This window comes from Cyanistes caeruleus, chromosome 16, assembly GCF_971803275.1.
Source record: "Cyanistes caeruleus chromosome 16, bCyaCae1.hap1.1, whole genome shotgun sequence".
NCBI classification, from domain to species: domain Eukaryota; kingdom Metazoa; phylum Chordata; class Aves; order Passeriformes; family Paridae; genus Cyanistes; species Cyanistes caeruleus.
Window position 1 is genome coordinate 2884466 of NC_141716.1, and position 110160 is coordinate 2994625.

Genomic DNA, 110160 nt, shown 5'->3' on the forward strand with positions numbered 1-110160 from the left:
TGCAGCACTGTTTATCCCCCAGCCAGCAGGAGCAGAGCTCAGGGCAGACCTCTCCAGCAATCCCTGGTGGCTTGGCAGTGCTGTCCTCAGCCCTGAGAGCAGGTTTGAGTCATGGCTTTCCTGGCACAGGCTCAGAGCAAACCCCACATGTCCCCAAGCTCCCCTGACCCACCTGCTGTCTGACTGGTGTTTGAGATGCTGCTCTGGGATGCTGCTCTCTCCACTTGAGTCACTTGACCACAAACCCATCCTCCTTTACGCGCAAACCCCCACTCTCAGCAGCTCCTGCGCTGGCAGGAGACACCAGCACACTCCTGAGCACCCAGGCTGGCAGCCCCAAGCAGGGCAGGACAGGTCCCCTGGGCTCACCATGGCTCACAGTCCAGCCTGCTGGGCTGCTTTGGGTTTTGTTCAACTCCACAAAGCCTCAGAGACACCATATGGCTCCCGGGGATGTTCCTCTGCAGGATTTGGTTTGCAGCACGGGAGATTTGCCTGGCAGAGGCAGCAGAGCAGCTCCCCACACCCTGTTCCAGAGTGGCCTGAGGTGACAAATGGCTCTGATGGCACCAGGGTGTCCCCAGCCCACACCAGTGCCCTAAGCATGGAAAATGCATTCCTGCTCCTGGCAGTGCTGTCCCAGGGACTGCTGTGTCCTGCTGGAATGCAGAAGGGGAAGCTCTGTCGGGGTTTTGGAGAGCCCTGTTGTGAGTTGGAGGGACAGGTGGGGATGGCAGTGGGAGCCAGGGTGCTTCTCTTGGTGTCTGCTAAGAAGAGACCAGCCTGGGAGCTGCCTGAGCTGCCTTCACTGCTGTACAGGCCCCAGAGCTGGGGAGACCCCCAGGCTAAAAGAACCTCCAGCTTCCTTCTCTCACTCCCATCCCTCCCTGCCTTCCTTCTCCCTTCAAGTGTTTCAAGAAGCCCATTCCCAAGAACAGGTCTCATCCTGGCTCGCCAGGTGCAAGCACCACCAGACTTCTTGTCTTGGGGCACCACCTCAAAACAGCGCACTGAGAGCTGGGGAAACTGAGGCACGTACAACCACCAGGAAAATGCTGCCGGCTCTTCTCGTATTGCTTGGGAGGGACAGAAAGGACAGCTGTGCCCTGGACCTTTAGTTTGATCTGGTACCTTCCCCCAGCAGCTGCTTGTCCTCCTGACTGTCCCATCCCTGAGCCAGGGGCGCCAGGTGACAAATCCTGCAGCACCAGTTTGTGCTCCCCACAGGTACCAGCAGCCCTCTCAACCGTCAGCAGCTAAAAAGAGAACAAAACCAGCAACAAAAGACCAACAAATAGTTGACTCTGTTCCCAGGCAAATAAAAAAGAATGGGTTTGGATCGTCACTGCTGTCCTTTTGTTTACTGAATGCAGGAACAAAAACAGCCAGGAAAGAAAAAAAAATATTCCCTGATAGCAACGATTTATTGTGGGCGAAGCAGGCTGGGACATGCCCCAGGGAAGGAGGGTCAGGCTCCGTGTGGATCTGCCGGGGATGGGAAATAAACGTGCCCAAAAGCACTTAAAAAAAAACCCTGAAAGGACCAGCCCTGATTGCAGCAGTTAGAAGTGATATATTCTTGGCATGGAAACAAAAAGCAAATTCATAGCAGGTTTGGAACTGATTTTACTGGCTTAGATGGGATTTTATACTTAGGTAATTCTATTGTTGGCTGGAGCTACCTGATTTATGCCTGAATAAGGTCCTGATCCTGCAAACATTTACTGATGTACTTTAGTTTTACCTTTGCCCCAAGACATCGTACTAATTTCCCTGCAGTGAGGGTAGTGCCTGTCTGCAGAGCTGGGGCCTTTGCAAGAGGAAAATCTGCGTTGTAATGCCTGAAACGGATCGGAAATTTTGCAGTGAGTCATTAATTCCCCCAGGCTGTGGCTGTCCCCCAGCCTGAGGCAGTGCCAGCCCCAGGCAGGACACCCAAGGCTGCCAGAGCAACCCCAAAAAATTCGGGAAGCAACGGGGGAACATCCTTAGCACAAACCTGCAGCTGCACGGAGCTCTGAGCGTCTGCAGCACCAAGCAGCATTGCAACACCGAGTTTATTCTCATGACACCCCTCTCCCCAGGGCAGACCCTCCAAACAGGCTGCTGAGCCTAGCAGAAGCCATTGGGACTGCTGGTTTCCATTCAGGAAAATGGCCTTTATTGTCAAAAACACCATGTTTACCCTGTAAGAGGTGGATTCGTCCATCAAACACCGTCCTTTGAACACCAAAACCACCGGGTTTGCTTCAAAGGGAGCAGGAGAATAAAAACCTGAGGTGAGAGGAGGAGGTGCAGGAGGAGAAGCTGTGAGCCAGGGCAGCCTCAGCATCCCGGGCAGCGAGATGTGTCCCTCACACGCTGCTAACACCAGGCAAATGGCATCAAAAGGGGCTGAGAGGCTCGGAGCAGCTGCTTTCCTCAGCACACTGCCAAGGCTCCCCGAGCACGGCTGTTCCTCGGCACGGGGCAGAATTCATTTGTTTTACAAAGGGTGTCTGAGCAGCCCGGGGGGAGCCGGGAGCAGCACCTGGAGCCGGCCCGGAGGGTGCTGGGGAGGCTGGGGGGGTACCCAGAGCAAACCCCCCCTGTACAAATCCCTGCTGGCTCTGGGGGACGAGAGAGCCCCTGCAGCAAAGTCCAGGAGCTGCTGGCAGACCTGGGGGCACCCCAAAGCACACCTGGCAAAGGGTGCCAGCAGCAGTGGCAGGGCTGGGAGAGGGGGGCTCTGTGTCCTTGCCTTCATCCCACAGCCCCCAGGCCTGCTGTGCACCCAGGAGTGATGGGGTTCATGTCCAGCGAGCTCCAGGACACTGCCATGAGCACACAGAGGGGCTGCACCGTGTCTGATGAGGCTGCAGGACTGGAGACAGCACCCACAGCACTTCCAGAGCAGCTCCTCTGAAATGGCCTTTCTTCATGCTGGAGAAATGAATATTGCCTGCCCAGAGAGATTTAAATGTACATAAAATTAGAAGGATAAAGTGTTAGCTAAAATTTCATACTTCTGGAAGGCAGACAGTTCGTTAGCAGTACTTTAATGAGGCTCTAACCTCACTGTAATGCTTTTATTAATGCTCGTTGCTTACTGAGTGCCAACTGCTTGGCTCCTCTCCGACAGCCCGGCTGGTCCACAAAGAGAGGGGTTGAGAGGTCCTTTGATGCAAAACGTGAGCACATTTCCCCCACAGCCAGGACAAACGACAGTTGGTGAGATGAGACAGCCCCAAACTCAGCAGATGGTGCCCAGAGCAGGCTGGGCAGGAGGGGACACAGGAGGGAACAAGAGAAGGGAGAAGACGAGGTGCCAGCTATGCCAGTGTTCCTGTTGGCTGCAGCTGGGTCAGCAGGAGGGTCAGGAATGAGCAATGGCAGGACACCGAGGATGGATGTGCTGGAGATTTGGTGGCAAGGGCAGACTGGGGAGGTGCAGGGTCCAGGAGCTCAGCACTCAGCCTGCTCCCCCCACCCTACTGCTGCAGATATCTCGTGTGCTTTGAGGCCAAAGCTGCATCCAGATCCTGCTTTGGTCAAACATGAGTCATTAATCTAACAAACTTCCCAACATCCAGGGCACCCACACCCCAAAAGCCCCACTGTGAGCATGAAGGGAGAACCCATGCCTTTGATGTGCTCCCTGCGCTGCTGTGGAACTGATCCAACTGAAGGAAAACCAGGAGAGGATGGAGTCCCTCCTCCAGCCCCTCTGCCCTGCAGCACCCGTGTCCATGTCCCTGTTGGTTGCAGAGGAAAGGACACCACCTGCTCCTGGAGCTCACCTGCCCCGGGGTGATGCCCAGGCACCCTGAGCACACCTTTCAGACGTGGCAGTGGAAGGACAGAAGGACAAGGATCACCCCAGCAGCTGCTGGGACACTCCCCCACCCCTCCTGGGAGCCGAGGTGAGCATATGCCGTATGCTTCTCCTCCTGTTCCTGAAACACTCTGAATAGAGGGATTAAAAACCTCCCCTTGCAGCCCGACACAAGCGAGCCAAGGCTCCGGCTGATATTCCAGCACAGCGCAGAGCAGCTGAATCCCTGCTGAGCAGGGATGGAACAGCCTGTGGCAGCCCCAGCCCAGCTCTGCACACAGGGACACCCCTCCCAGGAAGGTGCCAGGTGGAATCCCACGCTGCTCCTGGAATCCCAGCACACGGCCAAGTGCCACAAGGAGCTGGCTCTGGTGTGCCACCGCTGTCCACCGACGCCTTCAGAGGCCACCGGTGAATCCTCGGCAGAGAAAAGCTCAGCATCCTGTCACAATCAACTGAAACAGACTTCCATGTCATTTTAGTAAAAAAAAAAAAAGAGGGAAGATTATCCAGAGAAAAAAGGAGGATGCCAGCAGGATGCCAGGGCACAGAGAGATGGGTGAAACGCAGGGCAGAGACAGGAATGACCAGGGAGAAAAACTCCTGTCCTCAGTGCATTGTGCCCAAACCACCAAACTGCAAAGTTTCTGAACCAGAAAATTCACCACATATTTTTTTTCTCCACATAAAACTGACAGATTCAAAGCCAAACATGGAAATAGCTCGGGGTGCTGATGTTTTTTCCTGTTAAAGTTTCTCTGAAATCTAGCCTGCTTTATGTTAAGGAAGGAAAAAAAAAAACAACAGTGAGAAAAAGAAGAAATATAATATTTTCAAGTAAAATTAGTTATATGTAGCCATCTTTTAAATGACTTCTATAGGCAATTGGGAAGTTGGTAAAATAAAAAATTTTACCCAAATATTTTTTGCCAAAATGTGGTGTGGTTGTTTATTTTTTAAAATAAGATTTTCTAAATTTATCAGAATTCAGAATAAAACAGAATCTAAAACACAGAAAATAAAATAGGGCAAAATGGGATGGCAAATGCTGTGAAATTTTCATCTGGAATTTACAGCATTGTCTAAAGCCCACTCACACCAGACAGTAAATTCTTGCTCCTAGCACAATAAAATAGTCCCATAATAAATCTTTTTAGTTTCTCCTGGCCCCATCCAAAGCTTCCCTGCACTGACAGTGAGACCTTACAGATCTCTGGGGGCCTGGGCATCACTTTGCACATGTGAGCAACTGTGCCAGCCTGAAACCTTCTGAATCCCATGGCTCCTGTGGCAAAACATGAGAAACTTGGTATTTAAAATGGATTTTATCCGTGGCATAAAGCAGAAGAGTTTTGTCCTAGTGCAAAATGGAAAAACAACGTAAAAAAATGAGCACGGCTGTAAACAAAATGCACATTGGCAGAGCTCATCACCCTGGCAAGGGAAATTGCCCTCGGGTTTAATCAAGGTAGAAGGAGGGGATTTGGAAGCACCACGTCCATGGCACACGTCCCTGCTTTGTCACATCACACTAAACACTCGATAAAAGCTCCCTTTGAAGAGGAGCCAAGCCCATCCTCACTTGACTACAGTGGTACTGCACTGGCTTCGCTGAGCTGGGCTCCCACTTGTGCAAAGAATTTGTAAGAGGCAGAAAAAAGAGTAGGAGTGAGCAGACAGTGTTGCAGCTCAAAGAAAACTACAAAAGACGGTGCAATTATTAATTACTGGGGTTTGCCTCTATTTTTTTTGTTGGCAGTGGGACAAACAGATTCCTGTATTAGTAAAATGTATCCTTCTCTATAGATTTGGATATGTGTCAATAAAGATTCAAAAATCACTTGCCATCTCCCCAAAATCATGAGATGGGTAAGAAAATAAATAGAAGGAAAAAACATAATAATAGTAATAGTAACTAATAGTAACAAAGGGTTTTCTTTTGTGTCTTTGTTTCTGAGCTGTTGCCCTGCCAAGCTAATTTCAATAGAAACTCAGTTAAAGGAATATTAAAAAAGGGAAGGTGAGACTTTCCCATCACTACACCACAAAGAGTTTAGTTTCCCAGGAAAGTAAATCTGTAACGCGATGAGATCACTTCCAGCTGACAAATCTGAAGTTTGTTTTTAGAAGGCTAAAAACAACAACAACAAAAAAGTGAGATAAAGAAAAAAAAACCCCAGCACCCAAATGCAGATCACATTGGGTATTTGGGCCCAGCAGAGTGGGTAAGGTGCCATCCTCCTGCTTCCCAGTTAGGGCAAGGGACACTGGTTTCCTTAGGGAATCCAGCTGGGCAGAGGGGTGAGTGGTGATGGATCTGCTGCCTCTGCCAGACGAGCGATTTCCCAGTGACAGCCCTGTCATTTGTCCCGTGGTGTGACCCCAGCCCAGGCAAGAGCAGGAGGGGCTGGGGGCAGATCCACTCCAGGGCTTTGCTCCTGGCAGGCACAGAGGAGCTGCTGCCCACTCTCCTGCCGCATTACCAGGGCTGATGGAGGCATCCTCCTCCTCCTGCCCATGCCAGAGCCCCACCCTGGAGCACAAACAGCCTCTGCCCACCATCCCTGCTGCCTTTCAGCCCCTGCCCAGCTCTCCAGGTGCTGTTTGCTCTCCCAGCACAGCTCTTGTTCTGAGAGAACTCACCACAAAAGCTCAGTGTCGTTGCTATTGATTCTCAGCCCAGCCTGGTTTTGTTGAGGTGACCAAATGAGTGGCAGGTGGTTGGTTCTTCTACTTATTTTCTGCTGGATGGGGACACCAAATATTTGCTTTCTGAAATATTTGCAGCAGCTCCACTACAATTGACAACATCAGCTGAAATGCTCAAAAAAAAGGGTGGGGGAGTTCTCCTGTGCTGTTACTCTCTGCTGAGCTTTGCTAAGATGACACAGAAACTCCTGGGCTTTGTTGCTTTGCCAGGGAGTTCCTCTCATGGGCAACACGTGTGATGGATCAATCTTTGGTTTCACTGGAAGATGTCCACAGGAGTGGATCTGGACTCCTGATCCATACCAGACCACACTTAGGGAGCAGCTTCCACTAACACAACTAAAAATGCAGAGAGTTAAAGCACTCACCAAACCAATCCTATGGCAGCAGAACAATTTAGGCCTTGCATTTCAGGAACACCAAAACTGCCTGGGGGCCTGTGCTAATTACAGACTACTCCTTTCATTCCAGTTTACATTGCAAGACACCAACCAGAGGAAGAGTGGCTTACCTTTGATGAGAGGAAGCTCCAGCTAGGATCAAGCGTGGATGTTGCATTCAAGGCAAATTTAGGGAAGGCTGAGCCAAGTCCTCCTCCTCTGTGTGAGCTACACAGACTGTTCAGTAGCTGTTGTCAGTGGTAGAATCATCGAGTGACCCATCTTCATCTGAGACCTCCAGAAGTGCTGAGTTCTGGATAAGTTTTCCCTCCCTCAAAACACATTCACATAATGGCCACATTTCAAAAACAGACCAGGAGTTTTGGAGACAAAATTCTCCATTGCTGAGCTGTCCAAAGGCCTTTGTGCTCCAAGGTTCTCACAATGTCTCCAGATGCAGCAGAGGCAGAGGGAGAAGGGTTTCCCCCCAAGCAGGGACTGCTGCTGCAACAGGGATTAAAAGCCACAATTCAGCATAAACTCTGCAAAAAGGAGACACCTACACAGACCACAGGATTGTTTGGGACTGAGTGCTGCATCCATAGATCTGGTGAAATGCCACTTCCTGCAAGGTGGAATACTGGGTGGCAGAGGATGGGTCCATCCATCCTGGCAAGTCTGGGATGGAGATTCTGGTTTGAGCCACGGCAGCCTCTTCCCCAGCTCTCACTGTTCTTCATATCCTCTCCTGGATGAGAGAGGCAATCATTTAGGAGTGGATTTTTAACTCAGTGCCATGGATCACTGATAGGATCAGGCCTACAGAGCATGCAGGGTATGACTCAGTGCTAAGCACCTTTTATTCTGCAATCTTCCTAGGCGGACAATATGCTTTTGGCTTCGTGCACTCTGCAATTTCTCTCTTTTCCTTTTATTTTATTTTATTTTTTTCCTCTTGTAAAGACTTTGCTATGTCAGAATCTGTCAAACAACTCCTTGTGCCATGTTTTCACAAGAATCTTACTTGCTGGCCAGTGCCAAGCTCCCTTTTAAACAATACTCGGTGAAGCATTGCACTGCCTGTGCTCTGCTCTCTCATGCCATATTTAGACAAAAGCCAGGGAATTCCCTGCCCTACATGAGGGCTTGAATGAGTGTGTTCTTCTCCCACCTCAACTAAAAAAATATGTGTTCACATCGGCCAGGCCTTTCACCCAGCTTTATTTTAATTCATTCTGCACTTGGATTTATATACCTCGAAATCTGATGGGCGGGGGGACGGAAAATTTAAAGAAAACAAAAAGAAAACAAAACGAAACAAGCAAATGCGACCACAGACATATGCTTAGTCCCGCTGGGAGCATTCCCAAAGACACCAAAACCTGTGGAACAAAACCACCCCAAACCCCACGCTGCCAAAAGTGAGAGAACCACGCACACCCCACCGCACAGCTGGCAGCAGCTGGATCGTGGCCATTCAGCGCATTGGCCCGGGGGGCAAACAAACAGCTGAGAGAGCTGCAGCCTGCCGAGGGGGTTCTGGCAGCACAGCTGGTGTGCAGCTGAGCAGAGAAGGAAGGATGAGGAGCCCGGAGCCTCCCCGCACATCCCCGCACGTTCAGTCAGTCTGGAGCTCTATTGAAACTCCGCATTCCAGAGCACTGTGCTAATCGCTCCCCGCCAGCCCTCCAGCATCACTCTGCTCACTGATGTTTAAATTCTTTGCCGTACTTTTGTCCGCAGCGTTTGGGCCCCCCAGATTTTTTTTGACACGCGGTCCTTCCGCTCGCTGCCAAATCTGCTGGCAGAGGATGTCAGCCCCACAGCATCAAAACAGATGCTGTCCGTGGACTAAGTCTGCTGGAAAAGCTTCAGATAAAGGCCTGTCTGCCCTCCTCCTCTGCCCCATGAACACTGCAAAATATTCATTACATTTGCTCCAAGAATCTGCTTAGGAGAAAATTTGAATCCTGAAATTGAGAGTCAGAGCATTGTCAAGTACAGTGTACATGGCCTGAAACATGGAAAGAAATACTCTGAAAAAAAAGGCAGAATTTGCACTGGATTATTGCTTTCATGTACATGTAAAAAATCCATTACAGCTATCTCAAATATAGCAGTACTGCTGGTAGTGATGATGAGGATCTTACTGCACACAGGATGCAGACAGGAACCTTTTAACTGCTGTCACTTAATTCTGCTCAGTGTGGCTTGAGCTGACATCTTAACTGAGACATCACTCAAGCCTTGAGTAGCCTGCTGCTCCTGGTGTTATTGCTGCTGCCAGAAGCATTCTGGGGACAGGGAGAGAGGAAAGAAATGATATGGACAGAGCTGTGGAGTTATGAAATGCACCCTTAGGATCGTATGTTCAAAAGCACTCAGTTCCCGTTTAGGAACCTAAATGGAGTTGGCAGGATTTCAGAAGTGCTCAGCATCTATCAGCTCCTACTGAGAACATGCTGAGCTCTTCTTAAAATTGTCAGAGAAAAACAATTTGAAGATAAGAGCCAGCCTGTGTCTTACAATTAACATCATTGTATGGGTCTTCAGAGCAGGCTGGCAAGAGCAAGAATGGCTGCTTTGACAGAAGATGTTGTACATGAATCCACATCTCCAAGCACAGGGCCAGGTCTATAAGCAGTCACCCCGCTGGCTGCCTCCTGAAAGAGCTCTGCACCCCAAGGAGAACGTCCTACTTTGTGTCAGTGATGCCTTATAGCTTTGAGTAAGTGGGAGTTTGCACCTGACCTGACATCAGTGGAGGTGAGAAGGACCAAAATGAACGTTTGAAAACTCAGAATATAACCCACAGGGCTGCAGGCAGGGCAACTGTGAAAACATCTGGAGAAATGCACTAATTTGGGCCTAACTTCTATGGTTTTGACATAAAATTAGTAGCAAAACTAAGTGCCAGTTGGTACCTTCTGTCTTTGAAGCCCAAAGTGCTCTTTGTTCTATGTGGAAGATGTTTTTTCTCAGTGGTGACAAGCAGCTAACGCCATGGGAACCTTCAGCAGACAGAAAGATTTGTCAAATCTCTCCAAACTCTTCCAGAGGCATCAATCCAACAAAGAACTTGATCAGCAGCAGTCCCACTTGCCCTCCTGGAACCACTGATGTATTTAAAAGGAAGGCTGTGAAACCAAATCCTCCCACTGCTCACAGCTCCTCCAGCCTTGAACCAGCTGAACCTTGGTACCACAGCAAAAAAACCCAAATCAAGCACAGCAGCTTTGCCAGGCTTCAGCTCACCCTGGGATGTATTATAATTATTGAAGGGGACTAAGAATGAATTCTTCTCATCAAGATCCTCTTTTTCACAGTGTCCTTCATCTTACACTGAGATTCCAGCAGTTATCTTCCAGGTAGGAGCAGCCTGCTTGTCCTTACTTTCCAGGTATCTCAGGGGTTACAATCTCTGTCTGCTCCCTGGTTTGCTATGTTGCTTGGTCTAATTCCACAGAAAAACTCCAGAGATTCTTCTGGGGGCAGCAGGAGCTGAAGGATCTCCTGAACCTTGCTACCAAGAGGTCACTTGAGTCACCTTGGTGTGGGAGGTGGAGCTATAATTTAATGTACTGCCCTATATGAGGGTGCAACACCTCAATCAGAGCTGCCAGAGGACATTACCACTCATGCTATTAGGACATCACAACTATTTTTTTTTTCTCTTTTAGCTCAGGAGAAGCTTCATGTTTTCTCAGTAACAGATCGAAATCCCACTTGTTGAAGGTGGAGGTAAAAATATTGATTCCAGAGGAGCTCCTGCTCCTAAGTTCAGCTCAAGGACCCAGGAGAAAGATTAAACATCATGCAATCAAGCACTGCCAGACTTTACAAGCTCTGGCCATATTGATTTATCTCCTGACATCTTGACATGAAAGCAGAACAGCAGAAGAAAGTATAGCACTATTTTCCATTCTGACTAAAACAAGTAGTCCCAAATATGCATGAATTTAATTTGTCACTCCTCAAATATAATGACTCATTATGATTCATTACTCCCAAGTATTCTAGCTCATTTTCTACAGCTAATTAACCTTGTAAGCAACAATTCACCCAACAGAGGATCACTCTATTGCCATGGGGAAGGCTGCACTGCCTTCTCCTGTAGGAGAACAGAAGTGCTTGTCATGGTCTGGCCAAGGGGCACTGCTGCCCTTTCTCTCCTGAATTTGCTGAACGGGGACAGCCTGTGAAAACTCATTTAGGAGAAAATGGAGAATTCTCCAATACAGTGAGCAACATATGCTCAATCCAAACAGTCTCCTTGGGAGCAGGGAAGGGCTGGTTGGCCATTGCTGCAGGCACTGAAGGGTAACAAATACTTGTCCTTTGCACAGCTGAGCTGAGCTCAACTAGGCAGGAGAGAGGAGGGTGACAAGGAAGGTAAAGATACTAATGCTCATGCTGGAGCAGTGAGAGGAATGGTGATGGGATGATGCCCTGTCCTAGGGAAGGGAGCCAGGGGCTCACACAATTTGGTGGAGTTTGGACAAGACCTTTCAGTCTTTCTCCTGGTCCCTTTTATACCCTGCTCAGCTTTAAACATCCTCTCAAATTCTCATATATATTTAGACCAAAGAAAAACACCATTAAAATGCCAAGGAAGCTTTCAAGACAATTGTTATATTAAACTAACTTCAATCCTAAACTCTGCTCCTGTGAAATTACTCACTGGACAGCTCACTTTAATCCTGAATTACTAATTAAGTGCTGCTGTCACTGTCAGATGATTGCTGTTTTCACAGGTCAACCACAGCAGGAAAGGGAATTTTAACAAAACACTGCCTGACCCCAAGGATTTACAGGCAGCAACTTTTGCATTAGGCACCACAGTATAAAGCCACAAAATCTTCACTGCAAAAGTCTTCTCCATAAAGCAGCACCACCAAGAGCTGAGCACTGCTGCTGGTTTTGGAGCACCAGATGCATTTCCCTGGCGTGCCCCCGCTGCTCCCGCCGAGGCTTCACCGGAGACGGGCGGACAGCGGCGGCCCGAGCGTCACCCCTGAAACCCAAGAGCTGTGTCCATTTTTAGAACCAGCCTGCCTGAAGATCTGCTGCATTATCTGGGCAACACGTAAGGGAACAAGATGAACTGCAGCTCCCCCAGCCACTTATTTACCTTCTGTTTAAACAGAGCCTCTGCAGCTCCCCGCCCGTGCACCCACTTGCTCAGCACCTCGCTCAGGGCTGCTGCTCTATTTTTAAAGGCATGCTGCTGGCTTTCATCTGAAGCTGCCTGTTTGTTTTTTTTTGCTTTTTTTTTAGCTCCCATACTCTTTAAACTAATTTAAAACTTGCTGGCAGATAAAGGCTGTGAGGGGAGATACAGCTAATGCACCATGGTTGGCATTGCAAGTTGAGATTATGGCAAGAGGAACAACCCAAACAGCATAAAAATGAACATCTAAACTCAATGATTAGGGGCAGACAGCAGGAGTCCTTGATCAGGGGACCATCTCCATGTTTTTGGAGTGGGATTATTCGAACCAAGGCTTTAGGATTTGTTCTGGCAGCAAACACACTGGGGTGCTCCCTGTGGGAGGGACAGCGAGTGGAGCTGCGAGGGGCCCTGTGAGGGAATAATGTGGTCCCTGAAACTGAGTTTGAAGTAGTCTGGGGCTTGCCAGGGAGTTAAAGGCTCTGCCTGTTCCAGTTCTGAGCCCACACGAGCAGCATTGCCTTCAGTGGCCTTGCACAATCACACAGGTGGAGGAAGTACTGCTAAGAGTCCCCAGCACTGCTGGAAGGTGGAAGGGTGCCAGAAACACGTGGCATGAAAATCCAGTGTCCCTAGCCATGCCTGTGACCCCAAACCAGGATGCACATGAAAATCCAGTGTCCCTAGCCATGCCTGTGACCCCAAACCAGGATGCACATGAAAATCCAGCGTCCCTAGCCATGCCTGTGACCCCAAACCAGGATGCACATGAAAATCCAGCGTCCCTAGCCATGCCTGTGACCCCAAACCAGGATGCACATGAAAATCCAGTGTCCCTAGCCATGCCTGTGACCCCAAACCAGGATGCACATGAAAATCCAGTGTCCCTACCCATGCCTGTGACCCCAAACCAGGATGCACATGAAAATCCAGTGTCCCTACTCATGCCTGTGACCCCAAACCAGGATGCACATGAAAATCCAGTGTCCCTAGCCATGCCTGTGACCCCAAACCAGGATGCACTAAACACCTTGGCACAGGGAGGCTGTTCAAGCTTGACCCAAAACCCTCAGCAGCTCTCAGCAGAAATTAGAATAAAAGTGTTGAGGCCATGAACACTGACAGGTTGTAAATAGGGAAGATGGTTGACTACACTGATACATCAAAATGAGAAACCATTCCCAAAACTTCACATTTTGAGAGTCTGGAGGTTTCCTAGCCCACTCCTTTGGTCTAGAATTTTCTCAGCTAATGCTCAGGTGCCAGGCTCTGTCAGCACTGCAGAGCTGCCCTGAGCACCCTGCTGATGTTCCTGGTGTTCCAGACACACACCTGGCTCTGCCACCCTGGGCAGGCTGAGCTGGGCTCCATTTCACATTCAGGACATCTCTGGGAACTGGTTGAAACGAGGACTCGCTAACGCTCCCATCAGATGCTGATGGGCCTTTTTGTGCCAGGAAAACGGATGTGTGCAACAACAGCAAAAGTGCCTGGAAGCGTCCCAAAGCCTGAGTGAAATGGGGGAATGTTGAGTGGCATCAGACAAAAGGAGCAGTGATTTAATCTCCACAGATGGGGAGGAGGGAGCGGTGTCAGGAAAAGCAGGAGGATGAGATTAGCTAGGCAATAAAATGAAAATGAGCAAGAGGTGGAGAGAACTGTGCTGAGATAAGAGGAGGTGGATTACAGGGCTGGCAGATGGAAGGGGAGCAGGCAGCCAAACAGTGAACAAAAAACAGGTAATAAATCTGGAAAAATTGTCATCAACAATGTTAAATACCATTTTCAGCCCATTTTCTCCAAGGAAATAAGGGATTATAGCAGAGGGATGTGCTGTGCTGTCCCCCCAGGGTGCAGTGATGCTGCCTCCAGCCCCAGCCACACTGCAAGGTGCGTTTGCTTGGACTCTACACTCCTGCAAGACAGCCAGAATCCTTCCTGACACATGGATAAAGCAGCCCTTTACACAAAAGGTGAAAGGAATTGCTTCTTTCTGGAGGGCCTGACCATCCATTTGACTCAGCCTAATTCAGGAAAGCGACACCTCGTCTCCTTTGCTGCTGAAAGGAGCATTTCCTCCAGCCTTGCTGGAGCACATTAGGCGGGTATCTCAGTTCCGGGTGATAAGGCAGCTTTTATCAAGAGGCTTTCATTAATGCAGTTTAACTGGAAATAGACAACTGATAACAAGCAGACATTTGACCACAATTTAAGTCATTAAGCCCTTGACCACCATGTTTTTGGAGGGTAATCTCTAGAATATCTTAATCTGTGTCATTTTAGCAAAACCACTGCTGCAGCTTTCCAAATCTGTGAATCTCCCATCCCTCCATTACCCAAGGCAGGTCAGTGCCTGCTGACAGCACATCTGTCTCAAGAGGTCACTTAAAATCATTTATTTGTCCTTGCACTTTAAATCTGGGAGAGGAAATTAATGGACAAGGAGAAGTACTTACCTTGTGAGCCTGAGAGCTCTTCAGGGCTGCTTTTTGCTCTGCACCAATGCAGGCCCAACAGGGTTTGTGCAAAAGAACAGCAGTGCTGGCTCATATGTCATTGCAAACATCTGTGTGGAATAATAAATACCTGCTCTGAGCTGAAAATTTCCCACCCAAATGTGGGGCAAGGTCAGGTTAACCCTGTCCCTGCTAAACTGGGTTACATGCCTGCCCCTTCTTTATTCCCAAATGGAATTACCCTCTGCCCCTTTAGCTCATTTAATGTCTCTCCAACCCCAGCACAACCAGGAGAGGAGACAAGCAGATCACAGGGCACTGTCTGGGGAGTGGGATGAGGTCAAGGGGAAGGTAGAGAGAGCCTAGGTCAGTTCTTCATCCTAGAGCCTTCTGGAAAATCCCATTCCTCCCTAGCAGGGATAAGAAACATTTCTACCATGCTGAAATGAGTGCATTTAAGAGTATCTTTTTTTTTACCTAAGAAAGCACTGTGGCTAGGCAGTTCTTGGATAGACTGTGGGAGTTAAGTGCAGGAAATTCAATACTCTCTGTTATACACCAGAGGTCAGGCTAAGGGTCCCTTCAGATCTAAACCATAAATTTTGCAAACCATTACCAAAAAAGCCCCTCAAAAACCCCCTCCAGTCTCCCACTCAGCTTCTAGAAAGCTCTTCAACAACAAGATCTGACTGCCAAATGTTAACAAGGAGGCCAAAACCATCAGGATCCATGTCTGACTCCAGTTTTTATGGCAGCCCCAGACAAACAGCATTCCCTGAAGAAGCCCAGAGCTGTAGCCTGAGGGCCTGGAGGTCCTGGCTCCACAGGCACTTGCTCCTCATCTGACCCCAGGAGCTGCTGTATTTCACAGGCTGTTCCAGGCTGGGATGTGGGATAGCTCATCCTGCTGGAAACCATAACTAAAAACATTTGAACACAAATGTTCTCTGCTGTGCCCAGAGGGGAGGGGCAGCCCCCATCCAGCAGAGAGAAAGGGGCTTCGACAAATGGTTGGGCTGAAGGGCACCCAGGAGGGCAGCACAGAAAGGGGGCTCTGGAGGGAGGTTTTACAGGAGAGCATCAGCACCAGGCAAAGAAAATGCCCAGCACTGACTTGCCCAGCTGGGATGTGCCCAAATCCAAAACCCAGCCCAGGAGGCTGCAAGTGCTGCGGCTGAAATCAGTTGTGTCAGGTCCTGGCAGCAGGTGTTAGGAGGAGCTGATTTCCACCCCAGGATTAGCAGCAGGATGTACAGCACATACTCTCTGCAGAATGTGATCATATCAAAGCTCCATCTGTACTCAGGCTAGAGCTCAGAGTTATTAATGACTACTGGGGGTGAACTAACATTTTTATCTTAATACCAGTTAAATAAGCTTCCCACACCTTGAAAACTAATCATTCCTTTCTCTTTAAAGATATGTCCATACATACCTTTTTCTTTCATTACAGATAATCTGCACATATCCAGGGAGAGGGACAGCTGCACAGATTTTAAAACCCAGAAAATTTAAAATGCTGTGTTTATCTTTTTTTTTTTTTTTTTAGAGGAGCTCAGCTGTTCTCAGCTTGGATGCAAAGACACATACTTCCACTCTAGGTATTTTTGGTCAGGAGGAAAAGATAAATAGATAGTGTATTTCAAACGTCACGCCTTCAGCTGGCTTTATCTAACTTTGGTCAAGAATTTAAAGCTTTGCACTGAACACCAGCACATTTCAAGCTTGAGCTGTAATTCTCTTCTCCTGACAAGAATTTGCTGCTAACAGAGCCTATCTGTGACATGGGAACCAACAGGCTGAAGCTGAAACCAAGGCTGTCAAACCCACTTCACTTATTAGTTATGAAACGGGAAAAACCAGCGAGCAGTGGTGTCACATGGAAACATGAGCGCAGCGGTGACACCGCCTTTCAAACGGTGTCAGCACTAAAACCCGGCTATAGATTATTTGGAAAGTAATAAACACCCATCTCCTGATTCTATTCTGGGCTGGTCCTGTGACAAAAAGGGGGAAAAAAAAAAACCCCTAAACCATCAAAACAAAACCAGAAGCTGACAGCCCCGAGCAGTTGGCACCAAGTGTGAGGGCAGTGCCCGGCTGTGAGCGGGGACCCCTGGGCTGGGGACAGGGTGATTTACACGGGGACAGCTGCTGCAGTCACCCCAGCTGCAGGGAGAGGGGCTGCTCCCAGCCCCACAGCTTCGAGCTGCCTTCTCCCTTCCTTATTTTGATTTCAGTTTTAAGGCCGGTGCCAGGCTGCCCCGCTGGTTTGCCCTCACAGCTCAGAGATGGTTTCACAAAGAGCTGAGCTGCTGTTGTCCCACCAGCCATCCCAGGAGGGCATCCATCCCCAGGATAACTCCCCTGAGCCTCCCACTCCTGAGGTCAGTTCAGATGCTCGGAATGACTTTTCCTAATCTTCAGCACGTCAAACCTTATTAGTTGATTTTATTAAATCTCTCTCCAAACATCTCTGAAGTAACACTTGGTGTTGCTGTATCCCAAAATAGCCACTCAGTCTGAGCTTTTGGCAGCCAGCACAGAGGCAGGATGAGACCCTGGAGAGTCGGATTAAGAAGGAAACTTGCACCCAACCTACTTGTGCTCTTGACTTGGGTGGCCTCTTCCCAGCCCCACACGACCCCCAAACCCCTTTTACCTTAGGAACTCTGCAAGCATCGCTGCTTCTCCAGCTGCCTTGAGCTCCAAACTGGGCCCAGGACAAATCCTGCTTGCAAACAGCTCCAGGTGTAGATCTGCACTGATGGTGCAGCTGCAGGAACCTTCCACCAGCATCCAGATCATTACTCTTGCTGTTACAACAGGCTTTTATTTCTGCTGTCTGAGAGGTGAGATATCCATGAGACACAGCTACAAAGCCCCTGCCACTGTTAATTATTAAAAGCATTTATCACTGAATCTCTAGCGATGGGCAGGTGGCAAATCTTGGGTGAGCCATAAAATTTCCATGAGAGGACTTTAAAGGGGAAAGAGTTGGAGGAAATCATAGTACATTTAAAGTGTAGCATGAAATCATATCAGTGACTGTTTTGACACAGCTTTAACCTCTGACTACAGGGGTTTACAATTTAAAAGACATCTGGTAACGGACGATTCTGCAAGGTAGACAATTTAAAAGACATCTGGTAACTGATGATTTTTCAAAGCCAGAAGTCCATTACATGCATTCAAATGAGCTTGAAAAAAAGCACAGGCACATCTGGTGTCATGAACAAGAGCTCGGAAAAGTCCCCATCCTCTGTTGCAGTGTTGCTGGTTTTGCCAGCAGTGAGAAGCAGCACAGACCTGACCCCAGAGGCTGGAGGGACAGGATGGGCAGGTGCCCTCCTGGGCTGAGCAGTCTGAGCTGGACTATTGATCCAGCAGGTCTATGGCTTGGTCCTCAACACATCCTTCTACTTAGAGCCAGGTCTGCAGTCTTGGCCACTTTTCCTCATCCTGAATATCACCTTTCTCCTCCTACCCGTGGAATTATTTACATCTTTCCCATAGAAGAAAAATGGTCAGATTCAGCCTGAGTCAAAAGATCCTCGTTTGGCCCTGGATGTGTTGAAAGCGTGGGTCACACCAGAGCTGGAGCACAGAAAACCTGGCTGTGTAAGCACCAGGGAATTCTGCCAAAAAGACCAGGGATTTTGTCTGTAGTCAGCCCTTGGAGAATGCTTTCTTTGACCAAAAAAAATAAAAGCTATATAGAAAAACTCCATCTCTTGCAAGCTTATGAAAGCATGGCCATGTGCCATGGAGGCTAATGGGCTCCCCAGCTATGTCCCCCATCATAATTCAAATGGCAGGAGCAGACTCTAAGAAGTTTCCTCACTCTTCTCTCCCTCTTTTTTTCTTTTTTTTCTACTTTTTTTCCTTTTATTTGTGTTTTTTTGAGTTTTCCAAACAGCTGCTGAGGTTTGCTGAGCAGCCCCCCATAGAACCAGAAGGAAGGTTTTCCACAGAGAAGTTTTCCATGTTCTCCCCTACACAGAAGAAAACACTGAGAGGGAAAAATTCTGCCTTTGGAAAGGGAAAAAGTTCCGTTCCAGTCTCAACTGAGAAAGGTGTGAGCTCCATCTTCCTCCCCAAAGGGGATAAACTGAAGATGCCACTTCCCTCAACCCTGACCAGAGGTTTTTCACATCCCACCATGCCCATGCTGGCAGAGATGTCCCAGGACAAGCCTGGACCATTCCAGAGAGCTGCTCTGAGCACTCAGGACTACAAAAGTAACCTGTGTCTTTCCTCCTTCACAGGGACAAACCTTTCAGGCTGAAAATCCCTTTCCCTCTCACAGTCCATTCCACCACCTGACCAAAACATCAAGGCACTGTGAGCTGTGTCCTGAGCTGGCTTTGCCAGGAGAAGGACCCAAAGTCCTGTTCACCAGGGTCTATTTTCCTTCTGCTGCATTTAATGGGAATTCTCTGTCTCAAGCAATGGGAGGCCCTGCCCTGAGTTTCTCATCTGTCACTGTTCTCCAGGGTTCATCCTATCTGGGGATTTTCCTGATTTAGCCAGGCTGGCCTAATTCCAAGTGGGAACAAGCTTCCTGCACTTCCACTGCCCCTCTTATCACACCCTGCCTCAAACAAGTTTGACCTTTTGATTGATTTGAACTTTGGGCAGCATTAAAACACTTGTTCTGGCAGATGAGGTCAGTCCCTCAGCTTTCTGCTGTGTGTAATGGGACAGTGAATGCTACACTGGTTTTAAATCCTGGCATGTTCCCAGCTGTGAGGACAGGGAAAGAAACAAAGCTCACCAGAGGTTGTCCTCTGACATCAGGCTGGGCCAGGATTGTGAGCACAGTTTCAACTTCCAGCTCCTGCCTCACGGTTACTTCTGCTTGCACACTTTGCAAAGAAAAGGAAACCTTTGAAATAGTATAGAAAAAGGTCCCATCTCTATTTTCCTCTCCTCTCCATCATCCCCTCCTCACTTCCTGAAGCTATCCATGCAAAATCCCTGAAAATGCCTCCTGCAAGGGATTGTTGTGTCACTGCTGAGCTTGGGCAGAGGTTTTTAATAACCAACAATGACAAACAAAACCTCGGGAGTAAAACGTTTCCATGGCATTTAAAATTGACTTGGAAGGGAAGATATTTTGTCCAAACACATAAATATTCCTCAAGCTGTCACAGGCCAGAATTCGTAACATCATGCTGTATGTCAGATTGGAAAGGGAAAAAAACCCAACTGGAAATGGATTACAAAGAGCAAGTTGAAAGAAATGCAAAAACCAACCACACGGGGAAAACCACACTGGAGCAAGCCCAAATCTTTTCATCACTGTAGAAGCATTTTATGTTAACGTGAAGAGGAGTTTATTCTTTTATTAATGCAGGATTTTTTTTCTCTGCCATCTCTGCAGGACTTAACACAGACAAATAAAAGCCCTGCCAGTGACTTCATTGCTCTCAGTTTTATATAAAGGGGTTGGACACACACTAATGGGCACTTCTTTGTGGCAAACAGGACTTAATAATGGGCATTTTTTTCCCTGCTTGCAGAAGAAAGCTGGTGAATTTAACAGATTTTATAATGCTTGCTTATTTACAGTTATGGCGGTAAAAATTACAAGAGGAAATCTTAGTTGTAAGAGGAAAATTTATAGAAAAACCTAAGCATTGAGAAAGTTTTTCTCCAGAGGCCTCCCCTGTGTTGGTCACTGCAGTGAGAGGCCATCTCTCAGATTATCAGGACACACCCAGAGGGAAAGACCTGTATATGATCACTTCTAAGGATGGTGTGGCCACCACTTAAGTAGATGAGTTGATGCCTGTCCTTAGTCTGTAGATTAATTTTTAGGTGCAATAAATTCCACTCAAAGTGCAGGGAAATCTGGAATATACTCATCATAGCATTCCACTTCAGAAGTACAACCCCAGGGCTAATTTCCTGATTACAAATTTCCCATATTGCCCCAAAACTGCATCTGCATATTCCTTCACTTCCTGCCAGCTCAGGAGAAGAGTCTGGTGTTACTTACCCAAATTTAATTTCTCCAGGGGAACATGGGTGAAGCTCAGGTCTGAGGGGTCTGATGGTCAGGGGTCAGAGCAGTGTGCTCTCTGCTCAGGGTATCCCAAAGCACTTCCAGGAAGGACACAGCCCTGCCACACTGCCTGCATGGGGACACAAAGGGATGGAGGGAGGCTGGAGAGCAAGAACATCACTTTTCAGAGCTCATCATTCAACACTCACACACAGAAAATCCCCTGGAGCCCTGCAAGGGCCTGAACATCTGCCAGCAGGGAGAGGAGAAAACAAACAATACTTTTTAAATTTAATTTAAAAAAAAAAAGCACACAAATATGAGTGGCCATAAATTATCCATAGCAACATTCTGTCCTTCCCAACCCACTCAAGTCTGAAAAGTTAAATAAAGCAAGTTATCTTGTAAAATATTAATTAAAGTAAGCTTTATATTGGGGCCCATGAATCACTTTGTGTTCAATATTTGCAGTGTCACCATGGTGAGGAGCTGCACCTAACAACAGTGCTTTAGTTATAAAGAACAGTGAGCTCAGCCATTGCTACTGGATCCCCAAACCACAAACCTGTCATCTGGACTAGGGCAGCTCAGAGAACATAAAATCAGACTTCAAAATCAGCATCACTGAAGTTAATCCATGGCTCATGCCCACTGTAAAAGTTAAGGTTGTAAACACTGGAATATCTACAACAGGAAAGTATTGACTGCTAAACACACATGGACTGAGATAAAATCAAAGAGAGATGGGGCCTTTCACTGAAACCTGAGCCAATGAATTAGTGGGATAGAATATGAAGTGTGATCATTAAATCTTGTGTTTTAATTATCAAAAGAACAAGAAAAGAAAGTCATTTGAAAGCTCACTACTGTGCCCTCTCCAGAGATTTTATCCAGCCCAGTTTCACGGCTGCAGGTCACTGGGGAAAGTCTCACACGTTATATTTCTTGGTTGGGGCTCTGCAGAATGTGATCCTACATCCCCACAGATCCAGTGTCTGCTTACAAATATTCAGTGTCCCATGAAAAGCTGTGCCTCGTGCCTAACAAAAACGTAACAATAGTTGTAATTTTAGTAAATTTAGATCCAATTTTAGTAAATTTAGATCCACCACCAAGGTAGGTGTAGCTTTCCAAATGTGAGTCAGCATGGGGAGAGGACCCATTCCCACACAGCCTCTGCCACCTGTAGCCAAAGCATTTTGTACAAAGTGCCTCATGTGTCACTCAGACACTGAGTATTTCTACATTAAATCAGACACAAAATGAACAATTTAGAATTGTTGAGGGCAACATCTGGCTCAGACACTGCCAAGGCTGTTGTTTTATTGGGTTGGCTCCCCAGGGCTGCCCTTGGGGGATGTTTTTGGTCCCTTCCCATGCTCTGTGAGGAGACCGAGCCATTCCCTGGCACTCTGCATCTGCCCAGACGAACCACACTGCAAAGAAAACCTCATCCCTCCTCCTCCCCTGCTCCCAGCCCGCTGATTATCTCAGATCATCAGTGTTTTGGATGACTGAATAAACAGGATTATGCTGTCCCAGTGCCTGTAAAGTCACAACTGTATGGCGATCCTATTAGTGGATGGCAGTGGTGTGGGTATAGCCAAGCAGGATTAGCTTTTGCTTGCTCTGTGGAGCTGAAAACAGCACCGGGAAATTTTTAATCTCCATGAAGGGGACACTAGAGCTCACAGAAAGAAAATCAAATTCATCTTTATTATCCTTCTCAATCAGCTGCCTCGTTAAAAAAAAAAAAAAAAAAAATTAAAAAAAAATTAAAAAAATAAAAATTCCCGATTGACAAAGTCATAACCTCCTCTCACTGACATGGCAGAGGATTTGGGATGCCAATGAAAAACATCTTACATGCACGGCCTTTTTTCATCCCAACTGATCCCAGGATGCTTTACAAGTGCTGCATGCAAATGGCACGTGGGATTAGCAGCACTTTGCAGTGGTCTGCCTCTATTCCCACTGAGGTTAGAGGGAAGAGAAGTGGGACTTGCTGCTGAGTAAAATGTGAACCAGGCTGGAAAACAGCCAGGACACTGAGATCAAGACTTGCATTCATTTGGAAGCTGCTGGCACAATGGGCCTATTGATCAGGACTTTGGGTTTAGGTCTTGTCCAAAACAATGTAGCAACCTACAGAGGGGCATGAAACGATGCTATTTTAAACCTGTTGGTAATTCATTATTATTTGTTTTTCAAGCGCTCAAAGATAAAAATATTGAAAGAGCAAGCAACAGGGGAAATACCCATATCTAAATTAAAATCTTCTTACATAAACTATCCAGATTTTAACACATGCAAGCAAGCAAAGCCAGCCAGCTCCCAACCCTCTCATATACATGCACACAGAAAAATAAATTCCTTCAAAAGAAACTTTGAAGAGCATAATTAAGCATGAAAGGTACCATATATTAAATTATACCTCTAGTAAAAAAGAGTCATTAGCCCAACAAATGGGCTGTTAATGATTTCAGGTTTGCCTAAGGCCACGAGCTAATAAACTGGTGATTAACCAGCATTTCTGGGCTGCTGCTGCTGAAAGCTGCAGCCTGGTGTCACAGCACTCAGCCAGGGCTTGGGAACGGCAGAAAAACCAAAACCAAAGGAAAAACCACACTGGATCTGGGCCACAGAACCTGCCAAAGCTTCAGGGCCTGCTCTGAGGCACCACGAGCTCCATCTCCCATCCAGATTCCTCACTTCCACCATCCACTGGGATGGCAAAACCTGGGACTTCCCAAGTCCAGGTGGGGTCATCAGGGGAGCCCCTTCCAGGGGGAATTCTCCACGATGTGTCCCAGCACAGACCATGCCAGGAGAGTCTCCCCACCACTGCCAGGGAAACACCTCCCTGCTGGTGCTCACCTTCTGCACCTCTCTCCTCTGAGGCCACGCTTGGGTGACCCTGGCACACATTGATATGGAAAGCAGCCCTCCAAGAGTGTGCCTGGCAGTTCCTGCAGACATTCCTTAGCAACTGGTGATAAAAATTTTTCAAAAATCAGTCCATTTGGAGAGCCAGCTCTCCCCAGAGCACCTGTACTTACATTCCTCCTCACAGTTCGAAGAGCTGAGGATGTGGGAATCAAAACTTGCACAAAAATGTCCTTCCCAAGGCTGGGAACAGCAGGAGCAGGGAGGATGGTGCCCACTCACTGCTGTCACAAGAGCTTACAGGGGTGTTACTTGCACAGGGCAATTGCTTTGAAATGAAGAGCTCCACACAAGCAAGGAGACATTTGTCAACAAAATTTCAGACAAATAAAACACTTTTTCACCAACACACAGTGCTCCAGGAAACATTACAAGTCCAAAGAACTAAATAAATGAAACACTTTTCAAGGGATGGAGGTACTCAGCAGTTTGAAGCAGAGAAAGGAAGCACTATCCATAAATTGAAGGAAGTTGTTCACCCCTCAACCATCATCCTCAGCAGGCTCAAAGCCTCTGTTTGGAGTTACTCTGGGTAAGGGAACACCTGCACGAGCTCACAAAACTTTGCAAGAGGAAATGTCCATCCATGCACATATTACAACTCACAGAAGAATCCAGACCTGGAGATTTGGATCTCCAGGGGCTGAGGCAGCCATGGAGAGGTCAGGGATGCTCCAAGAGCCCAGCACAGCATCCCCAGCCCTGCCCAAGGGCCACCCTGGCAGGCTCAGCTGCTCCTGTCAGTGCCAGGGCATCTCCTCTCTCCTCTCAGGCTGATTGCTCCTCACCCCTCACCTCCTCTGGGGAAATGTGAAATTGTGGAAGCTGCATTTCTCCAGAGCAGCACAGCTCCAGCTGCTAATGGATTCATTCCACAAAATTCTCACACTTCAAACAAATGGGATAAACACAGCACCCTCCAGGAAGGTCTAAAAGCAAAATGAGAGATTTGTTTGATTTAAGGAAACCTTTCCTAAAGTATTTTTAATGCTTTTAACAAACTTTTATTTTGTTTCTCTTTCTCTTTGTTTATCTCTTTTTATTTTTTTTTAATAAAAAGAGAAAATGTTTTCCTCCTTAAGTGTTCTTGCAATTAAGGTCCAAGGTTTATACCTCCACGTAAGAAATAAAGAAATAAACTGGATCCTGTTTCAATAGAGACCATGGCAAAAACTCCCACTGGCTGCAGCTAGCAACAGAACAAGGCCCATGTGCAAGCTTTGGATGTAAGTTTTTCTGAACCTATTGACCAAATACTGCAAAGAGTTCACAAACATCTCATTTCCTACTTTCCTTTCAGTGACATTTACAGCACAACCTCAGACATATTCTTGACCTGTTTTTTGGAATCTACATTTGTTGTGTCATGTAAGTCATACACATTTTACCTGATTTTTCATATACATGCTGCATTTTTTTTTTCCTTAGTGTTCCTACAAAAAGAATATAGATGGACTTCAGCAGCAGTTGCATTGACTTCAGTTTAAATATAGCAGTTATTGACTTTCCCTGAAATTCAGACACTTCTGAAAATAAGCTTTTGGCACCCACTGAGGAACACACTGAACATCTCCTTTAGTTACAAGCCCTCAAAAAATACTTCTGAAGTTTTTACATTTATCTCCAAGAATTTGATCTGAGATCTTATTTAACTCTCCTTGTAAATATTCCAGGCTGGTCCAGCTCTTGCTGAAGTCAGATTTTCGGTGCAATCTGCACAAGCATCACAGTGCCCAAGTGGACAAGGCAGTAATTAAACTTAAGAGATTAATGATTCCTTTTTACAGCCTCACCTTTCCTTGCAGGGTTGTACAACTGAGGTCATTTACAGAGCACCTCCACAAGATCTGAGCTCTCAACTCCCCCAGCACACACAGCCCTGCCCTTCAGCCACAGCCCTTAATATTTAAAATGACCTTTCCAAATTTGTTTTTTTTTTAAATATATTAAAAAGTCTTTCCCACTGAAGTGGGTAGATTTTCCAGTGAACTCCAGCAATTAACCCTGCAGCATTTTGCTATTTCAAGATTAGAGCACGGGTTTCAAAATTTGTCCTGAACAACAAATGTCTGCATGAAGTTATGGTGACGTTGTACTGAGACTCAGAGTCATCCTGGAATAGAAAACAATCCAAGCAACAATATTTGGCTCTGGATGGAAATTTTCCCAGAGGTTCAGGGGTAATTGCCTCCTTTCTGTTAAAGTTCCAAGTAATTCTGTGGGGGTTCCTGTGCATGGTTCCTGAGGCCAACATGCTGTATAATGTGTCAAAATTAAATATTCCATCATGAATCATTTATATTATACCTTTCCCAACTATTTTAGTTCTAAAGATGAAGAGGGATAATCCTGAAAGTTTTGCCTTCTGTACAAACAGACTCTGTGAGGTCTCCAGCATTTACCTTCACAAGGAACCACAAGAGATTTGCATTATTTCTTATTGAAACCAGTTTGGTTTGCTTTGAAAAAAAGTCCAGCTGGAGTGTTTTATTACCACAGCTGACCACAAGATGGAAATCCTTTTCCATAAGATGTCTCCTGATTAGGAAAAGTGCTAATAAGAAAAAAAAAAAAATACATCCTCTTTCCAGGAAAATGTTTTAGAGGAAGTAAAGAAGAATTCTCATCCCATCAGCAACCTGTTTTGGAGGCTTCACTGATTTTAATTTGCTTAAGCCCAAGCCTTTTCCTGGGAAGTTTTCCCTTCCCTAGGAAGAGCAGTTTCACTCAGGAATCGTTCTGATGGAAACCCCTCTCCAATCACTGCACCAGGCACAGGACAGCACCATGCAAGTGTTCACTGTCACATTGGAAATGTGAAGGATAAAGTAAACTCTTCCCTCATACCATTACAGGTTATTTTTAGAGTTAAAAAGCCCTCTGAGGAATGGCTCCAGCTACCTAAAGCCTGGGATGGCAGAACTCAGGGAGCTCAGTGGGGTTTTATCCAACCTGCTGCGCTGCTCCCTGCACCAAAACCACTGGCCTGGCATCTAAATGCTAAATGTCATTTATTTTTGTGGTCACTTATTTACAAAAATGTGCAGAGGCTTGCACAGGGAGGGCACCAGGCATAAACAGAACTAAAAGGCCACTGCTGTCCCCAGGGGCAGGGCCAGGGGAGAGGGCAGAGGGGGGATCACATCCCTTCCCACCTCCAGATGCTGCCGGCATCCAGCTCCCTCCAACTCCTGAACAAACTGAGAGCAGCCAAGAGATGAAAGAGGAGCTCCCATGATTTTCATTATCTGATCGTGTTTTCCACTCTAAATCTAATTGAGGCAGCAAGCAGGGAGCTGCACTTGGAGTCAGACGAGACATTTGCATCTCTTTTGCTGATTACAGGAGTTGCACATTTTACTTTAAACATCAATGGCTTGCAACTGCTATTCAAATGATATGGAAATTGCTACTTTATACTGAAATGTCCCTTAAGCAACAAAGCAAAAGATTAGCACAGAGCTTTGTTTTTTATCTTTTCTCTTCATTTTAATAAAACACTGTGGTGGCAGTGGAAAACCCTTTGATGGCTCAGGAACATCACCTGTACCTTTGAACATTTTATTCATACCAAGCTGCAGAATATTTGGAACCTTTTGTGCAACTATTATCACAACAATTTCCAACTAAAACATCATTCTTTATCTGAGACACTGAATTAACTTTATTTTCACAAGACTTCTTCCCCAGAAAAATATACACACCCAGGCTATATGGGTAATAGTTCAAGGTAACACCACCAATTTATGATTATTTTCAGATTCAGATGTAGCTTATCAGCTGGATGTCTTTATGGAGCCTGTCTAGTTCCCACATACCCAAGAAATATTTCCCATATGGTCAGTCTCACTCAAATTGAATCCTATCTGTTTCTAGCAGTATTTAGTAGAATCACTGTGTATAAGAACCAGACCACAGCAGGGATTTTTCCCACTGAAGATTCCATGACTAAAATCAGTTGCATTCCAACAGTTTTCAAAATTGGTTTTTTAATCCCTGCCCAGCTCTGCACCTTTTTATGCAATCCTGAAACAGCAGCCTTTCAGTGAATTTTAATGGTAAACTTCACTCTGGGCAGAAGAGGAAAGGGATGTATAAAGACACATTATTAGACTCCCCCAGATAAATTTCTTTTACAGAACACTGATTAAAAACACTTCACAGACTTCGAAAGTTATTGATGTGGCAGAGATATATGAGCAAATAGGTATCACTGGATTCTGATGTGCCTTAGGGGGACCTACCAACACAGGGTTTCAAGAGGAACATCATCCTTGTCCTCTCTCAGCAGGGCTATCCTGAATCTGAAGAAAAAAAGTAAAAGCGCATTACAAACAAAATTATTTTTTAAAAGTCCCAATGCAGACACATTGACAGAACTAGTTTGTAAAGCAGTCTGTCTAAAGAGACTGACTAACATTTCTATGCTGATGTCAAAGATTTTAGACTTTGGGGTGCTGAAAGGTGGGAAATTATCAACTCTTGATTAAATCAGATACATTGCTATTCTTGATATTAATTATTTTAGAAAGTAAAACACTGAACTCCGTCTGTGGGATTGTGTTCCAGAAACATCTAGCACAGATCTGGTGAGAAGTTTTTAATTCTTCATAAGCAGGTTCAGAAGAGAGATGCAAACAAAATGAGCAAACACAGCAACTCTTTTCTTTCAGGAGCAAGTGTCAGTGCATCACCCACAACAGACAGCATTGCCCAATTCCAAAACTGCCTACATCATCCAGGAGCACAAATCCTGCTCTTACCCTGCAATCCCACTACCTTTAGTGACTTTTTTTTCTCACAACTCTAAAAAGAACAGCATTATTTCAAAACATCCAGGCTGCATTCATCGCTCTAAACCCATCACAACACATCCACGCTGGAGCTCTGATAACTGCACTCGCACTTTTGGTTTTGTTAGTGCCATTATGAATAGTTATAAATATTTATGCCCATTTCCATGATGTGCCCCCCGGTTTGCACAGGGCACAGGTTGTTTCAGCAGCTGAAACATTTCATTAGCATCTGACAGCTGCTGAAACTGCTCGTTGGGAACAAATAGGTGGTGCCGGGCATTGTGGAGCCGGCAGGTGATCACAGCATCCTTAGAGCTGCATGGGCAAGGAGGGCTCTTGCTGCACTGCCTGGTGCAGGGGAGATTTAATTATCACCATATTAATTAATTATGGGCAGTTTGTGGAAGGCAAAGACCTGACAGGAACAGAGAGAGGGCAAGCCCAGGGCACGGCTGGCAGGAATCACCCTCCGGCTGGAGCAGCAGGTGCTGCTGCCCATCAGCATCTCCACACACAGAACATGGTCAGGGAAACTGGAAAAGGAGGCAGCAGAACGCTGTTGGCAGAGGATGCTTGGGATGGGGTGAGGAGGGAGGAAACTGGGATTTTCACAGGGAAAAAGAAGATCCCCAGCACACAGGACATGGACAGATACTGAGAGGGGCCAGGGGGGAAAATATTCCTCGGCCTTCAACCTCCCAACATCCTCTGTTCCAAAACCTGCTTTGTGGATTCGATGGTGAGCCAACAAATTGTAATTGCACTCAGAGGAGGATGAACCTCGTGCCCTGGGTGGGCAAGGTCTGTGATTTTCCATGCCAAGTGGGCAGCCTTGGGAAGGTGAGCAAAGTCCTACTCCCGTTTAACCCCTCCAGGTGGAACAAGGTGCACACATGGCAAGAAAAAGATGCTGTTTGATTTTCGTTTGAGTGATGGCATATTGCTTTGTCAAAAACAAAATAAAAGCGTGTGTTGGGATGGTGAGATGCAAGAAAACAGAGGTACAGCACAAGGCAGCCCTTCTGAGATGCTGGAAATGCTTGTCTTCATACCTCACTAATGAACACAATAATTCCACTCAAGGCAATTACAGAAGTTATTCAAAAAATAATTATGCAAAAGCAGGAAATGTCAACATGCACATTACTTCCTTTCAAAGCATTTTCTTGGCAACCAACCCATCTGTTCTACCTCAATCTTTCTTCCAAAAGAGAATTAATGTTCATCTTCATCAGCTTAACATTTGATGAAGCTCTGAAATGACTTTACCTACACAGCATCACCTTCCTTGTGCTGCTGTTGCTTTCACCACACTTGCATTCTTTTTGCTTCTAACTCTGTGTGAATAATTACCATTGTAAACACACTTATATAGGAGTTTTCAAAAGAAAAAAAAGGCCATACTCAATAGCAACATAAATTTGGGTTGTAAATTGCCACACAGCACAATCACATTATAAACAACTCTGTCCCTGTACAGCTCCACTGCCTTGGATGCCCAGCCAGAATTAGATATTTTCAACATTTTCTTATTAAGGATAAATTACAAAACAAACCAACTGTGCTCAAGTGAGAGGGCCTTGATGGGAACAGTGTCCAGGTGCCAGGGTTTGGTTGTTTAATGTTGATAGAGGCTTTCAAAAGTTACAGCCTTTTCTCTGGATAAAGACTCAGAGTCTGTGGTTTTAGTAAAAAACATCATTCCTGGCTAATGTGCACCTGAGGAGAGAATCACACCTTTTGGTTTTGCCTGGGCTCCCAAGAAGGGATGGCACAAGAGGTGACTGTGTGTGATTGTGTGTCAGCAGCTCCTTTTCTGTGCCACATCACCAGCTGGAAGGAAGAAGATGCCCCTGGGGACAATCCCTGGGTGGATTCTGGGTCAGCCCAGGACCTCTGCTCCACCTTCTCAGAGCAGCTCAGCTCCTCCTGAGCTCAGAGGGAACCTGGCCTTGCTCTCCCAGCAGAGCTTTTCCCATGTTCTCTGTACACACTTACTATTATAAACACAATCACAGTGAATTCAATGCAAAAAATGCACACAGTTTGTGCAAATCATCAGCTCTGAATCTTGGTACTTTCTACATCTTTGTTATTCTTAATTTCACTGGTGTTTTTAGAAAAATTTACCCCACTTTCCTGCAAGCAGGTGCACAATTCACAAACCTGGAAGCCAATAAGAACAGCAAACACTTCTGCCTAAAATCATCAGTGAAGAGCTGACCCCCGTTTTCCAGTCCCAGGGCTCACAAAATGCTCATTGCTGCACTTCTGGGCAATGTATTTTTAAAGCAGGCACTGTTTAAAATATGCACAATTAATATTAACAAAGACCTGTCGTTCTCAGTGCGAGTGGCTGGGACAAGTGCTGCGTTCTGTCTGCTGTGCAGTGACCTTTTGATGTATTTTTAGGCACTGTCCTATAAGTAATGTGTCTTGCACAAATTACTTCTGCCCAGATATAAAGCAACATTAACCAGGGGAGGGAGAGGGTAACATGGGAGGGGGGGGAATTTGTGTTTTCTAATATTGGGAAAAAGTCAGAAAAATACCAGGTTTTATAAGGGGATTTCTAAACTGAATTTTACAGGATCATGGGCCATGGACAATGGACTGAAGTGTAGTGTGACTCCCATTTTTGAGAAGACTGCAGAAATCTGTTCCTTGCAAGAAAAACAGAACTAATAAAATCAATTATATATTTAATTAGAAGTGCTCGTGTCTCCCAGGGAAGACACAGATGAATTTACGTAACTACTCAAAATTTTCAATCTGCATAACTTTAAGCTAAAAACTGAAGTTTTCTAGAAGAAATCTGCGTGGAAAAATACTGTTGGAAGTGATTGCTCTCCTATCCACAGGAAAAATCAAATTGCACTATGCTCTGTAGTATATAAGTGGCTTGCACAGTTATGCAGCAATATATATCAATAATGGAAAGATCTAGGAAATCACAAGAAAGATTAGGACAGTATAAGGTTGAAGAAAACAAAATAAGCTGTATTTAACTGCCAACTAAAAAAAAAAGGGTTTCTGTGTGATTATCCCACAGACAAAAAATTAATGTACCTGTTCCTACCCATTTACAATTAGAAAAATCAAGTTCAAAGATTAATCTTCAGCATCTGAAGGATGAAACATGATCTAAGTTGGCTTTTAAATTTATTTAGTCAAGATTGCTGAAAGAATAAAAAAAAGGGGGGGAATAAAGCTCAGTTTGGAGCTGCCTCTGATGCACAGAGAAAAAACAGGGTGTGATTGCATAAAAGATCACTTACTTTAGGTGACACTGTCAGACAATTTTCTTCCCTGGTACATCACCATTAGGCTCCTTATGAAGCTCATGTCTTTATAACTCACCCACAAAGACCCCATGGAAACAAAATGACTTAGTTTAATTGACACCAAACTATGAAGAAATAAAAGAAAATAATCCCATTAAATCAGATTGAGAGGTGTACTCTGTAGCAGTTTTTCATTTTAAACTTGAATAAATTCCTCTGGTGTAATGGTGCCACCAGCAGATAATAGTTAGAACTGGGTTTAGTTATAAAACCTACATGGATATAAATTTATCTGTGGAGGTTATTTAAGCTTCCAAGAATGTATCCTTCAATTTTTTAAAAACAATATTTTGATAAGAACATGGAGCTAAAACTTGGTTCTAAATGTGGTCTATCAGTAGGTAAAACTTTGGATCCATAATCCTCAGTGCAAGTTCCTCTATGATTTATAAAGACAGGGAAATGTTTGGGACAGCGTGGGGGTTTTTCCCCCAGTAAAAGCTGGTGATTTTTCTTGCCCAAACAACTGACAAACATTGGAACAGTAACAGCAACATGAAACTGTGAGAACTGAATGATTGGAATGCCTCAGTTTTGTCTGTATGAACACTGACCTGGTAAACACTGAATATCTGAGTGGAGCAGCTCCTTTTGTCCACAGAGATCCAGGGTTCATCACTTCTGTTGCAGAGGGAGAATGGAGAGGACTTGTTCCTCCAGCCACTGCAGAGGTGACATTCCCAATCACTGCCATCTTTTTACCTACAGCACCTTCATCACATTTAAAATCATCCTTTCTAATTCACATTTACTTAGAGGGTTTAAGAATTTGGAATGTAATTACAATGGGAAGAAGGCCATGCAGGTTTGGATTTCCTTTCAGCCAAGGAACTGGGAGTCAGAGCACGGTGGCAGCAATGTCATCAAACTAAACTCAGCTGCTCTGAGGGTTTCTCCAGACTGAAACATAAACAGGGAACACGAGAAGCAGATCAGTTCTCAGCCAGATCATTTAACACACATCTTCCATCGGCTGATTTACAGATTTGGAGTACAAGGGTATTTGTAGGAAACACACAAATTCTGCAATCCTTTACAGCCACAGCCTCTCCCTGTGTGGCTCTCAGCTTTAGTGGAGCTGATCTGGAGCACTCCTGGCCGCCCTGCAGGGCCCCCAGTGCTCAAAGCCGCAGCTGAAAGTCACTGTCCCCCGTTGTGCACTCACACTATTGCACCTGCATATTTTATTTCTCACACAAAAGGTCAAAAGCTTGCCAGCAGGCTGCCTGCCTCCTCAGATGCACAATGCGTGCAGAAAAATAACTCCAAGGAGCTGCTTGCTGTAATTTCCTGCAATTTAAGACTATTTATTTTTAAAACTTTTGCTGCCAACCTCCCCATCTGACTGTCACCCTCTCGCTGAATTTCACCATCAGACCACAGTAATTTATTAGAGATCAAATCCAACCGGTTATTTGACTGTCTTGGTTTTAAATACTACTCAGGCTTTTTAGCTCTGAATTCTTTGGGCTCTCTATAATTAATGTTCCTTCAGCAGAGGCAGTGAGGGGCTGGCTGTGCACAGCCCCTGTTAACCCTTTGCTGAGACCACCACAACCCCACATGATCCACTCCATTATTCCCACTTCTGGCATTCGGGGAATTAATCTTTCCTAGAAGTGGGATGGGTACAGGCACCCTCTGCCCACATGATCAGAAAGCGGTCTGTGCTTGCAAATGTTAATTAACAGATGGGGGTGGCACCCACACATTCGGCATTTGGGGAGGGACTGCAACTTCCACAAAGCTTTTGTGGCAGCTGAAGGGATTTGAGATGAGAGAAGGGGACAGGCTGGATATCTGCAGTGTCAGGTGTGCCTGCAGTGGTGGTGTAGGTGAAAACCAGGAATAAGCCAGGAACTGAGGGCTTTTCCTTCTGTGCAAAGGGACCTGGGGGGCAAAAAGCTCATTATGAGTGATCAGGGAGCTGCTGTGGCAGAGAGCCAACAGGATGCTGGGCTGCTCCAACCAGGGCATCACCAGCAGAGATAAAATCATCATCCCACTCAATCCAGCACTTGCCAGGCCTCACATGGAATAACGGGGTCAGTTTTGGTCCCTGCAATGCAAAAAAAGATGTGGAAAGGCTGGAGATAGTCCAGAGAAGGATCACAAAGATGATCAAAGAATTGGGAAGGAACCTGTGAGGAAAGGTTGAGAGAACTGGGGTTGCTCAGCCTTGAGAAAAGAAGGCTTAGGGAGACCTCCTCCCAGGCTACAAAGAAGATGGAAATTCCCTTTTTACAGGGAAAATCTTCTACAGAAAAATCTCCCCAGGGGACTCCCCAGTGCTGGAGACTTTTAAGGTTCAGCTGGACTGGATGCTGGGCCATCCTGTCAAGGCTGTGATTTTGCCTAGAAAGGTTCAGTCATATGATCCCTGAGGTCTTTTCCAACCTGGTATTCTGTGGCTCTATGAAAAATATTTATGAGTAAATATTGAATTTATTCCTACATTGAAAGATAATCTCCTGTGCTCTTTAGGTCAATATTAGCATAGCCCAGAGAGGTCAAATAGCAGATATTTGGCAAGAAGTAAAAAACACTGCATAGTAAAAGGAGGTTGACAGTGAACACATTTTCCTTTAAATTTTAGCATCTTGTTTCCATACTTTTTTTTCCGCCAGCTATGTGACCTATAGCCATGAATGGCAAAAAAATACAGCCAAGAATAGGAAAACAACAATATTAATCAAGGTCTACTCTCAGATATATATTTTTTCTAGTGAGTATTTCATAGTTAGGAAGGTTGAATTTGACCCCCAAATATTCCAATAATCTCTCGTAAAACAAATTCACAGAAAAATTACTATATTTGATATTTACTTTTTAGAAATTTCAACCACCATTGGAATTCTGAAGGGGCTGCCCTAAGAAAGCCTTGTCCTTTTCTGGGTGAACTATTTAAGGCAGTATCCTTGACTGAACTTCCAGCATTTTAGCTAATTTGACCATGTTTGTCTTCTACCCAAAGCACTCCCAGCAAAAATAGCTGCCAGAGCTCCTGTGCAGCAGTTGACTCCAGAGCTCTGGTTTTTGCAGATACTCTCCTGCTGTATTTTAAGAAGATTTTTTTCCCAAGTCTCTTATCAAATAGCTTTTAGTAGTGACAGATATGTTTGGTGTAAGGCTGTTGGTTTCCCACGAGCAAGAGCTTCAGGGAAACTTTCAAGAGTACATTTGACTTATAGACACTGAATGAATCATAGATAAATACCAAGATCTCTGGCAGGCACAAGATGCTGCTTTCTGTTTAGATGAATAAATGGCAAAATGCAAAAACCAAATGACCACAGTATCAGATTATAGTTGTTATTGAACTAATGTAAAAAATGTAAAATTCTATTCTGAACTACACATTTGTTACTGCAAAGGAATTCCACGAAATAAAGCAATTTTACACATTGCATGCATATTCCACTGGGCTAAGTAGAGTCTGAAATCTATAAACAATTTGTACTAATCTAATTATAAATGTACTAATCTGTGTTGGCACAAGACCACGCTACTACCTACTTATTTCATAATAGTAAAGACAAGTTTAAATTACTACTTGCATGAGAGGTATACGATGCAAAACCATTATGTCTCTGACAGCACAGCTTTTATCAGTGTGGAAAACCCCAGAAATTTCCCTGAATAAAAAAGAAACCTGACTGGATAAATTGCAACAGGAGAGCAAAGCTTTGTTGTTTTCCCCACGCTGGGGTGTAGTTTAGAGACAGCTCTTCCCTATCACACTTGCTTGGAATCAATATAGAAAAATGCAGGAAGGAGGAAATAACAACAGATTAAAAACCACTAAAGCAGTTTCCCAAAAATGTTCTTCTGCCCCTGCCTCTGTGTCAGTGTGGGTCTAAAGGAACAAGCCTGGACCTGCAAACTGGCCCAGGGAGCATCAGAGAGGAACCAGCCTTTGTTCAGAGCAGCACCAAGTTACCCCTGCACTTCTTCATCCTGCCAGCTTCTGTAACCACAGAAAAGTGATACAGGGCACCCACAGCCCGAGAGGGGAATAAATCCTGCTCAGAACAGGCTCCTGTGTAATGCTGCATGCTCACTCACCTTCCCCACCAGTGCTGGGGTAATCACCATCCTTTGTGGAGCTTTGACAGAAAACAAGCACTGCAACTTCTTGCAAAAACAAACCTTTTGCTTCCCATCCCTTGGGCCTCTCTGGTAAAAGAAAAATTCCCCTATGGGCAAAGAAACAGTCAATTAAAATAGGAAGTGCTGTGTGTTACACACAACATTAAAACAGTTTGAGGTTAAAAAAAAACACATTCTGATCATTGTATTTCAGTTAGTTCCTTCCTTTTCAATTCCTCCTTACTGAGCATAACCTCGATTGAATATTTCTTATTCTTCATATAATAAAGTCCTAAGTGCTAAGGGCTGACTAATTGATAATGGTGTTATTTCCCTAGTTTCATTCAGCAATGCAACCACAAAGCTTTTGGACTTCTGGGCCTTGCAAAGGGGTGGGAGAAAAGCTAATTTTGTAATATTTAATGTGTCATGTTACTGTTCACTCTCCAACAGAAAAGCTTTTTGTATTAAATTGTGATGAAGTCACTGGACAAACTCAAGAAAAATTAATCAATCACTGTAAGAAAAAGATGCACTTTCAAGTTAAATATTATGAATTATGTATACTCATTCATGCTGCTTATTGATATTTGTTGTGAAGTAACAACAGCTTGTGTATTCATCAAAGGGTTTAACACTAAATAGTAATTTTATGTTTAAATCACAATTACTTCCCTGTTTCAGAATGCGACTATTTCCTTTTCACCTGCCAACAGGAGAAAACATGGCTGGACTGAGGAGAAAAAAAATCAAAATAAATCTCCATTTATATCTCATGAAGGAACTTTTTTGATTTAAGGCATGGGATGAAGTTCACTGCCAAGTATAGATTTACCAGCAGTCACTGTCTGATGCTCTGTGAGAGGAGCTGCATCCTCAGGGTGCAATTACAGCAATTATCTGGATGGATCTTCTCATCAGCGACCTTTGACTCATCCCCTACGAACTGTCAGTCTTCATCACCAGATGGGGAAAGCAGTTTTATTGTTTCCACCCATCAGCTGCTTCTGAGAGGGAGGAAGCTCCCGAAGCACAGCAGAGGGACAGCCCTGGCAGGAACTGCAGCTCCCTCCTGGCTGCAAGGAACAGCAGCACCCTGCACACCCCTGCATCCCTCACAGGCACTGCGAGGAAAACTGGATAATAACACTTTAGATCCAAACTACAGCTGCATTGCCTGATGGTAAAAGGTGGGGTTTGTTGGTTGTGCATCATTCTTTGGAAGGTTGTCCCAAATGAAGATGCAGCTCTCTTTGTGTCTAACTAGAATGAATTCACTGTCCAACTGAATTTACTATAAACTCACACCTCTGCAAGGATGGAATACACTCTTACCTCGACACCATTATGACATTTATTATCCCACAAATTTTACTGAAGCAAAACTGCAAAAATTTTGTCAGAGGGCATGGCCTAGAGGGTACAGCTCATGTAAAATTAAACCATTTCAATTCACAGTCAGTAAAGCTAAAATGATGGAAGAATAAACAACTCCCTTCAAGCAGCAGGACATTTAAAATGGGATTGGCAAATACCAACTATAAACAGCTTTACAACAGTGAAACAGCTGATCAGTTCCTATAACAGAACAAAAAATCACCTTTGCCATAAGGGGGCTTTAGCTTAGTTCTCTCATTTTACAGCTCTTCCAGAAAAAAGATGTCAGTTCCAAGCTTAATTATAATTACCATTAGCTGCTACCTACCATTTAATTAGTTGGTAATAAAAGCAAGTCTCTTTTTTATCAAAGCAGTCAGCAGTGTCACTCCTTTGCATTCCTCCCATTAGCTGCAAATGTTGTTATGTGGACAAAGCAGGGATAGAACCAACAACAGCTAAATCTGGGGGAAAAAAAAATAACCCCAAAAGCTAAAACTGAAATAATTCAGAGAGGCAACTCAAACAGTCAGCTACCAAAGGAGATAGAAACTAAATTCTTCACTGCCAAGTGCCAATTCAAAGTGAAAACAGATTGAACCAAAAGTGTCCAAAAATGCTTTCCCATTTTGTAATGCTCACACCCCTAACGCCAGACAGAGCCCAGCTGTTTCTGCGACTGACTTCAAACAATAGCTGGGCTGTTTAAAAGCTGTTTAAAACAGGGAATGATGTTTGCCTGAAGACATACTGTATTAATGCAAATTGCTTTCAAATGCACATCCAGTTTCTTAAGCAAAAAAACCCCAAGATATTAAACTGAGTGGAAGTTACTGCTAGAGCCATACATAACCTGTCAGGCATAATTCAGTCACCCATAAGGGGCTGCATGGAGTGAGCTGGCATTCAGGGAGAAACACAGCAAAAGGGGCTTCTGTTTGTACCAAAGGAAAATGCTTTCCATTTCATTTTTCCTACTTTAGAAAGGCCTTAAGACTACGGAGTCTGTGTCTCCTTTTTGGACCTTCCCATCACCACCAGAGGAAACTGTGTTTGCTCCTTCCACGATGCTGCACACCACTGCTGTTAGCCATGCTGCCACAGTGCCTTCCTATCAGCTTAAGCACTGACCTTTAAGTAGTTATAACATGTTACTCCAGCTTTAATATTCTGATTTTAATGTCTCTGGAAGTGATTAACAGCACTAGCTTTATGTCTTTAGGTCCTTGCCTATTTGCTCACCACCTTCTGCTAATGTAACTTAATCATCACATGCTGCAGCACCCCAGGTTTCTATTTCTGGTTCAGTGAGACTGAAGTAGTAATAAGCAGAGCACGCTGTACCATCAGTGGGTTTCATTGCTCCTGAAAGCAAGAGGATTAAACCACAGATTCATGTTGTTCTGTGTGTCATCTTTCTCATCTGTACAATGGAGACAACACAGCTATGGCTGAGAGACAGAGAGGCTTCCTCACAACAGCAATTACACACCCATCTGTTAATTTTTTGTCAGTTATCTTTGCAGTATAGTTGTGAGATTGTTAAATAACCGAATTCGTGTAACTAGCAAAAAAGTAATCATGGCAAAGATCTCCAGGAATGTGACGACAGACAGCAGACATGTTTCCTTGATCCAGACTCAGCAGTCAGCAAAAAGATTTGAAAGACAAGGAAGAGACTAGTTTGGATACAAAGGAGAGGATGGCAGGAATGTTAAGATGACAATTCAAGAAAATTTCTTGGAACAGTCACAAAAATGGAAATCAGCTGGAAATCCACCATTTCCTTGTATACTGTACAAGAATAATGCTCAGACAGTGAGTAAAGACCATCTCATTATAAAATGTTACACCACAGCAAGAGAAGTCCCAGTCCTTGTGATACTGACTGTGCACCATTTCCACATTGTTGTGCCAACACTTAACTTGAAGAATGTATAAAAGAAATCTACTGGATTTGTCAAGCTCCTCCTTTATCAAAGGGCCAGGTCACTCCTCATGGCCTGTGTGCCCACTTCACTTCACATTAAAGAACTTTTTAAAATTTACCTAACAAACCTGTTGCTTGTTAAAAGCCCTAACATCTCTTTAAGTAAAGATTTCTTAGATAAGCTGCTTAAACTATCAACAGTAGCTTTCTTGATTTGTTAAAAAAATTTAGCAGCAAGAGAAAACATATCAATGTGCCCCGCTGCAGGCTCCCTGCACCTGCCTTGCACTGCTGCCATGGACCTGACCTTCCATGGAGCCAACTCAGCCAAAGGGAAAACACCAACACAGCAAAGGCACGAGCAGGGCTGCAGAGGTCTCGCAGTCCATGAAGGTGGAGGGAGCAGCTGAGCCTCTGCCAGCCGCACCGGGAGAAAATTCCCATTCCAGGCACAAGGCAGCCCCATCCCATCAGAAGAAGCTTCAGCAGAAGACGAGGCAGCAGCGCGCTCCCCATCCTCTCTCCTGGCTGGGGTGACATTAGCACATAGGAACCTGCTAAGGGAACCAAAGAACTCTTTGTATATCGCCTGGACATGGCCAAAGCCATGGAGCGACGGGAGGGAAACTGAGGCAGCAATTCCAGCACCTCGGAGCGGCTCCCATTGAGCTCCCACGGCCGCGGCCCCGCGCTGCCACCTGCGGGAAGCGCCGGGAATGAGCGCTCCGGGAACCGGGAATGAGCGCTCCCGGCACCGGGAATGAGCGCTCCCGGCACCGGGAATGAGCGCTCCCGGCACCGGGAATGAGCGCTCCGGGAACCGGGAATGAGCGCTCCGGGAACCGGGAATGAGCGCTCCCAAAACCACACCGGGAATGAGCGCTCCGGGCACCGGGAATGAGCGCTCCGGGAACCGGGAATGAGCGCTCCACACACCGGGAATGAGCGCTCCCGGCACCGGGAATGAGCGCTCCGGGCACCGGGAATGAGCGCTCCGGGAACCGGGAATGAGCGCTCCACACACCGGGAATGAGCGCTCCCGGCACCGGGAATGAGCGCTCCGGGAACCGGGAATGAGCGCTCCCGGCACCGGGAATGAGCGCTCCGGGCACCGGGAATGAGCGCTCCGGGCACCGGGAATGAGCAGGGCCAGGAATGAGCGCTCCCAGCACCGGGAATGAGCGCTCCCGGCACCGGGAATGAGCGCTCCGGGCACCGGGAATGAGCGCTCCGGGCACCGGGAATGAGCGCTCCCCACACCGGGAATGAGCGCTCCCAGCACCGGGAATGAGCGCTCCCAGCACCGGGAATGAGCGCTCCGGGCACCGGGAATGAGCGCTCCCAAAACCGCACCGGGAATGAGCGCTCCGGGCACCGGGAATGAGCGCTCCGGGCACCGGGAATGAGCGCTCCGGGCACCGGGAATGAGCGCTCCCCACACCGGGAATGAGCGCTCCGGGCACCGGGAATGAGCGCTCCCAGCACCGGGAATGAGCGCTCCCAGCACCGGGAATGAGCGCTCCCGGCACCGGGAATGAGCGCTCCCGGCACCGGGAATGAGCGCTCCGGGCACCGGGAATGAGCAGGGCCAGGAATGAGCGCTCCCCGCACCGGGAATGAGCGCTCCGGGCACCGGGAATGAGCGCTCCCGGCACCGGGAATGAGCGCTCCCCACACCGGGAATGAGCGCTCCGGGCACCGGGAATGAGCAGGGCCAGGAATGAGCGCTCCCGGCACCGGGAATGAGCGCTCCCGGCACCGGGAATGAGCGCTCCCCACACCGGGAATGAGCGCTCCGGGCACCGGGAATGAGCAGGGCCAGGAATGAGCGCTCCCGGCCCAGCAGTGCCCCTGAACTCCCGCAGGAGCTCTGCAGGAACACCAGAGCCACCCTCCAGTCTCGGCTCTCCGCATGCCCTTGGCAGAGCCCAGGATCCTTTTGAGGTCAATTCTTCCAAATTTTAGAATGCAATTGATTCCAATTGACACATCACATCACTGCACAATGTCACAATGTGGCTTTGCATCACTGAAGCGACTCCAGTGTCAAGTCTGTTTTACTACAGAGCCTTCATAGTAAAAAAACGTATCCAAAGGCCTGGTTCTACTCTTTCTTTGCTTTTTATCTGCTGGGTCTGTGCAAAACTTTATTTCCTCACACATTAACTATTTAAAGCATAGACAATTTCAAGCTGGCAGAGGAAACTCGGAATGCAAGTTCCCTCTTTTTTCCCAAATAACTGGATTACCTCAGAACACTGTTACATAATGCTACAGAACACTCCAGTATTATCTGTTTCAGACATGAATAATTCCTGTGTATTTAACAACTCCTCCACAATTAGTAAATTAAAATATTTTACATCTGGCATCTGTTCAGAATAGCTACTGCTTTAAAAGATATTAATACATATCTACTGGTCTAAAATAGGTAATGTAATGAAATTAAGTTATCTTCGTAAAATAGAAATCAGAATAGTGATGCAAATATTTGCATAGTTATGCAAATTCTCAATCATGAAGAACAATCACTGCTGTTAAAAAGCATAAGGCCATTAGGAATGGTTCCTGAGGAGGTCAAAGCATTCTTTCTTGATTTCCAAAATGACACATTTATAGCTTCTAGCTACAGAAATAATAATTTGAAAGTTCAGAGATAAAAATATCTTTTATTACTACATTCACATTCCACTCTCTGTAGTCTGATTTTTAGATGTCAGCACAGAATGAATCAGCTTTGTTATTAACAATTCAAATGAACAATATATATTCAGCAAATTGATCAAAGAATTTAAACAACTTCTAAAATTAATTTTCACAAAGAAATCTGCTGCTTAGAGTTTATAACACAAATGGAGAAAGCACAACAAGAATAAAGTTAACAATATCATTTAAGCAATTATCATGAACAAAAGTATTCTTAAGTCCTGTCACTGGTAAGAACAAATGAAGTTACTGAAATTTCACCAGCATGAAAAAAGGCACAGAGCAATCAATATGAAACTGTGTAAACAGTGAAGTAACAGCTCTGTAATGGAGGGACAACACCAATGAAGAATTTCAATGAATCCAAGCCCTCTGATTTCTCAGGGTTTGCTACAAAACCGAAGGAGGCTTTTGTTACCAAAGTGGTAATTCCCGTGTTTGACAGAGATGATTGAGGATGGGATTATTTACTGTAAGACTGCAATTATCTCCTGCTAATGCCAACATCCTCCCTTATCTGCTCACCCGAGCACAGAGATCCTGGGGACACTGTGGCTCTTAAAGCTCCTGGCACTGCTTTGGGTCACAGAACAGCTGCTGAATTAAAGAAGTTATCCTAGAACAGGCATTTAGACACTTTACCATGAACAGGATAAAGATGTTCATAAACTAACTGGCAAAAACTTAAAGTTTCATTTTTAACAGGCCGTTCAAATTAAAAAAAGTTAGAAGCTGCAGTTGCTGTGAGCATGCAGCTCAGCACAGCACAGGAATTCTCTGTCCCTGACCACAGCAGCAGAACCAGCAACCACAGCCTGCCCAACGTGCAAACCCAAACCATTTAATACTGGTCAAATTCCACACCATAATGAAGTTAAACATAGATGTTAATCTTGAAATTGGGATGAGGGTTTGGCATTTCAATTAAATTTAGTTGTTTCATGACCTAATAATATTTAGTTATGCTGGTGCTTATTTATAATGGAATGTAACATAAGAATAACAGCATTAAAGATGAATATTTAAAAAGTATTTAAGATTTTATGAGGAGGCTTCCAAGTATTAATTATAAATGACAAAAAAAAAGTGTGAACAGTGCATAAATGGCAATTGTGATCATTGTAACGAATCATGAAAATTAATAGTACTTACTGTAATGACTCTAGTAATTATTAAGAGTTAAACCCAGTAGGTCTTATAACCTAAGGAAAGTTAGAGAATTGTATTTGACAGTTAAATGTTTTTCTGATTTTTAAGTATTCCATAAACATGAACTTTCCTAAATAACACAATTGTGCTTCATTGAAGAGCTAATAGAATCAAAGTCGTGGGTGTGGCTTGGATCTGGTGCTAAAAGGAGGATCACAAACTTACATGGGAACACTTGCAAGGCTGGTTAGAGGGACAAAGAAAACAGATCCCAGCGTCAGCTTAAGGACACAGAAGGTTTCACATTCCCAGAATGTGGGGGTCCTCCACACTTCTCTGCCACCCGTTCCTACTTCATTTTTGCCATGCAGTTCTGTCTGCCCAGCCAAATGAGCTGGGAAAAACTCAGACAAAAGGTGAGTTTCTAATTATCAGCAGTATGAGATGGTGCTTTTCAACAAAATTGCATCATGCATTCTATTGCATCATGAATTCCACTAGAAACTAAAGTGTTTGCAGAAAGGAGATTTAGTAAATGTACCAAAAAAATCATTGCCTTTCATGTGCTCACCTCAGCAAAGTATAAACACTGAAATTCAGGCAGCTCTCACTGATACTGAGAGAGAAATTTGCCTCAGATCAGTCTGCAATTCTGTGAGTAAAACTGGGAAAAAACGAATGCAAGGTGAAACAACGCATCCATTCTTCAATAAATGATTTTGAAATCAGCTGGTTTTCCCCATTCTGTTATTACAGGTATGTAATAAACCAGGTGAAAGTTGCCTCTAATTTCCACACTTTGCAATGGTATTTAGGCCACAAAAAAGAAACTGCAGCAAGAAGAAACATGAGCACAGAAGGGCTTCAATAGCTTCCAACTTCATCTTTTCTACCTTTCCAGCTGGAGGTAGTTCCACATTTTGAACTGCTCAGTTACAGCTACTGAGAACAAGGAAGACTAGTCTCTTTATGCAGTAATTTTTCATCACTTTGAGGATCCATTTAATAAGTTGCTTCTGTTCTGTGCTCCCCAGGAGTTGCTGTTTCTGCCCCATCTAAAACAGGAACAATCTCACTGGCACAATGTTCATTTTCCACACTAGAGTCATCCTGGAATGATATCAGGGCAACTTTGAAAAAAAAAATAATTAAATATTGGGATAATTAACCAGACAAGTAAATATTTTAATAAATTTAACAAGCATGCAGTTTAATTTAGGAGAGAAAATGCTGCCAATATGTAACTACAGCACTCTTTTCTCTTACACTTTACTTGGGGAATGAATATATCTTCTGTTGAATATTACATTACAAGCCACATTACTGAGTTTGGTATTCTCATCAGAGGAAAACTAAGCATTTTTTAACTGGAAATTTAATTATCATATGCATCCCTTTTCTTTTTTAATTATTAGTAACAGCAAATCACTGACAGCCCCAGCCTCACAAGTCATCATCTGCAAAGCCACACTGAGGGTCCCACAGGCCCCTTCAAGTTGTGCAAGAAGTGGACAGTGATATATAAATACTTGCAAATGTCAATTTTTGGGGAAAAAACCTTCTGGAACAGCACAGAAGTTTCTAGGCTTTGTGTAAGTCAATTAATGAACTGAATATTTGCATGAACAACATCTGACGATACATTATCACAGCTCTAGAAAACCAAGCTTTCAGATGAAGGTATTTACAAGATACCAAAAAGAAATTGTTTGCATGTAGGAAAATATTAATAAACAGCAAAATCTAATTACTGCAAAAACATAAACACTGCAGCTGTAACATTTCTCTCTAACCATACCATTACAGCCTCACCAGTGAAAACAGAAGTGTCAATGCTAATGTAAACTCAGCTGCTGATATATATTCATTAGATTCAGAAAAGCTCCAACAGTTCTTCTTCTCACTACATCTAGTTTTCTCAGTTCAGCTATAATCTGATATACCAAAAGGCGAGGTTTAGGGACATCTAGGCTTAAGGTGTATCTCCCCATTCTTTTACTCCACAAAAATCATCTGAAAGCATTGCTAAAAAGGGAGTTTAGGAACTCAACTGCAGGAGCAGGGAACAGCTCAGGATGGTACCTGTGCACTGACCCAACTCACATGACAAGAATCTGTGACACACTGTAAAGCCTATTCTGAAGTGTTCTTCCATTATTAGCTTCACTGTGAAACAGTAATTAAGCAGCAGGGAAGATTCACTGCCTTAGCCTTTTAGTCTTGATTCTAATTTACATGATTAAATTCTAACTTAGTCACTGATTACCTTCTGGGTTAGCACGCTTCGGGTGCTCATGGATTTTATTTTTGCCTTTGCTTCCTTTTCTGGATGTAGCAGTTTTTGCCCTCACCAATCCACAATTTTCAGCATGCTTACACATATTACTCTGTTAGCATAATGAAGAACAAATATATCAATCAAATATTAATCTATGTAAGCAATTTAACACACACAAAGCAAATATGGTTCTGACAGACAAATTCTGGAACACTGAGCAGAAGACTGACTTAGTTAACAACCTCCATAAAACTCCTGAAGATTTTCCAGAATATATATTAAAATTCTGCTTTAAAAGAACATTGCCATTTGGTGGGCATAAAATAAAATTTATCATTTTCTGGTTCCTGGATAAGCAATAAAGTTTTACATGTAAAATCTGTATGTGGAAAAAGGGTCACATTTATTTTAAAGTGTGCACAGTTAACCCAAAATGAGCACATGTTCTCACTGCATATGGTTATAAGTGAGTAATAATTTCTTACTTTCCTTGCTGAACTGGTCCTAGCTATCCTAAAAGTACTCTTTAAAATAAATGTTTCAGTTCACACTGAATTTATTCTGCATCACCACTGAAAATCACATTTCAGGCTCAAATACTACATTTTGTTCTTTATCACAACATCCCTGAAAGTGATTGCTCTTACTTCATACTTCTAAGCAGTCATGTACAAAAGATTTTCCAAGAAGATAGACTCATCTTTCCAGCATTTCAATTTCACTGTTCATTTGTGAGGGATTTACCCTGGAAATAAGCACCACTACACTATTTTAGTTGGACTGCAGTCACAAAAGATTTTGTTTTCTTAAGGGAAATAGAACCCCAAAGCCAAGCGTGCCTTACGCCACCACCAGCAGAGCAAGCAGTGTTTTCCCAGGGAACTGAAATACCTGGTTACATGTGCAGCTGCACTGAGCACATCTGAATCTTTTCTCATTCCTGTGAGTCTTCCTGTGCTGAAGGAAAGCGTAGCGCTCGTGGAAAGCTGCCTCACAGTCCCTGCACTTCACTGCCTCTTCCATGTAGGAATGCAGATTCCTCAGGTGGACACCTGGACAGTTATTGAAAACAACCCATTTTAATGGCAAGGTTTTTATTTTCACAGTTTTGAACAAGAGTTGGGCTGTGTATAGCCCTGAGTAATGCAAATCTGGTAGAGGAAAACACAAAAGAACCTTCCGTGCTCTCTGCAGTAGGAGTAAAATAGACAAACAAAAGGTTAAACAAAAGCTGCAGCAAGATGTTGTAACTTCCCAAAGAAATCAAGCAGTTCTAAGTCTGCATGTTACTGATTTCAGTAGAAATCGTTTAACAAATCAAATCCTTCCCAAAAAAAACAGTTTTAATACAGCATTTTCATGTATTTCTGAAAATTTAAAATTCTGTATCAGTTTTGTTGTTACTGGTCAGCTCTACTGTTGCCAACACTCCTGAAAAAACAGAAGACCACAGTGCCACAGGTATCTAGCAAATAAAAAAAAGAATAAGCTAAGTATTTGCTACTTTGCATTTTAAACAAATTAAAACATCAACCACAAGATGTCACCACATCTCTTTGAAGGAGGAACTTACCTGGAAAACTACAAATACATTTTACTTAAAATATTCTGTGATAATATGAAGTCAGCTATAACATATTTGGTGAAATTTTGTGAAAATTAGAGATTTTACCTCTACTTAGCTTTACATTTCATTTCCAGTGTTTTCCTCTAAACTCACCCAAATCACTTTTTCGGGAAAGGAAAGTACTACAATGTGGACATTGGTGTTTTGGCACATTTTCTCCATGCTTCTGTAACATATGGATTTTCATGGTACCACTTTGAGTGAATCTGGTTTGGCAAACATAACATTCATAGTGTTTTTCACCTATTAAAAAGAAATTAAAGTAACATATGGTTAGAAACTCTACTTATTTGATATAAATTCCAATTTCCACAGAATTCAACATCCATGTTCTAACAGCAACAGTTTCCAGATCAACCAAAAGTTAATATTAGTTGACAGTGCACAAAAGGCCAAACAAGTCTCCAGAAGTTTACATAACTGATTGCAACACAAAATCTTGGCTTTCCTGAGTCCACAAGTCAAACTGCTGAAGCATAAATCCATGAATATAATCCTAAACTAGGAATCAGGAATTATTTTAATTATCATCTATTCTTCCTTGAATGCTTCATGTACAAAAATGCAGAATTATCTTCAAATATGCAAGGAGAGAAAGTCAACAGCAGCAAAACATTGTGGTAAGAGTGACACACCACCAGACATTGATAATGGTGGGAAGGGAAATTAGGAAATTGGTTTTTTGCTTTTCTTCCCAAAAAGTCACATCAGGTGTGACTATCATTAAAAATTACATCAACACTGGCAACTGGCACAGCTTTGAAACAACTCCAGGCTGGTTCTGTGGAAGAAGTCCCTGCCAGTAGTGAGTAACACTCTTGAACTCTTCCAGAAAAAAATAATTCAGTTTAATTGCACCAAACTGTCTCAAGATATGAACCAATGTGTGACAAGTGGGGATATTTGGAAAATTTGATTCAAACCACGCTGTCACACTCTGATTCAACTTAGAACATTAATCAGAGCACAAATTACATACCATAATTGAGCCAAGTTAAACCCTGAAATATAGGATTGATACCCACTGCCCCTGAGATGACTTGCATGTTACAGAGCTATGACAAGAACACACTGCTTTCAAAATTAAACCAATTTTGACCAAATTAGTTGCTGGCAATCTGGGGTCATAACAATATCCATGTTCTGAACAGATATTTAAAAATCTCTCATAGATACCTCTCCATGTAAAATCAACTAATTGAGTAATAAAAGTGACAACCTGACCCACAGAAAAGGAAATACTTTTCTAATAGAAAAGAAGTTTAGGATGAAGAGCAAGACTAACTTCTAGCACTGCCGGGCTTCCAACTTCCAAATCCAGAACACTGAAAGAGAACATGTTTTTACTCCAAATCATAAATAAAAAAAGGGCTGACCTTGAGTTTGAAATGAGATCGCTCTAACCCTATGAATACTGAGGAGCTGAGGCCCTGGAGTTGATCATTATCCCAGAATTCTACCTGTGTGAGTTAACATGTGCCTTTTCAGTTTGTAGGTATCTTTGCTTGCATAGCTGCACAGGTGACAGGGGTAGGGCCGCTCTCCCGTGTGCGAGCGAACGTGGCGTCTCATCTTGCTGGCCTCAGATAAAAATGAGAGATTTTCAACAGTAACATCTACATTAGAGATATATTTAATTAAAATGTAAGCAATTTTACACAATACACCTACTGCAATTTAAAACATTGCATTAATCCCTGAATTAGCACTCTTACATCCATGTTTTTCCCTGCATAATCAGCCTGTTGTGGTTTTGGGACACTTCTGCACTATTTCCCCATATTATCTTACTTCCATATTTAATGTCCACATTAGAAAAATGGGAAATTTTATAATAAGAACAAGAAAGATAAAATTTTAAAAAGAGGATACCTACTACTGTCATGCTACTTGGATGTACCAAACAAAAAATTCTTTGAAAACACTCAAGAAAATAAATTAAAGACCAAACCCATTATCCAGAGACTATCCACCTTCAAGTCCCAATGAAGCACCTTAGTTACAAAGTTAATTCAATTATACTTTTTTTTAATGCTGTTTTTCTGATATGCTCTACATAAATATTGTAGGTACGTGAGTAGGAGTTATCATATGTTCAGTTCCTCCATTTATAAACACAATTAATGAATTCACTGCTAGATTCCTTCAAATCTACACCACTATTCACTTAAATAAAATTAAACATGACTGCCAACCTTTGCTACACAAAAGTCAAATAATTTGCATGGCAGTACTGGAGAGCTCCTTCAGGTTTCTTCATTCAGGTAAAGCTTACAGGAATGAGAGTTCTGTAAAAGCAGTGAATGCTGAATAGCCCCTTACTGAAACAAGGGAAAGAATAGGGTAATTTAACATCAGCAGTCAGGGTTTTTAAAGATGCAAGCTATCCAAAGTCTAATTATTAAGATAAGGTGCGTGGAATAAAGTTCAGGATTGCTTACAGCTTTAGATCTGGACACAGCACAAATTCAGATATTGAATATCCACTAAATTGTGACAGTGATTCAATCACAGATGCATTTCTGAAAGCCTGTGCACCCAATTCAATTGCCATTTCCAAATGCACCCTTAAGCAGACTCTAAGGTATTTTGTTCTTGATGAAAAAAATTCTAGTCCTGGAAAAAAAAACCAAACACCATCAAGTATATAAACATAATACATGAACTTCTTTTTAGACATTAGCTAGTCTTGCCCTACAGTACATGGAATGTCGTGTACATGACAACCAAGAATGCTTCTGCAGGACCAAAATCACACAAACACATTGTCAAGCAGCAATTTTAGCATAACAAAAGGGAAAAAAGCTCTTAAAATGCAATTAGTTCAAAAACCCCTAAATAATTTTATGAATATTAATTTGGAGCAACACATTAGCAAATACTTCATGGACAAAGTAAGGGTTCCAGGAATTCAGGTTACTTGTTCCTTCTTTGCAGGATGATGGGGATGAAAAGATGAGTGCAATGAAATGAAATTAAATGAAATGCATGTCACCAGGAAGTTGTAGCCATCAGCCACCTTGCAATAACACTGCAGCAACATAAGAGATTAACACAATCCACCAGTGTGTCCGAGGCCATCAGCAGAACCTGGATTCTCATGGTTAAAAATCTGGGCAAAAATTGTCTGTACACTAAAATCTTGGCAGGTGAAAAACTTCACACCTTCCCAAAAGATTCAGTAAGGCTGTACTTACTTCTACACTGGAGTATTCACATATTGTGCACTTGAAAGGCTTCTCCAAAGTGTGTTTGTACCTCCTGTGTCGTGAAAGCTCCCCTCGGGTCACAAATGCTGTGTCACACTCACTGCATTTATGGGGTTTGTTCCCTGCAACAATACACCACAAGACTTTGATTCAACACAACAGCAATGTGAATTTGTCTGCCTTAAATCAACATGCAGAATTTTTAAATAGAACTTTTTCTGATATTCTGATTTTTTACATACAATAAATCATAGAGCGATTTGGGTTGGAAAGGACCTTAAAGCTCATTTTGTTCCACCCCCTGCCATGGGCAGAGACACCTTCCACTATCCCACGTTGCTCCAAGCCCTGGTCAGCCTGGCCTTGGACACTTCCAGGGATGGGGCAGCCACAGTTTCTCTGGGCAATCTGTGCCAGTGTCTCAACACCCTCCCAGTAAAGAATTTCTTCCGTATATATGCACACAATAAGTTTATTATAAACAGAATTTATTGCTTCGCTTCATATGTTTATATAGCAAAATGAAAACATCACAGAAAATTCTATTCTTCACGCAGGAATGAAGCACAGCTGAAGTCTCTGTTGAGCTGACAAGAATGCTACTTAACAAAATAAACAAATACACACACACAGAGTCTCCTAACTACAGACCACGTCTTTTCAGTGTGGAACAGCACAGAAAATCAGAGGAATTTCTGAGCATAAAATGATCACAGAACACAGCTCAAAGGCAAAGGCACTTGCCTGTTAATTCAGTTTTGAAGACAGTATGTACCATGAAGGGTTTTCAAGCATTAGGTACCTGTATGTGTGTTCACATGGTTATGCAGCAGAGTTGCTGTATGGAAGGCCTTCGGGCAGAGGTGACACACGTGATGTTTCTCATCTGAATGGGTTTTCAAATGACGCCTAAGACTTGATAACTTGACTGAGGTGAATGTGCAGAAAAAACAGTTGAAACATTCTTTTTCTCCTGTTGAAACAAAGACATATTTACACTGTATATAACACAAAATAATGACTACTTTTGTTAAAAATGGTACCAATTTCTAAAGAGTCCCTCTAGTCTGGGTAAAACTGCTTCAAACTTCTACATCAAAGGATTCATTAAGACTTAAGTGATTTGCCCCCAAAATTGTGTTATTTCTTAGTGGTATAGTTTAGAATCTAATCCCAGGAAACCTAACTCCTGCTCTTGCTCTTACCTCCAAAACAGGATGAGACTTCCTCTCTCAATACCATCATTAAGTCTTACAACCTGTGCAACAAACTTCTTGACAACAACTGTGTAATTAGCACTAAGTAAGTTTATGCAAAGATTTGAAAATGGCAGGTTAAGCTATTCCCAGCTTTCTGGTGCTCCTTAATCTGTAAAGTGCATATAAAAAAATCATGATGTAAAAGCCTCTTTAAAATTACTGGTTGAATTTGAGAGGAAAAAAAAAAGTTCTTTGGAGAAGTCATAGAATAAAATTCAGGGCACAAGAGTAATGAATTTCTTTTGAGAGTAACAAGATTAAATGTGCAACACTTTCAGTTATGAAGAAGATTTGAAACTGTGAAATGGCAAATACGTCACATTTGAAGAGTCTTTCCAGAACAGTTGCCTCAGCTCCCAAGTGTGCTCTCTGTAATGATTTTCATGCTGAGACCAAAATGCATTTTATACAATGCTTTATAACACACAGAGATGTGCAGATAACACTTCAGTTCAGTAACAGCAAACAAAACCACTTTATTGTCATTTATTCATTGTGGATTCATGCCCACACAAAGGAACATTGTTAGCTTTGTTAAAACTGCTCAAATGTGCTTCCTATAAAGGCTGTAACTGAAACAGGGGACATTAACAATTTGTACCATAGAGAACCTCAGCCAAGATACCTTAACTTCCAGATACAACACACACATTTACAGACTCAACATCACTGATGTCATCCAATTTTTACAGTACACACACAGTTTCTAGGGAAACAGATGCTTATCTGTTCTCTTCTGAGTCAGTCAACTTCTGTAACATACTTTTATGTTTCTAACTTCTTAAATCAGCCATTTTCTGTTATTCTTATTTAGGTTCTGGGAAAGGCTTTGCTGATAGGTATTGGTTGATAACTGCCCACCACTTTCTGCTGGCAATGTGGAACCACTCTAAACTCAACCATAAACCCTCAAACAAGCACATTTTGAAGCTGAATGAGTGAATTGAGACACTAAATAAATTACTAGGTGTATTCAAAGGCACTTATACAATATTAACTTTGAAATCTCCCGGGAGGATTCAAATACCACACACTGTTCAAAAGACCATTAATTTCTAAATGCCATCCAAAATGTCTCTCTCGAAAACATGGCAGATGACATCAGCCTGAAGATCTTCAAGCACTTAAGGCTGAAGGTTTTATTTCTTCTTCCAAATTTCCACAGAATGTTAAGACTTAACCTAATCTAAACTTAGTAATTACCACTGTAAATATTTAATGTGAAACTTCAACCTCAGTTCAAAATGTTGCTTAACATGTCTTATCTAAAAATTAGCTACAAAGATTACTAACTTTTTACCTTTCTCCTGATGTGGAGCATTTGCCTCAAATTTTAGATTCTTGAGATTTCTTACAACTGTTTGTTCTGATGCAGTTGGATATTCCTGCTCTTTACTTTCATTGAATAAGTCTGACAAATCATCACCCCCTTTGCAGCTCTGACTCTTTGTTTGCCCAACAGTGGGAAAAACTTTCTCTCCTTCCCCCTCTTCAGATGGGCTCAGTTGCTGGATGTTATTTTCAAATGTAATGGCATCATTATCTCTGTCAATCTATTTTAAAAAAGAATATCTTTTACAACTTTCTCAATTAAAGGCAGTCGCTACTGGCAAATCAACTAAGCAGTCAAAAAAATGCAAGCCACCAATTCATTCTGATTTTCAGTCTTTAAGTCATCATCATGTGATGCACAAAACTGCAACAAAAATTTGCATTTAGCATACAGCAGCCTAACTGGTAAGTTACAATTCAGTAAGAATTATTACACCCTCCCGCTTCAAAATTTTATATAAAATTTCAGACCATCATTTTAAATTGCAGCAATGAGAACACAGAAACTTGTATCTTTATTTTTTTTTAAAGAAAATTTCAGTATGTTTACCTTTTCAAAGAAAGTGAGAAGTATGCTCTGTTTTTTAACAAAATAGGACTTCTGCAGGTTAATTGTAATGTCTTCTTTGTCATATAGCAATTAACCAGGCTGTGATACTTCTTGTATTAGCTAGACACAAATATGGCAATATGACCTACCTCAGAAATTATCTAGTGCTGCATGATTTTTTTAAGAAAAAGGATTTTATTGTAAAACAAATATAATAGCTAGCACAGAACAAAACTGGAGTGTTTGCATGTTCTTATTAATAAAATTAATTTCAAATGGAACTGCATTAAATACCCAGCTTTAACAATGACTCCAAGATTGAACTAATTGAATTAAGAAGAAAAAGGGAAATCCTGTAATGCCACATAAGAGATAGGGGTTATCAAACCAAATAGAACCAAACTGGTGAACTAAATTAAAAACCTGTCTGAATTTCAACAGTTAAATATCGTCTCGATATCATCTTGACAATCTGGGTCTCTTCCAATTGAGAATATTCTCTGAATCTTGAAAGACTAAACTTCTAGTTTGTCTTTTAAAAATGGATGAAATTATAAAAAGATGTACAGGGGACTGGATATTTAAGTCCAACAAATTTGAATAAATAATATTAACGCTTAAGTCAGAACCAAATCGGTGCGATGGTAGAAGCTAACAGGGAACAACGTATCTCTAATTTCACCTTATCCAGAACTAGTACCTCCATCAGGAGCCTGTCTGGTGGTTTATCTGTCTCCTCGCTTTCTGCGCTCTTTTCTTGCCCTTGTTCTTGCCGAATCTGCTCCAGCTCCAAGTCATACAACACGCAGATGCCGTCCCGCAGGCTCAGGGCCATGCCCGGGGCACGCAGCGCCCCAGGGCCCGGCCCAGCCCCACAGCCGGGCCCGGGCCCTGCGGGCTCCCTGCCCGTCCTGCTCCCCGTCACACACAGCGAGTCAGCCCGATCCGGGACACACACCAGCGCAAACCACGGGCGTTCAGGACCAGCCCCGAGCCCCCTCAGCGCTCCTGGCTCGGGGCTCCGGCGGCCCAAGGGCCCTCCCGCTGCGGGCGGTGCCCCCGCGGGGCGCTGGGACCCCCGGGCTGCTGGGCCATTGTGGCCGGGCTGTGGCAGGGGAGGCGGCGGGGAAGGGGCTCGGCGCCTGCCGTGCAGCTCGGCAGCGGCCTCTCCCTCAGCAGCGGCCGCAGTGGGAGCCCACTCGTGGGGAGCAGCTTTTGGGGAACGGCTGCTTCTCACGTGTTAATTCCCTACAAAACACAAAAGCCCCGAACCTGCGGAGCTTTCCCCCGCAATGCACCGGGTGCCCGCTGCTCCTTGGCCCCCACGCACGGCAAGTCCTGTCAGGGCAGCTGCCGTTTCCTCACCCTCTGAGCAGAGATGAAGACATCTCGTCCTTAATTGTAGGCCCTTAACCTTCTGCTCCCACTTGGCTGGAGACCACGGGGCCGAGCTCAATTGGTTTCTCCACTTGGGAAATATCTGAAGCACTTGCCGTGTTTCTGTGGCGGAAAGGCTCCAGCCGGGAGCCCTGTGCTGGAGTGCCGCTGAAGGGCCGCCTGATGCTGCCGCCACAGAAGTGTTGTACAAAATTGGCTCAAGTGGCTTTGCAGAGGCAGTGGAGCGATGTTTAAGCATCTTTACACTGTACCTTAGGCCTGGATTGGTTATTCAGTGAGAACAAGTTGAACGACTCCTCCAAAGGCATTGTGAAAATGTCTTTGAGGTAAACTTGCACAGTTTGAGTGACTTAACATTTAATCTTGTGTACCCTTCTAGACTAGTAATTTCCAGCCATCAAGCATTTTATAAAACCCACTTACTCTGAATACTCTATTATATGCCAGTGCAGAGGATAGATTTAGAGCTTTACTTCTAAATATTAGCTTGGTGCATTGCAGAGTACAGCACATTGCACAGGGACTGCAGCCCAGTGTGTTCCAGATCCTGCTAAACTGATTTACCCCAAATTAAGTGGTGGTTTTCCTTCCCTGGGGATGTAACCCAGGCATTTCTGAAATATCTATAGCACAAACAGCAGCCCACCCCACTGGCCTTTGAGCGGTACCCTAAGGTGAGGTGGGGTTATTTGACCTCATCCTCAGAGACATCAACTGAAAATCCCATAAACACCCTTGACAACAACCACTCCTATCTACAATTCTGTAAAATCTTAAATGCAAAAATAATACAGCATGTTTACATTTAACAACTGCAAGTTAGTCATAACTATTCTGCTGCTTGGAATCAACACAAACCCAAAGCAATTATTTAAGGCTGAATATCTATTCCAGCAATTTAGTGCTGATATCTTGGTTAGACACCACATTATTCATCATCCATGAATCCACGGGCTCTCAAAACTAAAGAACAGGATGCAGAGTATACAATATATTCACATAATTAGGCTGCCAGTAACTGTGGCCAGAGATTTTACTTCTTACACATTTCTAAATCTTTTCAAGTTGCTCTGTATACTGTGCAATTATGATTGTTGAAGGGCACTGTAGGGAAAAAAAGTTGTTACAGTAATACACCATCCTTTAGGTTATTTTAATGAGGTTTTCTGCACTTCAGCAGTCATCAACTTCTAATAGCTGTCCTGCCTTGCACTTCTGCATTATTAATACCAGCACCATCCATGCAGGTACGGTAAAGGTCTGTCGTTATTTCCATTAATAACCAGTATTTCCAAGGATTTATAGCTCAAACGCGGAATGCCTCTTCAGTTCATTTTTTGCTGAATTTAAAGGAACCACTTGGATCAGCAATCTAAGAATTCAACCAATTTCTGAGTAGGTTTTGACACACTAGAGGTTAACAGCTCCATAATGGCTATTATGGTGTGTTGTGTGTAGAGTCTCCAGTTACTGCTGCTGCATTGTCCATCTCTAGCTGCAATCTAGCTTCTACCCACTCTTCTGGGAGTCTGGTTCTTTCTAACACATCTAACAACCTGCATGAAAAGTCTATCACAAAAAGAATAGAGAGCTGTTTTATATTTTAAGTCATAATTATACTTTGGGGGGTAAATGTTCAAAATTAATTATTGTTTGTCAGGAGTATTTCATAAGGAGCATAAGGAATTTAATGTAGGCACATTTTCCTGTGCTAAAGTAATGTTACATAAAGAAACAAAACTCAGCCACAAGATACAGATAAATTGTTGATAAGAATCTACCACTTCATTAAAGTGAATACATGGACAAGTAAAATCCTTAATCAGCAGAGTAAATTTCCTTGGCTACACTAAGGAAACACAGCAAACTTTGTTCTGATTTGTGGTTTTCCACCCAAGTATAAGCAGTGCAGCTAATATTTTTCAAGAAGTAAAATACTGGGTTATCTGTTCGGAATGTCAGTCTTAAATCTGAATAATGTCCTTTATAATATTTAAGATGTTTAATGCATTTAGGTGGAGCTGACACTTTTAAAAGCTCCATTCCCATATATATAAAGCATATTTGACCTTGAATGTAGTTCAAGGTTTGCTTCCCTTTCTGTGTTTCAGAGACTCACTTTGGATGACTGCAGAAGCTGTTTATCCATCCTCTCTGGTGTTACTTTGCACCACCATCACAGGTTCTCAACTGCAGTCCTCCCATGCCAATGGAAGGATTGCCATCAATTTAACAGGGCTTGGAATTAGGCCCAGAATAGATAACTATGTGAAGCAATGACAGTGGGATTTATTTACACATTTTTGACCTGTCCACCAACTGTAGAATAAATCAGGAACTCTGCAGTGCACTTCAAAGAGAAAAAGAAAAAATAAAGAGACCAAAACATAAAACCCCAAAACAAATAGGTTCAAACTTAACCTCCAGTGCTCATAATTGTTTCATTTATGACACTCTGCCTTGTAGCTGAAACCTCCATTCTTCTCCAGAACATGACTCCTGTTAGTCTAAGAGAAAACCCAGTCTTTGTTGTGACTTATTTTGACAGCTTTAATATCATTTTCCACCTGGCATCTGGAAAGTTTTCCATTTTCACTTTCCACCAATGTCTCACTTTTGTTTCCAAGTATGTGTCGCGTTCACACTGCACCTGTCAGCGGTGTGTGTGCCTTAGCACCAGGCTGCAAACACCAACGCCTTCCCTTTGCTTCTACCCCAGGGACAAACACTACCTTCAGCACCTCTTTTGCAGTGAGATATTGCCCCTCTCAATAATGACAGCACCAGATAACCTCCTTCACACCATCACCTGCTTCCGAGAAAAAAGGAGATACTTTTACAATCTTCTAATTCATCTGGCTCCTTTAAACCTTGCTCAGGTCTTGAAGCTGTCACTAAATGGTTGAAGTCTTTTTGCTGTATTTTCTGGTGCTGCTTGTTCCTTTGGTGTCCCACTTTCACAAATACGAAGCATTTCTTCAGAGACCACCAAAAACCTTAATTAAATAAAAAAAAAAAAAAGGAAAAAAAAAGAAAGCACGTCAGCTAATGAGTGAGATAAAAAAGTTATGTTCTTTTTGATGCTGTTCTCAGCAACTGAATCTTGCAGATTCAGAATTAAGTCAGTGCTTCAGTGCTGGCCTGGAATATTCTCAGGAGAAAATATACAGTTTGATCACTTGGAAAGAAGGATATTATTATTTTTTTATTTTTTCCCCCAGACCTTTGGTTTGGAGATGGAAGCTACAGTTTATTTCAGCAGACATCACTAAGGATTCAGATCTGACTTGGATTTTTTGCCTGCCCCAAAGAACACAATTCTCTGCTTCCTATTGCTACAGTCATATAAAAACTAGTCAGACCTCAGACCCTGGAACATCAGAACATACAGTCCTACTTGTTTCCTTGCTGAATCCCTGAAGCAGAGAGAAGATGGGAGCACAGCAAAGCAAAGCCAGATGGAAATCATGCTGGAGGGTATTGATTGACTAGTGTCTAGGCAGGCTATAAATTACCACTTCTCATGCAAAGAGGGTGAGCAGAGCTGCAGAGCTGTCTCAGGGCACAGTGCTTGGACTGTGCTGCTCATGCAGGATCAGCTAAATTCGGGTTGTGCCTAAGGCACAGGGAAAGCCAGGCTTTGCTCTCTCTCCAATGCTCATCTGGACTTTGAGGAGACAAATCATCCCTTTAAATATGAGTGATTCTTGCAACAGAACAAAAGCAACTCCTATTAAGTTAAAAGACTTAATGCTTTCAAGTATTGTCTATGCTCTTAAAATCCTCCTCTATTCTGTAAATGATTATAATTATATAGCATGACTAGAAACCAAGACCTAATAGAGTACAGATGTGGGATATATAAAAAGGGAAGTATTTAACATAAGTTTATTGGAGCTGAAAGTACCAGGGATGATTGATTGCTTAGACACAAGTCAGGGAAGTGGCCTAAAAATTATTAACCATAATTGCAATTTGTCTATTAACTGTTTCATCTAACATTGTGATATATTTAGAAACAATCCTGCCATCCACTAATATAAAATTTGCTGCGTGTGGCAAACAGCAGAGCTGCGTGCCGGATCTGTTTGGAGGAAGGATGTTTATTGGGAAGCATATCACTTCTTCCATTTCAAAAGACATTAGTGTGGTTATACAGTTAACTACACCTCAGTGACTTCCACTGTTTTTCCAGAATACTCTTTAATCCAACAGATAGCAAAGAAAGTTCTTAATACAACTCCCCTTAGTTAGTTATTACAGGTTTCTGTTGCTGTTTGTGCAAGGGTTGAAGAGTTAAAAGTTTAAAAGGCAGAAAGTTTTCCTCTTGTTTTGACTAAACCAGGGGAAACGTGCTGGAGCTGTGCAGAATTTGATTGCCAAACACAGAGAGAAGATACACAGTGAGAAAAGATAGTAAAGGTTTAACCCAGCTGATGTAAGAAACAAACTCCAAGGATGCCCATGTTTCCTCCTTTTATCACATTGTTAATCTTTAATCAGGAAAACAGTTCTGAGAACAGCTCTTCGTGCACAGCTGAACAGACACCAAAACTTGGAAGTTAATAGGATCACCAAAGAATGAGACTATTAAATCATTGTCCTAATAAATCTGTGAGTGAGATGTACAAACCCAGAGGAGTTCAAATTCTGCTTCCACGTGGATGTGCAGCAAGTACACGTTAATCCTTGCAAAATCAGCAGTAAGGAGGTGGTTGGTGGGTTCAGAAGAGCAGTGGGTTCCTGTGCACTTTTTTTCCAGCTCAGATAACAAATTCTCTTGGGGTTAAACTTTCTGAGGAGTCCAAATCATCTTCTTAATTCAAAAATCTAAAGAAATCAAGAAAATTTAGGGGAATATTTAACAACTTAATGTCACTTCACTGAAAAGCAGGTGCTGTAGTCCATGATATTTATCAGCAGAAATACCTTGAATCTTAGTTTTCTGCACTGCTACAATGTTGAACCATCACTTAAAGTCCACAACCAGATAGCCCCAGGCCTCTCCATCAGGAGCTGGGAATGGAAATATGGTATAGCAGGCTCAGTTGCACATCTCTTCTGTGCCTGTAAGAAGAAACAAAGTCAATCTTATAGCCCTTGTAATCCTAAACATCAAGATGAGGCAGTGTCTAGAAAGCAGATGAGAATACCAGGGTGACAAGTTTTGTGAATCATGGTTATTACTCCATTCAGAGCTGCCTCTACAAACTGAAAGTCTCTTGATCTGTCATTCATACCCATCTTTTGTTTAAGATCTTCTGGGCAGAGCACATTTATGCTCCACCCAAAATAAAAAAAGTACTTAGTGCTATTTAGAGCAAATACCTGAACTCTACAAGGCTAGCCAGTGCATGGGGGTTTTTATTTTATTTGCAGAATGCACGTTGGTTGCTGTTCATTTGTACATTAGTGGTTTAAGCACACAGGTAAGAAGCTTCTCTTTACATAAACAGTATTCATTTGCATATATATCATCCTGAATCAGAAAATTTGGAGACAGTTACAGATGGTCAGTCAAAGATGCACCTATAGTAATCAGAATTCTGTCTTCCTAAAAGCATAAGAAAAAAAAAGCATCATTTCCAGGGTCCAGTCGAACTCCTCATCTCTTTACTGAGTGTTGTTTGTAGAAATAATCATACCTGTGGCATTTGTCTGGTAGGAACCATTTACACTGACCAAGCAAAAGTGCTTCACATTGAAGAAAATCCCATTGTGGTCCACTGATGTTGCCTTATTCCTGATAGAATGGTGCTAAGCAGAAGTGTACAGTATGTAGGATTTCACCTGACCTGTTAACACTTACATAAGAATTTTCCAGTAAACAGAGGATTCGTTGCAGGGATTATTGGTTTTTGTGCAATGTTGATTTTCCTCCAGCTGCCAGGTTCAAGAACCAAAAGGTATGTAGTGCTTGACATAGGCACATTTGCCTTCTGACCTTTAGATTGTAGTTGGCTTTCATTTCTGCATAATCAGCTTTTCTATCCTGTTTGGCTTTTAGTGTTATAAAATGCTTGAAATATTAATCAAAGCTGTTTTCCTGGGGAAAAACTATAGAACAAATCTTACATGAAGCAGAAAACAGAGTTCAGCCCAAGTTGCAGCTTTTGTGTTGCTATTGAAGGAGAAAACAGTTTATAGTAAATGCTTTTAATTTCAAGTAAGAACTTATTGTTTGCATTACAGTAACCTAGAGAGAACCCAGCAGGGACTTTCTGTGGCACAGACAAAAATGAGAAGAGATAATGATCATGTCTAATTAGGTTTTAAGCTCCTATAGCTGGGAACTATCAACCAAACTAGGAGAATTCATAAGAACAGGGAGAAATTGGCATTATGACCTCCCAGACTCCTTCCTAGGAGATGATAAAGGCTTGGGGATTTAGCTACATGTCCAAAGTCAAATGGGAAATCCATAGCAGAGGAAGGAACAGAACCTAAACCTCCAGAATCTGCCCCCACTCTTACTGGTTAAAGCCATCCTTCTTCAAAGGTGTTGGCTCAAGAAGGACGTGCAGAACTGTGACCAATGGGTCAGACTGCATGTAACAAGGGACTGAAATCTTGAGGGAGAACAAAGGCACACGGGGGGATTTAAAGGAAAGAGAAGCAGGTAGAGCTGAAAGGACAACTGCTGCTCGCAGGCAAAGTGTCACAGAGAAATAAAGAACAGCGTGCAAGAGGAAGGAGCAAGTGGAGCCAGGGTTGTCTCATCCTAGAAAAACTTAAATTTAGTATACAAAAAGGTGCTTTCATGTCATTTCTTCGGGCCTGAGGAGGTGAGGTCTCTGTAAAAAGTCACAGTTAGCAGAACACCAGTCATCCAGAGGAAGCCGGAGACTCTTGAACAAGAGGTGCTTGAACTCATATACAAGGATTTGTCTGCTTCCTACCCAGGTAGGAAGCAGGAAGTCCTTGACAGCTGCAAACACACTCCTCTGTGGTAAAGAGACTTCACTCCAGCAAGGACAACCATTTTTATTTGCAAACTGGATTTGGAGCCATCTGGGCTTTGTGTGACTGAGCAGAGCAGGTGATGAAAGGTAAAGGGAAACACAAACCTTTTGCTGACTGTTTTTCACTCTGGTTGGTATGGTTTGTCCCCTTCTCTTCTGGCTGTAGTTCTGCTGTTCATCCAGCAAAAAACAACCTGCAGTAACCATGCAAAAATCATCATTCTGTTGTGGCTAGGGTAAAGTCAGTCAAAATCTTGGTGGGCCCAAACTTTCCACATGACAGACCTTCTGCAGTAGATGAGAGGAGCTCCCAAGCTAACAGAATTACACATACCTGGCCACTGATCAGGTACCATTTGCTACAGAGCCCATTACTCACATATTCACACTGATCCTTGACAGTATTCCTTTAGGGAAGACTCCCCAGATTAGAGTCACAGCTCAAGAAATGGCTCCAGAGGAGTGGCTGCTTATCAGAGTTAAAATCACATATCTCAATCCCATCTCCAGAGCTGAGCTGTAAAAGTGAGCTTAAAAATAAAGTAATAATAACAACAATAATAACTGTTTTATCTGCCAAAGCAGAACAAGCAAGAAACCAGTGTGCCCACAGTGTAATGTCAGCTTTGGCATGTACTGTGGCACAACCAGTATATTTTTATAATATAAAAATTATTTATAAATATATAAAACATATTTTAGGGACTTTCCCTAAAATATAGCTCAGGACTGAGCACTTGAGCTGATGCTAAAGTAAGCATCAAAGATTGGTGACTTTGTTTAGAGAGCTTAACGATGCACCAGTGCATCTTCCTGGCTGCTGAAATTTGCTTCCATTTGTTTTGAGAAATGTCTGTTGTCAAGCTGAAAACACTGGACAGGCTAATGGAACTACAGTCTAATCGTGATAAATCTGGGTATTTTTTTTCGACTCTTCTGCCACCAGAAGAAGCCACTTCATTTTGAACACAAGACAAAAAAATTTAGGCCTTTTGTAGGGATCCACAAACATCATTTCTCACAATCTCTCCAAGCCTGTCTCGATTGGAAAGGGGGTGAGGAGGGGGTAAAGCACTGTGCCCCCGTTTGCTGCTACCTGTTGTGTCCGGTCGCAGAGGCTCGGTGTCCGGTCGCAGAGGCTCGGTGTGTCTCACGGTTCATGCAGCACACGTGGAGTGGAGCGTGCAGCATGTGTGCCAGGTCCCCACACCTCCTGCAGATGGGTCAGTGCTGAAGAGCTGCCTGAAGGAGAGGGGCTGTGAGGCGGAAATGTCGCACGGGGCTGCGCAGGGTCTGGAATCAGCACTTGGCTCACTCACAGACTCTTTAGCAACTGCAGGCAATTTGCACGGTTCATATTTTCTTTTGGAAATTGAGAGAACAATCCCTGCCCTGCTCTTTGTGAGCTTGCAAGGGCTGCTCTTGGATCTGGGCTCTGTGGCACCCAGTCCAGCAGCTGTTGGAGTGTGCTCGGTGTCAGCTGAGCACAACTTCACCACAGAAATAACAATCCAGAGGCTGTGCTCTTCTGTCAGTAAAACAGCTCAGGGAATCTTTAAAAAAACTACAATTTCATAGCAAAATACCCAAGTGACAAACTCTTTGGAGGTGACAATATGTGGGAGAATTAGCAATGGGAGGGAAGTAGAATTTCTGAGTATTATTATATGCCATTAACAACTTTCAAATCTCACTGTGAGTACTTTGTTGCACCTTGGTTTGTATGATGAGTTAAGCTTTCTAATGATATTTTTTCTGAGCATCTAAAAACCTTTACATTTATTCAGTTCTAGTTAGTCTGAAAAACCTTAAGTGCGCAAAAACTTCTGTTTTGAACAACCTGAATAGTGTCCATCAAAGCAAACATCCTAAAACCCCTCCTTTCAAGGCACTTGTTGAACGCTATCATCTTGAAATGTCAGATTCACACACATTTAAATGATTTGACAGCTTCCAAGAAGGCACCTGATAAGAATCACATTCAAGTGTCAAGAAGCACAGAGAAAAAGTGCCAAAAAAAGTTCAATCAGAAGAAATCGTATCAGCTATTAGATGAGCATTATAATGCAGTTACTACTAAAAAAGTCTTCTCATTTAAATGGAAAATAAACTTTACATTCAAGACAACCCTTTTTTTGAAGGCCTTACATTTCCCCATACCACCTCCCATGTTTGCCATTCGTGGAATCTTCCAGAAACCAAATCCAGACAGCAGCACCTGCTGGTACTGGGTGAAGACCTCAGGACCACTGTAACTGAGCCATTGGAAGTGTTACATCTGGGTTTTTGAGTGGGAGACAGTGGGTGTTATGAGAATTCACTATCTTCACATAAAACCTTTAATGCCTTCTGTTGGCTGTCTAAAAGCTGAATCTCTAAATGAGAAGATTCTTGAAAAAAATCCTGGCCTTGATTTGCATATGCTCCAGTTATTTCATTGCACCAAATACTATGTGTGTTTTATATAGGGGCTCGAGGCTTACTGTGTGTTTGTGATATGCTTTGAGATCCTCTGATGGGAGGTGTTACCTAAATACAAGTAATTTGATGCTGAAGTGTCTAGAATTCCCAGTGGACATCTGTACTCGAGCCTTGCTGCCATCACAAATGAAAAACATTTGGAATCCTTAATGTGATTTTTAATGGACATATGTTCATAACACAGTGCCACCAATTTGGCATATTTAGTGTCTTCTCAAGAGAAGCCCACAGTTTGTATAGCAAGATTGTGGGAGGTTAGGATTGCAGTGTTAGAAAATTTGCACAACACCTGCCTGACTGTAATTTAATTGGCAGAAATTAATGCTCTGGGTTTGGGATTTTTTTTTCCTCCTCTCAAAACCTAGAAACACTAGGAATGATTCTGCTGTATTACACTGTTGTAGGTAAACTTTTATTCTGATTTTACTTATGCTGAAATATGATCATTTCCTGGTGTGTTGTCTTCTGACAACTGAGCATTGCTGGCTTACTCTCAGTTATTTCTATGTACACTGACTTACCTCGCCAGCAAAAAGCACTCAGTATTTTTGTACTTCGCTAAAAAATGGCTCTGCTTAGTATTACTAAAGATTATGTTCCATTTTATTTTTAATGAAGGTACTTTATGATGTGTTTTAAAAGGAAAATATTTCTGATCAACTCCACCAGCAGCACAGTATGTGGACTCTGAAGACAAACACCAGCTTTGTTATTATTAAATTGGTTTTGGGTTTTATCTTTGCTTACATCACAGCCCTATCTGGAGCAGTCTTTAGCACCTCTTATCCCACCAGATTTTTGTTTTCCTTTTCAGGAATGTTTGGCCTTGCCATGCATCAAGGACAGCCCCTCTTACCTCACTGTTTTCTTCCCTTATTTACAAAACATAATAAAAGGCTTTGCAGGGGAGATAGAGGGTACAGTCCCACAGGGTGTTCCTGCAGAGGGAGAGTCAGCTCTGCAGTATTTTAGACTTGCAGGGTGGGGAGTGAGCTGCAATCCTGATCCCTGCTGCTCTGCCATCCTGGCTTTTTGGGGTTTGTAAGTCACTGCTGGCTGCCCCAGCAAGAACCTTGCTGGGAACATCCAACTGCCTCACAAACGTGAACAACAGCTGGGTTGTGAATACCCTTTATACAAGATAAGTCCATTTTGTTACTTTCTAGAACTCCCTGAAACTCAGCTGGAAATCCCAAATTTCCTTTTCTGCAAACTACCAATGACAACCATGGGAAAAGCCACACCAAGACAAAAAAGTCACAAGTTGGCACAAAAGCATCACCTCATCCAGGCTTCGGATGCTTTGCAAAGACTGGGTATAAATAGAGTGAGAGGAAATGGAAACAGGGTTATTTCTACAGTTCTATTTGTCTGAATACTTCAGTCTTCACGCACCCAGACTGCACGAACAAATAGACAAGACCACCTTTCTTTATGGTCACAGTGGTCTAAAATGGAATAGGGGAAGCTAAAGACAGGCCTGCAGAAACAGAGATGAGCTCAAAGTGTCTGAGATCTCACTCAAGTGTCTGTTATCACACGGAGATAACCCTCAGAATTATGAGTAATTGTGGCTGTTGATATCAGATACTGCCACAACTGACACAGATACAGACTCAAGTCTATGTTTGTGCACATGCACACGGTGCTTTTCACCCACAGAGCAACCGTGTGCAGCCCCAGTCCTGAGCTGCTCTGTGCTTTTGCTGTGAGTACTAATTTAGGGATGGGTTAATATTTTATGATACCTCCCCCACACAGAACTCCTGCTAAAATAAAACATAATATTTGAAAGAGGAGGTTAATTATTGAGAAGTTGCCACTCTGCTTCTTCTGAGGCTGCAGCAATAGAAAATAATAATGTTTAGTTTGCAAGAGCCTAAAACAAGCCATAAGCAAGAGCTTCCTTGCCTACACTGAAGGAGCCCCAACACTTAGATTTATATCTCTTGGGATTTTTTTCAAATTGCATCGACAAAAATAAGAGCCGTGGGCCTTGTGTATGTAGCGGTTATTCAGGCCTGTCAGTGCTCACTGTTGAACTTTATACCCAGATCAGGCAATGTTCCCAAGGTGAGTAAACACTCCTTGGACGAGCCTCCACTTCACAGCCAACTAGTGACCATCTGCCTACAAAATGTGCCAACTGCCCTTTGCCTCTGTGCTCGACCTCTGCGTTCCTGGTTCCAGAGACTCTTTGTACTCAACCTTTCCCACACGCTGAGGAGTTATGACGTTTTTGATTTCAAAGCCAAATTGGATCAAAGTTTGGTTAAACTGCTAAATTTTGTAACTGCTTCAAACCAGCAAACCCGTGGGCTAAGAACCTCCGCTTTCAGCATTCATTAATCAAGGCTGTTAAATGATTAGCCCGCCAGGGCTGCTTTGTTGACAACTTTGCATGATGACAATGTCAGTGGCACCGTCCCAAGACACATCCAGTGGTGATGTAAAGGACAAGCCTTTCTCACCTCAACTGGTGGGATGGACACTACCACAAAGAATATTTAAGGAAGGAGGTGCATCCTTGGAAAGCAGCAATTGCAAGAGAGCTCCAAGGCAAGTGAAACGGGCTCAACTGAAAGGCACAGCAAAATCCTCTCTGGCATCCAGCTCCACCTTGCATAGACAGTAAGTAGAATTACCTCTATTTTTTCCACCTTAAATTAGTAGAATTAATTCTATTTTTTCCACCTTGAAATTAGCAGTGGTCCAAATTCCCTACCTTGATTTTAAAGCAGTCCATAATCAAGTCCATTGCAAATTCTTTCTGCTATATGTTTTTAGGCTTTGTGACACTGGTTAGAACGTAAAGTATGCTAACACACCTAATCTATTTGATTTTAGATTGTGATCAGTATTTTACAGCCATCAACAAGATCCACAACAGCTTCAATAATGCCTCCACAGTTGAAAGCCGAGATGAACGTCATGCCCAAGGTTGTCCAGGGGGATTTGGAGAGTCTGTCTCCGGAAGCGAGGGATTTCATCGAAACCAATGCCAAGCTGTGCCAGCCTGAGTGCATCCACATCTGCGATGGCTCGGAAGAAGAGAACAAAAAAATCCTGGACATCATGGTAGAACAAGGCATGATCAAGAAGCTGAACAAGTATGAGAACTGGTGAGTAGCCTAAATGAAGTCAAGTATCAGCTCAGAACTGGAAAATTCATTTTCTATCCTGCTTACTTTAAAAACTTCTTATAATTCTCCAATATTTGCTTCCCATGAACATTTTGGAACTTTAGCTTACATAGGTGAAATACTCAGGAAAAGCAAACTTTTTCCTCTAAAAATTAACATAAAGCATATTATTCAATTGGACTATCAACTGTACACTTTCTCTATTGATTAGTTACATCAGGGAACTGAAAAAATGTCATGAGACTTATGCAACTTATCATTAGCAGTGGCAAAATATTATTGAGCAAATCTTCTTCTGAAGAATTCTACTATTTTAGCCAATTAGTTTATTCATCACACACTTTTTTGTGGCATTCAAATAGGTCTGTGGGTGTTCAAATATTATTCAGTACAGGCATTATTCATATCGTGCCGATGAGCTTTGACTCTAATGTATTCTGCAAATACTTTTTTCAAATATTTCATCATTTCTCCCAACTAACTGAACATGAAAGGAGAATATTAACAACAAGTGCATACTCGAGAATTATGTGCCAACCACGAGATCTTCATGGGAGAAATCTGCAAAGACTTCTGAATAACTAAGTGCAGGAATTTGGCAATCTGTTTGCAGACTATTTGGGAGAGAAAAGGGCAAGATTCACCAGATAAATTATTCATTGTTAATTATATGCTTAGCTGTAGTGATGATGGTTATGACAGCCCAACTAGAACATTTTTATACTCGTGGAAAATTTCGATACACAGAGGTGAAAATGTAAAACAATCGCCTCTATTGTAAATAGATGGCAAAAATTCCTTAGAGGGGAAAAAGAATCCCCTTTAATAAACTCCTTCACTTTTAATGATCGTGCTTATACTCAGTATTTCCTTTGTGATGCCTCTAACTTAAGGGACTATGCCAATCCACTAAGCTGGGTTCTGATCCCTCTGGCACTTATACCAACACTTAAACTACTTTCCTTGGCATCCACTTAGCTTGAGGCATCGTTTTGTGGTCCCCATACAAAACAACTCCACACTGATGAGAATAAGAATTAAACAAGATTAACTTCTTCCTGAAAGTTAGCAACAGAGAATAAGGCTGAGATAAGAAGCAAAGGAGTATTAACATGTAACAAGTATTTCCTAGGCCATATAATTTGTTGTTATTACTGGAAAGTCTTAAAACAATTTGTATGAGAGAATGCATCTGACTGATTTTTGAGATTATCTGTTATACTGCTTTGTCACTAATTTCTGCCTTACAAAGCATTGTTTTAGCAGCCTATTGTGCTAAAGCGGTCCCACAGAAGGGTAAAAATGCTATATTGATAATTAAAGTCTAATTTCTTGATTTTTGGTGAAATGCAGCTGGTTGGCTCTCACTGATCCAAGAGATGTGGCAAGAATTGAGAGCAAAACTGTCATCATCACTCAAGAGCAGAGAGATACCACTCCCATGCCTAAAACTGGAACAAGCCAGCTGGGGCGCTGGATGTCTGAGGAAGATTTTGAGAAAGCCTTCAACACCAGGTTCCCAGGCTGCATGCAAGGTAGGCAAGAAAAAGATGATTGACCCTGAACTTTTGGCATTGCTGAGACACTTGCTACTGCTGCAAGTTACTGTAATCTTTAAAGAACAAATTGAGCTGAAGATTTAGCTTTATACCCCCGACAGTAACTTCAGTGGTTTAATGCAGGTCTTTACGATGGACCCAAATACCTGGGCAAGGACAGTCCTCAGTCTCTTTCCAGAACTCTTGTTTTCCTAAAGAGTGGCAAAGTACAAAAATCTGTGGGACTTGGTTCGGTCACACAGTAACTGTGGAGCAGATAGGAAGTGAGATGAGAATGAAGGACCCCCCCATTCACAGGAATAATTTCAGATTTAGGGATTTGCACTAACACAGAACTCAGCCTTCACCCCCGTTATTCCTGGCTAGACAATCTGTCTGAACTGCTGCTTTCAGCATTTAAGATAAAACTTCTTGCTACACAATTAGACAAACAGAAAGCTACAGCTCTTTAAACATCAGAAGCTCTCACAAGACATCTTTTAAAGGACTGAGAAACAACCTCTGTGTTAATAAAGGTTACTTCAAAATGTTCCTTGTTTTGCTCTTGGCCACATCTTGCTACTCCCTGTTTTCCAGGACGTACAATGTACGTCATCCCCTTCAGCATGGGGCCTATTGGGTCACCTTTGTCCAAGATTGGGATCGAGCTGACGGATTCGCCCTATGTGGTGGCCAGCATGAGGATCATGACACGGATGGGAACAGATGTTTTGAAAGCCCTGGGCAATGGGGAGTTTGTAAAATGCCTTCACTCAGTTGGATGCCCTCTGCCACTAAAAGGTAAGAGCCATAAAAAACCCCAGGAGCCATTAAAAACCCCAGGAGTTTTTAAAAACCCCTGGAAATTCCCAGGGCTGTGTTTTGGAGCTGACTGCATGTCCTCAGCACATGGGGACACCCTCACCACAGAAGACCAGGGTGGTTCTGTAACAGCACTAGGTTCAAAACTCAGCTAAAGGAATCAAAGCTCAACGAGAGTTTGATGGAAGGGAGATTATTATCCCTAGTACTTACCAGGGATTTCCTTGAAGCATCTGGTGTGGGTTGCTGTCAGAGGCTCGATGCTGATGAAACAGCAGCGTGATCAAGCATGGAAATTGCTGCATTCATGTACAACATTCTGTTCTGCAGAGCCATTAATCAACAACTGGCCGTGCAACCCGGAGCTGACGCTGATTGCTCATCTCCCGGATCGCAGGGAGATCATTTCGTTTGGCAGCGGCTACGGAGGAAACTCCTTGCTGGGGAAGAAATGCTTTGCTCTCAGAATTGCCAGCAGACTGGCCAAAGAGGAGGGCTGGCTCGCAGAGCACATGCTGGTAAGAGCTATTAAATCTTGTGTGCTTGAACAGCCGTTAAACCCCAAATTAAGGCCACATAAATCTATCACCCGTCTCGCCATCAATGAAATTAGTCTCATATGGATAGTCCTGTAACTTTAGATAGGAAATCTGTCACATGCCAGGCTCATGAGAGGCCAAGTACTAAACATTTAAAATAGGACCTGTAATGGCATAAAAGATTTGAACTTCTGAGAGGGACTTCTTGTAGGCAGACCCATGTACATAAGCAGAGCCTGAACATCATCACTGAGCCAAATTATAAAGAGGTCTGTGCACTCAAAAACCTGCAAATATCATATTTTCTAAGGGAGTTCTGCTGTGTAACTTTCTGGCTTTAATTTCCGCTGTCATTTAAACATTCTACCACCATAAAATACCACTGAAAAGTATTTCAAAGTACATAAGATAAATTAAAAAAAAATTTGTTTGCGAAGAGCAGAAGTATCTATGCAAAAAGTGCTTTCCCTTCACTCCACTTGTGCAGCCAAAAGAATATTGCCTGGTTTTCTTCTGTCTCAACATAGAAACACAGATGTATATGGTCTTTAATCAACAAAATAAATAAAATAAATAATTATTACATACAGACCTAACATTTAAAAAAAAATATAAGAATTCCGACAGATATTCTAATGGCAAGAAGAGTTGACTCTTTGATTTAAAAAATACAGCTTGAATTATTTGTCAACAATATTATGTGGTGCTTCTTCTGTAGGAACAAATGTGCATAATTAAATATTTTATAATTTCTACTTGCTGGGAGACAATCTCCAAAACGAAAATTGCAAGGAAAAAAAAGACTGTGTTTAATAGCTGCATTAATTTTTCAATAGATCCTGGGAATTACCAATCCAGAAGGTAAAAAGAAGTACTTTGCTGCAGCATTCCCAAGTGCATGTGGAAAAACCAACTTGGCCATGATGAACCCAAGCCTGCCAGGATGGAAAATTGAGTGTGTGGGTGATGATATTGCCTGGATGAAATTTGATGAACAAGGTATGGAAATTAAATTGGAATGTTTTACACGTTGCTGTAGGTGCAGTAAGACATGCTATAAACTTCTGGATTGAATTAAATCAGTATGATTTACTTATATTTTGTCATTTAACTTCCAGGCAACTTAAGGGCAATCAATCCCGAAAATGGCTTTTTCGGTGTCGCCCCTGGAACCTCAGTCAAAACAAACCCCAATGCTATTAAAACCATATTCAAGAACACCATCTTTACCAACGTGGCAGAAACCAGTGATGGAGGTGTTTACTGGGAAGGCATTGATGAGCCCCTGCCCGCTGGAGTGACAGTGACCTCATGGAAGAACAAGGATTGGACCCCAGACAACGGTACCTGGCCCACACCATGGCCCTCTCTTGGCTTTCTTTTAAATTCATGAATAGATTGAAGTTAATTCTGCCATCATGACCTTTTTATTCTCTGCAGGAGAACCTTGTGCTCACCCCAACTCCAGGTTCTGCTCCCCAGCCAGGCAGTGCCCCATCATGGATCCTGCGTGGGAGTCCCCCGAAGGCGTTCCCATCGAAGGGATCATTTTTGGAGGCCGCAGACCAGCTGGTAAGAGATGCAGCAGCCACATTTCCAGGCTGAAGTGCTGCCCACAGAAGGGTTGACACACAGCTGGGTGTAGACACAGGTTTTGCTTTCACAGCTGCAAAAGCAAGGAAATAACCACGTTAGTCCAATTTCTCCGTGTTAGCCTTTGGCACACACGCTTCCAGCCGCTGGTGCTTGAGTGTCTGAGTTGTTTGATGTTAACACAAAGCAGGTAATAATAATAATGGGCTGGAGAGAGATCAGGACCCACTAACATGGGTAGTAGACACATAGAAAATTGCTGTATTGGTCTCAATTTGCCTGTAGTCTAAGTAGTTCAGTTAGCAAATGGTTAGAGAAGTGAATCGGTTTTAGATAGTTTAAAGAAAAGGAAGTAAAATAAATTGTTCTGCTAAAGGTCACCTAAAGCTGGAAAAGGAATAGAAGTAATGCTAGGTCTGAGTCTAATATGACCACAGGACCAGATTCTATTTCCACTAAAATGCTGGAGATTCTGATGTCCCAGCTATATCCCACTGGATCTGTTCAGTAATCAGTAGCCAGTTTTGAAAACATTCATTTAAACTTCTTTGCTGTAAGAGAGCAGGAAATAAACTGATTTAAAAAAAAAAAGACAGGAAAAATTAGAATACATTATCCAGTAACATACATTCAGCACTCTCTCAGACAGCAAAACCTGTCATAAAAATATTTCTGGACCTCTAATTACTGAAGTGATTTTGTTCTTTATAGGTGTCCCTCTTGTATATGAAGCCTTTAACTGGAAGCATGGAGTATTTGTAGGAGCAGCCATGAGATCTGAAGCAACAGCAGCTGCTGAGCACAAAGGTAAATCAAAATTTAATCTGCCTACCTGTATTAAAAGAAGGCCCCTCTGGACTGCCTGCCCTCTCCTTCCCCCTGCTCTTTCACATTTCAGTCTTGGCAGCTAATTTTGCAACCTGTGCATTTTCACAATAGAAAATATTTGTACTGGAATTAACAGCCAAATTCTCTGTAAAAGTCAAATTAAGCAAAATAATCCCTTAGGTGGCGAGCATACAGAACAGGATGCAGGCACAGGGTTGCCAGAAGCCTTGACAGGGAGTTCTTGTTACAGTCTGGGATAGACAAATTTAATTTTTCTCTCCTGCTAGAGCTCAACATAAATGCATGAATGATAGCCATCTCTTGAGGATCTTCATTTAAGCTGCTTGACCTGAGATTTAAGAAATTTAATAACAAAAATTAATTTAATTTGTACCTTTTGTGCATCAAGGATAATGCTTGTGTTGTTTCTTAAAGCTCTTTGGTTCGGGAGGGTGGTGAAGGGATTGTGGGTACTAAACCCTGGGAGGATCTGAATCATTGTGCTTTAGAATAAATGTGCTATTTATTCCCTTACCTTCTCCATCTGTGCTTCAAACAGGCAAGATCATTATGCACGATCCATTTGCCATGAGGCCTTTCTTTGGCTACAACTTTGGCAAGTACTTGGCCCACTGGCTGAGCATGGCCCATCGTCCAGCTGCAAAACTACCCAGGATCTTTCACGTTAACTGGTTCCGGAAAGACAGCCAAGGGAAATTCCTGTGGCCTGGCTTCGGAGAGAATTCCCGTGTGCTGGAGTGGATGTTCAACAGAATTGAAGGGAAAGCCTCTGCCAAGCCAACTGCCATAGGTTACATCCCTACTGATGCTGCTTTGAACTTGAAGGGTTTAGAAGATGTCAACCTGACCGAACTGTTTGATATCTCAAAAGAGTTCTGGGAAAAGGAGGTGGAAGAAATCAAGCAGTATTTTGAAGTGCAAGTTAATGCTGACCTTCCCTATGAAATAGAAAGGGAATTGCTTGCCTTAGAGATGAGGATAAAACAGCTGTAAGCTGATCAAATCCATAATTATTTATCAATTCGCACGTACTTAGACAGGGCAAACACATTTTACCAAATCACCGCTGGAAGCATAACAGCACACTGATGGGCAGGGGGTTATAATGAAAGTAGGTCATAGCTTAGTTAGGATATAGATACAGAGACATTCTAGAAATAACTCCAGACCTAATGATTTATAACTACATCGGTTGTTGTGAATAGGTGAGCAGCTGTGGGAGAGCACGTGCACAGGGTCTGAAAACCGTGCTCTGTCACTTACATGCACACAGAGCCAAGATGGGTGTAAATTATTTGCCTAGTTCTGCATATACAATCCAAACCAATCCAGCCTTCAAGTTGTAGCATATTGTTTCCATCACAGAAACCTCTGGAGTCTCAGACTCCGCTCGAAAGAAGAGAGAAAATTAGACGCTGTATATATGTATTACCTAAACATATTTCATGTCTTAAATACTTTTTAGAAAAATGAAGTTGTAACTTCTATCAGAGTGAAAGATGACTTTATATTACTAATGCATATTTAAGATATTGCTATTATATATTACTCATGTTCCTGTGATTTCCAGATGTTTTGAATGGCTTGTTCTTAAACTATAAAATAAATGTTTATACAAAATATTACATCATTTCCAGTATTCTTGCTGTTTATAAACTGCATGCATATAAACTGAGGCTCCTGTCAATACCTCAGCACAGGCAGAGATGCACATGTGGAAGTTAGATGTTCACTAGAGTTGAGCTGCTACTCCTGAGCCAACTAGTTTAAGCCACATACTGTCTTTGCAACTTCGATGCAAGCCAAAGGAATGATCCAAAAATTATGATACCAGCTGTGAGCAGTCATCCAGATGGTGACACACTCCCCATAACTGGGCACTGTTAGTTACTGCAGACATTTATAAAATAAACTACCCTCTAGGAAAGCCCCATATTAGGACCTTGCTCATTTATTAAAGTCATGGGATTTGTCCCTGTTCCACAGTACCTTGGCTTTTGCAAGAGTAACGAGTGCAGCTGTTGAAGTAAAGACAATTTGGGAAAAAGTTTTCCAGATTTGTCGGGATGCCTAAAGCCTTAGAGCTCAGTGAAAATCAGGGTAGGAACCTGTGTTGGCTTCCTTGTAGAGCCGAGACACTAAAACCAGCCCATGTTCTCCCCATTAGAGGTGTCATTTGTGTGCTTCCCACATCCCTGGCAGGTATCCTGCTTTTTCACTTTGAATGCTTGATCTCCCAAAACATATTGCAAATATTTGCTTAGCAAAAAGAAAATCACTTACATTGTGTAATAAGCCTTTTTACAGACCCTGCTTCCTTGCAGAACAAACAGTGCCAGGGCTGGTCAACAACTGCCCTTCAAAGTTTGCTAGGAGAGGTCACATAATCTGAAAAGGCTCTAACTACCCCTTGACCCCATGTTTAAGGCTTAACACAAACATTATCAGTTCTGGAGTGAATAATAGAGCCCAAGTCAATGCATAGGTCACACAAAGAACAGGCAATGGAAAGCCGTGGTGGAAGTGGAGGAGAGTGGTGCAGCCTCTCTGGAGGTGATCAAAATCACATCTGCATCTCCTATAGGGTCGCCTATATGTGTCCTCTTGAGTGGGCTCCAAATTTACAGAAAAATCAAGGTGGAAGTCAGTAGATAAGTCAGAGGAAGTGAACCAAGGAAGACTGGAATATGCACTCCTCAGATTCAAGCATTACTATCAAGTGTATAAAATAAAGCTGTTAATAAAGTAATTCTATAAAAAGCTGATGAAAAGCCTGGGGCATTCAAAACTGGTGTGACAGCACTGGACTGGTATTTGGATACGTCTAAGGAGGAACAAGGAGAGCTGAAGACATCTGTCATGGTGATATCAGACTTATGGCCAGTTACAGCCTGAGGGTTTCCTGTGGGCCTCAGGAGAGGATCCCAGCCCTGAGCGGTGCAAAAGTGTTCCAGGCACAGCTTGAAACGCTGCCCAGGAGATGTACAGAAGCTCGGGGCTTTCCAGAGCTCTCTGAGCACTCCAGTGTGCTGCTCTGCCTTCCCAAACACAACCAGGCTCAAAGGAGTGTTCCAAAGAAACGAATCCTACTTCCTGCCAGAGGAATCCGTGCCAGGGGCCCAAGCCCAGCAGGCATATGGACATGGGAAAACCAAGTGACACTTCTCCCATAAAATGCTATATTTTATGAGATATAGATACCATCACTGAGGTCTTACAGCACACGCCCAGCTCTAGCAACACTGGTGTTATAAAGTACAAACTGCCTTGAGAACATCTTACCCAGCCCAAAACACTGCCATTCCTGTTCTGACTAAACCCCTGCTCTCTCCTCCTCGCTCCAAGAAATCAGGGAATTTTCCTTCCTTTGACCACCACTGCCCTCAGGTTCTGCTCTGGGTGTTTTTTCCACGTAACACAACACAACTCATGGGCAGTGCCTATCAGAGCTCCTCTGGCAAAAAAATATTTAAACCATTTCTGGTCCTCCCACTGCACACATTTTAACCACATGCACCTTTTCAAAAACTGCTCAGAGACACAGATCATTCCGGAAACCAGAAAATGGGGGGAAAACCTGCTGTACTCTTAAGAATGGGAACAAGAAAATGAGTTTTTGCGTGAGTCATTCGACAGCTCCTTTGTATGTAAATATATCCTCAACCCATCAGCATCTATGGGGAGTACAATTTACATTTTGAATGATCAAAATGTTTAGTATTGGCAGAGAAAATGTTTAAAAAAGGAGAAGGCGGTGGTTTAAAATTTAGAAACTTAGTCAACTGTGCCAGATTATGATCTCAACTCTTCTCCCTCCAACAAATATTATGCTCCATAAAAACAAAATGCTTTTAAATTGAAATTTGGAAGATCCCCTGATTTTCAAAAGAAAGAGGGGAAGGCAACAAATGCAATAAATTTCAACAAATTAGTAGAGAAATATAAAACTTGGCCTATTAAATGTGATTCAGAGGAGGGAAGCACAGGCAAGACTAACACATGAAGTGTACAGAGCCATAACATTTGCAACAGCTGTGTTATGAAATGCACTTGGTATTCTGGGAAGTGAGAAACAAAATACTTTGTTAAAACACTTGTGGATGTACCGGTGGCTTAGAAGAAGAGAGACAAAATTAAAATCACAGTTTAACCATTAATGCTCTTGAGGGTACGAGCTCTGGTACCTTGTTTGCACCATGATTCCCTGGACAGGAACAGTGTGAAGGATGCACCACATCCAGGGAGGGCTGTGCTCAACTACCTTAAGTTTAGCACAATTCCTTGGGCAAGAAGTCTGGCCTCAGTGCCAAGTGCTCCTGTTAGCACAGATAAATCCAGAGCTCAGACCTAGACCTTGGCCCAATCCTTGCATGGGTTGAGAAGCCTCCAAGCCTGATGCCATCCTTGGGACTCGTTTCTCATGTTTCAAGGTCAAGTTTTGACTGTGTTTTGTCTTGTTCCTTCAAATCCCCTTCTCAGATGTCAGTCTCAGCAGTAATTAGCTTGAGTATATAAGATATCCACGTACCTGGATTCTGTCAACATCGTGAAGGTTAAGCCAAAGAAATAAATAAACCAGAAAAGCAGAGTCCAGCTTGCTGCAGAACTCGTGTTGGAAAATAGTGAAACCCAACTTCAAACCTCTCACAATTCTGGGATGCTATTTTCAGGAAAAGAAGCAAAATTCAGAGAAATGGCATTTGTGCTCTGGGAAATGCTGTTTTCCAAAAACCTTGGCTACCATAGTAACATGATTTATTCCATACTTGCGGCAGTATAGTCACTCAGCTCCCCAACTGAAAGACAATTATTGTAACTAGAGATGTACCTGGCTGGAAAGCTGTGGGAATGCTGCTGTGGATGGCAAAGCAGAGCACTCTAAACTCCAAATTAGTAATTGTTAGTGTTGATCATGGAGAACATTTCTGGCAGAGGTTTAACCTCAGCAGTACAAAAGGGCACATTGGTCAAATGAGTGTTGGCAAATCCCCCTCACCGAGATTCCAAACCACGTCCTGCCCCATCTGTGTGTCCTTATGCAAAACAGCTAGGTGGGAAAAATGAGAAAGAAAAAATCCCTAATTGCTATTGTATTCCTTTACTGTGTTCTGCAGCCACCATAGATATGTTGGCTGCAAAACTTTACCAGAGAAGGATTTTGTGAGCAAATTGCAGAAATCCACATTTACTAATATGCAAAACTCGGGCTGTGTCTGATCCTTGCAAACAAAAACCTGGTTATGGTGCCTTTGCTGTAAGAGGCCATACAAAAGATCTCTGAAATATCCCTACCCAGTGTTGAGGTTTTTGTTCTGCCTTTGATGCCATCAGTGACAATCACCTTGAAATTTGTTTTTCTCCTCCTCACACTGTCCCAAAAAAAGGTCCAAATAAAAGGCCATGCCTTTTCTCCAGTGTAAATGTGACCAGACATAGGCTCTGAGATGATTCTGCCTTGAGCTTTCCTTCAAGCTGATCAGCTGTGAGCAGAACTTTTTCTAATACACATCCCAGAAATGTTCTTTGTGTCTTCTTTGGAAATGTCAGATGCTGGCCATTGGAAAAGGGAAAACATCTGGTTTAATCCTCCCGAAGGAGCATATCAAAGTTTTTGTGCTGTTTTTTATGCAGCCTCAAGGCCTTTTATTCAACTAAAAAATCCCTTTGTAAACTGCTGTGTTCCATTTTTGTTGGTTTTGTTCTTATTTTGAACCAAGAATGTAGTTTTTGTTCCTTCTCTTGTAAGGCATCTCAAGGCCATTTCCCAGGTTGAGATGGCCAAGGAACAGTCCCTCCCAGAAACTTGATCCTGATAAACAGCTGTTCTCCAGCACAAACTAAGCTCATCCTCCACAGAAAATAGCTCCTAGGCTTACAAGAAATAGATCTTACCCTGGCTGGGTATAGATTTGTGGGCTTTGAACTAAACTGATAGTCTGAACTTGCCATCCTTCCCATCTCATCAGAAATCCTAGAAAGGGCCTGTCACCATGGTGGAGGCTGGCACAGCAACAGCACAAATGCCAGCTCTGAACGTGAATAGAACAACAAAACCTCATTTTACACACTGGAAACCATCACTATATTTATCTGTGTCTTCCTGAACAGATGAGAAACTTCCCATGGTGTTCTGGAGCTCCAGATCTTGAGAGCAGCTATGAATAGCGGCTTTAAATTTATCCAAGGTTGGAAAGAGACCGAAACCTAAAGCTGCAAGATGAAGGCAGTTCAGCTGGCTGGGAAACCAGCAGAGCCTTGCAAGGGGCATGGAGATAAATTCCCACCCACAGGGTGAACAGCATCACCATCCATGTCCAGTAATGCTGCAGAAGTGGGGTGATTTTGAATGAGGTGGAATCACGAGGGGTACAACTCTCCCAGGAGTTATTCCTGCTGGCAGGAGCCAGAAAGGTGCTGAGACCCACGGGAAGCTTCTGCCTTGACCATCACTGAGCACCCTGACCCCTACTCCTTTTCCTGCAGCTCAATCAGGTCTGCCCAGGCTAATTAAGTGTGCCTGGATTTTTGTCCCACCTCAGTCCCTGGATTGCCTTAAATAACAGCTTCATGGAGAGCCACACAGCCAGGACAGTGGAACTGGACAGCAGAGCTCCTGCTGGCTCTGGTGCTGACCAAAAGAATCTGCACAAAAACAAACCCTGGCAAAAACCCCACATTCAGCCTGGTTTGGCCTATCAAAGTGATACTACCAACAGTTATGTCAAACTCCAGAGGTCACCAATAGGGGAAAAAAGGCTATAAATTAGCTATGAATTCAAACTAGGACACGAGTGGGGAAAGGGAGGGGGAGGCTCTTTGAGAGCTGTGGGTTGACTGGTGGTCTTAGAGTACAAAAACAATAGCCTTCTGACACTAATAAGTGGAAGAAAGCCTTGGATTCCGTGGAGTTTTCTTGGTCTTTATTCTATAAAGACAGAAATCTGGCTCTATTTCATCATAGCTATCTACACTCAGGCACCCCTCCACCCTTGAAGGAGATTAGTAGTGATAATGCATCTGGTACCTGCCCCAGCAATAACAGATCTGTGTGGAGAAGATTACAAGAAATTGTTTGGACTCCTGCCCAGTCCTAGAAGTCCCACCAACCATTTCCAAAAGTCCCATCAGTTTTTACGGCTTGTCTCTCAAGAAGGCTGCAGAAACCTACATGAGGGAGAGACTTTAAAAAGATTTTTGCAGACATTTATTTCTGGCCAAATTATGATTGCTTGGAGGAAAAAGAAGCCACCATACAAATCTTGTTAGAGACTTCAGCAGGAACTCACAAACCCATGCAGAACCAAGATAAGCTAAAAAAAGCAACTGCATCCAGGAAGGAAAGACAGACCAGCCAGCCAAATGCAACTCTTAATTCCAACCCGTGACAGACCCCTGGGGCAGCTCCAAAGCCACTTAGCACAGACGTGGAGCTGGGCCAGGAGCAGTTGCTGGCACCAGAAGAGCAGCTCTGGCAAGTCCCCGCTGCAATTTGGTGATTTGCTGAGGGGGACAGGCTCAGACAGGCTTGGTACCCTCAGGACCACTCTCCACCCCCAAAACCCCCGAGCTGAGAGCTGCAGGGATCCCTGAGCTCCCCACACATGTAGGAAGGCAGAGGAGCAGCACAGCTGTCAACAAGAGGAGAACGCGCCGGCAGCGCTCGCTGTGGCTTGGCAGGAACCCGGATCAGCCGTCTGCAGTCCAAGGTCTAAAGGGCAATCTGCCTTCCAAGACTCCTGCAGCTCCAAGGAGCTGTGTCCTGGAGCAAATATCTGTGCCTGGGCAGCCCAAAGGCCCCCTGCACATGCCCTGCCAGCACCGTGCCCGCTTCGTGCTACACGGGAGGTGAATTTCCCAGGGAACCCAGGGGATAAAACAACACACAGAGCATCTTGAGAGGCTAAAGGTTAATCCCTGTGCCCCTCAGATCCCTCCAGTGGACCTCACCAGATGGGCTGCTCTGCCAGCATGACACATGGCACACCAGCACAGAATTGCTAGGCACTGGGAATATTCACTACAGCAAGGACTGGAAAGAGCTTTCTTTTCATGGTCACAGTGCATGGAGCTGCCAGGAAGGTGACTGGACTGATTAGTCTTGTGCAGGGCTGTGGGGCTGCTGACAACTGCCTGGCCTGGGGGTCCCTGAGCAGCGCTGCTCAGTGCTGTAGGAGGAAGGTAAAGGAGGGGGAGCAGATGGTTTCTAGCAATGACAGCTACAAAACTCCCTGCAGGCTGTGTCACACTGCTGCTCTATCTCCAAACAAGCAGCTCTCATGTACAGCTACACCCTTAGACAGTGGAAGCTGGGAGCTTCTTCTGTTCCAGTTGCTGGAGAGCATCTCCCAGTCTCCTGCTCCAGGTGAGGGTGTTTGCTGGCTGCTGTCCCTGCTGCAGGCACAGCAGGAGAGCCCTGCTCCCAAGACATGGAGCCAGCTTTTTTAAACTGTGAATTTGAACAGAAATCTTGTTGCACCCTAAATGCCACTGCCAGGCAGAAGGGAAGTAATGAATCTCCAGCAATATTCCCAACATCATGATTTTAAAGCATAAAATGAATATGCACTTGAAGAACCACTACAGCTGTGGCTGCCTTGGTGAAGCCATTAACAAATGCACTTTAACACATCCAAGTGCAGCCAGCCCTGACTGGGGGCTGCCAGGTCTTTCTCCCGTCCTTCTCCCCACATTGCTCTGCTTATTGTTTGCTTCATTGTTAATCCCACCTAATTTAAAAATAGGAAATTGATTTCTTATGTATCCATTACAAACCAAATCATTTCTTTATTACAGAGAGGATCATATTTCATAAGCAAGTCATGGAAAATTAAAACCATGCCTGTTGCTTTGATGAAATAATGGAGAAAAGTGCTGGAGGGGAAGGCACAGACAGCTGGGGGCTGTCATGCAACCAGTGGTGCAAGTTAACTCTTTGCTCTCATCCAGGGCTCCCAGCACTGCCTGTTCTCCTCCCCCAAGCTTCTGGTTATAATGCTGAGTGCTCCCTTATCCCTGAACCTCCAAAGCACCTCAGAGAAGGAATGCAACCCCTCTGAACAAAGTGGGTCAGTGATTGTGGAGGTTTTGTTGTTAACAGAAGGTTTGCAGCCTGCCTGTGTGCAGAGCCAGATTCCTCCCAGTACTGACACTCCTGAAATTCAGGATTTGTTGCTGTTGCACAGTGTGCAAAACACAGGGACAAACACCAGCCACACTCAGCCCAGGAGTCCTTGTAGCATAAATATTTCCAAGCCTTGGGCATATTAGAGCATCGTGCTGTGCTGCTGGAAGGGGGGCTCGGTCTGCAGGGGAGCCACAATTGCCTGGAGAGATCTCAGTGTCCATTGCACACAGGTTATGTCAGTACAGCAGGCACCACATCAACAACAAGTGAGCGGTGTACTGTGGCTTGGGGTGGATTATAAATTAAAGCAAAATCCATTGTGTGCATTGCTGAGGATTTATGGACTGTTCTGTGAACCTCCCTGTGGAGCAGACAGGACATGGGTTCTCTGAAGAGTAATCCAGATAAGTGCTACAGCCTGAGGACATTGCAACATCCAACCCAAAGTTCATTGGCTACTTCATTAACGTGTTGATCTCCAGGAATTACAGCCAAAAACACCCTCTGCAATTTCCCCATCAGAAGCAGAAAGAACACTGAGCTATCACTGCAGAATTCTTTTCATAATGTCTCATCTGTAGATGTATCCATATAAAAATGTCATTTCTGAGGACAAAGAATAAGCAAAACTGTCACAACAGACCACAGTCAGGCTCCATGAGAGTGAAGGGTAGCAGAAGAGGGTTTTAGAGCAGTAATTCATGTGTAGCCTGTTCAATTCTGAGCATACCCTTTTGAGCAAGTAACTATTTGGTTTCACTACTTTGGGGTAAGAGTCTCCCACTCTGAAAAAAAAAAAGACCCCATTTTACAGTATCTTGCAAATCTGTGTTGCTCTCAAAGCCTGCCATAGAATCACTCAGGTTGGGAAAGACCTTTAAGATCACTGAGTCCCCATGGCTCAGGGACTTGCTGTTCTTCCTGGAAGTCAGAGACTGAGAGATTACCATCCTAAAGTAATTCTTGCACCAGGTAAGAGGACTGGCAACCCTCACCTGATCCTGCTCCAGCCCTGGGAGAAGCCCAGCCAGCCACCAGCAGGTATTTGCCAGTTCACTGCAAAGAGCTTCCTTACAAGTGAGCCAAGGGAAGTCCTTTAAAATCTTTATGGCCCCTTTGTGCTGATGATTCTCAGAATAGAAAAACAAGTTTTGTAACTCAGTGGAAGTGAAGGAAACGAGCTCTTTCCAGGAACATCCTGCAGCCCCCAGCTCCCTCCAAAGGGCTTCTCTGAAGCTGTGCCACTGGGACACACCATGCCCCTTTCAACCACTTTCTGTACTGGCTGCTACCATGTTCAACCAACTCATTTATGCAATAAACAGCTTAAGAAATATCTGTATAAACTGCTGTAAGTTATGTCCAAGCAGCTCCAAGATCAACTAAAAGAGCCAAAACTCTCAGCCTCTGTAAAGTTCTCCTATGTGAGAGGCATTTCAGTTTCCTCTTAGGGGGTATTGAGTTGTAATAATAATCAAGTACATGATAGAATAATTTTCAAGAAGTTTCTTCTTTGGTCTTACCATGTATCACCCAAACAAAATACTCATTGGAACTCTTGGAGGATAATTTCAAAGTGATGTGATAAATCACCAAAAAAATCCAGAAATTCAGAAACATTCATTTGCACTTGCACAGCAGAGCCAACCCACCAGGCTGATATTTTAATAGAACCACTGGATGTTTTCATTAGCTGCATTTGCCACAATGACAGCAACAATAACTCCCAGACAGAAGTCGAGACAAGACGCAGTAATTAGGTCAAACCTTCGGGACAGAGCTGTCATCACAGACATAAATGTAAGTTACTCTCTCACTGCCCAAGCTCTGCATAATGTGCTGTTCACTGGGTTGTCTAAACATGATAAAGAAGGGCAAGAAATGAGGGTCATTCTGCCTTTTGCTGTTTTTCACAATTACCCTGTGTTTAATTGATCCTGATTAATTATTGAAGGCAAACTGAGCTTTCCTGACCTAACGTCAACATGTAAACTGATTAACTTGACAAAGGCAGCAAAATGATCTGCACGGTGAGACCAGCTCTTGCAATCCATTATTTAGGCCAGGTTATCCCGTGTCAGGGCCAAGGGTGTGCTGCCAGACACCAGGCAGGGCTGTGGAGGTGTGATGGGGTCCCCTTGGGCCCCCCCAGCCCCTTGGCACCTGTGGGAAGGGAGGAAGAGGAGGAGGAACTGTCCTGAGCTCTGGTCACTCCTGGTGCCTCCTGGGGCTGCACCCATATGGGGGAAGGAGAGGAGGAAGACACAACCCTTTGCAGGTGGGATGAGGGCTGGGAGCACCGGGGAGGTGGCAGAGCAGTGACAGGGAAGGAGGCAGGTTGGAGCAGCCCAGCAGGACCCAGCTGCAGTCTGGCTCTCAGAGCCAGCACAGCCCAGCCCCAGAGGCACATGCAAACTGGCCCTCTGCCTGGCTTTATTTTGGCAGCCCTGTCTGTAACATCACCGTGGGTTACAGGGCAAAAACCATTTATTTTGTGCAGATAACGCCTATCTTAGCTGAAAATCAATCCCAGATAAAAGCTTTCCAAGAGATGCTGCTCAGATTTGCGTGTGAACGTTGCAGTGGGAGCAGCAGTGCCCTATCCAGGCTGATAAACAATCCAGTGGCATTGATTCCTTGTTTCACTTAGCAAATTATGCAGGTTGGAAGAAAGTGATTTGTTTGGAGATCTACAGTATCCCCCATCCCTCCTGGCCAATCACTAAGGCAGGTACACAGATAAATGAGAAGAAAACACTCTCACCACTTTGGCTTCAGGGCAGAAGCAGATAAGGCTGATAAGGCAGCAAGTGAAATTCCCCTTCAGGCTCCCATACAAATAAATACCTAGAGAAACTATGCTCAAAACAGATGAGAACTGGGAAGAAAAAGAGGCACCCAGAGTCCTTCTTGGGGGCACAGGGACAGGTGGGAGACCCAATCCAGGACCACCACTCCCTCCTTTTTAAACAGAGATTCATGAAGTCTCATAAGCCATATTTGAAAAAATAAAAGAGGCTTTCCACCAAATTGCTGATACTTCACATTTTTGGTTTTTTTTTTTTCTCCCACCCCAGTTTCTTTTACATCTCATCAGTTCCTTCCCCATATTTATTTCTATTTTGTTTTCTACCTCTGGGAGCACAGCAAGCCATCAAACCTGGATTAAATATGCCACAAAAGAATTCAAGCCTTGACATGGCCAAAATATTGGTTTCCAATGAAACAAAACAAAAGACCAGGGTGAAGTAACTACTCGAGCAGCTTGTGCAGCCATGTAAATAGATGTTGCCAAGGGAGACTGGATAAAGATCCACCACCCCTTCAGAGCTCACAGAGCAAATGTTCAGATGCAAACTCCATTTCCCAGCAGCATTCACCAGTCCAGCTTCAGCCAAAATGGTGGATAAACTACATTTTTAAAAATACATGTTTCAAAAAAGGATAGCAAAGTTCAGGCTTCCCAGCTGGGCACCAGGAAGGCATTTCCTCTCAGGGCAGGTTTCATTTCCGAGCCACGGGACATCTGTGGTCTCCTACCTGTGAGGAAAGGGCTGAGCAGACCTCAGGGCTGACCCAAGACAGCAGAGTTTGTTTTTTATGGAAATATGTATTTCTTTAGAAAAGAAATGAATGTCACTGGCAACCCCCAGACCTACCAGGCTGCCTCACTCCAGCTGAGGTGGGAACAGGCAGAGGGGACTGGCAAGGCTGGAAGAGCAGAGCCCGTGTCCTGTGGTGCCTGGGCAGGTTCAGGGTGAACGTCAGGAACCTCCTGGAGGGTTGGTGCCATGCAGTGAGACTGCCTGAGAGGCCAAGGAGGCTCTGTCCTTGGGCACTTCCAGACACAGCTGACCCAAAACAGCCCTGGCAACAGCTCAGAGACCAGGCCAGAGCCCTCCCAAGGTGCCTCTCACCCAGCACTTCCATCAATTCAGGAATTCAGTGCAGAAAGAGGTGAATACAAGACTGACCACAAAAATTCAACCAGCAGCTGCAGAAAAGAGGCAGCTCTAAAACAAGTGACTTTATTAGCGGGTTAATTAACGCTGAGCCTGATAAAGCCTAACTACACTTTGTTTTTAATTAAGAGAAGGGGCCCCTTGGCAGCTCCCCCTCCATCCCAGGGACACCCAGGCCAAGCAAAAACAGCGAGGAATGCAGCTCCAGCTCAGCTGCTGGCGTAACGTGTTTGTTGTCCCATTGTTGGATTCCTTCTGTCCAGGCTGCCCTTTGGCCCAGGAACATTTCACCTGTGTGCACGGAGCCAGGGCTGCAGCCAAGGTAAACACTCCTCTGGGAGGGCAGCACATGCTGCCTGTTGAGCAAACCCATGGACCCATCGACTCCCCTGCAAATCACCCCTTTTGTGCCAGTTCTGCAGGAATCAGAGGGGTTGTGCTGGCCTGGGGGGCTTTGCCGTGTGAGGAGGGGACTGCAGAGCGATCCTGGCGAGGGTGGAGGTGCAAAGCATCGCAGCAGCACGCCAGGCTGGTGAGCTGCCACGGCCCCAAGAGCAAACCCGGCTGATTTGAGCGGTGGTCTGGGTTTGGAGAGGGGCAGGGAGAAGGGAAGAGGCAGGGCTGGCTCAGGCAGCCTGCAGGAAAGCTTCTTGGGAAGAAAGAAATGCAAGCAGAGCCTGCAAGCACATGTTAGTCCACATTGGGAAATGCTTCCTATTATATCAGATCCTTCCCAGGATTGCTGCCTGTGTGCTGAGGGGCACAGGACAGAGGGAGTGCAGCCCCAAAGGAGACCTGACCCAAACCCGGGGTGTGTTTGGTGGTGCACAGGACCGTGCAGGATTTCAAAAGGCTGCCAGGAGACCTGTGCCTCCAGCAGAGACCAAAACACCCTCCAGTCCAGGCCAGCAACTGGGCACAAAGCAGCACAAAGTCTCTCCACAGGAGCTGGGTGCCCACCCAGCCAGGACAGACAGTGCATTAGCACAGGGCAGGCTGGCTTGGGGCACGAGCAGGATCTGGGGGCTCTGTCACTGGCTGCTTTCTTTGTTTTACAGGTATATCTTGTTTCAGAGAGTGTTTCAGGTCACCACTGAAGACAAGTTCAGCCTGGTGCCAGAAGTCCCCCTGTGAACACAAGAGTGTGCACCCGTTCAGGAGTGGGACACTGCTGTGTCCCAGGCCACAAACCTGATTTTGGCACAGTCTGCACAAGCCTAAATCTCCTTCACAGGAGGCTGCAGTGCCCCAGCAGGCTGTTTCTGTGGCTCAGCTGCCATCAGCACTAACTGCAATGCTTTGCCCATGCTTTGGAGCCCTTCTTGAATCGATATTTAACCCCAGGGACCTCCCAGGACACAGCAGAGAGGTGCCTCACCTCTGGATTCCTGCCCAAGAGTTTGATGCAAGCCTGAACAAACTTCATCTCCAAGGTGAAGCTGGCATCATCTGCACTCATTCCAGCCAGGAATCTCCTCCCACCCAGGCACCCTCCCAAGATAAAGCTGTCTCAGTTAGTACCAATAGATCCAGTACAGCACATATTATCTGATTTTTTACATGATATGGGACTTATCTCTTACTGTACAAACAGGGAGAGCAGGGCAAAATAACACATCTCTCTACTCCCCTCCTATCTTTAAAGAACGAACCAGCCAGAAATTCTGTGCACAGAAAATGAAATCAAGATACTCTGGGCTGACACAAATTGTGAAAACAGGTCTGCAGGTCAGGGTGCCCTGGGAGGGGCACTGGCTGTGTGTGTTGGAGCACTAATCCCCTCTGCAAAGTGGCTCTCATAACCACCCTCATTTGTCTCAATGGAGCAGCAGAGTAATTGCTGGGCTACTGCAGGTGAGGGGACCCTGCTGCCCACTCAGCTGCCCCAGGCTTGGCTCTGGAGGCCACAGAGCAGCCAGACCCTGCTCAGTGGTCAATGCCACCCATCCCCGGCCCTGGGGAGGTGCTCCCACAGCTCACATACAATTTCTGTGTGTACACATTTAACAAGAAGCCCTTTTAGTTCCTGCAGACATCTTTCCCCATGGATCTCTGGGCTGGCTTCCACAGGGGACCTTTCCAGAAAAAATATCCAGAGGGAAGTAGCTTTGCTGACTCTTTTGCAGACTGGGGCAGATGGGAACCACTCTGAGGGATGGCCCAAACCCTCCTGCCAGGTGAAATCCAGGCAGGAACAGAAGCCCCACAGCCCAAAGGCTGGGCTGTGCATGCACAGGATCAGAGCACCCAGAGGGCAGGGCAGGAAGGAGTCACAGAAAACGATCAGATGAACAAGACCTCAGCCCTGCTGGTCTCCATCATCCTGCTCACCATCCCCACCACCCTACAACTCACTCAGAGCCTCCCCATCCCCAGGCAGAGACAACCCACCTCCAGCAACACTGTCCATTAGAGCCAGGAAAATCCCTTCCTCCTGCTCCCCATGCAATGCCCAGCCAGGGCTCCTGTCCCTGCTCCTTAACACGGGGTCTGTCCACCCTCCAGGTGTGCCCTGTGTGCCATTCACATCTCCTGCCTGGCTCTGCCCCACTCCCCCAGCTGCTGGGGACGGAAGCAGTGGGTTATCCTGACAGCAAAGGGGATGGAGAGGGGAGCAGGCAGCCACCCTTCCCCTGGACATTCAGCGTGTCAGAGGCTGTGCTCTCCCAAATCCTGCTGGGATAACTCCAAACATCCTTATTCTCTCCCAGCCTGGCCGTCGATGTCTCCATTCCTGCTCTCATCCCTGGGAATTGGAAACCGGGCTGAGCCATCCCGTGCCTCCGAGAGCCGAGCCCCTTTCCCCGGGACAGCCCTGCCAAGAGGCTCCTTCGCTCGCCATCTCGTGGTGGCAGTCGGCAGCCTGCCACGGCCCTGCTCCGCATCCTTCATCCCATCCCGCATCCCCATCCCGCATCCTTCATCCCCATCCTGTATCCGCATCCTTCATCCCCATCCCGCATCCCCATCCTGTATCCGCATCCTTCATCCCCATCCCGCATCCCCATCCTTCATCCCCATCCTGTATCCGCATCCTTCATCCCCATCCCGCATCCCCATCCCGCATCCTTCATCCCATCCCGCATCCCGTATCCGCATCCTTCATCCCCATCCTGTATCCGCATCCTTCATCCCCATCCTGTATCCATATCCTTCATCCACATCCTGCATCCCCATCCCGCATCCTTCATCCCCATCCTGTATCCGCATCCTTCATCCCCATCCCGCATCCCCATCCTGTATCCGCATCCTTCATCCCCATCCCGCATCCCCATCCTGTATCCATATCCTTCATCCCCATCCTGTATCCGCATCCTTCATCCACATCCTGCATCCCCATCCCGCATCCCCATCCCGTATCCGCATCCTGTATCCGCATCCTTCATCCCCATCCTGCATCCCTATCCTGCATGCTGCATCCCTCCTGTCCACATCCCACGTCCCGCACCCCACAGCCCCTGTGGGTGCCCAGAGTGCTGGGGCTGGGCAGGGGCTGGGCCTCCACGGGCAGCGGGTGCTGCTCTGTCCCCCAGACTCGTCCTGCAGCGGGTCCGAGCCAGCCCCGGCGGTGTCAGTGAGTTAATGACACCTGTGTAACGCAGGTTTGGCCCTGCAGAGTCACACGGGGCTCAGTTCTACCCCAGGAATTTCCCCCAGCTCCCGTGGGAGATGCACCAGGACATTAACACACACACAGGGGGTGATGACGTGTTGGACATGCAGGCATTTACTTGTGACAGGCTGTAAAGGTTTGGTCCCTCATACGCCCAGCACGCCAGGTCTGGGCTGCCCACCCCCAGGCACCCCAAAATTGCTGTAGGTGTCACAGCCCAGGCACTGCCATGAGCACCAGGGAGTGCAGGACAGCTCTCTGTGACAGGGACACCAGGACAGCTTGGCACTGGCACAGCTTTGCAGGATCCAGCAGCATGGCTGAACAGCTCCAAAGGCAAATTCCCATTCCTACCCTCTTTAACACTTTTTTTCCATGGAGCCACTGCAGGACACAGGATTGTCCCCCCACCCTGTGCATCCCCCCAGGCTGCAGGCTGAGCTCTGCCAAGGTGTCACCCTGCACCACCACTGTGCACACACTCAGATTTCACCCTCAGCCAAAGAACTTGCTTTAAACCAACAAGGGAAATTTTTCCAGGGAAAAGCAGATGCTTGGAAGACCTTCCAGACCTGGATCCCAAAGCAATGGCTTCTGCAAGGTGCCCCTCATGCAGATTCCTCCGGGACCTGCTGTACCACCCCAGCCCCCTCCTCCAGCACTCCCAGTCCCCCACCAGGCTTCCCTTTTTCTGGCTTTCCCCTCTAATTTGGGCAGAACAGCACAAAAGGAGCAATTTTGCTCCCCACCCCCTTTCCATCCTCCCCCCTCCCCTGTCTGGCAGGTCTGTGTTATTATTAAGACACTTGAGATTATGGTTGTCTGGAAGTCGAAGAATGACAGGAAAGAACCAGATGCCATCCACTGATAAATTACAAGGGCATTATGTAGAGGCAGCTGTACCATATAAAAGCCGGGTTTTTATACCACACCATGATTTTCCATGTGGCATCGTATGGTTCCAGCATCTGGGCGTCACCGTCAATGTCTCCCATATATTTTGCTGAGCACTGTCATTATGATAATGAAGAAATTGCAGCAGACGTTAATTGTGGTTCCTGCTGGCGATTGAGAGAACTTGAAGGTATCAGAGTGGGCTGGCAGGGCCTCTCTCACCTCACAGGGGGTTTCTCTGCTGTGTTGGCAGTGGACAGGAGGAATTTAGATGGCTCTGAGTGCTGTGAGCGGCATCCAAGTCCTCCTGTCCCAGTGGCTGGACCTGCTCAGGACTGGCTGGTGTCACTGTGGTGAGATAAAGTTGTAGGTCCTTGTACAGTTCAAGCTCCCCTGCTTGGTTTTCTCGTTATTAACACAGAGTAGCCATGGGCTGTGCTAAAGGATGGGTGGCACAGGGGCAGGAAGATTTGAGCCTCTGGTTTGTCACCCCATTGCTCAATTCTCAGCTGGCAGAGCTGTTCTGCAGGTGGTGCAGCCCTGGGTGTGGGGACAGGGATGCTGAGACAACCCCTGACACCCTGGGGTGATTCACAGTGATATCTCACGAGGCTCTCTCTGGGGGATGGTTTCCCTGCCCCAGGAACCCACCACAGGTATGTCCTCCAGGTGGGATGAGGATGGGCACAATTGCTGCCCTGTGAGTCACTCTGGGAAACCTCTGTCACACACCAAACCTTCCTGCTCCAACCTTGCTCAACTGCCTGTGGCAACAAAAGCCTCCTAACCACAAAGAGCAGCAGCAAGGCAGGGGAAGGAAGCAGCCCCTGCACCTCAGAGCCAGGGGGTTGGATCAGAACAGCCTAAAAGCCTTTTCCCAGAACTCCAGCAAAGCTTTTACAAGTTTCCCAAAGGCCACAAAAACAGGTACCCCCACCTTCCCCTTCTTGACCCCTGCCAGACACGTGTTCCTTTCCAAACAGCTCTGCAAAGACACGGGTGGGACTGATGCTCTGCCAGGGCACTGATGGTCTGAGCAGCAAAGCTCAGGAAACCCTCGTGTTTCCTTTCCAGCTCTCTGCTGAGGAGCAGGAGCTGGCAGCAGTGTGTGCCTGTCCCTGGGCCTCCTGCTTGGGCCCCAGAGTGTCCCAGGGCTCCTCTGGCACCCCTGGGATGTCACAGCCAGAGCTCATTCCACCCTCAGCCCTTGTCCTGGCCCGTGGCTTCAGAAAGCACCCCTCAAGTAGCCCTGTGGCAGGGGGCTCCCCCTGAACCCTCCACATGCTTGTGCCAGGGCAGAACTTTTCTTGAAGGCAGCAGCCAGACACACCAACACAGCCCCGAACCTGTCCCTGTCCGGGGGCAGCGCTGGCAGCAGGAACACGGCTCTGCTCCCCATGGGCACTGGAAAACACCAGCAGCAAATGGCTGTCCCAGCAGACATCAACACAAACACAAAATTAAATGTGATCCAAGAGGTGCAGTGAGATTCCCAGGAAAAGGACAGAGGATCGTCCTGTGCTGGTGCTGCTGGCACTGGCAGACAGCGAGGATGGGGGAGCTCCAGTGAGAGGGTACTTTGTTCACTGGGCTCAAAAGCATTTGATATCACACTGAAACAAACAAGTATTTGTTGGGATCAAACAGCGTTGGTGCCAGTTATTGTCCGGGAAAGAAGAGAACCGAGATGACCGCTGGGCATGGAACGCACGAGGATGGGGGCAGGAGCTGCGGGGACCCTCGCACAGGGGTGGCCGTGTCCCAGGGCTGCTGGGGCAGGATCTCAGTGCTCAGGTATGGCTGAGCCCTCCCGGCAGCCCTGGCCACAGCCACAATTAGCAGCGATGCTCCGCAGTGTCCCTGGCTGGGATGGGCACGGTCTGACCCTCTGGTCCTGCCCTGTCCCACAGGCGGGACCTTCAGAGGTGCCACAGGGTGGCCTCCAGTGACAGCTCCTGCCTCTGGGCTGGATACAGCCCCAGGGAGGCTTCCCACGGAACTTTCTCTGAAGTTTCTGCTTTGCTTTAGGTGTCAGAGGGCTCCTGCCAGAAGCCCCCAGTCAGCAGCACTGCGGGGTTGGGAATGGGCAGTTCTGTGCATGTTCAGCTTTAAAATCTCCTCTACCCATAGGAAAATAAAAGAGGCAGCTCCTCACTCAGATGGCCCTGTCCCCAGAGAGGAGCCCTGGAAGGGAGAGGGATGATGTGCCACCTTTGGAGCACATCTGGGGTCACCCACAATGTCCAGAACTGCCTGTGTGTCCTGCATGGTTTGACATGTGCAGCAGCCCCCAGGCTGGCACACAGGCCATGGGCACAGAGCAGTGCTATGGGCACAGAGCAGTGTTAAGGGCACAGAGCAGTGCCATGGGCACAGGTCAGTGTTATGGGCAGCCCCTCGTGGGCTGGCACTGCTGCTGTGGGAGCTCAAGCCATGCCAGGCCAGCTCAGGCCAGCATCCCATACAGGAGCTGCATTCTGGCAGTGCCAGGAGCTGCCCCCATTGCCCATGGTGTGGGGCAGGCACATCCAGCAGCCCCCCATGGAGACCCCACCTTGGAATCGTGTTGGCACAGGCTCCTGCTCATCCTCAGCAGGAAGAAAAAGCCTGGGGAGCCAGGGGAGATTTTCCTACAGAGGGGGGGGAAAAAAAAGAGAGAGAGAGAGAGAGGGGGAGAGAAAAGAAAAAAAGAAAAAGAAGAGAGAGGGAGGCTGGCCATGGCAGCTCACTACTGCCTGGCACCTGTGTCCCAGGGCAGGCGTCCAAGCGCTGGAGCAGGCGCGGTGCCACGGCAGCAGATGGGCACGAAGGCAGCAGCCCCGGGCCTCAATCCTGCTGCACCAGGGAGGGGACGGCTGTTTAGGGCAAATTTCCCAGCTGAGAATGTCAAAACAGCTGCCAGTCTGGAGTTTATACACCTATAATTAAGGGGGTATGTGATCTCTAATCCAGCTCAAACGGAGCTGGATTAATTGGCGGACCTAAAAATAGCATCCGTGACCATGTAAGGCAAGCTTTTGTGTGCAGTTTAAATTAGGAAAGTGGGCTCTGTTTGCAGTGAGCTGGGAGAGACAGAGGCATCCTTCTGCCTCCAGACAGCCTGGGAGGGCCAGATCCTGCTGAGGGACAGGGGGAGGCTGCAGCACGCTGAGCTCCCCAGAGGAACAGCCTGGAGCCAGGGGAAGGAGCCAGGGCAGCACCTGAATCCCAGGGATGTCTGTCCTGGGGGAGAGGGAGACTGCCCTGCTCAGAGTGACCCCTTGGAACCCTCAGGTAGAGCTCCACAGGTTCTCCTCCCCAAACACCCAAGACCCAGCTGCTCCCCACTTTACCCTGTCACATCATTCATAAGAGTCCAGAGCAAGTTGGTGCACTCTGTGATGCCCAGAGGCTTTATCTGGTGGACAGAGACTTTCTGAATTACTGGAGCCTCCAGGAGACACCTCCACTCTCCCACACTGCTCCTGGCCAGCTTTGCACCAACACAGTGCCAGAAGAACCCCTTTGACTTGTGCTCTGTGATCTGCTCCCCTTCTCGAGCACTCCTCTACCAGCCAGCCTGCAGGGGTAAATTGCTGTTAATTTTTGTTTAATTATCTGCAGTGGCACAAATAACTAACAGCATCGATTTGAACTTGGCACACAAAGGAAGGTTCCAAATGGCAAAGCATGTTATGAGATCGAATTATGAAACGTAGCTAATGAGAAAAATAATGATGTGATGCCAAGCTATAAAAGGTTAGACTTTAAAGTTGTCACAGTTCATGAGCAAGAAAGATTTAATCACATTCTTAATCAAATATTTATATGATAATGTGTTTTAATCAGAATAATAGCAATTAATTTGGGAGGGAATATATTGTACACTTCCTGTTCGTGCTTTACAGAGGTTTTTTTGTGGTGAAGTTACAGAGCACATATTTCCTTACTCAACAATAATTCCAGCCCAGTTGGAAGGTATTCCAGTTGTCTGTGATGGGGACAGGCTTGTGGAACAAAGATCAGAGGCAGCTCAAGAGCTGTGGGTGCCCTGCTGGGCGCTGGGTCCTGCTCAATCCCTGCCTGGGACTGGGCAAAGCGGGACCACGCTGGCACCTCGGTGAGCCTTTGAAGCATTTACCCTTCACAAATTATTTTACTGCTACCTCTTTCCCCCTGAACCTTGCCAAATCTCCTTGGCAGCTGATGCTGTCACCGTGAATTCCAGCTGTGCCAGGAAGCACCTTAAAACAGCTGCTGTGCTGGAGCAAGGATCTTCTCCTTCCTCTGCTTCCCTTCTGGGCAGGACAGCAAAGGGACAAAACTCTGCCACTCCTGTCCCTCCTGCAGGGCCCTTGTCTCCTGCACTGAGTTCTGCTCTGGGCTCTTGGTCTGCTGTGTTAAAATGATAAAGATGGGCAGTGTTTTAAAGCAGCAGCAGCCCCCACCATCAGGGTTTGCAGAGAGGGGAGGTGGCTGTCCTGCTCACCCCTGCTGAGATACCACGTGTGAACACCACAGGAAGGGTCACAGAGGCTGAAGAGGTTGGACAGGATGGGTGAATCTGCCAGCTTGAAGAAAAATAAATATCTAAAACCTTTCCCAAAAACTCAGAATGAAGCTTGTATGAAACTGAAAGCAGCCAGGACTGTTTCCAGCAGGCACTCAGCAGCCAGAACACCATGAGAACACATCACCTCTGAGGGAGCTCACTGAAGTTCTTCCAGTTAGGTGAGGAAGCACACACAGAATCCTGGCATTTATTTTAATGGAGCTTCCAAACCACCAGCATTCACTGAATGTGGGAAAAGCACTTCCAAACACAGTGCAGAGTGAAAACTGAAAGGGAGCATCCCTCCCTTCCAAATCCCCAGTAAGGATATTTCACCACTGCACAGCTCCCAGGGAGCTTTGGAGAAGGAGGGATGAGATGAGGGCTGCCAGGACAGCAGTGACCCCTGAGCCACCCTCACAGAGCTGGTGTGAGCCTCACCTGTCCTGGTGCCCTCAGGTAGGGACACACTGTGCTGCAGGAGCACCACAGCAGCCAGGGACCAGCATCCACAGGGACACATCAGCCACGCTGGGAATTCCACCCAAAGAACCTGGGAATGCCACCTAAAGGACCTGGGAATTCCACCCAAAGCACCTGGGAATTCCACCCAAAGCACCTGGGAATTCCACCCAAAGCAGGGTACCACTGGTCCAGCACAGGACCTGCCTCTGGGTCCTTGGCACACTCCTCATGCTGCTCACAGCCAGGGCCCTCATCCCTCCTCCTCCTCCTCCTCACAGCCCTGGGCAGGGTGGATGTCTCTGCACTTCTCTCTCTCCCACTTTTTAGCACTTCATCAGAAGCTGGAATTTTTATTTATTTATTTTTTTTAAATGCTAAATTTGCTGTTTCTGTTGGACTTGAGATGAAAAGCTTTCACTGAACCACCTCTGATTGGAATCACTTCTATTGCCTTCAGTTTGGCCAGATGTTTCCTAATTACTTATCTGTCAAAACTTTTTTTTTTTTTTGCTTATTTTAAATGCACAGACATTTCCTCTAAGTGAGAAAGAGTGTAAGGCTCTTGTTTAGTGTCTTTGCCCAAGTGAAGTAAGCCAGGCTAAGCTTCATCATCAAGGCCGGATTTTATGCTTGAACATGCAATTTAACATCAAAAGCTTGATCTTTTTTATTATTCAGTGCTGCCTTTTTAGCCCAGCTTCAGCAGGAGCCAAATGGCACATCCTAACTTGGGATTTAAAACTTTTATTTTTTAAAGCTAGGTCTGAGTCACGCAGCTTTCTCCTGAGCTTGAGATGGTTTCATGTAATAACTCAGGGCCAGAGTCTGCCACGATTACTCACATCGGTGAAGGCTTCCTTTCATGAGCAAGCTGATTGAACTGGTGCTCCTTGGGGTGAGGAATGATTACAGAATCCAGCCTCATCCTTCTCCCATCACACAAATATTTTTGCTGCTTTGAGTCAGTTGCTGGGTCCTGCAAGGAAGTCCTGTCATTGAGGAGAAATTTGGAGGTAGAAAGACACAAGAGGAAACCTTGAAGGCTTGAATTCCCCCCACAGACCAGCAGGGATCCTGATCAATCCAAGGAAGGCAGAGTCTTTACCTGTCACTCATTCCAGACATTCAGCATTGATTTGCTATTGGGCTGCTGCCAGGAATCTTTTCTTTTGGGTAAAGGTGCCAAGGATCCCGAGTTTCTGCAGGAAGGAAGGGGAAAACCAGCAGAACTCAGCCTGAATGGCTCCATGGGGGCTTTAAAGGCTTTAAAGGTGTCCTTCTCCATGAAGAGAAAACAAACAGCCAATGCCTCTCAAAGTGTCTGTGAAAAATACACCAATACACCCGAATAACCCAAAAATAAATCCATATAACAATTTTGCAAAAGCTTTAAATGTCTTCAAAGCCAAGTAACGTTCTTTAATGAAAGCAGGATCAAGCCAGAAAAGCTTTAGGAGTTTAAAGTTATTTGATAGCTAGTTATTTTCCTTCAAAAGAGGCTAAGTAAACCTCTGCCTGTAGCCTTCATCACTCCACCAGAAATGCTTTGTCAGGGTATTTGTGACAAATTAATTATAGCGATAGAAAATCTCAGTAGAAATGAATATTCAAAAAGAATTTTTTTTTTATTCTGTTGACTTCAGGGAATGCTCTCCTGTTTCTAAAGCTGTGTGTTTTCCTCATTAGCTCTCCCCCTCCCCCAGTTCTTTTCAGAAACTTTCAGAAGTGATTAGAAATGGTTTTATTTTCAGCTTGCCTGGGGAATGGCATTTGCAGTGGAACAAACCACTGATGCTGGAGTCTTGCTGGCAATAAGAAATGGCCCATCAGCAAACTTTCCAGAGAAAACATCCTGGAATTTCCATGCCAGTCCTGGCCACCTGGCACTAATGGCCAGCAAGATGCTGTGTGGGGCTGTCCCACAAAGCCTCAGCACTGGAGGAGCTTGTCCTCACAGCTCAGGGACCCTCAGTGCATCCAGGCCTGATCCTGCAATCAAAAGAGCAGGGCTGGGGCACACCCAAGGTAAGTCCAGTGTGCCAGAGAAATGTGGCTCTCCCTGCCAAGGCTCTGGCAAGGCAGAGAGCTCCTCATCTCTTGCTCCTGTTGTTGTCTGTAAATTGCAGACTTTTCTTGTCTTAGGCTAAAGGCATTTCAAGGAGAAAAATTCCCATTTGTGCATCTCATTAAGACTGAGAAAAGCAAGAGGCCACTGCTGTCCATGATGCCCCACAGCTCCAGGTCATCTCCATGCCTCTATCCCCTGGGCACACTGGTCCTGTCCCCATGCTTGCCCAGCTTGGTCCTGCACATAGCACTGAAATATTGGGCTGCAAGTCCTGCAGTCTCTTCTTGAAAGGTTGTTTTGGGCTGACAAGGAAAAGGAATAAATGTAAATAAAGCTTCTCCCAAGCTGTGACTGCCTGACCACACTCAGGAAGCTCCCATGACCAATGTCCCCACACAGAGACACATTTCTGGCTCTGCTACAGGAACTGGGCAGAAAAAATCCTCCTCTCCATCCTCACTTCCCCCTGACAACTCAATTAACAAGCTGCCTCATTAGCATCCTATACTTAATTAAGAAGTTGAATTAATAAGTAGCCTTGGTTGCTTAATTAATAATTAATTAGTCCTTGGTTAATAAGGACAACAGAAACTAGTTCATAAGGGAATCACTTCAATAGCTGGCAGTGAAATGAGGATCCAAGGATGTTAAATGGCTGTGTGGAGGGGTGCTGGACCCCACCCTGACACCGAGGGTCCCTCCCTGAGTCCAGCTGTGGGCTGTCACCTTCAAAGCTCTTGCCAGCCTCCTCCTGCCCCACATCCAAGTTGGAAGGCTCCAAAATTCTCATTTGGCTCCTGCTTGCCCTGGTGATGCTCTGCAGAGATGCTGCTCCGTGTTTCCCCTGTCCCTGCTGGGATGGGTGTCTCACCTGCTGGCACTGGCAAGGAAAAAGGGGAGATATTACTTCACACCAGCAATAAAAAAGGGACTGGGTACAAAACACAAGCTAAAACATCCCTGCCCTGCTACATTATTTTCCAGGGAAGGACTCATAATGTATTTTAGTATTCAAGTTTAAGCCTGCTCCAGAAAAACACCCAACCAAAATTTGCTGGGGCTGGGTGAGACCTGCCTGAGCCCCTGCCCAGCTCCTGGAGCTCAGGGCAGGTGGGAGCAGTGCCCAGGGCCCTGAGCCCTGCAGGAAATGCTGGTCCTTGGGCTCAGGCAGTGCTCAGCTCATTCCCAGCTCGGTATGTTGCCCACAGTTTGACAACATATATTTGGCAATTTTCACTAGGGAAGTGTGAAGAATTATGTTGATTTTTCCTTCTCATCTTGATACAGCAGGTGTCTTGTTTCCATATGAATGATCTCAAGGTGTACATACATATATATCCATATATCAAAAACACTCCTATTATCATATAACATTTCAAATTCAGCTAAATAGAAGCAGTTGATTTTTCCTGATGGTATTGATTTGAAGTTCTCCATCCACAGACCACTTTGGAAACAAAAGAAAAATCAGAGTTATTTCCCACACAACAGATGCAGTGCACCGATCTCAAGGAAAATGAATTTTTAGTTTATTGTTGCTTATGGTGACTTCTGTTCATGACTGGTTTCAAAGAAGATATTGAGCATAGCAGCAAAACACGTTTGCAGACAGATAATTACCATTATTTTCAATTAGAATGCTGTCATCTCCAATCCAAGTATTTCGAGATTGGGAAATACAAACATTACTGTTATTGCCACATTGATAAATTATGTTGTTGGTTTATTCTGAGAATAACAATTAATGGTGCTCAGTTTTGTTCCAAAATTTGTTGGACAACCTGAAATGAAGCACAACATAAATTTGTTCCTAACAATCACAGAAAGGGGGGGGCTGGGGGGGTGAAGGTATTTATTGATGAAACACTCCAGACACAGAATCTAGAAGCAAAACTGAACTGGGAATTCAGTTTCCTTGTAGAAAGGATGGAGACTGCACTGTGCTGCTTTGCACAGAGGAAATCAGTGCTTCTCACACCTCTTATTTAAATTTTTTGTATCTGGTGTCTCAGTTATCTTCCCCAGTGGGCTTCATACAACCAGGATGTGATGCCTGGGTTCCCCTCATCACTTTTCAGACAAGGGAGAGACAGGTTAAGGTTCTTGCTCAAGGTTTCCAGCAGGCCAGTGGCAAAGCAGACGTGCAGCACGTCCAGCAGGACATTTCTCCTGATGGATTCCTCTCCATCCATGTCTGCACAGCTCCCAGGGCTCCCCCACCTCTCCTGCAGATCCCCCAGGGCAAAACCCAGCAAGGGCTGAAGGGGGCTTGTGCTGTGGCCAAGTCTCAGCTCTTTCATACACCAGGCAAGAGAGGATGGGAAGAAAGAAGAGAAGGAAAGCACAGTTGACTTCACTCCCACTGGGCTCCAAATAACGAACGGAACTAATTGAGGTCAAGGGCTCGTCAAGTGGGCAGCATGGTTACAGTCTGAGAACAAAAGCCTGCTCCCAAATGCTTCCCACAGTCAGTGCTGCAGGAACAACTTGGAAAGGTTTTCAAAGTATTCAGCAGTTGTTGTGTCTGCTGCCTGGCATGGGAGTTTCCATTCCTGCACAATCCACTTGCATTCCTCCTCTTGCTTTACCTGCTTTTTGTTACCATTCCACCTGTGGGCTGCTGGCTTTGCCTTGCAAACAGCCATAGCCACCTGCATGGCATTTGGGGAGGCTTTGGCTTATCTCAGATGGTCCAAAATCTAGCAGTGATGACCCTCAGGCAACTTGATATTTTCTGTGTTGCAGCAGAGATTCCCATTTCCTACCATGGTCACCCTGAATTTTGCCTTTATGTAGTTATGCAGCAATGATTACAGATTTGGGAAAGAGCTGCAGACAGAGAAGGCACAAACTAGAGAGAACACACCACTCCCATCCCCCTGAGCAGCTGGGAGCTACAGACATAACTATAAATTCCTGTCCAGTGAAAACTATATTTACTCATCCCAAACAAATCCATGTGTGTCACCACTGCCAAGGGCTCTGGGTCCTGGTTTGGAGCACAATGGACCTCACTGATTCACACACTTCTGAGGTGCCTCTCCAGGAGCCTGGGCTTGCTGGGTGACCGATTCTGGCCTTACAGACACAAGCTCAGTCCCAAAGAAGAAGCAGGAACCTTTTCACAGGAAGCCCTGAGCTCCCTGGCTGGTGGTGTCCCATCCTCACAGCATCATCCCCTCTGAGGCTGCTGATTCCAAGGCTCCTGCTTTTGGATCAGCCACGGTGTGTTTTACCCAGACTTAGCCTCCCACAGGTGCAGCAGGGCATGTGGATCAAGCCTGTGACTGATTTTTAACTTTCTTGTTCTGTCTTGACACATTTTCCCCTTCCCCCCACCCCTATTTTTCATTAAATGCAGGCCAGCAAGGAGGAAGGGAGAGTTCAGTGCATCTGTTCATCACTAACATTGACAAACAACACGTAAAAGCTTTGCTAACCTGAAAAGTATTGGCATATCTAACCAAAACCCACTTGATTTCCCCTGGAAAGCAAAAGCTGTGAGAGGCCATTACTAGCAGGTTGCCCTTGCATGGGAAGTAATTGAATCTGGAAATGGGAAATATGCGGCAGGAGAGCTTGGCTGTCATTTTACAAAAACAATTAAATGCATGAAATGTGTCTTAATGATATAATTAAGGCAAAATTCCAATCTTCCATTAGTAGTGGCATTAATTATTGCAAGCACATTACATTCAGTATGGCTGGAATGATGAAATCCTCTGTTATACAGCTTTATTAACAAACAAATAAATAAATAAAACCTGATTATCTGCTCCTCAACAGAAGCTGTGATGAAAAATTACTTTTGAACAAACCTTGATTAGTTTTGCCTGTTAAGGCTGATGGTAAGAGAGGTCAAAGCACCTCGGGGAAAGCACCACACGATGCTGGGACCCATCGTGGGTGTTACTGGGAGAGGCAAAAGTGATGAAAACCATCACAACGACCCCAAAGCTCCCCTAAAACACCCCCATTTCCACACCAGACTCGCTCCTAAACCTCCTAAAATGACTGAAATCTGTTGTCACCCTCAAGACCTGGTTGGCAGCAGGGCAAGATCTCACCTGCCTCTTAGGAGAATCTGACAATGAATCACAGCCTTTCAGTTTCACAGCTGATTTTACACTTCTCTCCTCTGCTCCCACTCCCTCGGGCTGTCAGTGCTCTGGGAGGGTCCTGGGGGTTTCAGGCACTTGGTTTGGCACAGCAGAGCCAAGGGCTTCAGAGCCATTCCAAATCCTTTCTGCCTTCACTGCTGAAAGGCTCCTGGAAGCTGCTCAAAACTGTTTTATATATTGGGACAAACAGGATTACTGATCTCAGAGGTGCAAAGGTATAAAATACACATTTCCAAAGGAGAAAGCCATCTATAACATTCCCTCATGGGTACATGTTTGGGATTATGAGCAAATTTATTTGATATGGAAGCCTGTTTAGAGTGATTTTCAATGTTTAATCCAGCACAAGGAACAAAAATTGGAAAAATTAGCTCCCTCCAGCCAGCCATGTGACTCCTAGGTGATATCTGCCAGAGGACAAGCAAACATCAGTTGAGTGATTATGTGGATACCTGCTGAAAGAGGGGGATTTTCAATTATGCATGGTTGAATTTCTACGTGTACAATTCCCATCATACAGGGGAAAATCAATTAGTGAGAGTCATTTGCTTCTGAACACACTGGTCGGAGAGAAACATTAGTTCAGAAACATTAATTTCTGGACAAATGTTTATAATTAAAATGCAATTTTGATTCCACTCGTGTTCTGGCCTGTCACCCTGTATCTCAGCCAGGTCTGGAGGAGAAATTGCAATATCCAGGAAAGGCAGGTCAGGGATCACAGCGGTGGGAAGTGTCACCCTGGGTTTGCCATGAAGCCCTTGGGCTGCACTGGGGGACAGGGCTGGGCACTGGGCTCTTTGTGCAGCTGGACCTTGGACAAGTCCTGGGCTCACAGGGAGCAGAGAGGGCACAGAGAGGGCACATGGCCATGGAGAACAGCAGGATGCTGTGCCTCAGGGTTTGGGGAGGGTTTATTCTGTGTAAGGCTGAGAATGCAGCATTTCTTTAAAAGCCACATATGCCTGTGCTGGATGACATTTGTCCCATTGGCCCAAGCCCAGAGGCAGTGCAGAAGCTGAGGACCCAGACAGAAAGCAGCCCTGGAGTGCCGAACTCCCACACAGCCCCAGGAGCAGCGACTGTGTTTTACCCACACAGGGAACCGACAGCCAGAGCAGAAAGGAAAACCACTGCCTTTTCCCATAAACCAGAACTCTTAGAGAAGAGACAAAGCCCGTTTTCCAAGCTGACATTTGGCTACAGCAATTACTCACAGTTACATTTGCTCATGACTCAGTCCGAGATCTCGGTTCGGAGCTGAAACCTCACTGAGGACTTGGGCATGTTCTGACGGATGGGAAGAGCTGAGTAAACCTGAACACATTTTTTTGAGTTAATCTGCTTCCTTCATGCCTTACCTCATGCCAGCCTTTTCTACAGCATGAGGAATCTCAGTTACATTCCTTGGTGCTGCTTTGTTCTCTGACACAGCTTCTCAAACACCACACACCCCAAAATGGGATTCTTTGGGAGCATTGCCAGGCTATGGGCACCACATCCTTCTGCAGATGGAAGGAACAAGCGTGCTGGAGGTGCCTCACCTTCCTTGAGATCACTGCACATAAAGCACCTGCCTGCATCACCTTCCAGGGGGTTTTCTGCAATCAAAGTTGCTCTTCTGCCACAGGTTACCCATCAGATCTAAATTCTCAGCAGCAGGGTGGAAGTACATCCAGGCACAGAGCAAATATACAGAAATTGTTTAGATAAATAGCTTATTTGGGCATTTACAGTAAAACCTGGCCTGGAGAAAGTAAATAGAGTTCCAGTTTCATGCCACTTGTACAACATTACTGTAAATAGTTGGTATTTTTTCCTTTAAGTGCAGGAATTATGCACCCAGCTGACCTTGCACTGGCACAGGAGGGAAGGAAGCGTTCCAGACCTCCTGTTTGCAAAGCAATAAAACATAACAGGGCTCAGAGATCAGAGGGAAAATAAACAGATCCTCTCGCTCAACCTCCTCCAACTCCCCCTGTTTTCCCCTCCACAGCTTATATTTAGCTCAGGCTCCTCCATGCCCATGGAAGGGCTGCCCTGGGAGCAGGGAGGCAGAGCACCAGGGCCAGGCTCTTGGAGAACCTCAGGCTTTCCTCCTCAGAACAGAAAATCAACAGACCTGCTCAGCAGAGCAGAGAGAAACAGCAGCTCTCAAGAGAAAAATAGAGAGGAGATAGGCAGTGGGGCCCTCGAGGGTCATTCAGCATTTGTTTGTTAACCTGGTTCTGCTCATCTGAACCTTGCAGAGCCTGGGTTTGAGATTCAAGGAGAAAAAAAAAATAAAAATTGTGTGTGCACATTAGTAAATTGTCTGGAGCAATTGTGAATTGAGAAGTGTTATGAGCCTTCTTCTTCCCTGGGAAAGCCCTTGGTGTGCACTGATCCCAGGTTAAAACCTAACCCAGCTCCCTCCTCACACTCTGCTGATCACCCCAGACCTGCAGAGACCCTCCCCAAAACACCCAGAAGGGGCTGGGCTTGCAGGACTGTGAGCTTGCATGACTATTTTAGAGCTGGAGTGTTTTGGATGTCTAATTCCCACCTTAATGGGCCCAAGTAGCAGAAATCTGTAAAGATTTCTTTTGTAAAGAAAGGCAGCTGGTGGCTCCTGGTACTGGAGATGTGGATTCAATGGTGCTGCCTTGGAGCAGGAGCTGTGGCCAAGCCCATCCCTTGTTGGGAACACAGAGTGACAAACTGGGAATTCCCACCTGTGACACTGCAGGGACTGTCTGGGACATTCACCACTGCCCCACGCCCTGCCCACAGGCTCTGGGTCACCTGGACCCATCTGAAAAGTCTTTGAACTCGCCCAGTAGCTCCTGTGGAAAGAGGAAACAAGATAGGACACCTGTGCCACGCTTCCACTGCAGAAAAAGCCACCTCTTCTCTCCTTTTTATGTCTTAGCAGCAGGGAGGCCGCAGCAGGAAGGACAAGGTGGGGTCCTGGTGCTGCTTGGAGAGCGATGCAGAGGTGTTCTCTGCTCCAGCCTCTCTGTTTTTAAAGCCAGGCTGCTTATTAGCAATGCACAGCAGCACCAAGCAATAACTTTACTGCAGTTACTCTCTTAATCAAATGCAGCTTCACAGAGCCACGCTGATCTAATTGTTCAATGTCCAGGTTCCCTGCCTTCGCGGAGATAAACGCTCTGAGGAGCAGCATTTTGACTGTCATCCAAAACTCACCACTGGCTGCTGTGATTGTGATTTATTGCTGCTGATAACAATCAATCCCAAGGCAACCGTGTGCATTTGAACTGATTCAGGACTGAGCAAGGGGGGAATGAACACCCACTCACTCACAAGTGATGAGTCCTGCAGTCAGTGCTCTCCCCCATTTCTGCACTGCAAACCCCACTCCAAGCTCACTGCATGGAGGGCTTCATGTCACCTCTCCCCTGTCTAGGGCAGAGCCATCAGTCTGGTCAGCCAAAGCTCTAAATTTCACTGGTGCACCTTTCAATCTTACCTGACAACAGGCTCCCCGTGGGCAGAAGACAGGGAGAAGACTCAAAGGTGGTGCAGCCACCAGCCTGACCTGCTGGGCAGCGTGGGGATGATCCCCAGCAGCCCTGCTCACTCTGGGAGAAGGGGACAGCTTCCCCAGGGAGAAGGGGACAGGAAGGAGGCCCTGGAGCTGCCTTGATCAATGGGCTTTCAGCCACAGAGGAAGAAAAAGTACACCTACAGCTCTGGCAGTGTGTGGCTCCAGGACAGCCTGAAACCCACTTCTGGGTACCCTTAAAAATGCCTTAAATCCCAATCTCACCTCAAAAAAAGGTGGCTGCCCTTTCAGAGGGTTTATCTTTTCTTCACATCATCCAGGCAGCTTCAGAAACCTGGTCAGGAAAGGCTCTGCAAAACCTCCTGTAGCTCTGACTCAACAGAAAAGAGAAACCCCCAGAGCAAATCAGCATCTTCCCTGGAGCTGCTTCAATTTGCCTCTGGGGCCATGGCAAGGTCGTGGTCACCTGGGCCACATCCCCCACCTGGGCCAGCTGCCCACCCCTGCCCATCCCTGAGCAAAGCCCCTGGGAGCTCCAGGGAGAGAGGAGAACTGTCTGCAGGGCTCCTGAGCTGGGAAAGAGGGAGGGGGAATCGGTTTTGACCCAACCAGACCTTAAATGAAGGGACCCTTGGGCAGAACTTTTCCAGCCTGAACATGTCTAGAAGCCCAAGGCAGGAATTTTTTCCTCTTCTCTCCTGGCTGGTCTTTTGCTTTTGTTGCTAATACTGTTACACTGTCCTGTTTTATGCCAAAGCAGTGGGAATTTCTACACTTTTTTTTCCTTTTATTTTATTTTATTTTTTTAAATGGGATGGCAGCAAGTATTTGGAGTAAATTCCCATTACAGCTGGGAGAGTCAACAGCAGGATCCCTGTGAGAGCACATTGCTTTCTTAACCAATCTCAGTGAAACCCATCCCTGCAGGGGGAATCTGTTTCCAGCTGCTTTACTCAGGGTTTCTATCCCTGGTCAAGGCTTCCCCTCCCTCAGTGGTGAGACAGGGCTCTGCCTGCTCAGCATGGAGGAAAAAACCTCCAATAAATCAACCCAGGGAAATGCAGCTTGAGCAGGTTGAGAAGCAAGAGGCTGCCTCCAGGTTTCACACCTTCCCCACCTCAAGCACCCCAAGCCATCCTCGTCTTTCCTGGGAAGGAATCACTGGTGGGACCATCCCTGGGCACCAGGACTAGGGCTGGACGAGCCCCAGAGGGGTTTTGCTTCATTCCCTCCAGGCACAAACCAGATTAAACACAGACATGAGTGTGAGCAGTGAATCATCTGCCACGAGAGCAGGAGGGACAGGACTCCAGCAGAGGCAGCAGCAGAGAGAAGAGTTGGATCAGGACAAACAGGGCAAATACAGAGACAAAAAAGAAAAAACAAAAAGTGCTTCTATGAAGTTTAAATTCTCTGCAGTGGGAATTTGCACCTTCCAGCCAGCACAACATGGAGGCCCACAAGAGCTGCAAGAAGGGCTTCGATGCTAAAGCACAGGGAAAATCTGAACATGATTTCTTAACTCCCATTCCATTTGCAGCACAGAAATCTGTTTGAAATCAAAGGCTTTGCCACCTGTGGTTTCCAAAAGTCACAAAATTGTTTCTTCCACTGAGCTGAAAAAAAACAACCTGACCAAAACCCCCAAATTTAAAAATAATCTTTTGCCAATCAGTGGTGCTGCAGTGTCCCCAGATCTCCTCAACAGACATGGAAAGGTAGCTTAGTAACAGCTACCTCTGCCCATTCCCACGCACTGCACTGGTTGAACTTGATTTCTTTTTTTTTTTTTGTCATTTAAAAAAATTCTCTTTTGGAAACTGTGGTTTCAGCAGAGTTCTCTTTTTCTGTGGGAAGATGTTGGTTTCAGCTGTGATTCCAAAAATGTCATTTCGAAACAGCGATTGAGACCAAACCCTGCCCTTTCCCTGCCTCACCATGCCTGGGGCAAGGTGGATGTATTCCACTTGATGCTTGTGATCCTGGGGTTGGGGCAGGGGCATTGCCTGCTCTCAGAAATTTTGTGTTTTGGCATTTCTTTGGGCAGGAGATGGGAAAGAGGGTTTGGAGCTGCTCGAGCCAGCGCTGGGGTCACAGCACTGGCACAGCCTTGGAATCATCTGACTTCCTCCCACAGGGAAAAGTGTTCCAACCAAGCAAGGCCAGCTGCTTCCCAGCACTGTGTCACCCCAGGTTGTTGTTCCTGCAGCAACGCACAGAGGACACCAGGAATCCCCCAAAACAAACCATGAGCAGGAGGTGAACGGCACAGTTCAGAGTTGGGGCTGGAGGGGTGGATTTGGAGTTCTCCTCCTTGGGCTGCAATTAAACTGATTGATTCCTTACCAGAGATATTCTCCCAGCTGACCATCAGCCTGGGGCTGTGTGACAAGAAAGAGGGGAGGCAGAGCATCCCAGCATCCTGCTGAAGCCCACAGGAGCTCCTCATGCCCAAATCAAAGCCAAGTGCCCACCACTTGCCCATCCCAAGCAGCTGGAGGAGCTCTTTCCAAAGCCAGGCTGCTGCTAACAGTGCTGCCACCCAAAACAGGTTTGTGCCCAGCCAGAGAGAGCCTGGGGACACTGAGGGCTTGGGCAGCAAAACCCAGGGATTAATGACTCCACATCCCCCAGCCCCAAGAGGGAACCCAGGGTCTGGGTGAATCTACAGGACAGCCATCCTTCAGCCACACAAAAGAAAACCCCCTGCAAACAGTCAAGTTTTCAATTGCTTTAATGTGATCACTGCAATTTGACCACAGTTTCAGAAAGAAAAAAAAAAAAAAAAAAAAAAAAAAAGTCACACAAATTCTCTGTGCTTAGGATTTGAGTCAATCTAGGCAGTTCTTGTTGACTGACGTTATTCAAGTTAAGACCTTCTGAGCATCAGTGACGTTCTCGGCTGAAAGGCAGGACCACGAGTGTTGGACAGGGTGGTGCAAACCAGGAATGCTTCTTCTGGGATTGGAGCTGTGCCACCTGATCTACTCAAAAGGAAACAGTTGTACATGCACACACACACACACATGGAGCATGCAAATACACCAGGAACCAGCTACAGCTCCACGGGGACAACACGGGTGGCAGTACAGAGGTGGGGCCGTGGTTCAGAACGAGGAAGGGGGGGAACCCACACAAATATCCAAAACTGAGCAGATTCATTTTCCAACATTCCAGAAGAAAATAGGAAAATTGAAATTACATTGTGTTGACAAACCCTGATTTTTTTTTTCTTGGTTTTTCTTTTTTTTTTTTTTTTGGTAACAAAGCAAAAGGTGAAGGCAAATTTTCCAAAGTATTGTAAAATTTATTGTATAAGTATTGCAGCTTTTAGAATGACATATAATTGCCACTATTGGTTACTGGTACACAAGAAGCGTTTACAACAGATTTTTGTAAATTGGCATCAGAGTACATATTCATACTAAAACAGCAAAATATAGATAAGTACTGCATTGCATGTGCTGTCAATAGTTTACATAAGTTTAAATTGAACAGAACTCAGGATACAGGACTGCCTATAACAAACTCCAAAGCCAACACAATGCAACTGGAAGTTTAAGAAAATATTAATACAATGAAATGTGTCTATAAGGCAGGCAAATTAGGACTTTAATGTTGTCCTTCATGAGCTTCTATAGTACAGCAAAAATTTGAAGCGCAGTTTCTGGAAAACTTCTTTTTGTGGTTTTTTTTTCTTGTTTGTTTTTGTAGCTTTGTGTTGTACACAGAAGATCTCTGAGCAGTACAGAGACAGAAGAGATTAAAATTCATTCTGTTCCAGCCTAGCACTGTTAATGCTACACATCTGATTCGATCTTTTCCCAGTCCTTAGGGAAAACATTGGGCTTTGATTTCTTTATTTTTTAATATAGCAGTTAGTGCAATTTTATAATTCAATACACATACAAAAAAAGGGTGATTCTCCAGAAAGCAACTGGATTTCCTCAGACCTCACTTAAGACAGAATGAATTTTGTAACACTTATGGAAACAACACGCTGGATTAGTAAAGCTGAATCTTGGAACTGGTGTAACCAAGGGTTGTGAAGGGAACACGTGTTTGACCAGTGTCAGCCCCAAATGAAACCCATCCTTCCTCCCCACCAGAATCAACAAAGCCACGTTCCCATTCCAGGCCAGTAAGGTTTGGGAGCACTTTAAGGATGCTGTTTGCCATACTGTAAGCTAAGAAACTCTGTAGGATGAACAACCCCTTTTAAAGCTAACACGACTTAAAACTCCGAGCAAAAAGGCAGGCTAGGACGTGAGGTTGCTAAGCATTAGCAATGCCTTGATTCTTCTGTATTTCTTTAAAAATAAATCAGTTTTAAGGGGCCTGAATCTCTGTGCTGGCAGCTGCAGGACACTCTAGCACCACTCTCCACTGAGCTGCACCAAGGCCAGAGGGAATGGGGCATCAGCAAGGGTGTGCAAAGCAAATTCCCTGCCTTGGTGGCAAAATGGGATGTGGGAATGGGGAAGAAATGGACCCCGAGGTGAAAAGTAACATTAAATAGTAGTAATAATAATAATAACAACAATAACAACAACAACAATAATAATAATAATAACAATAAAAAAAAAGAACAGACCATTATTTCTAAACACCCATTCAAGAACTTGGAGTTGATCTGGGCCCCAGATCTGGTATCTGCACTTGAAATACACAGTTCTCAGGACTGCAGAGAGAGGGAGGGACAGAAGAAAAACAGAAGATAACAACTGAGCTCTGCTGAGGAGCTGCACCCACTGCCTGGGACCTGGGGCTCTCCCCGCAGGAGCTGCAGCAGAGCAGGGAGAGGTGGCAGCTTGGGGTTTGTGTATGGATGGGCTGGAAGGCATCATTTGCAACAGAAATTTGGTGCTGATGAGCCAACCCATTTCACACTCATTAAGCTCCCCAAACTAGAGAAAGAGGTAAATGAAACTGGGCCCAGGAACTCAACAAACTGATCACTCAGCTGCAGAGCTTGGGGTGATGCTAGACAAATAAAAGCTCACACTGGGAGAGGACTGGGGAGGGAGGGAAAAAAATAGGGGGAAAAGAAAAAGAGAATTGGTTGAAATTTTGAGGACTTTCAAGCATGAGAGCTGGGTTCAATTGCACTGCATCTTCAGACCCTCTCCCACTACCCCTCTGTGCCTATCCAGCCCCCTGCCCACTTCCCTGACTTTTCCACGGGGTTTGGTGGCCAGGTGACACCCTGTGACAAGACAATCTCGTTCCTTAACAACCTCTGGTCCCCACACACCACCTCTTCACTCACTGCTCAGTTTTAAACATGTGATGCATATTCCACCCAAAATCTGCTGAGGTAACCGTATTTTTTAAATAACAAAACGAGTTCAGATCACTGAACAACCCACCCCTCCCTCCCCCAAAAAAACAAAACAAAAAGAGCAAACACCCAACCCC

General features: G+C 45.0%; 2 protein-coding genes and 3 long non-coding RNA genes across 11 annotated transcripts; 1 reads left to right on the plus strand and 4 right to left on the minus strand.

Annotated features, from left to right (window-relative positions):
• Positions 1-3025: 3025 nt before the first annotated feature.
• Positions 3026-37518, minus strand: LOC147650123 (uncharacterized). 3 transcript variants are annotated; one of them, XR_015276888.1, is made up of 9 exons: positions 37420-37518; positions 35691-35821; positions 32180-32525; positions 27730-27789; positions 20534-20669; positions 19307-19397; positions 17192-17374; positions 14530-14639; positions 3026-7407 (listed from the first exon to the last, which is right to left on the minus strand). It is a non-coding gene; the product is annotated as an uncharacterized LOC147650123 (long non-coding RNA). The 3 variants fall into 3 exon arrangements; XR_015276889.1 differs by lacking the exons at positions 32180-32525; positions 35691-35821; positions 37420-37518 and having other exon boundaries at positions 6647-7651; XR_015276890.1 differs by lacking the exons at positions 19307-19397; positions 27730-27789; positions 32180-32525; positions 35691-35821; positions 37420-37518 and having other exon boundaries at positions 7035-7651.
• Positions 37519-41669: 4151 nt separating this feature from the next.
• CTCFL (CCCTC-binding factor like) lies at positions 41670-56899 on the minus strand. 5 transcript variants are annotated; one of them, XM_023939588.2, is made up of 10 exons: positions 53832-54190; positions 52550-52802; positions 51196-51358; positions 50793-50963; positions 49979-50112; positions 48242-48362; positions 46875-47024; positions 46046-46206; positions 45143-45263; positions 41670-44006 (listed from the first exon to the last, which is right to left on the minus strand). In XM_023939588.2, exons 3-10 carry the CDS (start codon positions 51233-51235, stop codon positions 43879-43881), a joined length of 1026 nt encoding a protein of 341 aa, XP_023795356.2. In that variant the 5' UTR covers positions 51236-51358; positions 52550-52802; positions 53832-54190; the 3' UTR covers positions 41670-43878. The 5 variants fall into 5 exon arrangements, with proteins under 5 accessions (XP_023795356.2, XP_023795355.2, XP_086708508.1 ...); XM_023939587.2 differs by lacking the exon at positions 51196-51358 and having other exon boundaries at positions 41670-43986; positions 53832-56899; XM_086852382.1 differs by lacking the exon at positions 51196-51358 and having other exon boundaries at positions 53832-56899.
• A 162-nt stretch (positions 56900-57061) lies between these two features.
• On the minus strand, positions 57062-62672 carry LOC147650124 (uncharacterized). Its single transcript, XR_015276891.1, has 5 exons — positions 62588-62672; positions 61597-61685; positions 59459-59596; positions 59163-59359; positions 57062-57525 (listed from the first exon to the last, which is right to left on the minus strand). It is a non-coding gene; the product is annotated as an uncharacterized LOC147650124 (long non-coding RNA).
• A 54-nt stretch (positions 62673-62726) lies between these two features.
• Positions 62727-74081, plus strand: PCK1 (phosphoenolpyruvate carboxykinase 1). Its single transcript, XM_023939586.2, has 10 exons — positions 62727-66603; positions 66820-67094; positions 68469-68650; positions 69251-69454; positions 69806-69993; positions 70851-71013; positions 71133-71357; positions 71455-71586; positions 72319-72414; positions 72995-74081. Exons 2-10 carry the CDS (start codon positions 66871-66873, stop codon positions 73447-73449), a joined length of 1869 nt encoding a protein of 622 aa, XP_023795354.1. The 5' UTR covers positions 62727-66603; positions 66820-66870; the 3' UTR covers positions 73450-74081.
• A 22690-nt stretch (positions 74082-96771) lies between these two features.
• On the minus strand, positions 96772-102553 carry LOC147650125 (uncharacterized). Its single transcript, XR_015276919.1, has 2 exons — positions 102452-102553; positions 96772-97993 (listed from the first exon to the last, which is right to left on the minus strand). It is a non-coding gene; the product is annotated as an uncharacterized LOC147650125 (long non-coding RNA).
• Positions 102554-110160: the final 7607 nt, after the last annotated feature.

What these genes read in the sequence shown, in the direction of transcription:
- CTCFL (XM_086852382.1), bottom strand. Translation starts at nt 53,966, where the DNA reads ATGGCCCTGAGCCTGCGGGACGGCATCTGCGTGTTGTATGACTTGGAG. An exon ending in TGCTCCACATCAGGAGAAAG is followed by an intron (nt 50,964 to 52,549) that starts GTAAAAAGTTAG and finishes TTGTTTCAACAG; the next exon opens with GAGAAAAAGAATGTTTCAAC. An exon ending in GCACATGTTAACTCACACAG is followed by an intron (nt 47,025 to 48,241) that starts GTAGAATTCTGG and finishes TCTTTTTAATAG; the next exon opens with GTGAAAAACACTATGAATGT.
- PCK1 (XM_023939586.2), top strand. Translation starts at nt 66,871, where the DNA reads ATGCCTCCACAGTTGAAAGCCGAGATGAACGTCATGCCCAAGGTTGTC. An exon ending in GTTCCCAGGCTGCATGCAAG is followed by an intron (nt 68,651 to 69,250) that starts GTAGGCAAGAAA and finishes CCTGTTTTCCAG; the next exon opens with GACGTACAATGTACGTCATC. An exon ending in GGCTCGCAGAGCACATGCTG is followed by an intron (nt 69,994 to 70,850) that starts GTAAGAGCTATT and finishes ATTTTTCAATAG; the next exon opens with ATCCTGGGAATTACCAATCC.